General features: G+C 38.2%; 1 protein-coding gene and 1 long non-coding RNA gene across 3 annotated transcripts; both read right to left on the bottom strand.

Moving 5' to 3' along the window:
* Nucleotides 1-31698: 31698 nt before the first annotated feature.
* Nucleotides 31699-120632, bottom strand: RSPO3 (R-spondin 3). Of its 2 annotated transcripts, none has more exons than XM_070559355.1 (5): nucleotides 119099-119768; nucleotides 88472-88663; nucleotides 86752-86898; nucleotides 80941-81138; nucleotides 31699-32057 (listed from the first exon to the last, which is right to left on the bottom strand). In XM_070559355.1, the coding sequence occupies exons 1-5, from the start codon at nucleotides 119193-119195 to the stop codon at nucleotides 31981-31983; spliced, it is 711 nt and encodes a 236-aa protein (XP_070415456.1). In that variant the 5' UTR covers nucleotides 119196-119768; the 3' UTR covers nucleotides 31699-31980. The 2 variants fall into 2 exon arrangements, with proteins under 2 accessions (XP_070415456.1, XP_008542908.1); XM_008544686.2 differs by lacking the exon at nucleotides 31699-32057 and adding an exon at nucleotides 41273-42498 and having other exon boundaries at nucleotides 119099-120632.
* Nucleotides 94051-118501, bottom strand: LOC139073650 (uncharacterized). The gene is made up of 3 exons (XR_011522653.1): nucleotides 118399-118501; nucleotides 115987-116071; nucleotides 94051-94188 (listed from the first exon to the last, which is right to left on the bottom strand). It is a non-coding gene; the product is annotated as an uncharacterized lncRNA (long non-coding RNA).
* Nucleotides 120633-144179: the final 23547 nt, after the last annotated feature.

Below are 144179 nucleotides of genomic sequence, written 5' to 3'. Positions count from 1 at the left end.
TTGTTTATTAAGAGTAGCCTCCAAGGACTAGAGGTGTGTGAGGATTAACTACTTCCCCACAATCTCTCCATCAGGTTATAAAGAAAGCAATTCTCAGACCAAATTCTTCCACACATACAGCCATTTATTGTTTTTATTAGAAATTAGGCAAAACATCTCCTTAGGGATCAAGTCTTGGTGCCATCCCTAAGCAAACAGGATATAGGGCTCCCTAGATTCTTCAATACTGTTCAAGCAAGGGTAGGAACTGTCTCTGAAATTTTTTGTCCAATGTACATATCTCAAATGTCATTAAGTTCACCAATAAAATCTCATCTCACCAACAAAAAACCTTTTCTGCCGTCCATATGTTGACTAGCAAAAGTCCAGGTGGTGATCAGAGATACATTAGCTTGAAGCACTTGTAGTCTTTGGAGTGTGGCCTTTCTGTTGAATGCTAGCTGATCACTGTTTGGATGGGAAATACTGATTAGGGCAAATGACCACACATACCATGTAGCTTAAGCCAAATAGCACATACATGATAGTACACTGTCTATGCCAAGGTTATTTAAAGTGAATTATAGACACCGTAATACCAGCCTTTTTCAGGAAAGCACTTTCTAAGCATAAAAGAAATGGAAGAAATTATAGAGGAAAAGGATATTTGATGCTATGAAAATGGCAAGGTTATGTACATCAAAAATACATTAAATTAAAAGGGGAATGAAACCTGTTGGAAATAGTAATAGTAATTATTTCCTAAGTGAAATACATATTATGTTTATTATATGTATACATATGCGTAAATGTACACATTTACATGTTATATATGTGTGTATGTTTCTGCCTTCCTCTTTGTCTTTTTATATGTTACCTTATTATGCAAGAATGGTTACTTGGATTTTCACTCAATGTGTAGGGTACGTATGCTTGCTCTGGAATAAGCAGTTCCCTTCACTCAAGCATTCTCATCTTGTTTCTGTGAGATGCTGCTGCTGCTGATTCTCTTGAGTGTTACTCTGCTGGCCCCAGACCCTCTACTGGTTACCACTGAGGAAACCCCATCCTGGTTTTGGGCAAAGAAAACTCTCCTGCAGTCCAAATAACTGGGAGTTTTTGGTTTGTTTTGCTTGTTGTTGGAGAGGGCAGTTTTTTGTTTTGTTTTGCATGAAACAAGGTGCCTCCCTTGACATGGGAGGACTCCACAACCACTGTCATGGATACTGGAAGCTCCAGAAAGTAGCTTATCTTTCTTCATTGTTGTTGCTGTTGCATCTCATATAGCAAGCAGAGATTCCCAGCAGTCACCACAGGCAGGAATAGTTCTAGAATAACATCCAGGTGTCAGCATAATGCCTCCAGCCCCAGAGAGTGAAGAAAGACCCTTTCTCTCCCAAACAGAGGCCTACTTCATTTCCTACTCTAGTATTAACCACTTCCCAGAATGATTAATCTTGAGAAAATCCTTTCTCTTATTAAAAAAAAAAATCATGGTCTTGCACCAAGGTTCAACTGGCAATCACGACATCGTTCTACATTGATATCTTTCCCAAAACCTGTGTTGTTTAGTCATGCAGTGGACATCTGTTGTGTATGCCTGCCAAAAATCCATTTCCTCTTCTTTTGAAATGGTGCCCTGAGTGTACATTGAATAAACTACTCCTTCACTATTGGATACAACCGTGGAACTATCAATCGAGATGTCCTCATTCCCCTGGCCAAGGGATGGACATGTGACCCAAGCTATACCAATCAAAAGCTTTCTGCTCCTTGGAATTGAAGCTCATGTGGAATGTGGAGAAAGGTGGAAAAAGCAGTTGGAGCTCATCAATCCCATCTGGCTGCGACTGTCCATTAGTTTCCGTTTTCCCCATGAATACTTTGGCTCGTGACTTTTCCAAGACTCACTCTGACATTGTGAAAAGATGTCCTATATTCTTCAATGCTCCAATATTGTTAAGCTGGATTGGTTTTTGTTTTTTACACCTAAAGAATCCTAACTGATACAAGCTGTTCTCGTGATTGCATTTTTGTGTAAGTGTGCTTTTCCTCCAAATCTCCTGTTCCTCGGTTGCATCTATCTACTAGGATAGACTCCTGAATTGATCTTACCAACACCGTCTGCCCATCTGGTCTACTTTTCTTGTGAGATACTGGATCTACCCACAGGATGAGACTAGGATCAGATCACACCTGGAATGTGGTTATTGAGGTCAAATGGGTGTCATGACTCATTTTAAATTATAGTACTTTCATTTTTGCTTTTTATTACCTTGAATTGAAAGAACTTTATGATTTCCTCATGGAAAGAGAAGAAAATGAATGAAAATAATGACCAATGATGTGGAGATTCTTCTTTCCCCTCTTGTTGCCACCTGGCAGGAATGAATAGGCCAATACAGGTATAATCACTCCTGAGGTTTCTGCGTTCTGGGGCAAAAAATATTTATCTTTGGGAAGACACTCCCCTTTTTTGTTTTAGACATCTTAAAAATATATCTTTAATCATACAGGTCTAAGGCAAAAGCCTACCTGTGAGATGATAGAAAATATATATATTGGTCTCTGCCACTGGTATCTGGCACAGAGCTCCTAAAAGTCCTTGTAATTTCCTAAGTGATAAGAGCATGCAGAGCATCTTTTGTTCTAATGTTTGCTCTTTGACCTGGGTTCCTGATACTGAGCTCTTAAATCCTTTGGAATTCTCTGAGTGATAGCAATGTCTTTACTTTGGTGAGGTGACTCTTGGTGGGCTCCTGGATGGAGGCTAGTCACCAGAGAGACCAGGATATGATTAAAAGCTTGGAACTTTCAACCCCAATCCCTATTCTTCAAGAAAGAGGGGCTGGAAATTAAGTTAATGATAATCATGCTTACAGGATGAAGCCTTCGTAAAGATCCCAAAGATATTAGCTTTAGGGAGCTTCCAGGTTGCTGAACACGTGGAAGTGCTGGGAGAGTAGCGCACCCGGAGAGAGCATGGAAGCTCTGCGCCCCTTCCCACATACCTTGCCCTACACATCTCTTTCATCTGGGTGTTCATCTGTATCCTTTATTGTTTCCTTTTACCATAAACTGGCTCCATACAATATTTGGGACATACTTATACAAAAGAGTTATTCATTATTTATTGAAATTTAAGTTTAACTGGGTATTCTCTATTTTTATTTGCTAAATCTGGCAACCCTAATCTGGGAAGAAATGACATCTTTAAGATACTGAGTCATCCTTTTCACAAACACTCTATAATCTCCATCTGTTTAGCGTTTATATCACTAAATAATTAGGATTATATATCTTCCTTATTTTGTTAGATTTAGTCCTAAGTGACTTAAAATTTCCAGTGTTGTTTTGAATGAGATCTCTTGATCTCTTGAGGAATCCTATTGATTTTGTGCAGTGATCTCATACAAAGTGACCTCAGGCAACTTTGTTGAACTTTATTTATTTATTTATCAAGTGTCTTGAATTTTTGTATCCACAATAATATCACTTAAAAAGAATGAGCTTTATTTCTTTCTTTCTAATCCATGTCCTTTTATTTCTTTTATTTTACTGCCTAGACTTGGACCTCCAATACAATGCTGAATAGAAGCAGTAGTAGCCAGTATCTTTGTCCTGTTCCCAATTTAAAAGGAATATATCTATGATCTTATCAAAAATATTATATTTAGTGAAGGTTTTTAGTAAATAGTTTTGATCAGGTTAAAATTTTTCTATTTCTAGTTTGCTAAGAGTTACTGTTAATAATGATGATGATTATCGTGAATGCATATTTAAACTTATCAAAAATTCTTTCTACCTTTAGAGATCATCATATCACTTTTCTCCTTTAATTTGTTAATGTAGTAAATGTACTAATAGATTTCCTTATATAAAAATATCTTTTACTTCTTGGGATATTCCCAACTTAGTTATGGCACTCTCAGAGACACACACACACAAGCAAGGGTGGATTCGATTTGTTAATATTTTGTTTAGAGAGTTTATATTCCATGTGACATCAGCTTATAATTTTCCTTTCTGATAGTATTTATGTCTGATTTTGAAGTGAAGGCTATATTGGTCTCATAAAATGAGATCACTAGAGGGGAATTTGTTCTTTTTCTAGCCATTAGTTTTCATAATTTTAGGTTGCTCTTTTTCTTGAAACAATTATATAATTCTCAAATTTCAGCCTGCATCACCATATAGATTCATTGGCCTCACACCCAGAATTTCTAATTTAGTAGATGTGAAGTGGAACTTGAGAATGTGCATTTCTAACAAGCTCCTGGGCGATTCGGATGCTTTTGAACTGAGGGCTGGAATTTAAGAACCACTCCTTTAAATATTTGGTAAAACTGATTTATAAAATCTGATGGGCCAAGTTGTTTGTTTCATTTTATTTTCTTCAGTAATGGGTGAATTTTAAACTATTAATTCACTATCTTAGTAACCTAGTTCTGGTCTAGTTTCCTTTGGGGTCTATTTGGTAAGTTATAGTTCTCTAAGAAATTGCTCACTTTTTCCAAGTTTTCATTTATGTGGGCAGAATTATTCTTATAATATTTTAAATCTTTACTGCATTGGGTCCTACTTTTCAGTTTTGATACTGTTTGTGATGTCTCTCCAGTGGTGTGCTAGAGCTGGCTTGTACCAGCTCCCAAAGCCAAGTCTGTGCTTCTCTTCCGAGTTTGCATACAATTACATCAGGTTGGTAGATTAAAACCAGCAATAGTGGGAATATTTACACTATGGAAATCAGAATTTACACAAGTTGAGGCCTACCCCAACTCCAGAGAGAGCTGGTTTAGCAGCACAGCGCGCTCTCTCTCTGTCTTCCCTCGCTTCCTTCTCCCTCTCTCCTTCTTCACCTCTCTTCCTCTCTCTCTCTCCCATCAATCTTGTTATATATTTTTCTATTTTATTAGTTTTTCTCAAAAAAATAATTTTTTAGTTTATTTAATTCTCTGGTTTGTATCTTTCTTTCTTATATTAACTGATATTCGATCTTGGTTTTATTATTATCCTTGTTCTATTTCTAGGATTTACCCTGTGGATTATTTTTTTAAGTTCTTGAGTGGATGATTAGCTCATTAACTCTTTGTTTTTCTTGTTTTGTAATATGTGCGTTCTTAAGTCTATACATTTTGCTCTAAAACTGTTGTAATTGCATCCATAAGTTTGGCTAGATGGGAGTTTAGTTGTAATTCATGATTAATATTTAATAGTAAACACTGTCCATTATGATTTTTTCTTTGACTCGTGACTTTTCTAGAACTGTGCTCTTTTAAATGTCCAGATATTTTTTACTATGATTTTCATTTATTTGTTTATTTTTTTTTAGGCTATACATTATTGATTTTTCATTTTGTAGCAGAGTATAGAATGTGGTTATGTTGTTAATTTTTTGGCATTTGTTGAGAATATTTTGTGGTTCAGAACCTGACCAACTTTCGAAAGTATCTCATTTGAGCTCGAAAAGAATGCGCATTCCCTAATTGTTCTCTAAATTATTAATTTTGTCACTCATATCTTTAAGAACATGTATCTGCTTTAAATAGCTGTTTCTGAGAGCAATGTGCTAAAATTTTCCACTATGGAGATACTTTGTCACTCTTCAGTCTTCCTGTTTGCCTTAGAACCCCACCCTGACTGCTGGATCTGATTGAATACTCTGCGGGCCATGGTATCCGCTTCCCTTTCCCTCTCTATGCTTTCTTTATTTCTGTTTATGGCTCCTGGAGTTTTCTTGTCTTTCTTTCAAGCTAAGAGTTGTATTAAGCCATTTAAAAAGTTCTTCATCCAGGATTCTCTTTGTAGTCAGAGGGAGGCCATCTGTGCTAGTTGGGCTGGCTGTGTTTGGTCATGGTCTTCCGCTTTCTCCTTCTGCCTTGAGTTTCTTTTTACGGAGATAAAAATTCCAACTTTTAGCTTTATTAGTTCCTTTCATTTATATATTTCTTACTTTTCATTTACTGTTTTTTTCCTAATCTCTTGAATTGGACCCCTTATTTTCTTGTCATTATTTTGTACTTAATTTTATAAAAGCACCTGAGACTTTTGATTTCTCTATTAAGAATTTTTTAAGGAAAGATATATGTCTTGAATATCATTTTCTTAATTTCCATTTGTAGCATTGTTCTTTGTCTGTTCTTCTGTATCTTTTTTTTTTTAATTTGTTGAGGTTTTGCTTGTACAAAATTATGATTTCAAAAAAAATTTTCCTATTACAAGGACACTTGAAAAAGCCATATAATTTCTGTAGAATTTAGTCAATACATAGTTATTATATAAATCTTATTAATGAGATTATGCAGTTATACCCTATATGTAAAATTTTTGATCTAATTAACCATTCATGAACTGAGAGTGACATGGCACATTTATTTATTCCTTTTGTGCTTCTGAAAATTTTTTATTTAACTATTTTGTGTTATATTTTTAATGGTATTTAAATAAATGGTATTTATTCAAATGGTAGTTAAACAAATTAGTTTAAAATTTAAAATAGGTGTGATATATAAGAAATGCAATGATATATACAGCTGCATGATTATTAAATAGTCTTGTGGCTTTTACTCTTCATCCCTATATATCACTCTTTTCCTGTTTATAATTTTTTTGCTTGAATTATAATTTGTTATTGCAAGACTCCATAAATAAATAAATAAATACATCCTTTATATTTTCTACATTGCTCATACATATATATAGTGGTCAACAAGATCACTTCTGGGAACAGACCATATATACATCTCAAATCTGTGATATACTCACTGTATGTCTCTTTGTCTATTTCCTCAACTGTAAAATGAAGATAAGTGTAGGGTCTGGCCCCGTGGCCCAGTGGTTGAGTTCGTGCACTTGCTTCAGCGGCCCAGGGTTTCGCTGGTTTGGATTCTGGGCGTGGACCTAGGACGGCTCATCAAGCCGTACTGGGGCAGCGTCCCACATACCACAACTAGTAGGACCCACAACTAAAATATTCATCTATGTAATGGGAGGTTTTGGGGAGAAGAAGGAAAAATAAAAACAATTAAATAAAATGGAGGTAGGTGTAGAATCTACTTTATAGGGTTGTATTGAAATTAAATACTATATTATATGTAAAGTGCTTAACCACTCCATTATATGTAATCTTAAATTATCTATCATCTATCTATATATCTATCATATGTAATACAGCACTTAGTAAATAGTAAACGTTCAATAAATGTGAAATCAAAAAATATTATCCCTAAAACAGCATTTGGATACTGACAAATAAATTTTTAAAAAATAGGAAGCTAAACATATCCTAGTTGAATACCGTTGAGTCTCTGACTCATACAATTAGTGAAAGTGAGTTAGGGTTTTTAAATTTAGGCAGAGTATAATTCTATTAATAAATAACATTTGTTTGGGGGTATAGTTTACAAGATAGTTCAAATTTTGAAAGTTTTGATTTAATTATGTGTTAGAAAGATATCTTTCCGTTTGAAGCAGGAAAGTATTATGGTGAAGATGGTGGTAAAGAATTTGGCATTGATGAGCAAGAGATCTGAAATGGGGTTGAGAAAGGAGTTAGAAAGGTCAGAAAGGAGGAGTTTATTTTAGATTAAAATAGAGATATATGTTGACAAGAGATCTGCAAGACAGAATTGAGAAAAAATAGGAACAATTGCAAAGGAATAACATACTCATCTTGGTGAACATCAACAGTTTCCAAGGTTTCAACGTAAATCTTTGAAAACTAAGTCCTCTACACATCTATAAATTCCCAGAATTTTTAAAGGAGAAGTTAGCCTTTATTTATATTTGAAAAATAAATATTTAAAAAAATTTATGAGCACATACTTGTTTAAAAATACACTTTAAAATTTTAAATTAGAATTTTCTATTCCAGTCAAGGTGAACTAAGAAGGACCAAATCTTATCCGCATCCATTGCCTTAAACAACTGCTGAAAGAGATATATGAGAAATAAAAGTGTTCAGACATTGGACAGCAAACAGCACAGGACTGTGACCCCTAAGAGAAGAGAAATAAACAATATGAGCCCTGAGACTTTACCAGTTTGTTATTTAGAGACAGTTTTCATGCCAGTTATTGGAGCCCAAAGAGAGCTCAGCTGAAGAAAAAGAAAGAGTTCGGGGAAGCTGTGTTGGCTAGAATTTGCTGGTGAGACTACTGGAGAGGAAAAAATTGCAAAAAAAAAAAAACATTCATGAGATTTTTAGAATGAACCCTTGAGTCTTTAGCTGAGAAGTGATCTACACATGAGTTTGAGGAAAACTACCTGAGGATCACAGAAAGAACCACCATGAAGGAGTAGCAGAATAATTCCTAGAAATCACACAGGGTTGAAAGTTGTTCACATTCCTACCCACAAATATGTAAAGACCTGATAATACAGAATTCATCAGGTAAAATTCTCAAGAGTATCACTTTAGTGGGACTACATTAATCCTAGACTGAAGGCTGCTTTAGACACTGTTCTGATGACTTCCTATTCACCCTCTTGGTGAAGGAGGGGTTCCCCACCCTACATAGCATGAGATGGCTGAACACATGGCACCCAAAAATGGACAGAAGAGATTGGTGGAAGTTTATTGACCACGCATACTCACAGCTTGAGAGTGGACACCATATGCCATGCAGGGCCACATGGAAGTTGCACTTGGGAGCAACATAACCCAAAAGGGGCTGTGGGAGGCAGGCTTTGCAGTAACAAGAGGTGTCCCTTGGTCCTTCAAAGATGTTGTGATTTGCTTGTTTGAGTAATTTTGTAGGCTGGCCATGAGGTGAAACATGTCAGGTGGAGGACCAAGTGCAGTATAACTAGTCAAGCTGATAGGGGAACTAACCAGATGGGCAGCCCTTCCCAGTGGGTGGAGGACATATCTGATGAGAGCAGGGCAACTCACAGCTAGGCCTTTGGGGGCCTGTGTGGCTCAAAGATATCAAGGCAGCACTTGAAATTTCAGTTTTTATGCTACAGACACACTATAATAAAGTTTAAAAGAAGACTCAAAGTAATTCCAGGCAACAGGTAAGTAACTACCTGTTATATAAATTATCTGTATCTTACATGTTACAATTAACAAGCCAGAACAAAATTCAACACAACTTAAAAGGAATATAACAAAATAGAGCAACCACTAGAAAATGTCCATTAACAATCACAATTAAAATTAAAGAAATTTTTTTGCAAAACATTAGAAAAATATGATCCATAGCTATTATAAAAATCAATCAATAGAAATTGATCCAGAAATAATAGATGATGAAATTAGCATTGCTATATACACAGTTCTTATAAATATGACACACATGTTCAAGAAGGTAGAGCAAAACATGAAATGATGAGATCTTTTATATAGAAGATATAAAAACGTCCCACATGGAACTTCTAGAGATGAAAAATACAGTATCAGAAGTGAAAAAATGCACTGTATGGAATTAAGAACAGACTAGACACAGTAGAAAAAAAGATTAATGAACTCAAAGACATAGCAATAGAAACTACAATGAAGCACAGAGAGGAAAAAATTGATTCAAAAAACAAAACAAAGAATCAATGTCCAGTAGGACAATATCTAGCAGTCTAATATATATGTAATTGAAATCCCAGAGGAAAGGGATGGGTGGGGGTAGTCTCAGAAAAACATTTGAAGAAATAATGGGTAAACATTTTCTAAATTTGCTGTAAACTACAAATCCACTGACCCAGGAAGCTCAATAAAAATAACTCAGAAGGCCATGCCAAATCACATCATATCAAATTACGAAAAACCAGAGAAAATTTTAAGAGCAGCCAGAGAAAAAGTCACATTAAAATGCAATACATCTAAGCATAACAACAGGAACAATGGAAGCCAGAAAATAGTGAAGCACCATCTTTAAAGCACTCAAAGAAAACATGGTCAATCTAGAATTCTTTAGCTAGTGAAAATATGTTTCAATTATAAAAGCAAAATAAAACGTTTTTGTCAGACTACTAAAAGTTGAGAGAATTCATCACCACTGGACATGAACAAGAAAAATTGTTGAAAAAACTTCTTCAGGCAGATGGAAAATGACATTAGAAGGAAATTTTGATTTAAACTAAGGAATGAAAAGCACCTGGAACAGTAAATAAATGGGAGATGGATATTTTATTTTTACCTCATCTTTTAATCTCCCCCAAATATAATGACTGTTTAAAGCAAAAATAATGTGTTGTGTGGTTTAAAACATTTGTCAATTAAAATATATGACAAAAACAGCACAAAGGACATGAGGGGGAAATGGAAGTATACAGATTTATGGTTCTTAGACTATACATGAGTTAGAAAAGTATTATTTGAAGGTAGACTGTAATGTTGATATATATTGTAAACCCTAAAGCAATCACTAAACAATTTAATAAAAATGAGAAGGTAGTCAGTAGTAAGAATAAAATAGAATAAAAAATGGCACTCAATCCAAAAGAAGGCAGAAAAAATGGTCCAAATTGCAATGGGACAAGTAGAAAACAAATAACAAAATGATAATTTTAAATGCATACATATTGATAATTATATTTAATGTAAATAGCCTAACACACCAATTAAAAAGCAGAGATGGTCAGGTTGAAGTTTCTTTTTTAAAGAAAGGCCTAACTATGCTGTCTGCAAGAAACAGAATTTAAATAGAAAAGAGCAGATAAGTTAAAAATAAAATCATGAGAAAATCTGTTCCGTGCAAAGGCTAATCAAAAGAACAATGGAGGAGAGGCCAGCCGAGTGGCACAGCTGTTAAGTTCACACGTTCCACTTGGACAGCCCGGGGTTCACCAGTTCGGATCCCGGGTGTGGACATGGCACCACTTGGCAAGCCATGCTGTGGCAGACGTCCCGCATATAAAGTAGAAGATGGGTGCGGATGTTAGCTCAGGGCCAGTCTTCCTCAGCAAAAAGAGGAGGATTGGTGGCAGTTAGCTCAGGGCTAATCTTCCTAAAAAAAAAAAAGAACGGTGGAGGACTTTCACTTCTGGCCAAGGTGAAGGAACAGCGATGGGGTTTACCCACACATGTGAAACAAATAAAAAAATGTATAAGTAATATGAAACTAATTTTCAAAACACTATATATATAGAAGGTTACAAGGACAGTGGTTTCTGGCAGATGGGAAACAAATGAGGTGAGTCGTATGATTACCTTGCTATCATGCCTTGAGAGAGTTTTAAGGCCAAGAAAGAGGGAGGACATTGTTTCATTTCCACATTAATTACCAAAGCTCACTCAAGAAGAAATAGATAATCCGAATACCCCATATCTGTAAAAGAGATTGAAACTGTAGTTATAAAATTTCCCACAAAGACAACTCCAGGTTCAGATTGCTTACCCAGTGAGCTCTTACAAATATGTAAGGGAAAAATAATATTAATTCCACACAAACTGTTCCAAAAATTAATGAGTAAGGAATACTTCCCAACCTGTTTTATGAGACTACCATTGAACTGATACCAAAACCAGGCAAAGGCGTACCAAGAAATGAAACAAACCAAATAGGAAAAATTCCTGATGGATATTCCTCATGAGCATCTATACAAAAATTCCAAACAAAATTTTAGCAAATTGAGCCCCAAAATATATCAAATGGGTAATACATGATAGCTAACTGGGCTTTGTCTAAGGAATATAAGGCTAGTTTAACAGAAAATAAATCAATGCATTCACTATATTACAAACTAAAAAAGAAAAAAATCATCTTTGAAAACTTAAGAAACATAGAAAAAGCACTTCACAAAATTCTATATCTATTCCTGATAAAAATGCTCAGCAAAGCAAGAACACAAGAATACTCCCTCAACCTGAAAAAGAAAATCTGTAAAAACTGCAGTTAAATTAATACTTAATGGTAAAAGAACGACCGCTTTCCCTCTAAGGTCGGAACAAGACATAGATGTCTGCTCTTCCTAAATCCATTGTTGTGAGGAAGGGTTTCATCATGGTGAAGTTGGGTTTCTGGAGTGAAATTTCCCCTGTATATAACTGTGTGTGTACGTGCAAGCACCTGCATGTTTATAGCTCAGTGACAGGATGAATAGAAAGATCATAAACTGCATGATTCTTTCCCAGATTCCAAAAGTATACAAACTTTCCATGCTTCTTTTTATTTAATAACTTTTGGGTAACTTGACAATTTGTAACAAATGATGAGTATATTTTGCGTCCCAAATTCCACCTAGTATTAGTTCTACTTAGTTGAAAGCTATTTTGTTTTAAGAGAAAATGATTTTTTAGTGGGGGTTAAAGTGAAAAGAACAGTGTCTGGATTAAAAGTTCTGGTTGTGGGGGCTGGCCCCGTGGCCGAGTGGTTAAGTTCGCGCGCTCCGCTGCAGGCAGCCCAGTGTTTCGTTGGTTCCAATCCTGGGCGCGGACATGGCACTGCTCATCAAAACCACGCTGAGGCGGCGTCCCACATGCCACAACTAGAAGGGCCCACAACGAAGAATATACAACTATGTACTGGTGCGCTTTGGGGAGAAAAAAGGAAAAAAAATAAAATAAAATCTTAAAAGTTCTGGTTGTGATTTTGGTTCTGCCATTGAGGCAAGTACCTTATCCCTTCTTGGCCTCAGTTTCACAACCGAAGAGTAAAAGCCTAGACTCAAAGATCCCCTAGTTCTCTTCTAGCTTGGAACTTTCATAAGTACCTAGAATAGTAGCTTTCAAACTTTAGCATGCATCAAAGTCACCTAGAGAGTTTGTTAAAACACAGATTTCTGATTCCTGCATCCAGAGATTCTGATCTGGGGTGAAGCCAGATAATTTGTATTTCTGATAAATTCCAAAGCTACTACTGCTGGTCCTCAGATTACACGTAGAGTAGCATTGGTCTAAAATCTAGAGATACTAGTTGCAATTCTGTTTCAAGACACTAGATGATGCATTTTTGGATTAACACTAGTCAGGAATGCTCCAGTAAGGCTATTTGTTTTAAATGGCCCATCTTAAAAAATATAAAAAGCTAGTATTTATTGTTTTATATCATCATCTGTTTTTGGTTGGTTAATGAAGTGTGTGATTGGTTGATGTGTGTGCATTAGCAAATTTAATCTCTTTTACTGAACATCTTTTATGTACAAAGTCTTTTGATTTGTATTTTGAACGTAGGTTCAGGGTCTTATGTCTTTCATGAGCTGATAATCATATGGGGGAGACAGGCATAAACACAAACAACTTTTAAATAAAGCATCAAATAGAAATGCTAAAATAGTTCCTGAAAAATACAACATACTCCCCTTAAAGGCAAAAGAGCATGAGGGAGCTATTCGTTCTAATTGGAGGGTACAGAGAAGAGGAAACAAATAATATATGATGACCTGGTAACTAGATTCTGGTAATAAAGAAAATAGAAAATGCCAGACTAGGGAAATCTATAAAATAGATGTGGGGATCTATTTAAAATACTCTTCTATAACAAGACAACTAACCTATTGGGAACTTTCTTTTGAGGTACTATATGCATTTTTCAAGTGTACTAATCTTAAGCACAATGAAAAAATTAAGAAATAATTGTTGTCTAAAGAATATGCTTAAACACAAAAGCAGTCATTCCAGCCATAAAAATGTCACTTTTAAATCTATTACCTTCCGTTAACAATAATATCTTTTAAATTTTCATGTTCATGAAGAATGGATGAGCAAACAGATAATTAGTCAAATCAGACACTGGTCAAACCAAATTTACAATAGAATGGTCAATATTTATAAAAATCAATTTTGGTGGAAACCATAATGTAATATGTATTTTCTGATTTAATGACAATACACAGTTATATGAGTTACACATATAAACTGCATGTGAAATACATGTGTAGTTACGTGAGTTCCACATATAAAATAAATAAAATATTTAGAAGTTGAAGTTCTCGAGGCACAGGGGTTTAACCAGATCCGTGGATTGCACCTATGGGTTTTATTCTTTTATTCCAGTTCCCTACTTGTGTTATGTTATTAGAGTTGATATGATATTCATGATGATTGCTACAATTTGTTGAATGACTAAGTGCTATCCACATCATAAACACTTTTTTCAAGAATCCCAACAAGTCTAGAAAATAAGTAGTACTAACCTCATGTTAAATATGGCTTAAATAGGTCACCTATCTTGCAAATGGTCTGGTAGATTTCTACTTGACTCCAGAGTGAATTCTGTGCCCGCATCACTTATTTTGCTTTAACTATTCTATTTTTATCTGGGAGGAAGAAAATCTTGCTGATATAATTACTTAATGGTCCGTCCTGTTAAAAGGCATGTATCCACTCCCACCTTTGTATATGTCTCTTGATTAGCAAATAGAACAGGAGAGTTATCCTGACAGGAGATATGTGCTATTAATGAATCATATTTACCCAGATATATGTACATATTGAAGATACTTCAGAAACATGAAGGACAATGAAAGATACCAGAACTTATGATCTTATAAACATGGCCGTAGAGTCTGAACAAGAAAGCCAATCAAGACAATATGCACAAAGTAAACATAATCTAGAACACGAAGACAACCTTTTCAGCTAAGTAAAGCAGCATGTTTAGTTAGTTCCAGATAAAGTGTGTGACTATAACCACACAGTCCGTCATTTTATTTGTTTCCTTTTCCATAATTATCAACCCTCAGGTTCACTAGTTGCCTCAGAACATTTTCTGCTCTTAAACTCAACCTTCCCATGACATTTCCTTCTGGAAATTGTCCAAGGCTTGAGCCCTCCTGGTTTCTCAGACATCTGTGCGTTACTAACCTATTTATGCTTGAATGATAGCCACAAATTTTTTGACACACCTTCTGTCAGGAGGTAGAGTCTATTTGCACTCTTCTTGAATCTGGGTTGGCACGAGGCTGTTTTGGCTAACAGAATGCAGTGAAAGAGAGTATGGCAGTTCTAGACCTTGTTTTTATGAGACTAGTAGCTTCTGCTTTGGTTTCCTGAAGCCCCAAGCCACAAAATAAGAAGTCAGACTACACTGCTGGAGAGACCTGATGGAAAGGCCTGAGAATACAGGGAGAGAGACGGAGAGATCTAGTTGAGCCCAGCCTTCTGGATGATTGTGGCAAGGTGTCATGCTGGAGAGTGAAGCCACCTTATATCTAGCCCAGCCCAGCCACCAGGTGACAATCAGTGACACAGCACCCTATGGAGCAAAACAATCACCCAGCTGATTAAGTCTAAATTCCTGACTTACAAAATAAAATGGGTATTGTTTTAGGTTTTGGAGTCATTTTTACAAAGCAGTAGATGAAGGAAACAAATGGATATTCTGAATCTTGGACTTAATTTTCCCTATAGGATGGTTCGTGTCAGTCCTCCTCCACTCTCCATCCCTCAAGATGGATAGCTCCCCTCAAATCACACCAACAAAGACGTTTCTGCAATAGTTAAAGGCCTTTCTTTCTGAATTCCAGTTCCCGGTCTCCTTTAGCTTGCCCATCCCGTTCTTCTTGAGTCCTGTTTATTTGTGTACATCCTTTCCTGCCTTGGTTTGTATATTTGTCTGTCTTTATAAAATATGCATACCTTTTTGGGGGTATGGATCTCTCTCTGTGGTTGTGTGCAATGTGAGTCTCTTTATATCAGGTTCCCATTGCCTCTGTGGGGTGTGTGTGTGTTTCTGTCGACACCTTTCTGCCTGATCCTGTATCTTTATGCACAGGTCAGTTTTAAGATGTTTAAACTTTTTTTTTCTTTTCTGTCTCTGCCTTTTTCTACTTATTTCTCTCACTCTCTCCCAGGACAGGTAGTATAGCACGGTGGATTAGAGTGCAGATGCTGGAACCGAATCGCCTGGGACCAGATCTCAGCTCTGCCACACACCTTGTGATGACCTTGGGCAAATTTCTTAGCATTTCAGTGTTGCAGTTTTCCCATCTGAAATATAAAGATAATAATAGTCTCCAACTCATAGAGTTGTTGAGTGAATAAATACATACCTACACACATGTATGTGTACATCTATACATCTATGTGTGTATTTGATTGATACTTGGCCCACAATAAGCACTCTGTAAGTATTAGGCATGGCTGTAAGTTTTGAGTCTCACTGTGTCTCCTTGTCTCCATTCTCTGTTCTCTATTCTTTCCCTCTTCTCTTTTCCACCTTTTTATGGAGAGTAAAAGAAGTGGAAATTTGATTATTTTTGGAGTAAATAAATAGAATTCAACATTCTCATTAATAATTTTAAAAGATGAGTAGATTGTGATACATTTCTCTCCTTAAAAATTCCACAATTGATGTAAGAATCTTCAAACTTGTTTGAACATTGACTTAGTTTTCTTCTCTCCCCTGAGGTACAAAGACTGGCTATATAAAAAGATTCCTCATATAGGCTTAGTTTAGGGAGGGATTTCAACCCTTTTTTTGGAATGACACATCTGACTGACGGCATTCCTAGGAGGGACAGTTCTGTGCATAGACTTGGAGTCCTATGCAATTTCTGACAGTTTATCTCCAAGTTTATCATTTTTTATTCTATTCAAGACAGTGTATTGTCTTAGACAGGGTGTCTCAGAAGCATACTAAACCCAGACAAAGGATTGGTAAAGGAAGTACTCGCAGGAGACACCAGCAAGGGAGCCAGGTGAGCAGGACAGGGAAGCAAAAGAAGTCAGGGAGAAGCCTTGGCCTGGTGCTGGGGGAATGTCAAGTTCTCTGGAATGTAAAATTCACCTCAGCATTTGTCCTGATGGGAGGGGATGCAAACTGGGCATTCATACTGTGTGGCAGTAAGTAATTCGCCAAGGGCTGGGCGTGTGGGAGGTACCTGCACTCCCAGGCACTTTCAGCTCCTCTGCTCTAAGTCTGTGGCCATCAGCTTCAGATGACCTCGGGCAGTTTTCAAAAGAGTCTCAGGTTCAGGCCAGAAGCTGGATGAGGGATAATAAAGGGGATTCAAGGAGATCTGGGCAGAACCCTGGGAGTGCCCCTGGCCGTAATATATCAAAACGCAAGGAATGAGAATGGCAATATTTTAGCAACAAAATTTGAATAGGTTCGAATTTACTTCTAGAAACAGGTCGCTCAGTAAGTGTTGATGGTTTAACACATAGCAGGTGACATCCTCCGCCTCTGGTTGCTATGCCTCTTCTGTCGTAGCAACACAGTTTATATTTAACCAGCTTAGACACTAGTTCCAATTTTTTTCCTTAGAGTAGTAACTATAGTATATCTGTGTCTTAGGTCAAACTCATTTTCCTTATATTATGTTGTCCCTACAAGCTGGCACAGTAATAATGATGTGAGAAAGAAAGAGGAGTCATTCCAAGGTTAACTCAAAGAACAGGTTCATTAACATTTTCAGGTCAACACCACTCTAAATGAGGGGGCAATAGCTAATTTCTGTGTTGGGCTATTTGACACCACCCAGGCCGCCCTGAAGCACCAGGAGTTCAGAGGGGCCATCTCTTATTGACTTCCTGATTTCAGAGGTGCCAAATGGACTCTTAAACCCTCTCCTAGGCCCTGCAGAGCCTTTCCCTGACTCGTTCCTAAGGGCAGAAAAGGCCAAGCAGTGAGGCAGTAAAGTTTGTATTTGGCAGCCACAGTCTCTCTTTTCTGAGCCTTTCTCTGCCCCCTCTGCAACGCCTGTGAATCTATTGCCTTTGTTGTTATCCTCAACGAAAAGGAAGGAAACTAATACTGAGTTTTAATGATGTTCCTTATAAGCTCTATAGTGCTCTGTGAGAAATTGTTGAACAGATACCTCCTCAACCGCTGTAGTCAGTGTTGACATAGGACATGTCATACACGATGCTCAGGTTTTAGTCAGTATGAAAGTTATTACCCCATCCAGAGATAACTCTTCTCGCCTTTTGTGTAGCATAATGCCAATGCTCTCTAAGAGCTTTCTTTTTTCCTCCCTTCCTTCCTTCTTACCTTTCCTCCTTCCTTCTATCCCTCCATCCGTCCATCCATCCAAGAAAGAAACAGACAGAGAAGGGGAGAAAGAGACAGAGCATTTCAAGGTTAAGAAGTAAAGCAGGCTGAAAGTACTTTATGGAACAAATTGAAGGAGTCAATTCTCTATGGAAATCAACTGGTAGTGAAATGTGAGCATGTAGATATAAAAAAACGAAGACTACTCTGAAAATAGTAATGAGGGCTTTTAAATAAGAAAGACACAAATCCCATCGTAGGTGGCCTGATAAAAACTATCACAGTCATGGAAGAGACTATAAGAGGATTCCAGATTGAAGCAATACAGATGCTATATATTCTCTTCTACACTGGCTAAGAGTGTCTCATAAGCTCCTTAGTAAAAAGGAACTGTCTATTTTAGAACCCTACTATATCAGAACCCCACATATGTATATATGTATTTAGTTGTGGTATAGTATATGAATAAGTGTGCGTATGTATGTATGTGTGAATTGCAAGAAATTTTTATGGAAAGAGATACAGCTAGCCAGAATAGAATATCCCAAAGCTCCTTAATTCTATTCTTAACAGGTGCTCATACCTACAAATCCAAAAAAATACATGCACAGAAAATTAAACCAGACAAAGTCCCATTTTATTGCTCTCTGGGGTTGGCTCGAAACTCCCATGGAGCGCTCCAGTGTGCTGGGCTAGCTTTGACCATACAACAATTCTTTTGACTTGGCTAATTGGGCCTACAAAACCTTCGACCAAAGTCCAGTGGAAGGCTTACATGCTTTCTTTGCTTCTACTCCAGAGTTCAAGTCTAAATTCTGAATGTCTGCACTCTCTGAGTCAAGGAAAGCACACCCTCCATCAATAAACAGTGGAGGAAATCACAGATAACCAAGAAAGTGTTTGGCCCAAGGCATAGGGCAGAGCTAGTTGGATTCCCTTCCTCTGTGTTTTTTGGGTTGGCTGGGAGATGAGCTCAAGGGAGCTCCCTTGGCCTTTCTTATGCAGCTGGATGGAAAAACTAGCCAGGGTTATGCAATATACACCAGATAAAAGCCTAGCTCGGTTACATGAGGCCAGAAATATAAAGTGTCTGAAGATTGTTTTCTTTCTATAAAACTAAACAAAACGAACCTCTTCTCTTAATCAAGAACATCTTTGGTTCCCACAGAGAAATGAAAAGTTCCTTAAACAGATCTTATTCTCAAATGATCCCTGAAGAAATATTAAAATTTTTGCCTCTTATTCTGATGTTGGAATTAATGTTCAGGACTTCCAAAGCTTTAGTGTGTCAACTCCAGGTCTAGCAGACCTCTGCTGAGTTTATTTGCCCAGGAGCTTTCCTCCTTCTTCATGTCGAGTTACCATGCATTTCTGTTTTCATCTACCTGGCTTACTTGGAGGCTGACAGTGATTGGACCATGGATGAGAATAGTGCCCAAACTGGGCAAACCAGAGTTCCTTTTCAGGTATTGAATTTCTTTCTATCTTCTCTCTGGTCAGAACTGTGGGATGTGATTGAGTAGTCGTGAGGCATTCCACATATTCACCACAATGAGAAATCCGAGAAAATAAAGCTGACCTCCCCACCTCCTGAAATAGAGGTGAGAAGTTGAGAGAATGACTTGAGAATATGACCATAAATAGAAGATTTCTTCACTATCTGGCTTATCCCTGAGGCTAGTTCAAACCTGTTCTTCCAAAGTCTTGATTGTTTGGTAATTTTCTAAGTTCTGAGCATTAGGCAAATATCTTTCTAGAAAAACTTCCCTTTTCCCCAAGCTATTTCAGTGTGGGTTCCTGTCATATATATCTGATAAGAGCCCTGACTAATGCAAGACTTTCATTTGTTCTGTTCTTTACATAAAACATTGCTATACCAGTCCTAACGGGAGCTTCAACTTCAAATTCTGTACTGAGAACTCTAGTTGATGAGGCTGACCCATGTAGAGGACCCTTTTTGTCTAGTTTGGGTTAGCCTGACTGGCCTAGAAGAAAACTGGCCAAAAGTGTGACTTTTGCCTACTCCACTCGAATTCATTTCCTGACATATACCACCTGGCAGAGACTGCTAGTTGCCTACTCCAGTTTCCATTCTCTTTTTCTTCCTTGTAATGGAAACCCTAGATTATAGTTGGAAATATGGCTGCCTGGAAAAAAGACTCCATTTTCTCATCTTCCTTGCAGCTACATATGGCCATGAGATTGAGGTGGATGAGATGTAAGCAGAAAGTTTTTGTTTTTTACAGCTTCTCAAAACCTTCCTTAATGGTCAGCTGCATATGCTCTTGGCTGCTTTCTTCTTCAAGACTCCTTCTTTTCAGCTGGCCATAATGCAGTCTAGCTGGCACTTGACTATTTCTCTTGGACTGTGAGGCGAAAGGCTAGAGTTGAGGTTGATAGAACCTGGACCTGTGACATCATGGAGCTCCAAACCACTGGAACACGTATCTTCAGGCCTTATTTTTTTTTTCCACATGAGATAGAAATAAACTTCTATCTTGTTTTAGTCACTATTATTTTGTTATATGCAGCCAAACTAATCCTAAGTGATGAGCAATTCCAGTTGGAGAAAATTCCAGTTGAAATCACATCTACTGGCAAGAAGATCCAGAGACTAATAAAAAGGAACCTGAATAACTAGATTAGAGCAGACACATCTTAATTCCACCTACTAAGACTGTGACTCAGTATGGTGATCTGAGGCTTGAACAGAATTAGACTAGAGCTATTCTTCATTGTGAGTAGAATTTAAGGTAGGCTTATGAAAGAGGCTTCAGTTCTTCTTAAGGCCAACATATTTATGTTTATGTGTGATAAAAAGTATTGAATTCTCATTTCATGAATGGATATAGTCATTCTCAACAAACATTAATCTCTTAATAATACTCGATGTCATATTCTAAAAAGGCCATCTGAAAAATGTTACCACCCTGCTAAAAGCCCTTTAATGACTGAAAGCTCTTACCATAATTAGCAAAGATTGTATCTTTGCTATCCTTATTTGTTTGGGGTTTTTGTTTATTTATTTGTTTTATTCTCTTAGGTCTAACTATAAGCTCTGTGAAAGCTGAGACCATGTCTATCTTATTATGTCACCAGTGTCTAGCACTGTGCCTGGCATATAGCAGATAGTCAACAAATGTTTGTTAAAGGAATGACAGAGATGAATGAAGGAAGCAAAAATTCATGAATTTGAGAAATCTTTGAGGTAACGCTGTTCTAGAATGGTGCCTAGACTCGATTATTATGGTCAAGATTCTGGTGTGTCAAAAAGATTGAACCAAGTAGCAATTTTTATAAAATCTTGTTTTAATATTTTTTTGTGGGAAGTGCGTGTCATAGTGTGTTATATCCAACTGGAGGAATTCTAAGATGAGCTCCAATGACCCATGACCTTGTATAACCCCCACCCCATGAGTGTGGGTGAAACTGAGAATATGATAGGATATCACTCTTATGATTAGGTTACTAACACTTGACTGATCAATCTCAAAACGGAAATTATCCTCAATTAGTTGACCTAATCAGGTGAGGTCTTAAAAGAGATGAGAAGCATTAGTAGATACACTCCAACTGGTCTGGAAGGAAGCAAACATCTATGTTGTGAACTGACTATGGGAGCCATGTGGCAAGAAACTGTGCTTGGCTTCTGGTCACCAGCCAATAGCCAGAAAGAAAATGGGTGCCTCAGTGCTACAACTGCAAGAAGGTGAATTCTTCCAATAATCTAAATAAGCTTGGAAGAGAACCCTGAGCTCCGAATGAGAACAGCATCATGACCAGCACCTTGATTACAGGTTTGTGAGGCCCTGAGCAGAAGATCCAGTTAAGCCGTGAGCAGATTCTTGACCTATGGTGAATTTTAAATCATACATTTGTGTTGTTTTAAGGTGCCTCTAGGTTTGTGGCAATATTGTTATACAGTAATAGAAAACTAATGCAAACAATTTCACATATATTATCTTATTATTATAGCAATACACAGGTGTATGTTTTTATCTCAGTGTTTATAGATAATAAGCCTGATTTCAGAGAGGTTAAACAACTTGCCAATGTTTACCCACCTAGTAAGTGCACAGAAGAATAGGGAGAGTTTTAGGAAGGAGTAGAAATACCTACATTAGGCATGTAAGTGAGGAGTGGACTGAGAACTGAGGCTGCAAACGCCTCCATAAAGTAGTGTGATTGTTTCGATCAAGCTGACAGGGTTGAATGAATATCTTGATTCTAATCAAAGTAGACTAACCTTTTTTAATTGCTTAGAGAACAGCTGTTACAGCTCTGTCAGTGCTTTCTAGCTACTTATTTGTACTTTCTACTCCTATTTTCTTTATTTTATTGGACATGTTTTGTTTTTTTTTTAATTTTTTGTTTTGGTAAAGAAGATTGGTCCTGAGCTAACATCTGTTGCCAATCGTCCTCTTTTTGCTTGAGGAAGATTGTCCCTGAGATAACATCTGTGCCAATCTTCCTCTATTTTGTATGTGAGACACTGCCACAGCACGGCTTGATGAGCAGTGAGTAGGTCTGCACCCGGGATCCAACTCACATACTCCTGGCTGCCGAAGCAGAGCACGAGAACTTAACCGCTATGCCATTGGGCTGACCCGTTATTGGACATGCTTTTATTGAAGTCTCTGTCAATCTTGTATGGCATGAAGTACACTAGAAAGAGAAGAAGGAAAGGAAGGAAAGAAAGCAGGAAAGAAAAAGAGAGGGGAAGGGAGGTGGAGAGAGAGTAGAAGAAAGTAAAGATGAAAGAAAGAAAAAATAAGATAAACAGGACAAAAAGAAAGACAAAAACTACAGAATTATGTCTTGCAACTGAGGAAACCATGACTCAGAGAGGTTAAATGACTTGCCCAAAGTCAGTTTATAGGATATAATGCATAGTCCCCAAATCTTCTGGCTTTAAAATTTATGCAATTTTTCTTCACGCTAACATAAATATTTGATTCTCCCCAACCTAGGACTTTCTATTTTTAAAGCAGTGTGTATATTTTGCTTGGGCGCATCATGAGGCAAGTACCTATTCCACTTACTCGCCATGAAGAGTCACCACTGCCCCTCTGTGACCAATTAGGCTTTGGACGAGAGTCTTTTTGCATTGCTAATAGGAAGAAGCTGATGAAGATAAAACATGGCGGATTTGGATAAGCTTTAATCCACATAAGCTCCAGAAATCACTTTTTTGCTTCAGGATTAAACCAATACCTTAAAAATTTAAGGAGCCAAAGAGAAGCCAAGAAAAAATGCAATTTTTGAAAGGAGGTAAAAATAACAAAGTAGAAGTTAATAGAAGAGGGGAGAAAGAGAAAAAGGAAAGTTATTAAACCAAACTAAAGAAAAATAGATTCTTCACAATGAATCTTAAAATCCATTCGTATTTATATTATATTTTCGAGTCTTAAACAGTTCCTGTTTGTGACATTTATTATGGATGCAGTTTAGATTGTACTATGCTTTAGACCATATGGAATATCAGAATATCTAGAACACACTGATCCATCCCACTTGTCATTAGTTCATTGTACAATTTGAGTTGGAATTGCTTGGTTCAGATCATTTTTTTACTCCAGGGATCAAGATGCTTTTTCAAAGCTTTGATATACAATAGCAATTAATGTTCGTTGAGGAGAGAGGTTAAGCTTGAAGAGAAAGAATAAATGCTAAGACCTTAACCCATAGTCTTCTCCATCGCAGCTAACGGCCGCGCTATCCTTCTAGTTGCCAAACCAAAAAATACAGGAGTCATCCTTAAATCCTTTGTTTCTTTCATACCCCACTTCTACCCTATGAGCAAATCTGGTAGCTCTGTTTTCAGAATAATTCCAAATTATATTTATTTCCAAATAACTCTAAGTTATATATATAATTCTAAATTATAATTCCAAAATAGTTCTGCTACTACCATCCTAAGACACCATCTTTTCTCAGTTGCTTCCTTTGTTCTTTGTCCCCTAAAATCTATTCTTATCCTAAAAGCTAGAATGTTTTGCTTGAAATATTAGTTAGATCATGGCACTTCTCTGCTCCAACTCTCCAGTGGCTCCTCATTTATCCCATAGTAAAATCCCAAACTTACTCAAGTGTCACCTCCTAAAATCTTCTCTGTCTACTATATTTAAAATTGCCAAATGCCACCCTATCCCCCTCTAGAGTGAAGCTTCACAAGCACAGGAACTTTGTGTATGTGTATGTATCCATTTTATTTACTGATGTATCCTGAGTACCTAGAATATTGCCAAGCACAGAGTAAGTATGTGCTCAATATTTGTTAAAGGAATATATGAATGACTTGACTTGAGCCTCCTCTGAGGAATACAGCGTAAACAGTTATCTAATCTTTTATTAACTTTGGCCAATTTAAAATTTTCTACTGATATTTGGGTGTTATTTTATTATCCCAATAAAGAAGTTATCATACCACAAAGATGAGACAGAATATGGCTATGTGAGGAAATGCAATTAAGGAGTTACTGTTGGAATGTAGCAGATACAAAGAAAAACATCTGGAAGAAATTGAGGCTGGAGAAACAGAGACCAGGTGATGAATTCTCTGATATGCTCTACTAAAAAGTTTGGATTTTGAGGCTAGTCTGATGGTGCAGTGGGTAAGTTTGCATGTTCCACTTTGGTGGCCTGGGGTTCATCTGTTCAGATCCTAGGTGTGGACCTACACACCGCTGAAAGGAGTATAGTATGGCCATTGTCCAGGTTCAAAGGATTTGGGGCTCATGAAGGAAAGAAAGGTGCCCATGAAAGGCAGTGACACACCACAAGCTTTATTGGGCAGTGCTTGGACAGGGCTGCATGAAAGGGGGAAGTCCCTCACACTGAGACCATCCAGAGGCTTCTAGGGCAAAAGGGCCCACAAGTACTTACTTACTTAATAAATACTTAACAAATGGTAATTATTACTATTTTTTTTAAGCAATAGAGAATATTGGGCGAAAATTTCGATTAGAAGTACATCTGGCAGCAGTGTGGATGATGAGTATAACTCCAATGACTTTTGGCAGACACAGTGAGGATTGTCTTGTAGTAAACTATGTGGATGGCCAAGCATACGACAGTAATCGTGGCATAATAATAACAAAGTTATGGACTTAAGGAATATTAAGAAAAACATGGACAGGATTTAATCATTGAATAAACGTGAAGGTTGAATGCAGTTTCTGACTTGAGAAAATGGATGGGAAGGGGTAGTTCACTAAGATGGGAAAAACAGGAGACAAGCAAATTTAAAGGTTGGAGGAAGATAGTGAGTTTAAGTTGGGACATAATAAATTTGAAATACTATGGGACATCCAAATCAAGACATCCAAGTTTTGTTTGTTTTTCTTTACTTATCCTTAGGTACATGAATCTGGAGTGGACCACAGCTGGAAATTTAGATGTTGGAGTATTAATGTTAAATGGTAGTTAAAATCCTGTAAATGAATGAGATTTTCTCTATGGGCGATGAAGAAGGAAAAGCAAGAGTAGGTGATGGCATAACAATCAGATAAAGAGAAGAATTTCAAGAAGAAAGATGATAAATAACATCATGAGTAGTAACAAGGTCCTGAAAGACTAGATTTTATGGAAGTAAAGAAGCACAGATAGCGTGGTTGAGACAGTCCTAGGAAACAGGGAAGTGGAGGCACGTATGTACGTTTTGCTCTTTGGAGAAACATGGCTCTAAGAGGAAAAGGAACAGGAAGGTGATCGCTAGAATGAGATAAAGAGACAAGATGGGAGATGCCGAAGGAAAAAGAGAACTAAAAGATAGAGAAGAGAAATACACTTGATGTGCAGGAGATTCCCAAAGAAATGGAAAGATGACTCAAAAACCGGATTGAAGGATTAACAGTGGAAATCCACTTAGCCAAAAAGCCACATAGCTAAAATAGAAAGAGAAGAAGTAAGGCTGGCTCTAACTATATTTACATTTGTTTGCATTGTGGGGAGAGACAGGAAGTGGAGAAGGTTCTTGCCTGGATGGTCTCTATATCTCTCTAAAGTAGAGTTCATTTGCTGAGAGTGATGGAGAAAATCAGAGTGGTGAAGGTTTAAAAATATTACTGTGGGGAATGAGAGAGGAAGTGGACTAGGCATAGTTGGAAGTTTTACCGTGTAGTGTTAATAGCTCAACTGATGTGGGAGACCATGAGTTTGCAGTGGTTTCAATGCATGCGGTTGTGGCATTTGTTTTCGGCACTGCTGGGCAGCCAGATATGAGACTGGGAAAGGCACTCCTCATTGATCCAGGGCTAGAATTTTGCTAATTAGGTGCAGAAGAAGGATAAAGGGTGAGGACACTGCTGGTTATGGCAAGAGAGATTTTTAAGTAATAAATCATGAGGCTTAGGCAAACCAAGGTTGGTAATGATCATTTAATGCCTAGACTTAGCAAGGAGCGATGCTGTGTGTTTTACATAATTTATCTCTAATCCGCACATCAAATATGTGAAGTGGGCTTTACTACTCATTTACAAATGAGGAAAATGAAGCTCAGCTGAATAACTTAATAAAATCAGGAGGAGGATAAGAGATTAAGATAAATTGAAGGACCCAGGATTAGAATTCTTAATGAGACTGAAGAATATTGTTTGTAGACCAACAGTTTGAGAGAGCAGAAAATTTAGGAGAGTGAACAGAGTGTGGTAATCCAGAAATTATAAATCCAGAGCTGGAAGAATTCTGGAAATAGTAAGGCGAAGAGTGTCCACATAGAGATATACAACGAGCTTGGAGTGTTGGGTATACTGTCTGCACGGAAACGGCAGTCATCCAAGATGCAGTAGAAATAGGAATGAAAGGCTGACCTTAGGATTGATCTTCTCCAGGCTTTGATAAGTGTGTAGGGAGTGAGTAGGGAGTCAGAAATGGCAGTTGCATGTAAGTGTAAAGCATGATTATGCTAGATCCCTGAGCTTTGAGGAGAGGTTAAGGTTTAAAAACAGTAACAGAAATTTCATTCTTCTGGCTCCTCTTGTCCGTGCATCTCTCTCTCATCCTTTGTCACTCCCCCAAAGTTCCATCCTTTCCCTATTTAATCTGTGTTGCTTCAAGTCTGAATTATCCACTCTTCATTTTCATCTCTCCCAACCTCATACCTAGAATCCAATGCATTATCAAACTCTTCATAAATTGAGCTATTTCCTTGCTTTAGCTGAAATTTGAATAATTCTCTCAAAGAAACAGTGGACTGGAGAGGAAAGTTAGTGTTTAATTCCCCTCCTGTGAAAAAATCCCACCTCATGTGCTGGTGTCCACTGGCCTCACATTTCCCCATAGAGCTCAGGGGTGAACTTGAGCGGACCATGGCTTGAGGATATGAGTAAAATGTCCCTTTTCAAGATTCCAAACTAGCTGCTGTGGGTATTTTATTAGGGGTCTCTAAAGACATTCTAGCCCAGGTATGTACACACTCAGATTAGCTGGTTTCCAGGACCTGACCTTGAGGTGGAAATAGCGGCAGCCCCAGGCATGGCAAACTGTCCAGGGTACCATTGCTTCATTAGCTCCTTTAGACACCGTAACTGACTCTCAGCTTCTATTAAACCTGTGGAAAACTAAAACCTGTAAGGGTTGATCTCTTCCATGCCAACAGCTATTAATTCCCGTGTTCTGTGTATTTTGTTGTACTTTAATGTAGGCCTATGCTTTCTTTTCTCATAGATTTTATCATTTTGGTACCAGCCTATCATTTCACCCAAAGCATCAGTTATTTCTTTCAGCCTTGTCTTATGTTTTCAAACTTATATAAGCACACTTTCTTTAGCTTCATTTAAGCCATTGAGTTGCAGTAGCAGTAAAGGATAAAGGACAAAGATTTTGGTGCACCATTACAGAACCTGCAGGTTGAAATAGGTAATTTTATCAATATTCTTTACACAGAGTTTCTCAGCTAGATATGGATCCATCTAAGTGTAGCCACTTCTGTAAATCTTATTCGTGAAAATATGTGGAGAAATTCTTTGTTAAATTCAAGATACAGTCTATGAAATTTCTCTAATTTATTACTTTAAAAATTCTAAAAACACGACAGGAAAGTGTGATTTGTAAGGCCGAGCCTGACATCTGACAGCTGTGGTGGCTCCAAGTGGATTGTACGTCTCCTCTGAGGGTAAAGTCTGGTCTTCTTGCTTCTACAGCAATAGCTTAATGTGAGCTTTAGAATTTTGTCTGATATAAATGTATAACTTTAGTGTAGTCTTCCGAATCTACATTTGTTTCTCAGGGCAGGCCCTGTTATTTAGGCCAAAGACAATAAGTTTTGAAAATAATTTAATAATTTAGCAGTTTTGAGGAGGTGTTAAAACTTAATAGATTTTTTTTTCCAAAAGGATGTACGATAGATGTAAGAAAATGGCTCGACTTTCTGATCCTTGTATAGCTGATTTCATGATTTAGAGTCTGACTTGAAAGCAACCATTTCTCTTTTCTACTTTGGGAGGAATTTTGAAGATACATGATTTTTACTGGTTATCTGAGTTTCTATTTGTCAGAAAACTAGAATTCTATATTTATCATTGGATCTATACTATAAGAATTACATTAGGTTTCTGTTTTTAGTCATCAAATGAGTCAATGGACACAATTTATCCCTATTTTTGCTGAGTATGCTAAGCACAAGATGCCTTCTATCAGCAACTGAACACATTAATAAAACATCTAATTTTTAATTGAATAGCTGAAACTGTGCCAATATGTGAAAGACAGAGTTGTAAACTCTAGCAAACTCTAAAAGATTTCACTAAACAGGACTGCACACAGTGGGCTGCTGCTGCGTGTATTCAAAACAAGCAAAGCAAATATGGAGCCAAAAATTTATGTTTTATGTAAAATATACTTCATAGGTCTAAATTTTTCTTAGTAAAAGAAAGTAGACTTGAACAGTTTTTTTTCTTGTCAATGACTTGTATTCATGATTCAAACACTGATTTACAACTTGATTGAGGAGGAGAAAGAGCATCCTTAAATTGATATCAATAATATTATTGTTATACTTTATATTTAATATATGCTTTATATATTTTATTGCTATATTTTATAGTGTTTTAAATTTTTAGAAAGGACTTGTCCATTTTTTATTCTATTTGTAATTCATGTATAAAGTAACACAAAAAAAGTAGAAATTACTATATTATATATAAGTTTTGGGCAAAAAAGTTGTGTAGACAATACTGCCTAAAAGTTGAGAAAATTGACCTAGGTGGAGGGCAGGAATGCAGACTGGTTGTGGATGGCAAAACCAGTCAAGGTGAAATAGCAATGCCAAATGTGTTTTTATAGAAAAGGAGACAGACACATAGAAAGGAAAAGAAAATTATCTTGCTGAGACTTAAGAAATGATATGGGAATTGGAGAAAGAGTTGGAAGATGTATTGTGGAAACAGGTTAGAATGGAAATACTGTTTAAACTGATATTTGTCCACCATGCTTAACACAATATTTTTAGTTGCACTTTTAGTTTTATTACAGGTTTATTACATGTTCACATGATTCTCCTCCTTGTCTGTTAAGCTGGGAAATTCCTTTTTCTCCTTTGCTTTAGCAGGTTAACGTGCTCTGGTCTCGTTTCTTTCTCCATAAAGCAGGCCCAGGTGCATCATACCTTGCCTTTGGGTGGGCCCTGCTTGGATTCCCTTTCTCATCCACGTGACCTGCATGCCACTTCTGCAATTCCCCACCTCCCGTTCTATTCTCAGCACACAGATCTGAATTCTGGCCTGGGAACTTCTTTGAAACAAGTTCTGAAAGATGACCAGATTGGCAAATCCTAAGAACACGGGGTCTTTACATTGGTTGATTTTGTTGTGGTGCTTGATGTAGTCGATAGAATCACACCTCCTTCTAATCCCCGCCCCGTGTCGTTTCTGTGTTATCACTTTCTTTCTTCTTGGTTTACTTACCTCTCAGCTCGCCTTTCTCAGTTTCCTTCATAACTTCCTTTTCCTCTACTCACTCTTTAAATATTGTTGAGTGTATTCAATCTTTTTTCTCCTCTTTTAATGTATTCTCCTCAGGCCCACTCACCCATGCTCTCCCATTTATTTATACGATGATTATTTCTGAATCCATATCTCCACATTTCATACATTTTAATCAAGGGCAGACCTGTATTTGAGACTCCCATGAGTTCATCTCTGTTGAATGTCTCCCACATATCAAAACCAACAGAGAAAACAAGCAACCCCACTCTTGCCTGTGGTCCGTTCTCTGAATAGTGACATTGCTCTCCTCAGATACACCAAGCCACTCGGCTCACCCACTTCCTCCTGCTGCTCACCACGTTTTGTGGCTACTACCTCCAAATGACCTCTGACATCTCTCCCCTCCTCTTCTTCGCCTTTCTCTCTGTGTTCATTATAGCTCTATTTATTTTGGGTGTGAGTAATATAATTTTATAACCCAGACTTAAAACTGCTGCTCATCTGAGTCTTCTTTTCTTCATTCTTTAAAAAATCCCATCCTTTTATTGCCACCAAAGTCACTTTTGTAAGGCAAATAAAATCATGTCACTGCCTTTCTTAAAACCCTTAACAGATTCATCACTGTTTTCAAGATATAAAGTCCAAAGTCTTCCACATGGCACATAAGGCCATTTGTCATCTGTTCCCTGCCCACACACCTCCTGAATCTCTTGCCAGAGAACACGAAAGCTCCTCGGAGTTCCCCAAACAGCATATGCTCTTTTATGCCAGACTCTTCTCGTGGATGGTGAGCCATAACTCCTCTGTTTCACTGGCAAAGAACTACTCACATTTGAGGAATTGGCTCAGGTTAGAGGCCACTCACCCTCTCCTGACTCTGCTCCCAAGATGGAGTTAGAGGTTCCTTCCTCTTGGCCCCCACACATCAAGCACATACTTAGGTTGAACACATTAATAGCATTTGGGTATCTTATGTGTTTCTTCCACTAACACTCAAAGATAAGGATTTTGTCTTGTGGATTTGTATCAGCAGCCTGTTGTCTGGCAAACAGCAGGTACACCGTAAATATTCATGGATTAAACTGAATATTATAGCTAGATTAATTATTGAGATGTTATATGTGTGTGCACACATCTATGTATTTGTACATGCGTGTGTATATATGTACGTGTATATGTATATAGGTATATGTAAATAAAAACTTCTGTTTTAGAGTGCTTTGGAAATTCTGAATATTTTAAATAAAGCACATATAAAATCTGATGATGACAGCAAAAATTCACGGAGCACCCACCATGTGCCTGGCACGCCGTATACTTTGTTTCCCTTAATCCTCACAACAGCTCTATATAGTCTATAATAACATATTCCTTCTACATAAGAGGATACTGAGAACCCAAGAACTTAAATGATCTTTCCAAGATTGCACAGCTCAGCAGTGGTGGAGGGGTTTAAAGGCAAGTCCTTCCATCTCCAACGCCTGTGCTGTTTTTACTAACTCTCACTCCATAAGACAACCCAAGACTTATTTCCCAGCGTTCTCCAATGATTCAGTCTAGCTATTCATCTTGGCTGTTTCTTCTGAAGTGCATTTGCATTGTTTGGTGATGCAGTTGAATGCGGTCTACTCGATGGGAGAGAAATAGAAGCCAGGAGTCACTGAAGAAGGCTGTCACGGGGACCGAGGGAGGGTTTGTGCATAAAGGCTAGCACTGTGCCCCCCAGGTTTGTACTTCCTATCCCTTCCTTTCTGCTGAGTTATACGGAATATTTGTTTTTGGCTGAATATGTTTTATTTTGTCACATTTAAAAGGAGCTTGCAGAATGAAAAGAAAATGTTGTTTTTGAAACTTGCAATATGAATGAATTTTTGTTTTGTTTCCTGAATTTTTGTTTCTTGAAAGAGAGGAAATGGTTAATCATCGAAGCTGATTCTTTTAAATTTATTACAACTTGTAGTCTGGGTAAATTTGACCTACCTCCGACGTTTTCAATATCTGATGAAAGAAAGACTAGAATTTAGAACATCCTTTGTGCAGCTCGACTAGAAATGGCATTTTGGTTAATCAGAAAAAGAAAGAAAGAAAAGATGTAAGGAAATGACTGTTATTTTCAAAAGAGAACCTTTTTTTAAAAGGAAAACTCAGTTCTCCATTTTGCTCATATACTGTAGGCTACATGTGAGAAATACAATAAATATGTGTCATCAGGAGAAGACTGTTAGCGGACGAGATGATCTCTCACGCCGCATCCCAGCAGTTTTCCTCCGCCAGACAGTCCTCCCTGTGGAAAGAGAAATAAGTACACTTTTAAAAAACACATATATGAGATTAAATATCCTTACAATATAATACCTGTAATTAACAGATTTGCTTCATTTTTTTTTAATCAAGATTTATGAACTAGGAACAAAAAATAAGTGAGAGTATATAAGTTTGGAACAATTTATCTGCTTATTATTATTATTTACTATAAATTAGGCATAAATATTTTTTAGGAAGTATTACAATTTACTCACAAATTACATAAGTTTCTAATGCTTTCGTTCCTTTGGCATTGGACGTGCAATGCTTACTATGTCACCTATAAACATTTTATCAGAGCATTGCATTAAAACAAGCAGAGTGACTCCTGGGCAAATAGCTACATAATAATTCTTAAATATACTAAGAGAGACTCAAGCGTTCCACCTAATTATTTTATGCAGAAAGAGAGCCTGACCATTGTTCTCTATAAATATTAATGGAATGAGATCACTACACACAAGTTGGATGCATATAAGAAGCACACGAAACTGAGTCTTTTTGCTTGTGACTGCAGTGATTAGCAACAATGAAATGTAATAATTACTATAATATTCCCTTACAATGGAAGTGGTGCATTTTCCTAGTATATTACATTGGAGATTTTAGTTTCCCATGGCAAAAAGAGGGTAGCTTTCTTGTCTACCAGTACTAAGAATAATTACAACTAAATAGGAACCATTTTCATATCTAAATGAACTGGCTTAGCAACCGAATGCTTATTTTCCTAGTTTTAAATAATAGAAAACAAGAGAATTAAAATATCCCTAAGAAGATTAGCCTAATTTGTGGAAAGATGTTGTGTGCAGACAGTATTACATTCTTTGGGACTTTAAAGTAAAATCAGTACATCTTTGGTTTGTATTTGGTCAATAATGGAAAGCATTTCCTCAATTTAAAAAATAAAAGCCGCACTTTATTAACAGAACTGAGAAAAGTTAGCCTTCTCTCTCCCCCCAGCCCATCCAAAGCTCTGCCTCCAGATGTTATGTCGTGTTTATTTTGCAATGTTTATTATGACAGCCCAAGCCATTTATGTTTTAAAGATACATTGGTCAGTTTATTTATAGGGAGACAGCTTCTTGAAGTGAGGACAATTTACTTTGGGTGTGGGTTGAAGCTACACGGCACCAGAAAGAACGGGTGTGGCTGGTTTTCTCCACTGTGTCTCTAGTATGCCTTTCATTTCCTTTCATTATGAGGACTCTGTTCTTTTCTTTTCTTTTTCCTTTACTCCTGTAAGGTTTTACATGATTGACCCTGTGAGAAAGACTCGAGCTCCTGGCGTGTTACCGTGCACAGGCAATGAGAGAAACCCAAGGCAGGATGGGTGAGTGGGCCTTGGTACATTTGCTTACAAATCTGGCTCCTGTCAACAGCGAAACTGGAGATTTTCCCAAGGCACCAGGATAGAGAGCAGTTTGTTGTGTTTTCATAGAATCACTGGTGCTTCTCAAACCAGGCTCAGTACTGGCCAGTGGGCAGGGGGCGGTGGGGTCGGAGGTGGTGTGTTTGTGCAGTGGCGCTCCATCAAGATTTGGAGGCCCCAGGGACTGCAAGATTCTGTTATCCCTTTCCTTTATGTGTTGCAAAATACAACAATATTAAACGGTAAAACCAGCATCAGAAAGTTCAACCAAGTTCTCATTTTTCCCATTGTGATGACCTCAATGCCACTTTGGTAAAATTAAGTAGTGTTGTTTTCTAAAATTGTTTTTCCTTACCTCTGCTTTGCCGAGTTCCTCAGAAGGTGCTTGGTCTTTCTATTGGGAAATGCAGCGCTGAGTCTGTGGGAGTGCAAACTGGGGACGTTGCAAAATAGAAGCCGGAAATGTGATCTCCCGGGAAGGCTGGGGACGCGCTGGGACATTTTGGATGAGGGCTGCTGTGGTGTGTTTAGGGACATAACGCAGCGCTTTGCAGTAAGAATGAGGCTTCATCTTGCAAATTAGAATATGCTATAGGGGATTCCATTTTTAATTATTTTCCTCCAGTTTAGCATTATTCTTCTCTCCACGCTTTAAGAAGTGATTTGGGAAGGAATTTGTTTTCTGAAGCATTCTCAATTCATTTTTAACTTACTGCTTGAGTTTTGTATCGTGTTTCAAGCGACACAAGAAAAAGCAGGACAATATGCTACCATTTCTTGGAGGATCTAGAATAACCTTCCGCGCGGCTGCTTCTCCTATTGAAATGCTACTCGAAGGTACACTGCATTTTTTTCAAGCTTTTGAAACGCTGCTTGGGTAGCAGATCAAGACCATAGTTTTGCTAGCTGGTTCGAAGTTCAGTCATGATTTTTTTTACGGATAAAGAGGTTTTCCTTCAAACTGATAATTAAATTACTTTATCTGTGCAAAGTTAGGCTCCTGTATTTTCACATTTCCTGGGGGTTTTTTTTGGTATCAAAACTTATAAAGTTGTATAACTATAAAAGCAATAATATGTTTTGTTAGCATTTTTACAGACTGGAAAACGTTAATACTTACTATGGATGCCAGGATTGGTAGAGCAATTATTACATTATAACACGAAGCTTTTAACCTCTACCTAGCAAGTTGATCGAAAATTTTCGGAGAGTATTTACATAGCCTATATATGTGAAAATGCTAAGTCTAGTTGGGTAGGTGTATTGGCCCTTCAAAGCACTGTTGCTAATTAGCTGTACAATAAGGATGGCAGAATCTATAGTCTGATTATTTATTTAAATGATACCTCAGTAATGGATGGTGCTATGGTCTGAATGTGTACTCCCCCAAGTTCATATGCTGAAATCCTAGTGCCCAATGTGATGGTGTTAGGAGGTGGGACCACCGGGAGGTGCTTAGGTCATGAGGGTGAAGCCCTTCTGATTGGGATTAGTGCCCTTATAAAAGAGGCTCCAGAGAGCTCCCTAGCTCATTCCACCGTGTGAGAACACAGCAAGAAGGTGCCATCTTTGAACCAGTAAGTGGGCCCTCACAAGACACCCAATGCCAGTGCCTTGATCTTGGACTTCAAGCCTCCACAAGTGTTGTCTATAAGCTAGCCAGTCTCTGGTATTTTGTTATAGCAGCCCAAATGCACTAAGACAGATAGGAAGTATTTCTACCGACTGGTTTTAGGTTCATTTCCCAAAGTGACTGTATTAAACCTGAAACAAGTGATGCTTTTCTATGGTAATTTCTCTTTAAGTTTCTTAATTTTTGATTATTCTTTGTCAGTTTGGGCTTAGTTTATTTATTATCTAATTGACTGGTTGTTTTGGGGAGTGGAAAGAGTAGAGGCAAGGAAACCGATACTGGCTCTAAATTTCAAATTGCTTAGGCATGTAGGAATGTCTGTGACCAATCTATTCTGATGATTGTGAGAAGGATAATTTTCCTAATAAATTTGGAAAATCTGGAGACCTGGAATAGCACATGCTTATGATCTCTTCCTTTCTATAAATATCATTTTGGATTTGATCGGATCATATGCAAACAAATTAAGCTCTATTCTCTTGACCCTTGCACATGTTGCATATTAAGCTATGCTTTAAATATTCCACAGTCAACAAGCGGAAATATTGGTTTACCACAATAATTCATTCTTCCCCCCTCCCACCCTAAAAACTCCAACATTTGAAAGGACGCTAGGATAGCAATCAAGAAAGCTAGAATTCATCTGCATGAAAATGAGTCACTTTCCTAAACTGACTCTGCTTGTCTATGTGTTTTTGGAATCATAAATTATTCTCACCGCTGGTTTGGATAAAACTAAAATCTATTTTCCTGTAGCATTCAGTGTGTTCCTAAAGTAAGTCATAATAATTTTTTGCTATGGGAAAAAGATCAGTAGGAGCAAACTTAGTGATAAATAGGACCTGCTTCTAAATAGTTAGCACATGAGGAAAATCCCTTGGATGTTAAAAACCAAGCATTTTTACTTTTGTTTTGCTAGTTTCCTTTGGTTTTGTTTTATGAAACTGCCGCTTTAAGAAGCATAAATAATATTCTTTCCTTAGTTTTATATTAAAAGTAGAGGAACTTACTAAATTGTTTCTTCTCCAACTTATTCTTGGTTAATTTTTAGATCATTAGGTAGTTTTTTTCCTTCTCAAATTAGCCAACCAAAAAATATCAACGAGCAAAGTACGGGAACAAAGCAGGCAAAGAGGCCAAAGGCCAGGACACTTGACACCGCCACCGTGGGGAGCCCAGGGTGCCAAGGCTAGGAGCATGGCTTTTTTTTCTTTAAATTTTTTGCATAATATTCTTGGGGAGAGGCAGTACATGGTTGTCACTGAGTAGCTACAAGGATGAAAGTAAAGGCCTCCATTCTTTTGGGAATCACACATTTTCTTTTTTGTCCCAAATTTTGAGACTGTCATGGCCAGATGGTTGACTGAGCTGTGTGGCCTACCTCTTGGGAGGTTGAGACCAACCAAAGGTGTGCATGGTCTGAGAAGAGAGAGCTCACACATCATAGCATCCACTGACTCAAAAATGTCTCTGGCATAGATTCAAGATTTAGTGGTAGCTTATGTTATTGTGTTTGGGCACCACAAAATGCACAAAGTGAAGAGGTGCCTGCTGCCCCACTTTTGAAGTAGCTCCATGCCAGTAGCTACAGAAAAATTATGTCAGAAGGAAAGGCTGCATGCTGCATTTTCAAATATATGGTCACCTCAGGAATTAGTACTTTTATTAACTCCTTCTTGAGAAGGATGTGGATAATTTCCTCTAAGAGTCAAGTCTCTGGTGAGGTCAACAGTGTGAGGAATGGAGAAAAGATGGCACTCTGTTGCTACAGTTAGTGTTGGCTAGCAACAATAGCAGCTTATGTATTTATGATCCTTTACAATTTCAAAGCACTTATAAATGTATTGTATTATTTCCGGTTTTATTATAAAGTAGATGCCTCTGTAAAATTTTTACTGAGCTGATAATTCATTGAAAAAATCTACTTCTTACTTCAAATCTGTTTGAGATGGATATTTGATAGAGATAACTAAAATAGCAACTGATATTAACAGCACAAAAGTTAGTACATCAGTTAAACCTCAATTAACCAGAAAACTTTGATAACTATAGTTATTATTCAGCTTCTTTTAAAAACTTTTCTATGCATTTGCTAATTCTATATTTTTAAAAGTAAAACTTAATCTTCAGTAGATAATTCAATATCTTGGATTGTCTCAACATCATTTCATTGCACACAACTGTGGATATAGAAGCGTAGGGTATTTTTCAGACTGTTGGTATATCAGATCATTTTATGATCATGTAATTCTGTCTTCTGAAATTATCCTGTTGCCAATTTTCCAGCTAATAGAATATTCCTACTGGTTGAGGTTCTCTTATGACTGTATTATAATGAATATGAATAAAAGTGGTTACTATTTTTTTCCTGCCTTCCTTCTTTCTTCCTTCCTTCCCTCCATTCCTTCATCCCTTCCTTCATTTTTTTTTTTTTTTACCTGTTTGTATGAGGACATGTTGCTCTCTGAATTACTTTAGTGAAAGATGGGCAAGGAAGGGTGTGTTACAATTAAAATATTGATATTGAATGTCTGAAGTAGCCGGGCGAAAGTGCGGCATATCCAAAGAAAGTTATTTTGGTAGTTCCCACAGTAAAGAAGATCTACTAATGTTTCTTCCTATGTCATTGCAATTTGGAACAAGGAATCAGGGAAAAGATGACAGTGTTGGTAAATATCCTGCTTACACTGGAAGACAACTGAACTGAAAGTCAGTCCATATCATAAAGGGCTATAGCAATCCAGGACTTTCCCAAGGAGCCATACCTACTGTTCCCCCTTTGTGTCTGAACTTTGGTCTTTTTATGATGCCACGTAATTCTCATTTTTCCTTTTCCTTTCCTTTTTCTGCTTAACACGCTTGCCTTCTCCCATTCACTGCCCCACCAGCCAGCCCACAGGCCCTCTGGAACTCACACACAGACATACAGATGCACAGACAGATACACAGACACACCCAGACACACACACACACTCATACACACAGTCACATTTGAGTTCCGATTCAGAGTCTTATCCTGGGTTGAGGCTTCTTTGATATGACTTCTCAGGCTTCTTCATGAAGGACTAGTTCAGATCACAGGAGAATACTTCTATTATGTGTGTCATGGACATTCTTGGAACAATAACAAGTATGATTTTAAAGGATAAGATGTCAGGGAAGGAGCATAGGCTTTGGAGTCAGCCAGAGCAGGGAGTGATTTCCAGGCTCACTGGTTGCTGGTTGTGTGACTTTAGGTACTTCTGTGTGCTTCAGTTTCCTCATTTGTAAAACAAGGATATCAACAACTCTCTCAGAGGGCTTTTGGGAAAATTAAATAATATACTTAGTCAAAGGGTAAGTGGCTAGCATAAAGGAGGTACAGACAATTTTTTTTTGTTTTCTCTTTTCTAATAAATCTAGAAATATAATAAAATGATAACACACCTACTAGTGAGATGAAGTGTTATTGCTTGAAATGGGAAAAGTCTCAATTGATCCGACCTCCAGCTTTATTTAATCTTATTTTTTCAGTGGAGGATGGATTTATATTGGCTTTCAGACAAACTCTCTTTGTGTTACAAGAAGTAACACCCTGTTTGTAATAAATCAGCCTTAAAAGAGGCCTTTTCCTGTGAATTTGCCCAGGAATAGTTGCAGTTGTATTGAAAAGAGTCTAGTCAGTTCCTCTGCTATTAAAATATATCCATGAGAAAGATGGAGTGTCTTTGTTTATGCCTATTTATAAAAATGCATACTTTAAAGAATAAATAATTTCTTAATTTTAAGAGGATCCAAGACAAAACTGGTAGCATTCACATTTTAGTTACTGTTAGTCATTTCATTTCTGTGATTCTCACATATATACTTATTCCTTGAAATTATCACGTGTACACTCATATGGATATCATCACATTTTATTAATCAAGGAAAACTGATTTGTATGTGTGACTTGTGGAATTAGTCCTGAGTTTTTACTGATATTTATTTCGATAAAGTCTAGTTATTATTTGGGGTGATGAACTTTTTAATTCTCTTAAAAACCTTGAAAGATAGGTGTTGCCACTTTCATTTTGCGGATGAGGAATGGAGGCTCTGAGACACCACACAATTTGCCCAAGTAACACAAGTTATGACCACTTAAGGGACAGAACTGGGGGCTAAGCCAGGCTGTCCAACTTTAGCCATGGTGCACTTCCTACTTTCTTTGCTGTCTCCCTTTGTGGGGATCAGCCTCTATTCCTGGCATTAGCCCTACTTATATATTCCTTTCTTCCTTCTCAATGTTAGTCATTTCAATATTTTACTAATCACCAATGTGAACAACTTTTAATTCAATAACATCAGAGCAGTGTAGTTCAATCTGTATCCTCTAAGAGCCTACGCATTTCCACTTTGGGGAAAGCAAGGTTGGGGGACACAGGATACTGTCACTAATGAGGACTCGTTAGAGGCATCACCCTGAACCAACAGAGGATCCAGTGCTCCCCTGCCTGGGGCTACAATGGCCATCTCCATCCCTCTCCTTCCATGTTGCACAGAAGAAAAGGGGGCCCAGAGCAGTTACATGATTTGCCAATGGTTGATCATGAACAGCCAGGACTGGAACCTAACAGCCTAACAGAGACCTCCCCTCAGTTATAAAGTGGAATTTGGAGATCAGAGCAGGGGTGTGGAACAGACATAGACAGATCTGTGTTGCTGCATGCTCAATTCTCTTTGTGTCAAGAATTTACCGGTCATCTGTTACCATCAACAGTTTACCAGATCATGGCGACAGAATCAAAGCAGAAAGTTAGTGCCTCCTGTGGGTGACTATTGCGGGAACTTTCCCAGAAGTCGATCACGAGTTTTCTCTCAAAGTTAAGTAAGCTGCTGGTTTGAAGATCATAATGATTCCATGTGCCTAAAGATCTATTACAGGTGGATTGAGGATTATAGTTAAATTGATGTTATATTTGTCTTCATTTACACACAATGAATGAATATTCATGTTAGCTTTAATTTCTTTTTCCTTTGCAATAATTCTACTTTTATTTAAGTGCTACATCAAAGGTTTAGGTCATCTGCCATAGTCTGGAGGACCACAGGGTAAAAGCCTTGAGTCAAAACACGTGGGAAGAGTCATTTGCCACAATTGTGTCCTGGTTTATTTAACCATTTTCCAGCACTGCATATGCAGGCATAGACCTTCCCAGTAATTGCTTGTTGAAAGAATGAAGACTGATAAATATAGAAAGACACACAAAATAATTTGGCCACTTATGCTTGACTAGATAAGACTGAGGACAAAGATGGTATTTGAAACCATCCAAAAGTTCTAGAACATGGGAATATATTTCCAACTGACAGTTCCGTAGAGAAAGGTTTGTTTCTCCTTGGTAACATAAGTTGTAGTTGAAGATAGAATTATTTTATACATTGGGAACAGATCTAGTTAGTTGAAATACTTATCTCATGTGGACGAGGAAAGAAAACACCAGAGTAAGAAATAGGAATACATCATTCAAAAATTTTATATCTTAGAAGAGAAAAAGAGAAGTGGAAAATGAATTAAGCCAAGCAGTTCACATGAACAGTACAGTTGGTGGAGAAAGAGTGACCACAGATAGGCAGCCAGAAGCCAAATTCCACTGCAAATTCTTCAAAAAGCAGGGGTCTTTAGAGGGCTAGGAAGCATGGTGGACGGAGCAGCTGTGCATTCTTCCATTACAAGCAGAAGGTTAAGGTGGGTCATAAGATTCTGTGCTGCACACTCAAAGATGCCTCCACCTGCCCTGGGCTGGCTGTGTCCTCCGTGAAACATTGGTAAGGCCTTCAGCTAGGGTGACTTCAGTCCCCCAAAGACATCCACAGACTGACAAAATATGGAGAGGAAAAGGCCAATGTTCCAGATGCAGGAGGAACCCACATACAAGAAAAGACGCTAACTTCTAAGCAATGAAGGGGGAGCAATGAAATCATTCAGGGCGGACCATATGTCTATAACTAGAATTTTGTTGATTAAAATAAGAAAAAAGTTGAATAAATAGTTCCTAATACCCTATAAGTAAATCTCCATCGGCTCAGAAAAAGGTGAATTTGAAAAGCAAACACTGAGAAAATGTAATATGTTCTGAATTACATAGCATACAGAATCCTCTTTCCTAATTCATGAGTCTCTAAGAGTAACAATTTTCCAATGAAACAAACAACAAAACAAAATGAACAAAACTTTAAAAACTATCAACAAATATATTTATTGTGGTGGCTTTCCCCCTACTAGATACACCTTGTTAGAAAGTAGTACCCCTTTTAGTTCCAGGTGGACCATTAAGCAGGTAATAAAATTGTTTTTCCCTCGTTGAGAGAGAAAGAAAACACATGACTTTGCAAACGTGTTACATCCTCTTTGCTCTAGTTTTTGTTTTCTATGAAATCAGAAATTTCTTCTGATAAGTATGATTTTCTTTCTGGAAGTAAGTTACAGGTACATGTGTACAGCTTATATAACCCGAGGGGTAGCAGAGGCTGAACCACACAGTGATGACATAGATTGGAGACCTGTGCCAGGTAATCAGAACCCTTCACAGTTTTGTAACGCACAAAAGTCAGCTCCAATTCTATGGTTTCTTCCACATTTTCCCTTTCTCCAATCCCATACAGTATATTGAACTCTGCTGTGCACTCTCATGCTTCTTGCAGAAGGACAGGATGAGGGCAATCGAACCAATCTTAAAACAGTTGTTTCTGTGCTGATAATTCCTATGACTCCAAATGCCAGGCCCTAACATCTGAGCACTCGCTACACCTCCTGGACAAAACAAGACTATCTTTTTGAAAGCTATTTCTCTCCCCTGATCTCTTATCTGTTTTGAAGGGACACTGCATCTTTGAATTTGCAGAACTATCTTTTGCTTCTTAGAACAATAGCTTGAAAAATATTTCTATAGGGAAAAGATGTTGCTTCTCCAGATGTCATCATTAAGTTGTTACGTCATATAGCCTATTGATAATTATGTACAAAATTTCTTGTCTCTTAACAATGCACGTAAGGTAACTATTTGAAAGCGTCCCTTCTTTGAACTTTTGGTTCTTTGTTGTTAGCTATGCTTGTATGAAGAATATAGCAACTATTCAGAATGTTGTTTAGACTGAGCAGTAACTGACACGTTGTCCATTTGTGGTCCTAGCGGCTAGAGCACCTGTCCTGGGCATCTGGTTGAGATAGCAGCATCACGAGTCTACAGCAATCGCGGGGGACCCTCTAGTGTACAGTGCTGACTGATACCGATTTCTGTGGTTTATCTTGGAGCTTTCTCTTCTTCTGCTGCTGTTTGTCTTTGTTTTCTCGCTGTTCTGGGGTTTCTCTGCTGGGTTCCAGACCTTTGTTATCAGGTATTGCATCCTTACTCTCTTCTTTATTAAGTTTTTTTCTTTTCCTCTCCCTTCCTTTTTTTCCTGAAATGAAAGGATATGCCTTTAAAAAAATACATTTAATTATGTTCTATTTGGTTATTCTAAGTTTTTAAAAACGAGTTAAATTTCTCTTAAGTTGCATACTATATGCATAAATACCAAATATCTCCTACTTCCATCACTCACTCAGCTACTCTTTATTAACTGTATACGATATTTCAAGGAATGTAAACATGAAATGCATACAAAATATAATGAAGCAATTAATATATGGTAGTTTCATTCTGTTCACATTGGAGAAGCGCTGAGAATTGTAGAGGAAGAGAGTAATTTGATCAAAGTGCATGAGCCTGGCACCACAATGGATGAATTTTTAAAACTTATTTCTGAATAGTGAATTATATTATCATGTAAACATTTTACATATACGATCTACAGTGTAAAATAATTTCTGAGAGCATGATTTTAGTAACATCCATTAATACATATATCCCAATGAGAAATTGCTGACTTAGATCAATGTCGTAGTAAATGAAATCTAGGAACCAACTATTCCTTATGTGGGACAAATGCTGATACTGCATATCCCCACATACCAAATCATGTAAAATTTGAAATTAGCCTCTGTCTACAAAAAGTCACTTTGGACAAAGGTATTTTGGAGAAATTATTTGCACGACAGAAGCAAAATATTTTCATGTCCTGAAATAGGCTGCAAATGTTGAATTCAGTGGTTTGGCTTTCCTTTTCTTGAGCTCTGGTTACAGAAACCTAGGGAGCAATATTATTAATATTGCATATGTACACTCAGCCAAAACAATCTCCTTGGGTTAATGACTTTTATGCCACAACTAGCTTTGTCTGAGACTATGTTTACAAAACCTTCCAGTTACTTTATGAAAACTTGCCTTGTGGGCTCAACATAACACACCTCCAAATTCTGGACTTTCATAGGACAGTTAACAAAAATGAGAATTCAGACCACCATAAAACAAATATCAGTGAAATTGTTTTAGATATGTAAAGGTGAACAACAAAACATTAGAATCAGCTATTATGCCTAGGTCGGAACGAGTTGTACACTGATTCACCAGTTCCATTATTCTTTTCCCTTAAAAGAATATTGCTAGATTGATAAGATTTCTACAGAAAGGATCCACGTTGGGTTCTTTTTTCCACACTGCCTTAAATTCCTACACATTTGAAATGGTAACTTGAACTTGGTAACTAAACAAGATAAAATTGAAGAGTAAATTTACCTTCCTGAATATATAGCATAATTTAATTTTCGTAAAGCTGCACAAACTGAAAGAGAGAAATGTTGATTTTCATGGTATGTGCTTGGTTTTCAGAAGGGCATGGCTGCAAAAGTTATATTACATAATATTTCCATTTTGAGAATAATTTCGGAGGTGTTCAAGTTCAATTCTAAAAAAAATCGTCAGTGAAAACCATTCCAAAGTTCCCCAAAAATTACCTACCCCAAACAAAATGTTATTTTTATGGAAATCATCCAAAAGTTCAGCGTTTCATATTGTTCTCTTGATGACGGTCCAACATCTTACTGCTGTGATCCCAACTTTAATGTTTTGGATATATGAGAACTATATTGTTTCTTTCTTGGTCACAGATTGATTTACATGTTTTTTAGTCACATGTGACAACATACTCAACTTACACTGCATTTCTGCTTATTAGCAAACTGATATGATTATTTCTTAAGACAGGCAGAAACATTTTTGGAAGTAGCTCGAAACTCAGTCTTATAGTTTTATTATCCATGGAATAGCTATTTAGTCTGGGCAGTGAGTGAAAGGGGAGGCTCGAGTAAAGTAACGGTAAACTGGCGCATTGTACATTGTTCTTGCCCAACGAAGGGCTATTACACAATGGGAAAATGGGATTATTATTTTTTACAGGCCATGTGTTAGTGGTTGGAAACACTATCCTTTTGCATAACTGATATATTTTCCTCTTGTCCAAGAAATAAAATAGAAATGCAAAAGAGTGGCCATAGTCCATTAAAAATCACGTGCAATTTGGGAAATTTTGTAAGGTTTTCATTAAAGGCAACTTCTTTTTCTATTCTGGTGACTTTTCCTTGATGTGGTCAATAGCTATTTTTATACTTTTTAAAAATAATTTTGTGATAACTAAGCATTCCAGTTATCACAATCTTATATACATATTTGTGTTTTGTTGTTCTCCGATTATATGTGTGCACATGCACGTCTGCCACAATTGGGTTGTAGAACGTTCCAATGATTAAAATAATGTTCATCTTCCCTTAATGTTGCAGCTATGAGGGTGGTGTCTGGATAGAAACCATCAAAGAGAAGTTGCTATTAGTAATCAAGTACAATCCGAGCCCTTGCAGGGAAGCACTACGGTATAATGTCTAAAAACACTGCCTTTAGAGTCAGAAAACACGGTGTTCAAATTCTAGATCTGCCACCAACTAGTTGTGTGACTTTTGACAAGTTGTTGAAATCCCTCAGGATTAACTGTCATATTTAAATGTGGATAATCATTACTACTTGCTAAACTTTGTAAGGATTACACATGATGCTTGTAAAGCACTTACCATGGTGTGTGGCACACATTAATCATGAGAGAAATGAAAGCTAATGTTATTAACTCATTACACCAACACGAATTAAGCCTCTACTCGATGGCAAAAAAGCTAAAACTTGAGGATACAAGTGAGATATGGAGACAGGCACAATAATTAGTTACAAGCTAATGCTAAAATAGAGGCATGCACACAATCCTATTGGGAACACAGCGCTGAAAGCATTGAACTCTCCCAATGGAGATTGAAAAAGACTCCCCAGATGAGGTGATGTTCGTGCTGAGCCTTAAAGAATGAGGGAGAGTTTGCCAGGCTGATGAGGGAAGAAGGACATGTGGGGCAGTGAACAATATGTCGATGGCATGAAGGCATACAAGGACGTGGTGAATCTGGGGGACTGAAAGTAGACTTCCTTGTTTTGATCAGAGTCTATATATAGGATATTACCCAGAGGAGCTGGAATGATATACAGGACTCGATTGCCATGTTGGGAATTTGTCCTGAGGATCAGTGGTACTGAAAACTGGAGAAGGGCAAGTATCAGAATCTGAGAGCAGGGCAGAGTTCAGATGTTTCTGTGACTCGTTTAGAAAATGCCAATAGGATTTTGAAATGTGAAATACCTATTTCAGAAATACTTGTGTAAGTAATAAGAATCCATAGAAGGAGTAATAAGAATCCACAGGCAGTGACTGGTACTTATTTTTGAACCCTAACTTTTAAAAGAGTAGCTAAAATCTCTGTGCAGACCATATAGGTACTTATTATTTAAAATTTCATTACAAGTAGTATCTTATAATTGAATAGGTGATTGACATTTTTGAGTTAATGAAATTATTTCCTATTAATACAAAAATATATAGTCATTCACATAAGCCATCTGCAGACGAGGTTTCCAAACATAGGTGACTTTGAAAAATACAGATTCCTAGGCCTCCACCCCTGGAGATTATGATTCAGTAGTTCTTCTGGTCTAGGAAACTGAGGTTAATAGCAAGTTCACCTTGAGTTTATTCTGAAATGAAGCCACATTTAAGAACCACAGCTGTGGATCAATACAAGACCCAATTTCTTTTAACATACACTCTCAAAATTTATTTCACATCGCATGGTTTCTCATTTGACTTCTTGTGTTTTTTTCCCAATGGATATCAGATTTGTTTTTTGACTTACTGTAGCTACTAATTTTTTTTTTTTTTTGGTAAAGACTGGCACCTGAGCTAACAACCGTTGCCAATCTTCATTTTATTTTATTTTTTTGCTTTTTCTCCCCAAATCCCTCCAGTACATAATTGTATATTTTAGTTGTGGGTCCTTCTAGTTGTGGCGTGTGGGATGCGGCCTCAGCATGGCCTGATGAGTGGTGTCATGTCCGCACCCAGGATCTGAACCTGTGAAACCCTCGGCCGCCGAAGTGGAGTGACTTAAGCGGAGAAACTTAACCGCTTGGCCACGGGGCCGGCCCCTGTAGCTACTAATTTTTAAAGTAAGTTTTCTGATTATTTGAAATAGACACCTAGATACAAAATGAAAATTAGTTGAAGATTTTTAAAACCGTTAGATAGAAATAGGAACTAAAAAGAATAAACATGTAAAAAAGAACAAAGAGAGAAGAAAATGATCCTGAATTATTTTTCCTAAGTTACATATTTAAGTTCCAAGTGAAAATATGGACTATAGAAAGTGCTAAATTACCCTTTTAAATGTAATGGGGCTATGAATAAAAGAATCTTTCTCTCTAGAATCACAAATATCTTATTTATTGAGAAATTCAAATTGTAAATATCAGTTCTTGCTTTTCTGGGTGTTTAGAAATATCTATGCACTGGTCTTTATAAAAGCTGCTTCTTGGTGAATTTCTTGCAAGACACCACAAAGGGGAGCCATTGAGCTTCACGTAACTCCAAGCAGAATTTTTCTCAAAAAGCTAAAAATGGATCCCACATTCTAGACTGAGGACTAAATATCACTGAGTCTATGATTCAAACCAATTAAATAGACATCCCATTAAAAACATAAAATTTATTGCTAGGTCTTTTCTCTTTTTTGGGTATGGGATGAAATTCAAATGGAAACCCAATGGTTTTTTACCTTGAAAAAAGTATGAATGGTATGAAAATGGCATTAATCTAATGATTCTTTAACCTAGAGTTGGACTTGATTTTTAGGTATAGAGGATAAAAATTGCACCTTTGCTTCTTTTTAGTTGAGATATCACTGGGGGAAGTTTGCAAAGGAGGGAAAATTGCTACAGTATATCTTCTTCAGCAACTATGATCTAGTGTATAGACACATATTTAAAGGCCTTTGAATTGTGAGCTACATAAGCTCAGGACAGCTCGACTCCGTGGTGAAGAACACAACTGAAAATCAATAAGGCCAAATTCCTTCTCAGCTATATGACTACCAAGTGGAGTTAATCTGAAATGTATCTAAACCTTTTGTCTCTTTGCTTCTTGTTTGAATAAAACAGAAATAGTTATTTTCTTGCTATTATTTTAAGCTAGGAATTTATAACATAGCTAGTGAAAATATGAAAGAATGAATAGCTTTTTTTTTTCTGCAAATAGGTAGAAACTTAATTTCTCCAAATTGAAATTTAAAGCTACTTGAATTTATCTCCTCTGTAGTTTACTACATGAATCAATTCAATTGCATTTCTATTTAGTTCCAAGATGCTTCTGATTAATTATTCACAGAAAAATAATTTGGCTTATCATTACATACTCTACTAAATGCTGTTCATTTGGGAAATTAAATTGAACCCATTTTTGCAAAGATAGCTCTGATCATGAAAATATATTAAGATTGAAATAGCATTTTGCCACCAATTGAAAAGGGTTAATATAGGAGATGCAATCTATTTGTGTCACACTCTTTTGGGAATTCCAAAACAAGACGGTCCTGATGGTAAGACACTGAGTGTAAATTTTAGGAGCTGAAAGCAGATAAACCCAAGCTTCTTAACATGGCACTCGGAGTCCTTGCCCTCTTTGACCTGGCTCCTGCTTGCTTGGTCATCCACTTTGATGACCTCCCACTTCTCTTCCTAGTCACCCCTCTCCGCTTCACTCACCAAACCCACGACATTTCCTGATCCCATGTATTTGGTACTTTTACCTAGAATGCAGTCTTTACCATCCTTTGCTGTCACTCAGACTGAGTATTTAATTCTCTGCCCACGTCACCCCTTCAGGGAAAACCTTCCTCACTCTTCTAACCTTTGCTTAGGTTGATTATTTATGTTTCTCCTCTCTGTGCCCCTTAACTCCCAATTGGTAATTTGTTGCAATAATCAAGGTGAAGATGACTTGGGTGCTCTGGTTTTAAATATAGTAATAGTAACGGTCACTAAAATTCAGTGAACACTTCTGTGTCCCAGTCATCCTTCTGAGTAGGAACACTGTGTCTGTCATCTCTATTATACCCCTGTTTAACAGTGAGGAAAATGAGGACTCTTAGCACGGCACCCTTCTGCCTCCACGTGGCATCTCCAAAGAGAACGATGTGACATGGCATCCTTGTTTATTTTACACGTAAGCTACTGAGCAGAAGAAAAGGGGCAAGGGAAGTGTCCAGGCATGGAATAACTTATTAAAATAGAAGGGTTTTATAAAAATTAAGGTTTAGAACATACTACTTATTCTCTTGAAATTTGAATTTTCTGAATGGCAAGTTGCTCATCAGAACTGAACAGCAATTTAGAATAGATGTTTTGTGTCCCAGCACCATTCATTTACTTCATTCTCATCTCTTCTTTTTTATTCTCTTCTTTTGTATTGCCATGGTCTATTTATTTTTCAGTATTTCCACCCCTCCCAACAATCATAAAGAGGTAGGATATAATATTTTTATAACTTGGAAATTATTTATGTAGTATATCATTTATATCTAATTTAGAAACTTTATTTTGCCTTTAAACTATCACCATTACATTTTTGAAATCCTAATAAAATTATCAGAGATTTTTGTCTTTTGTGCCACTTAATACCAAAAAGGAGAAAGAAAAACTGTATGGATTTAAATTTTAAAACTCCACTGAGGTTTGAAGGCAGTCCTATTATAAATCACTTCATTTTATAGCAAACCTCATAAATATTAATAATCACAGTTTTTTAGAATCCATGTTTCCATAATCTGCTTTAGCATAATGAAACTTCTTTTTCCAAATCAAATCCTTTCCTTTCTTTATGAACTGATTATTGTCAATAAGCCTTTACAGATTTTTTTCCCCTCTGTTATTTAAATAATCTTATTACTCACTGAAGATTCAGGATCTGAAATTTTGAATTTTGGCTCTACGTCCTGACAGAAGTTTCCGTGGCTCTGTCACCCAAGGTAACTCCATTCCACCTCATTGCTTCTGTTGCCCAGAACCCTAGCCTGGATGCCCTGCATTCAAAAGGAACATTAGCTGGAGTCCAAAAGAAGCTGGTAAAGATATTGGATATTGCATACCAGGATGTTTCCCTGTTGTAAATCATCAGTTTTAAAAGAACAGTTGAGAGTGCAAAGAGGAGAAAGTACCCGAAGATTTTTTACTATTTGCAATATTACAATTTACTCATTATAAAAGTAAAGGGTATCCCGTATTTTATTTTATAATATTTTCAAAACATAGCAGGGCATAACAATTTATATTACATAGCTATTTTAAATTTAGTATTCTTTTATGTGGGCTTATTTCTCTTGGATCCACTACCTTTTGGTTAAAAGTTCATTTGAAATTAGTAATTTCAGTGTTTCTTTCTTCAGTGCAAAATCTCCTGACTTTGAAATTCTATCCACCACGTTAGGTTAGATTATAAAACTCTGGGAAACTAAATCACACACATTAATTTACACGTTGACAATTTCTTGTTTTAAGCTTGTTTGCATAATGTGTTTTGAACTATATCTTGGGTCTTATACAAGTGTTTCTGTTGGATACGCATGTAAACTTACTCTGATTTTCACTTGCTGTCAAAGGGTGCATTGGCAAATTTCATGTCTTAAATCCCCTCAAATTTTCTTCATTACTTTTGCCATGAAATTCATGACTAGTTTGTGAAATGAATATTACTATTTCCTTAAGAAAGAAAATGAGTCTGCATATGATATTTTGATTATTTTATGTACTGTTTATAAACTTATAATAGGGGGATTTATGTGATAGTGCATATCTTCAGAAATTTAGACAGGCGTGGCTGGCTTCATTGTTTCAAAACCCTTTGAAGCCTGCCTAGTCAAATTGCAGTGTCCTCCTGAAATTTTCACCTTAGATCAGTCTTCTCAAAGTATTAATGACCATCTCAAAAACGAATTGATGTGTTTATCTTTTTTGTAACACTCACACTCAACCTCCCTCCTCACTGCCCACTCCCAACTCATGCTGTCTGCTGCTATAAGCTGCCATCTTATATCTCAAGGTAGAGAATATGTTTGAGTCTATGGAATGTTTATGTTAAATATTTCTTTCACATCATCCTTTAAAAAATCTATCTCAGCAATTTAAATAGTTAAAAAACCCAGTGATGTAGCCTCTTTGAATATTCCTATCATATACATATTGCCAGACTTAAAGTATGTAAATAGATCACAGATAGATTTTCCTATAAAATTGTCATTCAGACCACCTATTGCGTGATTCATTTAAGAAACTTGGAGAAATTATTTCTTTAGTACTTCAGTATAATTAATTCCTTTTAAAAAGTTTCCACATTCTTTGTGATAAATTAGTTTGCCTAATTTTGTGTCAATTTAAAATTTAAATGTAACAACTTTATTTAGTATATTACTAATCAGCAATTAAGTGGAAAGTACTGCCTGAAGGGTGGATTGCTTTGAAAATCTGAGTCTCAAAAATATTTTTTTCCTGGGGAATTTTCCTTTCTTCTGCTCTAAATCTTCTGCTCTAAATCGACCATGCTGCCTCAGCCTCAGCGACATGTTAAAGTAACACAGTAAAGAACCCTGACATTCATTGACTCACCCAATTCATTTACCTTAGAAAAACCAGGAACTTCAGTTGTATCAATATTCCATACTGAAAGTTAATTTCTTTTAAGTTTTTTCCCTCCTTAAATTTTCCTCTCAGGAGGGACCACAGTGATAGTGAATTTTCATGCAGATCTTAGAATAATGCTGGTATCTGAATTCTCCCCATTTTTCTTTAGTTAGACGTGTAGGCTTACAGTTCAGTCTTTCGTACTTGAAATACATGTTCTGGAATCTGTTTATGGTAAATATCCACAAAATGTCCCCCCTTAAAAAAAATAAAAGAGAATCACTAAGCCAAGAGCACTGTCTTTATCTTTGATGAAATATAGCTTTCCAATTAACAGAAAAGCCCTTCGTTTCAAAAGACTGAACAGAATGCTACTTGAAAATTCATTCCAGCTGGTTAAACTGAAGAACTGAAAGAATTCCAAAGAAAGAATATTCTCTTGGCATTTGATTTTCATTTGGATAAATTTCCATTTGCTCCAAGAACTTGTCTCAGAATTTTGTTCTTCTGAGACGGAAAAAGAAGTGTTGATAGCCATGTCTGACGGTGCTGCACTTACTCCCGCACCCGAATTGTTGACTCGACCGCACTGACAGGAGGGGATGGCCTCACACTTGCTGACACAACTGCAGTGATTGATTATACAGGAAATATTGATATTATTCTAGTCTCTTTCAGCATTTTACGCTCTAGTTGGCTCTGCCGTCTAATCCTCATTCTACCGCAGCCCACTCTTTCTTCTCTTTGAAGTGTTTTACTGTTCTACGGGGAAAAAATGTAATTCTAGTCTGGAATTACATCACAGGGGGAAAAACAACTACCAAGTCTCTTATTTTAGTGTATACTACTCCATGATATTTTTAGTAAAGATGTCACGCACTAAGATAGCTATAATTTAATATTTCAGCTATTTATTGATTACCTATGTAAAGCTAACTTTTTAATGCACCTTCAGTACATTCTCAAATGTTTTCACTTTGGTTCAGTATTTTCTTTATTCTTGTTGCAGACTCTGTCTCAAACTATTGATTTCTTAACTAGCTTGGAAAACATAGAAAACCTCACTTAGCCTCCACTATATTAAAATTTGTAATAAATAAATTTTATTCATAATGTAAATAAGACCATGAAGGGCATATTTCAGCTAAGGCAGATAAGGCAAACTGTTTTAAGTACTTTTTCTCCCACTCTGTTGGTGCAAATATCTGTTCTTAACTAGAAATACTTTCCACATGCATTTCCATAACCAGCAAGATAACTCCTTATAATTACTTCATCAATAGTGGTTATATATACTCGAATGGAAGACCACTGACCACTGATTTAATTTATTTAAAATTTTTGGCAGTTGTGTTCACTAATCTAGAAATATCGACCCTATAATTAAGCAAGATTAGTAAGATTTTACTGAATTTCATTTTACTGCTTTTTAAATTTATTTATTAAAGATTGGCACTTGAGCTAACAACAGTTGCCAATCCTCTTTTGTTTTTTTTTCTGCTTTTTCTCCCCAAATCCCCCTAGTACATAGTTGTATATTTTAGTTGTGGGTCCTTCTAGTTGTGGTAAGTGGGATGCTGCCTCAATGCGGCCTGATGAGTGGTGCCATGTCCGCGCCCAGGATCCGAACCAGTGAAACCCTGGGCCACCGCAGTGGAGCACGCGAACTTAACTACTCAGCCACGGGGCCAGCCCTTACAGCTTTTTATTGTGCTCCCTTTATTGTTATTTTGATGCGTGTTAGGGTCAGGGAGGAGAGTTGGGAGGGTAGACACATGTGCAACAAATGTGTGTGTATGTTTGTGTGTGTGTATGTGTATATATATATATATATACACACACACATATTTATTTATAGGTCCCTTCCCACCACAGATGGAAAAGTTCTATTTTTTGAGTGGATTTAAAAATATCAATTCAAAGACAGAGAGCCCATTTTCCAATTTAATTCTCAATTAGTTTGAAAGGAGATTCATCCTATTAGAAGAGTCCAGAAACTTGAATCTTTAAAATTAATAGACTTTGCTAGATTATATGACTTTTAACTTTTTCTTAAACATATCTTCCATATGTTAAATTCACATTTGCATCCTCTCTACTTTTTTTCTTCACAAACCTTCAAAATGTTGTGGAAGACAGAACATGGTCCTCTAATAAGTACCTAATTAGCACAGAGGAAATCAAAGAATTACTTTCATTGTTTGGATTCTCAAACTCCTATCGGTGGACTTTCCCTCCCAACATTGACATTGTCATTAGAAGCCCAATTTTTCTCCTCTTTCTCTGCTACTAACTAGTTCATTTTCTTCCATTGTTTTGATTGGTCCTTAAGTGCATCACTATAGATTATCTACTGAATTTTGATCCGTTTGTCTAGGCCATTTGGTAATTTGTCAAGGTGATATTGATCTATGTTTCTATTTTTTGTAATGTTAGAACAGTACAGTAGTAACTTCAAATTTGATGAACTTAATCTTAATTCTCTATAAATACATTAAAAAGAGAAATGCAATTCACAGGACAGGGTATTTGGGGGCGGGGTGGATGGATAATATTAGGGCTTCTAGCCGTGGGTTTCTCATTGATTTGCAAAGTTTTGTGCACAGAGAACCTCACAGGCATAGGAGGCCCACGTACCTGGGACACTGGTAAGCTCTGCTATAATTGTTCCAAAGAATGTTGTAGCTTCGCCTTTCTCTTTGGCAAGAGCCTGTACGCAGTAGCTACTCAATATTTGTTGAAAAAATAAAATGAAAAGATGAATGATGCTCTGTTTTCTTGATTTCATGCCCATCATTCTATCTGAGGGAGAACCAGGGAAGGGCAGGCATAGAGAGAGATGCTTTTGGTGTTACTCTCACATACACGAGCACGCTGTGATTACCCAGCATTTCCAACAACTTGTCCTAATGACTTTCATTTGTTATTATGGAGTCCTCAGTCAGTTAGCCACTTTTGTTCCAATATTGGCTTTAAGTGGCTACAGCCCACTCTAGAAAGCTACATCACAGCCTCTGGGAAATAATTTTGACTTATCATGCCCTAGAAGCTCATCTTTGGACTAAACCAATAATGAATAACTAGAGTATTCTTAAGGCTGTTTTAAGAAGAGAGCTGAGAAAGTCCAGGTTGCAGCAGAGAGGTTACGGAGGACCGTAGTCTCTTCCTCTATTTTGAGAAGCAATTTAAACTAGAGTAGTTTTGGGGATTTGAAGGCTCTGAAGTTTCACTGAGGATGGGAGGGTGGACTGCAGTCCATCGCCCAGTCCAAAGCTGTGAAACAGTGATCTAACAAGACGTTTCTGAGACTGGAGAATAAGAAGCAGTCAGGGAGAGCGACAGAAAGGGGAAGTGGAGGAGGGGAGGAAGGGACTTCAGAAGATTGTGAAAAGTCGAAAGATGGCAAAATAACCTTTTCTTCCTTAAATTATCTCCTATAGCAGGTGTAAATGATGATTTATTTGATGGAGCTGGGAATGTAGTCTTCTTTCAAAATAATGAAATATGACCTTGGCTCATCTTGGCCCAATCTTGGTGCTTTTGAAGTGGCACTGTACAGTCTCAAAAGCTCAATTTCCTCCTGTGTTTTGAATGACTGTGGCTTTTGTTGTCATTCACTGAATTTTGTTTTCAGTGGAATTCCACCAAAATGAAGGGCTGTTGGGTAGGGTGATGAAACTTTCAATTTAAGAGGGTGTAGCAAGGGCAGCAAATGGCATATGTAATGCAATTAATGGGGAGAGAAAGTGCTAGGAAGGACTTAAGGAAATGAGTTGAAAATTAAAGAAAATGTGACATTTCCTGAAGAAATGAACTCTATCTTACTCAATCTCCAGGAAAATGAGTATTTATTGTTTAATTGAGTATTTAAGAATCAAATAAGATAATCCTGGAAATAAAAAGGCTAAATGAGATAGAAAAAAAGTTTTAAAGGGATAAATAGTTTTCAATAACCCACATTTTTGGGTTTTTTTTTTTCCTGAGCCAAGTGAACAACCTTCCTGTGTGCCTGACAGCCATATTAAGGTAGAAAGAGGGATATGTGGTCAATGATTGTACATAAGCCCTTCCCTTTTCTCCAGGGAATTTTTAAGAAAAGGGGTAGTGGTCAAAAGGTGATTAAAAATATTAGGGAGTTGGAGCTGGCCCCGTGGGCAAGTGGTTAAGTTCACACGCTCCACTTCAGTGGCCCAGGGTTTCGCCAGTTCAGATCCTGGGTGTAGACCTAGCGCTGCTCATCAGGCCATGCCGAGGCAGCATGCCACATAGCAGAACCAGAAAGACCTACAACTAGAAAATACAACTATGTACTGGGGGACTTTGAGGAGAAGGAAAAAAAAAAGATTGGCCACAGATGTTAGCTCAGGGCCAATCTTTAAAAGAAAAAAAAATACTGGGGAGTAAAAATATTTAAGGAAGCAGAAGCAAGATTGGCACATTTGTCTCTCTGCTATGCTGGGAGTTGGGGGTATAGGAAGGAGAATGCTTTCTTCTCCAGTGTACCTTGGTCACCCTTAGACAAGCACATTTTTGGGTCCTGCAAAACTCTGTTGGAACTTTTTAGTAGCAGAGGCTCTGAGGAGTTAAGCACAAAATGTCTCCTGGGCAGCCTTCCCTGAGCATAAGTGGGTCTGGGTCTGGGTGTGTGAATCTGCCCTAACCAACAGAAAATGATACCACTGACTTCTAAAAATCCGCAAATATTTCAGAGATCACTGAATGATCTAACTGATGGTTTTCACTACCGCTTATGACACATGGTAAGCAGTTGTATTCTTTATGTATGTTAATATATTCAACATTTTTGATTTATACATGGATTAATATATTAACATATTTTACTGTGCTAGTTGTTAAATGTTTTAAAAATCACTCCTTGTCTATATACATCCTTTGAGATAGATTTCAAAGGCTGCGTTCTCCATGAAATTTTCCCTGATCATTCTCTAGCAGGTGAAGAGGGGATGCAGTAAAGTATGGCTTCTATGACCTTGGACTTTGAAGTTAGAAAGATCTGAGTCTGATTCTCTGCCAAACCACTGAGTCATTGTCTTTCCTTGGGGGATGTTATTTAAACTCTCAAGACCTCATTTTTTTAAACATGTGCTTAAAAAAATATGTGTGGCATTAAATTAAATGTCACAAATGTGAAATAGGTATCAGAAAATGTGCATTTCAGACATGGCTACGTTGCTTATCAGCAATACGACCTTAAATGAAGCACTTTCTGTGCTGTAGTTGACTCATTTATAAACTAGATCAGATAGTTCCTATTATTCTCACAGGTCTGAGGAACAAATGATATATGAGTACTTAGAAAATCGAAAGAATTATGAAATTATCACCCTTAAAATAATGATGATGATGATGGTCTCCATAAAAATATAAAACAGTTGAGTGAATGAATCAAGTCACCTTTGAAAATAGAACAGTTTCAGTCCGATGATGGTAAAACTCAGGGTACTTAATTCTTTTGAGACTTTTAGTGGAAGTCCTTAACCCACTGAGGTCTATCTGCTTTGGTACAATTTTGGAAATTTTACCACTTACATATCTCTCAAGTGTGTTATTTCCTCTTCATTCTCATTTAGTTAAAACCTCTTATCATCTCTAGAATGTATTTTTGCAAAAACAGAGACATTGCTCCTTTTGCTTCCAGATGTCTTCCACGTTGCTGTCATGTTACCTTCTTATAGCGCAGAGGGCTGGGCTGTTGTTCTTCTTGGTCTCTAGTTTTTCGATCTCCCCAGTGCCTGTCCTCCCAAAGCTGGGACTGACTACAGCCTATTCTATAGGGCGTCATCTCTTCCCCTAATTTCCCTCTGCTTCAGCCACGCTACATGTCTCACTGTTGTCTGACCACATCATGCTTTCTTGTTTTTGTGCCTTAGATGCTGCACCTCAATGGAAAGCTTCTTTAGCTGGAAAAATTCTACTTGGCCTGACAGAGTCAATAACACCTTACCTCTTCTGTTACCAGAACTCCATACCCACCCATCTATTTTGCCATTATTTGTTTACAACCAACTGTCTCATGAAACTATGAACTCTCGGTTGAGTCTCACACTTATTTGTATGTCTTCCTTGTCATCTTGCCTTCTAGCATTGAGCACAGTTCTTGGCATATAGTAGTTATTCAACACGTAAACTCAAATAAAAGGATAAATAGATGGAATGTTCAATGCCAGAATCATACAAAGCAAGGCGAGTGCTGGTACCACAAGGTTTAAATAACTAAACAGTTTAATGACAATTCCATTCATAAAAACAAATTTTCTAGAAGGACGTCGTTATTTTATTGCACTTGTTTTTATTTTGTCACAAATATATTGCTTTGTCAGTTTCTTTAATGCTATTCCAAGTAAAGGAAATCTTTGCTTTTGGCGATGATGTAATCTCGTAAACAAAATTGTTCTATATGAAGCATGGTATCATGACATCACCCCAGCTGGGAGCAGTGAGGATGCAAGGCTTACTCACAGTACCATTGCATCCAGCTTCCAATTTCTAGGCTTCAATTTGTCCTCTGATTAATATGCACAACACACGCATGCTGAGTTAGGGATAATTTAGTCATATTTTTCTACAGTATGCTTATGAGAAAGGTTAACTTTTCTTCTTAAAACAATGAAAGTTCCATGGGAAACACACAGAGAGTAAAGAAAGAACTGGGCAGACTTAGCTGATTTGGTCAACAATTTCTCACGAAGGAAATAAACTCTATGATTGCCCACTTCATAAAAATGAGCAATGTCAGTTAAGGTTTGTCCTTGGCGTGGTGACCATTCATCTAGAATCCATTAAGAGAGCATTACGTAAATTGAGGGGCCTTAAAATTTCCTGTTGTTCTAGAACAGCCCTGTGTTAAGCGGAATAATAGCCACCAGAAGATGTGTGCGTCGTCTTCATTGTGGGACCTGTGAATATGTTACTTTACATGGCAAAAGGGAATTAAGGTTGCAGATGCTGTTAAGATTGCTAATCAGCTGACTGTGAAACAGGGAGGTTATCTGGGATTATCCAAGTGGGCCCAACCTAATTACATGAGTCTGTAAAAGTGGAAGAAGAGGCAGAAGAGAGGGTCAGGGAGAGGCTATGTGAAAAGGACTTCACATGCCATTTATGGCTTTGAAGATGGAGGAAGGGGCCATGAACCAAGGATGTGGCTCAATAAGCTGGAAAAGGCAGCTAACTGGATTCTCCCCTAGAGCCTCCAGGAGGAACACAGTCCTCAAGATACCTTGATTTTAGCCTGACAAAACCTGTGTTGAATTTCTGACCTATAGAACTATAAGATAATAAATTTGTGCTGTTTAAGACACTACATTTTTGGTAATTTATGGTAGCAAGAGAAAACTAATACAAGCTAAAACTTTGTAATGTTTTTCTTGTGTTTCAGTTCATAAATATATGCCAAAAACAGTTTTGAAGACCACTATCCCACTCTTCAGTTGCTCTAGAGAAGCTTGGTGATGAACAGCACCTAACTTGTCGACAAAGACTGTTAGAACACAAGTACCTTAATTTCCTTTCTGGAAACTTTATTCTAGGAAATTTGGAGAAATTAAATTTATTGATGATCAGATGCTAAATAATAGATCAAAGGGAGCCAAGAGCCAGAAAGAACCACATCCTAGTTGTTTTTAAAGTTCATACCTCTACTATTTATCCAATTCTTAAGAGAACCAAAAATTTGCCTTCCTAAAAACAATGTGATTAATTACTAGCCAAATTGTGAAACAAGCTATTGTAGTGTGCTTGGGTCCTCCCCATCTTATTTTTACATATATGGTGGACACATTTTCAGTGTCAATTTGTGAACAAGGATTCCTATTAAGCAGAAATTCATCTGGACTATATCATCTGCAAGAGGAGCTTTAAAAGAAATGAAAGAATGTGAAAACAGGGAGATTCTTTAAGAATGAAATTACGCCTTCCTCCACACACCCACACCAGTGTGGTTACAGAACTTTGGGGAATTCATTCCAATGTTTTCTCTACTCTCGGTGTTCATTGCTTCAGTTCTTCCTATCAGAACCTCCTGGGGTCAGAAAGTTTTGCCCTTTTCAGAGATTTTTTTCAGCCGGTGAAGGCTTCTGAGCGAACTAGAAATTAAGATGGGATGCTGCATTATGTCAGAACTGCATGTTTAGTCTGCTTTCCTAGAAATAATCAAGAAAAGTTATATGTGAAAAGACACAGATGCTCCTTTCTCAGCAATATTTTCATACTTTTGAAGTATAATATAAAAAAACCTGGTTGAAATCTAGAACAATGTGTATTTTGTATATCCACATATTTTTTGATTTCATTTATAAAAGTTCCCAAAATATAAACATCCCTTAGAAATATCTAAGATTATATATAGAAAATATAATACCGTTAGTATGTATGTTGTATATATTATTATTATAGTATATACAATATGTAACACAAAGTAGTAAATATTATATCATGTTGATATTGATTCTTAGCCCAGCAAGTTTTCCTTTGAAAATTCATGGGAAACGGATATTCTACCACTTATTCTGACTTATAACTGAGCATATTTATAGCATGGAGAGTATTTTTACTTAGCAGGCTTCCAATCATTTTAGGAAAATCTTTGAAGGGTTACCTAAGACTAAGTTCCTCCAAATTTAATCGTATTGCTTATCTTTTATTTTTATGGTTATGTGAAAAAAAGAGGTCTCAAATTAAAGCTGCTTGAAGACACAAATTCTGTTGTGAGTTTGGTAATTAAGCAGCTCTTGTGCGTATCTTTGAGAATCTCAAGAAATTGTCTGTGACATTTACAATTGTTGTCCAGCCCCAATTCTCCAGAATGTTTTCACTTGTCAACTACAGTATATAATCTACTAATTAAAAATCTACACAGTGAAATTTGGATTCAAGATAACTATAAAGATTTCCTCATAGGATACACAGCCCTAGAAGAGTCCTAAGTAAGTACCTATTAATATTCAACGAATACCAAGTTCATCTCACACTTCATTTCAATTTCAGAAATGAGTCAAAGAAGGACTATATCCCACAGACTATGGGACTAATACTAGTGTAATAAAATTTATTTCACCATTCTATTTTTGGAAAACAACAACAAAACTCCAATAACAAAACAAAACTTTGAGACCACTCTTTGGCTCTCTCTAATTCCTTTCCCTGGATAGCATTTCCCATTGACTTTTAAGGAAAAACAAACACATTTGTAAAAAAAAGTCTGGCCTCTTGTGAGTCCTTTCTCCCTTTGTCTTCCATCCCTTTTACTCAAGTTATAAAAAGAGAGAAAGGCAATGCAAATCTTTTCAGTTTACATTTTTTAAAACTTCTTTTCAGTTCTTGTTTTACTATTTTAGCTTTTCACCCAGCTCTGATTCTTCATTCCTATAGATGGGGACATGCTATGTTCATACCTTATCAATAATTCTAATAGAATATAGAGTTAAGTTCTTGTGACCAGTGCTTACTACTGGCATAAAACATTTGGTGCCAACCTCAAATCAATTCCAAATTGGCCAGCTGGGTTTAAGAAGGAGGCAGAACCTCACAGTTGACAGCTACCAGATGAATGTGACTCTTCTGTACAGCTGAGATATGGAATTGTCATTGGGAGCATTTGGTACAATTTGGTAGCTTGAAAGGCTGGGAATTCACATTTGTGATATTTAAGCAGATTTTAGTCTCACTGGCTTATTCCCAAGAATTGGGTAACATGTTATAGCTTTTGATGATTTGTTGGTTATTTGTTATTCTTTTAAATTCCCAAGGAATGAGCAAAATATCCAGTGGGAACATTGACGTGAGCAGTAGACTTAGCAGTCACTTCCACGGGCCATCAGCCGTGGCACATCACATTAAAAACCCCAGAGGTAGGCCAATCTTGGGTCAGAATTCTCCTCAGTTAGAGGAAGGCCCTACGATTAAAGAAAGAGCAAGTTCAAAAGAAGTCTTGGCTTAAAATGTAAGGTTTGCAAATCTCAGTATGGTTGGGGGAAAACAGGTGATGTTTATTTGAAATAAAGCTTTGCTACCATGGGGAATCACAGGGATTATCAAGAGCATATTAATTCAGCCACAAGGAAGCCATACTTTGCAACAGGTGTCACTTGAGCTAAATGAAGATGAACTTTGACTTTTATTTGAAATTAAATAAATATGTAAACTCTGGAGTAGAATATTTCTTCTTTAAAGTGTGCCTTGAGCCTTTTCATTGTCCAAATTCTGGATTATCATAAATTCATCCTAAATTACTTTCTGGTGACTCCTAAGATAAAGTGCCTTTTTTTCTTCTTAGACATTAAAACACATCGTGCTCTTTTAAAACTTATTCTTTACATCAGTTTGGCCATATCAATAATTGTTATGAAAAAATAGCAGACCTATCCAAGTGGGGTTTTAGGACCCAAAGAAGCTGATAGTAAGGAGTGAGTATTTTAGGTCTATTCACAAAAAAGGAAATAACAAGTTCCCTGACATTGGAGCTCCAACCCCTTTTGTTACAGGCTTGTGCTTCAGCTTCCTTTTCTGCTTAGTCATTGCTTTAACTCCCACTCCGAGATTAATTGCATGACCCTTGGAGATGAACGATCTTCCACTTAATGTTAACCAATGCAATCTGGACAACCTCAGGGTTGGTGAGGCTCCTCTTGGGTGGTTTTCATTTGTTTTAAGAACATTAAAGTATCTCATAAATCTATATTTATTATATTGGTGAGTAATCTACTATAATTAAATATGAAATGCTGAAGACAATGTTAAGGTAACATCGGGTTCACAAACCTCTTTTTATGGTGGTTTCGTCGCTGCAAAAATACTCTGGAATTTGCTTTTGTCTTTATGTCTGCATCTGTTTAACATTACAAAGCATCCAACAACATATCATTTTCAGATGGGCACTCTATAAGTTTTTTAAAATAATAGTGATGATTTTGATGATAAATACACAATGCTTATAAGAAAAGAATTTAAGACAAATTTTAGAAAGAATATGGCTAGGAATCATCTCACTCAATATAATGTGTCCTCACTTACCAGTGTTGGAAAATTTGGTGAGCTGATCTTAAAGAACACAGTTTTTAAGAATATCCAGGTTTGATACTTTATCTATTCTTACTAGTTTTAAGACTGAGACCAATATGGAGGTGCAGAATTCAGGCTGAGTAATTAAAAGAAAATCAACTTAAGGCCATGAATTTGGGAATCTATGATTTAGAACAGACTGAGATGTGTGCTAAAATTGACCTTTGCAGTATCATCAGGAGAAAAGGGATTTGTTAAGCAAATTAATATTGAAACAAACATTGTTTTTAGAGGTATTTAAATTATCAAAGAGTATAAAGTTTTCCGGCACTTTTTACTCGTTTATGAAAAAAAATCAACGTTACCAGGCAGTATACTTTGATAACTGAAGCAGTTACCTAACCAGTTTCCACTTGGCAACAACAAAGTAACCATATGCAATTGAGGAAAGTAACACGATTGCATGTCTTTCAAACATATTCTATAATTCACACTAGCAAAGCTTTTACTTCTTGGATTTTCTGGATTTTCAATATTCAGCAAGATGAATACCCTTCCCCTACCCCAACAAAAACTAAATAATGTGCTTTGGGGTTTTATCTTCAATAAAGGACCTCTATTTTCTAAGTTAGACAAATGAACAAAACAAAACAAATGGGAATAACTGAAGATAAGAGACTCAAAGAGTCAAATAGAGGGATGAAACTACAAATCAATAAATAACTCTGATTCTGGGAAAATGTATATGGTAGGGGATGAATGAATTATAGAATGCAAAAAGAGTGAGGTGAGGAGCCAGCCCGGTTGCCTAATGGTTAGGTTCGCATGCTCTGCTTTGGTGGCCCAGGGTTTGCGGATTCAGATCCTGGGCACAGACCTGCACACCGCTCATCAAGCCATGCTGTGGTGGCATCCCACATACAAAGTGGAGGAAGACAGATGTCAGCTCAGGGACAATCTTCCTCAAGCAAAAAGAAGAAGATTGGCAAGAGATGTTAGATAAGGGCTGATCTTCCTCATCAAAAAAAAAAAAAAGAAAAAAGAAAAAAATGAGTGAGGTGATCATTGAGTGCTCTCAATAAGCTGGAAAAATTACTTCTTTTTGCACTGAAATGTGCTATAAAATCTATTCACTAAAAAGTTTTCAAATTGAATAAATTTTTATGCATCTGTGCCTACAGTCAGGGACATAAATGAAAGAAATCCAAGACTTTCTCACTTAGGATTCCATGGCTAGCTTGAAGATTTAAGATAAAGCTGCCCGAGGGTAGAAAGTTTCTCTGTAAATCTAAACACTATTTCTATCAGACATCCCTGCAAACTGGCCTAGGAAAATTTTGCTGAGTACTTCAAACGGAAATTTATTGTATGGCTGAGAATAAATACAAATAGATCATAAAATAGGCTTCTTTAAAAAAAAAATGTGTTGATGACTATGTTTCCAGTTCGGAGACTCCATGTGTATTATTTTTAATTACTGTGTAGCACACACATAATTAAACTTTGAGGAAAATGGCATAAGACTAGCTCCATTCTAATGGTTCTAGAGAAATAATGGCGGCAGTGAGGTCCACCTGAAAAGCCATGGTCCTCATCTTCTTATAGGACAACAGCAACAAAATAAAATCCAGCATAGAAGCAGTTTAATAACATTATCTGTAACCATGATTTCTTAACATCCCATGTTTCTTTTGGTCTCTTCACACTTCTTGGTCTTTTCCTGATGACAGCATATTCACTATTTCCAAACTAGGCTAAATGAAGTGTTTATAAAGATACACAGTCAATGCCAAAATGGCAACCACCAATTTGTTCTTATTTCCATTAGGCCATCCTTGAATTTGAAAATCTCTAATTATGTTTCAAGTGCTTTAGGAGGCTGAATAGACCACTAGTAGGTTTTACCACATCTTAATTCTGAAAATTTGTATATAATTTAAAGGAAACACATCCATGTGTTTCTGACTAACTTGCCATTAAGCTTATTTTGTGAGCTCAATTTCATGTCAGGAAAATATTTAAAAGCCTCTAAAATTTTAAGACTTTGCCAGGAGCAAGGTATCACACACACACACACGCCATTAAAAATGGGCTGGTCTTTGACAGCCCAAAGTCAAGGCTGTAAATAGATGTCTAATAACACTTCTAGAGGAAATAAATGCTCCCATCTTTTTGCAAACAGGTAGCTTACTGACCTCTGTTTGCCCACTTGGGTGAGCATGCTATACATCTGTAACTTTAGAGTAAAGATCTTATTCTTTTAGCAGTCAGTTTGCCTTGTTTCCAAAGTTAAGTTACTAAATTCTAGGAGGAATTCTGCACCGTTGCCCTAGTCTCAGTCTCACGTGCCTTCAGCAGATGTCTACAGCAATTGAGAGCAGCATGAGATTTTTCCATATAGTCGTGAGTTCCCAAAGAATAAACCAAAAGTCATGCTGCATCTGCTTTCTTCGCACATGCACATCGTGTTCTCTCTTGGAACTCACAGCTTGCTTCAGGCTTGGGAGCCCCCTGGGGTGGGAACTTTGCTCTACGTCTGGCATATCCACTGATTCACACGACACTTCGGAGACCATATATACTTCGTAAATTGAGTCGAAAATCCGAACCTTTGAAATACATTTTTAGTGTATTTCATTTTAAGTCTTCAATGTTATTTTATAGTAGTTGGATGGGGTATTAATTTTCATAACTTTTTAAAAAGCCAAATGAGGATCTTTATTAGGATCCATATTTAACATAACCCTGTGAAAATTGCATAAAGCCTGAAGATCAATGACTTTATTGACTGACAGCATCTTTGTTTGCACAGCATGATTCCACTAACATAACCATTGACTACATTTGAATATGATGTTGGCAATTTGTGAAAACCATTTGGCTTTAAAACATCAATGTGATTTGAATCAAAGGGGAATCATTGGGCAATTTGCTCAGTAACTTCAAGTTTCTTCTTTGAACAACAGAATGGCTTAAAACAGAAAGAAGGACTTAGTAGATTTGGTGGTAGAAATTGAATGTTCTCAATTTTATTTGCAACAACGACAATAATAAGAAATAATGGTGAATGCCAACCACATGTCGGATGGGTATAATTAGAAAAGGTGAAATAGGAATAAATGGTCATCTTGAACATGTGGCAAAAGTGTTCAAAGAGACAGAATGGGAAAAAGGTTGGATTCATAGACAAAAGGTCCAGGTTGTAGTCCAGATGCATGTACCTGCCGGCTAACACTCTTAAAGTAGTTAGAAACTCTTTCCAGCCTCAGTTACTTGAAATTTCACTGGACCTGGAGGCAGGCCTGGGTTTAAGTCCTGTGTCTGTCACCTGCTATGAGTGATTTTAAATCAACTATTCATAGTCAAAGCCTCAATTTCCTCATTTTTAAAATGGAGTTGATAACAACAATGCAGAGATGCCCGGAATACTTAAAGGACTACATGAGATGATGATGCAAAACTGCCAAGATTTAGACAAATCATATTATTAAATCACAGCCTAACTGGAATTAATCTATGGCAATGGATATGGTTATTGGATTTGAGTAAGGACACACAACCCAAGCAAATTATTTTCCTGCCTTTTCTCTTTTTGTAAGATCACTCTGGGTCCATTGTAATTCCCCTAAACTATTTTTACTTTTTTGATAACTAGAAGTGTCATCTTTATTGTAATCATCCTATCAGGTTTCTAGAATAATATAACTAGGTAACTGAACTACCATGTCCTAACTCCTTAGTGTCCAGAGGTGAATAAATTCCCTTCCAGTTGTTACGCTATTTAGTGGGACTCCATGGAATGTTAAGATTTAAACCAACTCAGAATCCGGGTATTATTTTTTTACTTTCTGATTATAAAAGCTGTGTATGTTAAACAATTTGGTTTTAGACTGGTGAGATCAATAGTTAAGGGCATATTAATGGTTCATAAGCCTCTTTTCCAGAGACATGTAGGCTGGTGAAACAGGCATTTTAGTTTAAAGGAGTAGAGTTTCATGGCAATCCAATGCTTGACACAATGAATTAAAAATATTTTTATGTTTCCTATGGAACTTTGGGTGTTTGCAGTTAGAGGATTCTGGATCACATGTTGGTAGTTTTATTCTTTTCATTATTCCAAATACATATATTCCAGTCCTTTGGGTCTTTAACTTATTTTTTTTTCTAAATTTAGCATTGCACACACATTTTTAGTTAAGTAATAAACATCTGTCATCTGCCATTTATTAATATTAATTATAAATGGTCAGTGGCTCATGGGATCCAAGTACAGCAGCTGAGATTTTTTTCTAAATCTGACCTCCTTAGAGTTTATATAAAAAGTGTTCAGAGTAGTTCTAAGCTCCTAGCCAATTTAAGGCTGGTTTGCAACCTGGTGTTATAGATTATGCATTTAGCAATCAAAAAAGGAGAGATAAATGACAGAAATCCTGAAAGAAACATTGTGTCAAGGGATTAAGTGGGACAAACAACAAGAAAGGATGTTGTTCAAAATGATATGATGCCATACATTAAACATTAATACAAGTTAAATGTTACATGTAAAGTGTATGTGCTAGGAATGTTACAAAATTTCATGTCCCTTTTCCAGTTTTGCTGCTTCCGATGACAAATGTGGGAACATTTCCATAAATTGTGTAAGTGAATACAAATTTGAGGACAAAACCAAGAAACAAAGGCTAACACGTTAGTACATCCCAAGAGAGCTAGTGTTCACAGCTACTTATTTCTTGTCAGCTGTAAACATCCTATAGCTACAGCATAACATACACAAAGACATCTGACATAACCCCTGCACAATGCCTGGGGGGCTACACTGACATATTCCTCCCTTACAAGATTCAAGCAATTTTCCTAAGAGAAAATATTGTGCTTTACTGTAGTAAAGAGTGCATAGGAATGTCAAGTTCAGATTTTACCTGAATCCAATTGAAAAACGTGAAAGAGATTTTATAAACCATCCTGTTTAATGGTATCATGTAGAATGCTCTAGCACAAGGCTATCAGTTGCTTAGCTCTTACGTCAATACAAGCACTTCTATTTTTTTTTATTATTTTAAATTGTGGCAAAATGCACATAACATAAAACTTACCATCTAAACCATGTTTAAATGCACAGATGGATGACATCAAGTACATTCACATTGTTGAGCAACCATCACCACCATCCATCTCCAGAAATCTTTTCATCTTGCAAAATTGAAACTCTGTACCCATTAAATAACAATTCTCCATTCCCCCCACGCCCCAGCCCCTGGCAATCACCATTATACTTTCTGTCTCTATGAACTTGTCTACTTCAAGTACCCCATATAAGTAGAATCATACAATATTTATCTTTTTTGTGACTGGCTTATTTCACTTAGCATTATATTCTTAAGGTTTATCCATGTTGTAGCATGTGATAGAATTTCCTTCCTTTTTAAGCTGAATAATATTATATTGTATGTATACACAACACATTTTATTTATCCGTTCATCTATCAATGCCCATTTGGGTTGCTCCCACATTTTGGCTATTGTGAATAATGCTGCTATGAACATGGGTGTCTAAATTTCTCCTTGAGACCTTGCTTTCAATTATTTTGGGATATACTTAGCTGTGGAATTGGTGGATCATATAGTAATTCTATTTTTAATTTTTTGTGGAACCATTCTGCTGTTTTCCATAGCGGCTCTACCATTTTTACATTCCCACCAACAGTGCACAAAGGTTCCAATTTCTCCACATCCTTGCCAACAACAAGCACTTCTATTTTTATCTATTTTATACATTGGACTCTGCATAAGATTTCAATAAAGTAGAGGATTCTGTCACCAAAATTCATTCTAAAGTGACTTTTCTCATCCAATCTTCTCATCTTGCAAGCATCTGTAGATAGCTCAGCAATCTATTAACAGGAGCAAAACAAGACTCTGTAAAATGCCCACTCAAAAGGCTGCTCTTCTCCCTATAAGAAACCTCTTGCTTGCCTCTTCTATACGTTTTTTTTCGTTCCACTCTTTTGGTGCCCCTTCCCAGACCCTGCCTTTCCAATGAGAAATCTCTTAGCCTAATGCTCAAATCTGCTTTCCAGAATACCTGGCTCTAAGCCATCCCAAGCAATGAGAACAAACTCACTGAGAAAGACCTATTTCATTGACAGGAGCCTGTCTCTTTTCCGTTGTAGCAGCTGAGGATCGCTCAAGTAGGAGGCTCCCTTTGCTGTTAAAAATAGGGTTGATAAGTGATTCAAAAAAGGAGAAAGCAGGTAAAGTTGGTATGATGATACATTATAAATATCTGTATAGCTCCAGAAATGGAATTAATAACAACACAGTTGTTAATGGAAAGCAATAACACACTACAGAAAATATTACATGCATTAAGCCACATGATATAGTGGAATATGCAATGAACCAGGATTGTGATAAGGTCATTTGGGCAAAGTCATTTATTCTCTTTAGGTCTTGGTATCATTTATTGCTGAAAAAGGACCGACGAACTGTCCATCTAAGGTCTTTATTGACTCTCTCATTCTGATTTTTCATTTTACAAGACCTATTACAATAGGAATAAGATTAGTCCTAATACACATCTTCTCTTAATTACGTTGGTAGAGGCAAAGTGAATTTATGAGGGATACTGGCAAAATAGCTTACATATATGGACCGTCCTATGTACACACAGATCTATTTACACTAGTGTGCCTAGCGCTATGTCTAGCACACAATTGCTGCTCAACAGATGTTTGTTGAATGAACATTCACACATATAAGATTACAGTATCTAACCAGTTTTTAGAAAATCAGCAACCCAGAAGGAAAAGTTGTGATTACTCAAAAATAGGATAAACCACTATAAACAGTCAAATAAATAATAGTATAAGAAACATATTTACTATACACATGACAAAAGGTTAATATCCCTAATATACAAAGAGTTCCTACAACTGATTCAGAAAGCAAATTAACTCAATAGAAAAGTGGGCAAAACATATAAATGGGTATCTGATAAAAATCTCAATAAGTAATAAATGTGATTAGCCTTACTAGTAGTCAGAAAAATGTTAATAATAAACCAATAGGATATCACTGTTAATGCATCAGATTGGCAAGAATATGATGGACTGATAACATCCAGCCTGGCAAGGATATAAGGAAATAGGCATTTCTGATATTCTGCTGATAAATCTGATATCTGGTAAATGTGAACTCTGTTAAAACGTTTTTGAAAAGTAATCTAGCAGAATACATTAATATTTAAAATGTATACATCCTTTGGTTTATCCATCCAATGTTTGGCACTCCATTTTCTATTAGATCTCACAATTATGGAGTGCTTACCATGTAGACACAAGTCTAAGACTTTTATCCACACTCATGAACTCCTTGCTACAACTCTGTGAGGTAGTTACTGCTCTTATCCCCATTTCACAGATGAGGAAAACAGGGTAGACAGAGGTTAAGTAACTCGCTTAAAGTCATAGAATTAGTTAAAAGCACAACTGGATGTAAAAACAGCTACTGTGCTTCCAGAGCCCGTATTCTAAGTAAGATGCTGTGTCACCTATCTTACCTCCAAAAGAAAGTGGGTGCATCAGCTCCTTATCATTATAGAGATTTTTATTATAGTTGTAAGAGCAAAAAACAGGAAAAAATTTTTACTATCTAGGTATAGCATTGTGGTATATTGGTATGTATACTTTTATGTACAAATAGCACGTATACTATTACTGATATTAAAAAATAATGCTTTTGTGAAAACTAAGCAAAGAAACAAACAGCAAATCCAGAGTTGAACTGAGGTGGTACTGCCTTTCAAATTATTTCAGTACTTTTTACTTCACTAAGCTGACGTTGCAAATATTAAACGTTACATTTTGAAGATGGTGAACATGAAAAGAAACAATGATTCTAGGAGCAGATAATTCTTTGAAAATTGAAGAAACCTGCAGGGATGGGAAGAAAGGATGATAAGGCAGGATATGAAGCGGGACGAGGGCCACTAAGAGCATAAAACACGGTAGGAAGACAACAGGCTGAGGGAGAGAAATTAAATATAAAAACTCCCTTCTACACATTTCAAAACAAAATTCGACAAACTGGATGAGTGTGAATCCACCGCAGGTTTGCCCATGAAATACTTGAGTAAACTGCCTTGTTACAAACAGAGATAAAACAACTGAGATAAAACAAAAAGCCCTTTATGATTTCGGTATTGGTTGGAAACCAGAGAAGCATCATATCAGATGCTTACAGCGTGTATTTATTATTCTGAGGGATATTTCACTATCATATGTCCATATTCCATAAAAAAAATTAGCTATCTAATTAACATTCTACAAATTACATTATGCAAAACTAGGTTATTATTTCTGTCAATTAGGGTAATAACTTTTGTTCACAGCTTACAATTAATTAGATATTAACTGCTGATCCTAAGTATGCATACATTTCTAAGTATGTTTTATTTTTGGAATTAGCAATGAATCATACTTCCCAAGTGTGAATATGTTGATATTTCCTTGCCTAAAATGTGATATTATTCAAACCATCAGTGAAAAGTAACTGTCATTGTGCTTCCAGACATTAGATTTCATGTAATGCAACAGTACCAGGAATATCTCATTTAAAAATGTACATGTCTAGCATTGAGAAATAAAATGTAATTGGACTCCACTCAGAAGCTCTTTCCTTAATCTGTTCCTTTGCAAAAATAGGAAAAGCAGGCTCTTCCAGCAGAAACAACAAATAAACAAAACAACCCTTTACAAGGCATATTTCTCAATTATGGCAGCCTGGGCTCACAGAGGCTAGAGTTATGACCGAGTGGTGTATACACAGTATAAACACAAGAGTTCAGTAATTAGGTTTGAGTTAATTTGAAAGCTTCACTGGCCTGGTGCATAATCAAGCAAAAGGTCATTACCCACACTGGTGCATTTCACACAGAACACTCAGCAGCTAGAAACGGACATATCTTGACTTAAGCTTGCACAATTCAATTCCAGAAACCATTTAAATAAGAAGTAGATTCTTTTTCTATTCATTTCAGAGGCAGTTTACTCACATAGAAATGTTCTAGCAAATCAGAGAACTTAGAAAAAAATTAAATTAAAATATTATTAGTACCATGCTGGACATGTCTCTCTAATCTAAACTAGATGGAGAAAAACTTTGGTTATTCTTTCTCACTTAAATTTTTTTCCATGAATAATATTGGACAAGGATTACCCTATAGAAGAGTATAAGCTTCTAGATTTTGTAAATTTTAAACTTTTTTTTGGAAGGGGCCATTTACATCTGTTGTTTTGTCAGCACCCTTGTTTCTAAGTAGAACTGTCACTCAAAATGGCCCATTTGTCCCTTGGCTTCAAAAGTGGGCATGTGACTTAGGCAGACCAGTCACAATATCTCAATTCCTCCGTCATGGTGACTGGTTCAAGGTTGGATATGTGACCAAGCAGGGTCAATTGAGTCCTTTCATGAGATTGGACAAATGGACGCTGAAAGACGGAAAGCATTATCCTGTTGGATTGACAGCAATGTGGATATAGCTTAGGGCCGCCCAGAGTGAGCTTTCCCCTGGGTGGAGAAGGCTCTCAGCAGCAGGGGAGAAGAAGGCCCAAACCAAAGAGAAACAGAGGCAGGGTGAGCTGAAATGATGAGAAAGAGAGAGGAGAGAAGGAGATGGACCCAGTGATAATATCTGAGCACTCAGAGCAAGCTTTGCCTAAAGCCAATAGTTTTCATTTTGCTTAAGGTAATTTGAAATCTGTCATTTTCATCTAAAACTTCCTGATGAATACACAGGGGTAACACCGAGTTTGGAGAAAAGGGGCCATCAGTGGGGGCTAACCATGATACAGTGTCTTTCTGTTAAAGTAATAATCACGTATATTTGCAAATAAATTTTTTAGAGAAACTGAAAAACAGAAAGAAAAATTATGGAAAAGTATTTCTATCACCGACTTGTTGCCCTGAGGAACTCAAGGGTGGGTTTGGAAGCATTTAAATATTTTTCCAAATTGTTCTTTTCCCTTTTGTTATGTTAAAGAGATGCAATCACCAACCACCCTGAACCAGACCAAGCCTCACCACAAGAGCTACGCCTATGACCTTTGCCTTATTTTTAATGCTGAGATCTCTCCAGGAGGGGCTTAGGTCTTATTACCTCAGTGTGCGTGGAATCACATTTTCCAACTGAGCCTGCCCAAGCCAATACCCACCTCTCCTTTTTGAATATTCATTCCCCATCCAAAATAAAAGGTCCCTGCTTCCCAGGACACCATGCCTCTGGAAGTGATTCCTCATGGTCTCCTATTTGCTGCAAATACACCTTACTTTGTGAGACAACTACTTCTGGTGGAGAGTCTGATTTAACTCGCCAGGAGGGAACCCATTTTGGTTTCAGTCATTTCCAATTTAAGACATGAGAAATTAGGTGCTTTCAATACAGGTAAAAGGGACTGAATTGAAAATTAAATGGAAAGAGAAGTACATGTGGAAGATAGTAGACTCATAGTGGATTAAGAGGTTTGAAGAATTTGCCATTTACACCCATTTTGTATATGTTAATAATAATAGCCCACTGGTGCCACAGACTGTGATAGAAGCTTCGTGCTTAGATTTGTCCATAGGTAAAAAATGCACCTCATTCTATCTGGGGTCTGGTTTGACAGCAATGTACAGGGATTAAACCATGTGAGTAGGGCATTCCCATTCATGATGCTAAAAATGATATGGTTTTAATGTAAACAGTCTGAGAATGTTTCTGTTTCAATGACATCACAGAATTTCATTGTAACCTGGCTGTATGTGCTTGGTTACACCTCTTGGGGGGCCTAAGGTCAAGGTATCCAGTCCTTTCTGTCAGGCTGTAACAATCTACAAAGTCAGTCTGTAACGTTTCTAAGAAGAAGTTGCTGGAGTAGATAAAAAGAGAAGGAGATAATGATCTATGGAAAGAATAATTCTTTTGTGCCTTCAAATGTGGGATGTCTTCTCTGCCAAAGAGGTTTCAGCAACACCAGCAGTTTCAAGGAGTGACTGTATTAGGGAGGTAGGAAGGAGGACAGGAGCATGAAAGGAGGAAGTGTCTTCTTGCTGGAGAAATGTTTACTTTGTAATTAGCAAAGGACAAGAAGGCCCTTTTGGAAACTATACTTGGGGGTCCAGAATTTAAATTTATGCTGATGCTCTCTGAGTCTCTCTCTAGGGAACCCTCCTAATTGGCAGGGATCTCACTTGGCTAGAACAGGCTGCGAATGAAGCCAAGGTCTTGGGGTCATTCCTCCAAAGGGCCCGTTAACTCAGCTCTGTTCCACAGCCACAAGCTGTACCTTTAACCCTACTTAGCCAGCTTACAAACACATATTAGCACATCAACATGGTGGTCACAGAAAAAATACAGATATTCGCCTTGAGACCGAAACAGAGAGTAGGCAGAGATATTTCACTTTTGCCAGCATACACAAATTCTTTGTAAACATGTTAGCAAACTCTAATGAAGACTGCAGCTACTCATGGAGCAACTCGCAAAGATGAGAACTGTCCACACAGGCATATGCTACAAGTGAGCTGATCATCAATGGTCATTACCTTGTGGACTGACATAAGCCATGATGCCAACATCTAAAACACAAGATTCACGATGGCAGGGCCTTTTGTTTCTTGTTCACTACTATATCCTTACTTAGCACCTAGGATTGCTTAGCACACAGCTGGTGCTTTAATAAAAATTTGTTGAGTGTATGAAGGTATCTTGGCCTGACCTTTGATTTATTCTTCCTATTCTGCCCTTTACAAATTGGAAAGTACAATGGAAATAATCTCCTATGCAACATCTCCTGTATCAACCACTGACTGTGTTTTTACAAAGGAAGAGATAGTCAGTACCTTAGATGGTAAGAGAATGTTAAATGAATGAACAAGCATACTCAACCAACTACCAACAAGAGAAAGACCTCTGTGGTAGATTGCAAAAATGGTTACAATTCTCCACTCATCCCTGTATGTGCATGCCACCTTGCAAAGTAACTTTGCAGCTTCTCCCACCAAGAGGTGCAATCTGTTTCTTCAATTCTTGAATCAGAACTGGCCCTGTGATCTGCATAGGTTAACAGAATGTGGTGAAAGTAAAATTGTGCCAGTTTTGAGCCTCGCCTCAAGAGGAACTGCTTGGAACCTTGTAGAACCCCTAAGCACCTTGATGATGATAGAAACATAGCAGAATTTCCTCAGTCCTCAGCCAGCCAGTCTTATGAGGGAGCCCCGGGAGGACTGCACGGTGGATCTCACCCCAAATCGCACACACACCATTTATTGTTGTTGTTTTAAGCCTCTATGTCTTGAGGTTGTTATGCAGCAAAAGCTAACTGAAACCACGTCACTCTCATGCACAGGATCTAAACAATGGCAAGGTCATTGTTTACTTTGGAGCTGAAGAATGCTTTATATACTACAGTTACTACTCTATTCAATAACCTGACCAGTGTGTGTTATGTTACACACACCAATGCGTCAAAAAGCATTAGATATTTATAAACATCACAAAAGAGAAATCCTAGAAAATACAGGCATTAATTTAGATAATTTATTACAAAGATTGTTTTAGAATAGGGATGCTGAGGTACACACCAACAGAGCAGAGAAGCCTAAAAATATTTTTTTCTATCACCATAGCAAGGAAAAGACCTAATGGATAATGGTAACACAAGTATTTCCCACCATGAATTTTGACCACCATGAATAATGTCCCTAAAATCTTAGCAAGCCATGGTAATAATTGTAAAGAGATAAGAACTGCTGGTTGAATTATAAAAAATGGTATTGTACCTAGGGTTGCAGGGAATGAAGTAAAAGGCTTTTTATTTTCTGCAGAGATTTTTCTTTGACATTGAGAAGTTTAAGAACATACAATGGGATTGTAAAATGTGTTAGAGGCAAGAAACCTAATAACTGTCAATTCACTTTTTTCAGCATCTACCCAGGTGCTGACTGCGATCCTTCTGCTCTGTCATTACAGAGGGAAGTAAACTGTACATACAAAGGATCTTGGCGTGGTCTTCAACCCACAAACCTGGGCAGCTGAGAATCCTCATAAAGATCCTGCCACTGTCACGTCAGTGTCAGAGGAAACAACGAGAAAGGTTGGGGCCCATTGCAGAGGCTATAACATTCTTTTAGCTGTGTGGATAATAGATTCGGACACATATTAGGGCCAGCCTGGTGGTGTAGTGGTTAAGTTCACAAGCTGTGCTTTGGCGGCCTGGGGTTCGCGGGTTCAGATCCCGGGTGCAGACATACACACACACCGCTCATCAAGCCATGTTCCACATACAAAATAGAGGAAAATTGGCATATATATTTGCTCAATGTCAATCTTCCAAGCAAAAAAAACCCCAATTCTGACATATCCATTGAATTTTCAAGCTGATTTGATGCTTCAAGGATTAAATTGGAGTTCAGGAAAGAAGCAAAAAGGAGTAACAGTTGAATAATATACTAAGGGAAATAAAAACCCATAAAGTCAGGGAAGAGGCCATGAGTGAACATGATTGACAAGGATCTGAAGATGAACCATGTTTTTATGGAGGTCTTTGGAGATCAATAGTGCCTGCATCCTTCGTACAGTAGTTTACCTGTACTGTTATTGAAAGCCTACCATTTACATGGGGTTATGGTCTATACAAGTTGTAATTTTTTGATCAGTAACAATTGTACTCTAGGTCTGGTTCTAGTATTTACAAAATTTAGATAAAATTTTGAAGTATTAGATTGAACCATATGAAACTACTAATAATTGGCCATTTATGACCTACACAAATGGCAATTTCCTATGGTTCAGCCTAATAGAGAGGAGAACATTAAACAACAAGAGATGACTGTAGCCACATAATTAGTCTTGGTCAAGAGAAAGGTAAATAGTGATTAAACAACTGGTCAGCTTCTCCATTGAGGACATTAGATGAAAAATTGGGCTTAGCCTTTAAGCAGAAGTACATACATTTATACTAAGGAATATCTCTCTGAGAGTGAAAAGTGTTATTACTGCAGTGGACCAGCTTTTTCAGAGGTTTTAGACATGGTTGAATATTTTTGTGTGGTACTGAAATATTTTAAATTGAAAAATTATTAATTTTTATAAAAATGGATTATTACCTTTATATTGATCAGGGAGCAAAAATTTCCCCTCTGTTCCACCATCTTATTCTTGTTATTGAAGCTTTGCACCATGTGCAGGTTTTCATTAATGGCAATTGGTCCTTCCCAGAACAAACAACCTGTTGGCTAGGGATTGACTAGTCCCCAAGAAGGGATAACAAAGAGAGATTGTTGCCTTTATACCAGGTTTTCTCATCCTTGACACTACTGGCAGATAATTTGTGTTCTGTGGAGCTGACCTGTGCATTGTAGGGATATTTAGCAGCATCCCTGGCCTCTACCCACTAGATGGCTGTAGCATTCTCCTCCCCCACATTGTGACAATCAGAAATGTTCCCTGGGGAGCAAAATCATGCTTGATTGAGAACCACAGTCTCTCATGCCATTATTATCTCAGCTCTGTACTACGTTAATTTTCTCTGACCTCTGTCAAAGGGCTAGCCTACTGACTGGGTGTAGAGAAAGAGCAGAAAGCTCCCATCCTCCAGTGCTTAAACAGGATGAGTGTCTGTAGGCCAGCTGGTCTTCCTCCATGAGGTGAAGGTGGGGAGAGGACATCAGCTAACTACTCTAAGCCAGTTGGCATCCTACAATTTTGAGCTAATGAATCCATCTCTTTGGATTTTGAGAACTGTTCTGGAAATCTTGGCTAGATGTCTTGTTTTGAATTTGAGTGAATACTTAATATAAATCCCTCCTGTAAAAAACTTAACTATTCATCACTGGAATAGTTGTTATAAAGATTGTAAGAAGTAAACTAAAAGAGAAGCAAACCTAGGGAAAAAAACAGACATCGTTTTTTATTTGCTTGATTTTTTAACACTGATTTTGCTGTAATTTTAAATATTGTGCTTATGATACATACAATGCATATTTATAATACTGAAAGCATTTAAGGCATGATTGATAGCAATTTATAAGTTAACATGTAACACTTTTCCTTTATGTAAAAACTAGTAGACGTTTATGACTTCTAATTTTGGGAAGGCACATAAGGCGACCTATGATATATTCCAATAATGCAATAATTCCCACACGTGTTTCTTCCTTGGAAATGTCTCTGAACTTTTTATTTATTTATATTTTTATAGATTCCTTTTCTCTCTCTCTGCTAGAGGAGATGCTATTTCTTCTTTACACCAAAAACGTAGAGCCTGCCCCATTTCTTCAATGACTCTGCCCTTCTCTCTCTTTTCTATCCCAAGATCACACACTACATGTAATGAATTAGTATGTTCTTTATGCAATTGGTCAAAGAAAATTTCTTTCATTCCTTGTGAATTGCTTTAAAATTGAATATCTCTAGGAAATTGTCTTCAGTTAATTAAAGAAATGTACAAATGAATGAAAATATGTTTGGCGATCCTCCTTCCTCTGCCTGCCCCCCTTCCCAGCCCCCTCCACAAAAATCACCATTGCGCATCAAATGCAGGCACATGTATATATTTACCTGTCCTGTTTCACTTCCTCTTTTCTAAGATGGTTACACCCAGTATATCAAAAGAGTCAATAAATATAAGTTGAGAATCACGGAAAGTGCATTTTTTCCTTGTTTACTTCTATTTCAATATATTATTTTAATGCATATGTAATACTAGCCTATAAGTTAGTCTTTATAATCTCTTAAAATATATGTCATATATCTTTGACATTTCAGATATATAATTTAATTTAGGTAGGCTCAAGCTAGAAAGTATTGCAATAGTAATAACTTCTTATTAAAGCTAGTGATTGATGAAGAAGTTAAGATTGATTAAAAGGTAGCATGTCAGGTAAAGGGAAATAATCTTAAATGGTGCAAACAAATAGTATATCAGACAAAAACTCAGATTTGGGGCTAGAGAAATTACATTTTTCTTCCCAGATTCATTTACTCTAACTATTCTAAGCAAGAGAAGAATGTTAGTAAAGAAAAACATGTGTATGTAAGATTTTGCAACCAATTTTTCCAACATATATCCATGAAAAAGCATCTCACAAGTAGAATAATCCATTCTGTTACTAAAAACTATTTCCTTCTATTCAGCCTCTTCTTTGTGTACATTTTGGAGAGTCATTTCTGGATCTTATCATTCTTCCCCAGAGACCTTGCCTTTGGCAATTACAACACAGCAGAAAAAATCCTGAACACATGCTCCATACCTTTTCCAAATATGAGTTATCTACCTCTGTCTATTGTTAACTCTTAAGCAGGGATGATAGATGTAAGTGTGAATTCAAGATTTCCAGGCTAAATTTTATTTTTAAAAAGACCTTATCTTTTAGCTTACTCATCTAAACATTCTCAAGCCACGAACCTAAAAGATCTTATCTTATGAATCTACAAGCATTTAGGAGCAAATCAAGTAATAGCTATTCTGGTGGCAGGAGAAATCATGTCTTCATAACTTTATGGTGTTTATCTTTATCACTTTATTGTACATATATATCTCTAAGATATATATATTTCAGAACCTAAATGAGAGGACTCTGGGTAATGTAACTATTTTGATTTGATATTTGATATATAGTGGCCTGTCCAGAGGTCATAAATACTTTTCTATTTGGTTTCTTAATGTTCGGATAGGATATTTGAGAAGTTACCATTAAAAGAAGTTAAGAAAACTGTTAGGTTAGAGAAGTAAGGAATGGACAGAGAAGTCGTTTCCTTCCTATCTTAAATTTCTGGGCTACTTGAAAAAATTTTTTGACAGACATATAGAAAGATGAATGAAGATTAAATAAAATGGAACTGAATGTGGAATTTAATTATAAATGTGATCCACATTTCCTACTTGGTAGTCTATGCATTATGAAATTTGAAAAAGAATAATTCACCTACATTTTTAAGGTTGTATAAAGTTCTCTTTGTAAATATAAATTGACACTGTACCCTTCTCAGAGGGGAGGAAAAAAGGCCAGAAAGAAACTTTTAAGCCAAGCTTTTGTCACAGGTTCCTATTTCAAACTTCTTGTGGCATCCTTTACTTATCCATTGCTAGTTTTAAAAACTGACATTTTCAATGTTAATGTTTAAGTCATGTGATAGCAAAATATATTAAAAGAACACATTCTCTAATAGAGGAAATAAAATGTAATTAGCATCATAATTTAATTTTTCTATTGGATAAGATTTTCTTCACTTATATTTTAAAAGCCAAGTTCACTGAATACTGATTAGTAATGTAGAGTCTTTGTGCAAAGACTAATATGAGCAAAGAGCACCTGTAAGTCATTAAATTTCAAGAAAAGTTAGTAAACATAAGTAAATGTACGGCTATGGGAGCTTACCAACAAGTAGAGTGATGAAATATTTGATTTCCAAATCCAGCTTTTAAATTGTAAGATGTTTTAAATTAATTGGTAACCAATGCCAGAAAGACCTTTTTCACTAGCCAACTTTCATTCCTTAAGCCTAATTTTAATCAAAAGCTCTTACAAATTTACAAAAGCTTAAAGTTCCCTTTAAAATAATCCATGTCTTCGGGAATTTTATCACATTAACTACTTGGTTACTAACGGCAACAACAGGCTGCATACGTTCTGATGATGGCCAGTCATTTGGTGTCGGCAAAGCACAGGTGACTTAAATTCTTTCTTGTGTGAGCACTGTTGGAGTTTGCAAGGCACCCTCCTCTGCGTCCCCACTGACATTTGTTCACACGCCTATAATCTCTCTTACTTTATGATATGGTGATTATCTGTTTAAACATCTCAACCCTCCATTGGACTCTGAGTGCACCTTCAGATAGAGACAGTACTGTATTCTGTTGTGAACCCCAGGGCTTAGCCTTATGCGTGGCCATAAAGTGAAAAGTCAATGAAATAATATTGATTGAATGAATGAATGAAATAAACACAGGAAGTTCAACTACAGGCGCAGCTAAACTTCTTACAAGATGCAATTAATTGAAAGGATCATTTATAGGCTTGCCAGATAACTACCAATAGTTATATAAAGCTAAATAACGTATTTATAGGCAGTGACGCTGAGGACATTAGTGAGAAGGGTGGAAAAATTCTCTTCTAAATGGAAGTTTAATCACCTTAAAACATCACATTAAATGATATACTTCTCCTTCGCAATTGTAAGACTTCCGAACAAGCTCTGACACAGTTATTGAATATCTATCTATGGATTATGTAATCTGATATGTAAAGTTAGCGTAATATGAAAAAAATCTGGGGATTAAATGTCATTAATTCGTGTATTATATTTATGAAATATGGCCTTGGTCATTTACTTTAACTATAAAGTCAGTATTAAAAACATCTACCATTTAAATATTCTAAAAATCCTGTGTAACCTTTAAAACAAGTTTGGTGACAAAAACTTAAACCTAATCGCACTATTTGGGTTCATAGGCAGTGAAGAAAGGAATAAGCTCATGGCTGGTGTTCACCATGGTCTCATACTAAATGGTATTAGACCTTGCGTTTATGAGGCTTCCCAAAAGTTCTCCAGGCACTAGGAAGGCGGATGATAGGAAAGATAATGGCCTAAAAGAAAGGTAGAGGCCCAAATGCATCCAATGCAGCCTCCTTTGCCAAGATTCAATTAGCACACTTCTAGAGTAGTTTAAGCTTCTGATATCAGGCTCCCTTTTTTAAAACTATTACATCAATATTCTGTAATTTACAGCCGACATATTCTTGGTTTGGTACATATTTCAGGGTTCTAGACACAAGTGATAATACTAAATATTTCCTAAGAAATGAAGTGAAATTTGCATCAAATTCTGAGGATTCAAACAAGCACAGTTTGTTAGTATGACTGTACCTCGTTCTCCCTTCTGACACTTCTTTCTTTGCACTGTACACTTTCTTGTCTCACTGGTGGGGGGACACAGGTTACCCTTTGCTGAAGGATGCTGTATGATTTCTCGGACCCGTGTTTCAGTCCCTCTTTTGAAGCCACATGTTTTTCCTTTCTTCGTGCATGGACTCCAAGGACTCCATTCACTGGCCTCACAGTGCACTGAAACAGAACAGCAGCAAGAGCCTCAGCTGGCTCACAAATATTTTCACAATTGTTAAATAAACAAAAAAGTTTGCTTCCATCAATACTTGCCCAAACTCTCAGCAGAAATCCTGCAGAATGAAGTTGGGCAAGATGACTTAAAACAAAGAGAAAGAGAAAGGCAGGAATAGAATGTTTTCCATTTTTTCATTCTCATATTATCAGGTAAACTCATTCTTGCTTTGGGTTTACTTTTCACTCTAGAGTTGATTAAACCAGGCACTAATATAATTACTCACAATTTACCAATGCCTTACAATTTCTAGGGCACTGATACATTTATTGGTTGATCCAGGGTATAATTTGATAAAATAGTCATTATTATGTGCTAGAGAAATGATTCTCAAACTTTAGTGTACAAAAGAATCAGCTGAGGGGCTTTCTAAAACACAGAATGCTGGACCCCATCCCCAGAGCCTCAGCTGTCTGGGGTGAAGCTGGGGAATTTGCATTTCTAACAATACATGTGATGCTGATTTGCAGGTCCTGAGAACACAGTTTGAGAACGTCTGTGCTAGAGAATGGTTAGGCAAAAAAACGAATCCAAGTCCTTGGCCTACAATTCCCTGCCTTTTCTCTTTCACGTGCTCTTGGGTACTTAAACGCTGTCATTTATTAATGGGTTTGGTTCAGGCATAGTATCTATTTTAAGTGAATTCTAGGTCAATTTCAGCTGATAAACTGCTTCTAGAATTAACTTGACCGAATGATTTCTATGATGAATTGATGTACTTTTTCTAAAAATTCTTTTGTAGATTTTTTTCTTGTTCCGTATGCATTAATCTCTTCTCTTCAATCGTGGCTTCCTTGCAGAGACTTTTTTTTCCACCCCAGGGAAAGATTCGCCCTGAGCTAACATCTGTTGCAGATCTTTCTTTTTTGCTCCTCCCCAAAACCTCAGTGCATGTTTGTATATCTGAGCTGTAAGTTTTTCTAGTTCTTTTATGTGGGCTGCTGCCACAGCATGGCACCTGACAGATGAGTGGTATGGTTCCATGACTGGGAAGTGAACCCAGGCCGCCGAAGTGGTGAGAGCACTGAACTTTAACCACGAGGCCATCGGGGCTGGCTCTTTGCAGAGATTTTTGCACTTAGAATGAAAATAAATGTCTGTAAGGTGCTATTCTTATATTTAAGGCATAAAACTTCCTAATTTACAGCAATGGAAACAGCCGACAGCAGTAATTCTTTCAGGTGACGTAAGACTGTCCACCGAAACAAGTTTCGAGTAAGCTTTCTTGCTGCCTTCTGGTTTAAAGAACCCTGATTTTAGAGTAGAAGGCTGTCTTTCGTACAACTTCAAGAAAGGCAACCTAAATGTTTTAGAAATTTAAATCCATTTGCCATCCACATTTTCACACGCTTTTTATCCCTTTCAGGTATCTGCATGCAACACGGAGTTAAATGGAAATGACTGGATAAGTAAACACAGGTTTCTATGAATTTAAATGAACTTCACTGAACCACTTTCAAAATAATCTTCATGCTCACTTACACCACTATAATTTTGGTTAATGGATAGAGCAACCAAGTCACTTAATGGTATAATAATATCTTGCCAGTTAAGGACATATCTCCCATCCCAATATTAATTATTAAAAAGCAGTGGGTCTTTAGCATATACGAATAAAAATACCTCCAAGGAAGCAAATAGAAAAATAAAGATCAAAGTTTGTGAGCTGTCACTTTGTCCAGTATTCATTTAATGCCAGAACTAAGAGGACTAAATTAGAAAAAATTATATGATGTGGAAGTGACCAGAACTTTGGTGCTTTTTTCATAATAGGAAAGGTGATCTAAGCAAATGTATACCTAGACTTCAGAAAAACCGATTTACAAAATCCCAGCAGACGTAGCTGAGTCCTTAGTCAGCTGGTGCATGGTTCGAAAATGAAACTCTAATGACAATCTTTGATCGTTGCACTGAAGAAGAAGGAGGAAAAATATTCAAAACTAGTGAATTCAGGTAGTAAAAAGGTCTAATAAGTAGGATGGTTAAAAAGCCTTGAGAGGAGGAGAATTTTCCCTCAAAAAATACTGTAGAATGAACCTATAATGTTAGTGTCCTAAAAGTATTTCTGGAAAAAATGGACACTTTGGGAAACATGTAAAGACAACAAAAAGGGTGATTTAAATTCTATTCAGGTCATTAAATGAGCAGTGTAGAACTGGGGCACTATTTGGTTAAGAGGTAATTAAAAAAAAACAGAACTACTCAACTTCTGTATTTCTTCTATCTTTTCTATTAAGAACAACCTGAACACTGGAAATCTTTATTCACTAAAGAAGCTAGTATCTCAAAAATGGAATTAGCTCCCCGGCCCTGGAAATGGTCGCGCTGTGGTTGACAGGAACACTGTAAAAGGGATTCTTTCTTTTTTTTTTTTTTTGAGGAAGATTAGCCCTCAGCTAACATCTGCTGCCTATCCTCCTCTTTTTTATTATTTTTTATTGTTTTATTTTTATTTTTTTTTAAAGATTTTATTTTTTTCTTTTTCTCCCCAAAGCCCCCCAGTACATAGTTGTATATTCTTTGTTGTGGGTCCTTCTAGTTGTGGCATGTGGGACACTGCCTCAGCGTGGTTTGATGAGCAGTGCCATGTCCACGCCCAGGATTCGAACCAATGAAACACTGGGCCGCCTGCAGCGGAGCGCGTGAACTTAACCACTCGGCCACAGGGCCAGCCCCCATCCTCCTCTTTTTTGCTAAGGAAGACTGGCCTTGAGCTAACATCCATGCCCATCTTCCTCTACTTTATATGTGAGATGCCTGCCACAGCATGGCTTGACAAGCGGTGTATAGGTCCACACCCGGGATCCAGACCTGCGAACCCCAGGCTGCCAAAGTGGAACGTGCGAGTTTAACGTCTGTGGCACTGAGCCACCAGTGAATTAGGAGAGAAGTTGAACTGGATGTCCCACCAGTAGTGGCTTTACAACACCATTACTTGTTTGCTCTCATTCTTGTTGACTGACTGCATCGTTCCTAGAAAACAGAACTAGGACTCATTCTTTGCTACTTACTCTTTGGAGCTGGATATCTTCCCTCTGTGACTACTTGAACAAGGCCAACTCTCCAAGAGGAGCGATGGGGATGACAGAATGACAGTGCAAAAAGGAAGCAAATATCTGGAGCACAAAGTGGAAGAAATATGTTCTCCTATAAAATTGGGTTCAGTGGACATTTATGCTTAATTTGACCTGCAAACCATGGGGAGTAGATATGCTATGGGACAAGCCTTTTGCCCCAGCTCTATATCAGGGTATTACTTTCTCTGGTTATGACCTTTCCTTTCAACACCTGGGTAAAAAACAAGTCATACAGTGTAGATTTTAGCAAAGGAGAGACACGTTCTTCAGCCTCTTGGGTGAGCACTAGAGAGCTAGAGTCAAGGTACTGTACAGCACTGACAATAACTCACATTGCACCCTTGGGATCATCATTTCAGCTCTCTGGGTCCTAGTTATCATATTTATTAGACAACTAAGCTTTACTGTTCCTTCGTGATAATCAAATAGATCATCCTTTTTCATGAAATTCTGGAGCGAGCCCATGGGCACGGCCCATATAGCGTTTGTAGGTTAGGCGCTGCTTGATGAGAGCTGCCTTATGGAGCCAGCCACAAGAGCCAGCCCTAAACAAAAGTTACTGATTTATGCTATTACTATGTCCTAGGTCATTTATACCCATCTGTTCAATGAGCCCGATGCACTAAATGGCCTTTAGATTGCTAACCCTTACTCTAAAATATATAAATTTCTTAAATTTAGTTACGTTAAGACCTAGTCTTTGTCTAAACAGTAGTATAAATTACCAGTAAATTTTCATAGCTAATCCAGCAGTGCCAGGTATTAAATGCCCTCTGTGATAGGAAAGCGTTAATACATTTAGGATAAATAGACTTTTCAAGGACTGAATGCTGCGCCTTCAACAACTAAGACAGTCTAAACCTGTGCCCTCTTTCCTGGGGAGAGAAATACCACAAACTTTTCTGCAACTCATCCCGAATTTCTGTCCTTGAATATGCCACAGAATTGGTTCCTATTTTTTCCACTGTTTGGAACTTATTACCTCTAATCATCAGCCCTCAGGACCTACAAAGAGGTGGACATGCAGTGCTTTCTCATGTATCTTTTTACCCTATTACTAAGTTGTTTTTCTGTGTCTTTATTGACTAGAGGGGGAAAAAAAAAAGACTGGACCAAAAGGAGCCATGAACTGTTTCAGGATTGTTGTTTTCCAGATGCTTCTGAAATGATCTTTAAAATATCATCTATTTATTTCATCCTCTCCAAAACTTTGCTTAGAAGTAAATTTTCCGTGTGGATCTGAAATGGTTAAATCACCACTTTAGAGTTATTACTCCAGCACTTTAGATTTGAATGGATCTGTCTGTGGGGCCCCCAGGGGAGTCCTGGACACTATCTTGTACTGAATCGGGAGAACATTTGTGTGCATGTGCCAACATTGGTGCAGCATCAAAGCTTCTTGTAGCTCTTGCCCAGGGGACTTTGAGATTTAGTATGCTGTTTTCCCATTTGGTTTAGCATCTGCTCCCCAACTGTTCATCAAACTTGTAGCTGTAGTAGCTGCACCACATTTAAAAGAGGGAAAATATACCCTGACAGTGATCCGTTATTTAGACAAACAACTTGTCTGAGGGACCTCCCCTCCAGGAAATTCAGCCTGCAATTAGTCAGACCCTGGGACTGTGTCCGTCTGTCAGTTTGAGTAAGTCCAAAATCCTCTCCTTGTTTCTGAATACCTGTGCAAGCAGGACATTTCAGCAAAGCAGGGTGAGAGAAAAAGTGTGATTTTTAACTTCTTCGGTTCCAGTTCTCTGAGTCGTTGATCCATCTACTGAGTATTAATGGGCTGCATCCAGAGACTATGTTTTCTCCTTTTGGAAAATAATTTTGGTCAGTGGTTGACATCAGACCTAGTGTTTTGTGAAACTCTTGCCCTAAGGTGGAAATTTAGTTCAAGACCAAATTTAGAGGCCAGCCTGTGGTGTAGTGGTTAAGTATGGTGTGCTCTGTTTTGGGGGCCCAGGATTTGCAGGTTTGGATCCTGGTCGTGGACCTACATCACTCATCAAAACCATACTGTGGTGGCAACCCACAAACAAAAATACAATAGAGGAAGATTGGCACAGGTGCTAGCTCAAGGCCAATCTTCCTCAAGTGAAAAAAAAAATCAAGTTTAAATAAATATGTAATCTATATATTATATATATGTAAGTATATATATAATTATTATAAGTGAAATTTCAGTAAATAATCACACGAAAAATATCTATAATGATCAGAACAGTTGAAACAGCTATTGACAGAATGGAGAATAAGAAATAATGGAGCAGCCACAGGTGTTAAATTGCACTGTGACACATACTGGGTAAAGCTATGGGAACACCACTAAGATGGTGTCTCTGTAAAGAAGGATGGATAGAGCCTGTAAGAGACAGGCCCGCAGGTTCTTGTGCAATGGGACTTTGAGCAGCACGTCCATGGAGACCGACATCACCATCTGAGGCATTTCTCATTCTTTCTAAATCTTAGATTCCTTCTCACCGATACTGACGCACTCCATAGTATGGTTGTTGGCTTCCAACCCTTCTGGGCAGCTGTCAAGGCACTTTCCAAGGTGTAAGTAGAACCCACTTTTACACTTTGTGCAGAAATTTTTGTTGAAACAGGTATCACAGTCAGCTTTGCATTCTGAAAGAAAAAAAAGAAAAGAGAAATACGCTTTCATTATCTTCACTTAACTATGGTCAGTCCAGGTCTGGATGCCTACCCCACAGGCACGGGAGACTTTGGTGTCAAACAGATACTTAGGATTCAAAACTATTTTGCCAGACTGAATTAAGGATTCCTCCACAGTCATTTAGTTGACGTACGTCAGTCACTGATTTCCAAATTATTGTACTGATTACCTTTTGAAAAAGTTTTTGGCAACATGTCTACTGCCAAGAATGTTTATAAGACCAAGTATCTGTTTGACATTAAATGATAGTGAAAATGATTCCATCAGAACTTTAATGAAATATGCTGGGATGTTGCCTTTGTGCTGTTCCTGAAGTCTATTCATTCATTCATCCAACAAATATTTGATTGCCCGCTATGTGCTAAGGATGATTCTAGGTATTGGTTGACAGCAGTGAACAAAAGAGAGATAAAGTCCAGATTTCACAAAGCTTACATTCTAGGAGGGGAGACACAATAAAGAATAACAATAGTTGATCCTTATATGGTGATTACTATGAGTTAGACACTGCTACGAGTATTCTACAATATTAAGCCATTTAAACCTTACAACAACCCAGTGAGGTAGCTCTGATGATGATTCCTATTTTATAGATAAGGAAACTGAGGCTCGGAAACGTTATGTACCTAGCCCAGGACCACAGAGCAGACTGGTTTTTGAAACCAGGCCATATGGTTACAGAGTGATAAGTACTCTGGAAAAAATAACAACAAAAGATAGGGAAAAAGATATGGAAAAGGACTGATAAGGGGAAGAGGTTGATTGTTTTGGGTAAGATGGTCATAGAATACCTCTCTGAGAAGATGACATATGAGCAGAATCTGGAATAAAAGGAGAGAGCCAGCCAAGCAAAGGTGTGGGCAAAGAGCTTTCCAACCTGCCAGAACAGTGAGTGCAGGACGGAACCACAAAGGCCTTGAGGTGGGAAGATCTTGTAAGAAGGCCAGGGAGCTTAGTGCAACGTGCTTGGGCGGCAGTCACAGATGAGTGATATGGCGTATGATAGAGGAGCGGTATTTCCTAATGCACATTTTGAAAGGTTACTCAGTCCGCAGTATAGAGAGTAGACCTTCAGGGTACAGAGGAGAGGTGATAACGAGAGTGTTTGCAACATTTATTTCCAGCTGATAAACAAATGTTTCAATTGCTATACTGAAATCCTTCTTGAAGCCAAAATACCTGAATTGATTCTTTGAGTTATAAACACTTAGATTTTGGGATGGTCAAGGGAACCCCGATGGTATTGATGCTTCCAGTACTTTTCTATAGGTTCAGTGAGTTATAAACGTGTTCTCAGTTTTCACTTTTATAATGAAAAAAAAAAAAAACCATAAAACTTGAGCATTTTTTTAAGTGTGAAAATTTTCCTGTTCTGAGGGCTAAGTCCAAGTATGGTTTAGCCTAATCATCAGGTAAATATTATTATTTACTTGACATTGAATATCACAAATATGCTAGAGGCCATTTCAAATCTGGCAAGTCCCCAAGGATGAGATAAAAACATAATTTTGTATGAGCACTTACTTGTACACTTATTTATATCTGGATATCGAGTTCCATAATAGCCACTTGGACATGAAGAGAGACACACTCCAATCTGCTTCATGCCAATTCTTTCCAGAACAAAAAATAGTCTGGGCTTACATGACAAACATCCATTGTAATCTGAACACGTTGCACAGCCTCCTTGGCAGCCTTGACTGACGTTAGGATGCACTGGGGGGACAAATAGAGAAAGACAAAACAAAGGTTAAATCACAAATAGAGGAGTTCTATGACATTCTCTGGGCAGAATATACATTTTCTTACTTAGCTTTCAATTGGGTGGTAATGGATAAATGAGTTGGGATTTTTTTTCCCTCTTTTTTTCTGCAATCTGGTATTTCCCTGTAATACATACATATATTGTTTTTAATTTCAAAGTTCTTAAAATTTGAGCATTTGAAAAATAAGAATATATTGCCTCAAACTATTTATAGATCATAAATATAGTGAAAATATCTTCATTGAACTAGCATTCTGGCAGATTGGAGGCTGGGTAATTTTGCGCTCATTCATTGAAATCAATACACATTAGTTTTGCTTTTCATTTATTGGTGGCTGAAAGCGTACGTCTCTAATTTTTTCAAGAAGGGATGACAACACAGGCTAGGGCTTGAGTCCTTACTCAAGGACTTACTCAAGGACACTACATTCTAGGATATCTTTTTTCAACTATGGTCTTAGCACAATTTTACTCTTTGATCCGATGCAAACTGATTCTGAAACTATATAGCTATTCAGCATCCCACCCCCCCAATGCTTTCCTGAAATATTTCTTCTCACATAAGTTTAATATTTATCATTTCAAATCGATATGATGGTGAAAATGTGATAATTATCTTACCAGTATTTCCACATGGCTCATATGTGAGTATTTACAATAATTTATGTTCAACAGTTTATCTTTCGGGAGAGAAGTCTTACAGTTTTTGTGCCCTCACATTCCACTTACTCAAGTGAAATATATATTTGGTCAGGACATGACCAGTCCACACTAAGAAGTACCGCTACACATATTCCTGAGAATTCCAAGCTTTCCAAGAGTCACCAATGTGTGGGGTGAGAGTGTTCATCAGCAAGTCTGAACAAATAGAAACAAACATTTGGAAGATTCGCGTTTACTTGAGATCTTCAGAACTCTGAACCTTTTTACAAATATTAACTGGTCGTCGACACCTATGTGTGAGCTGATGGAAAACTGCTGACTAAGGAGCATCCCTCACGTAGCTGGTGCTTGGGATGATTTCTCCTGCTAATGTATTCTCTATTCAAATACAATATTAACAGTTTTGTTGACCTTTCAGGAATCCAGAAGGGAAAAGTCCTGACCCTTATCAGAAGCAAAGTTTGATGCACAGGAGTGCAAAGACATCCCAGTGTATTTCTGACTTCTTTTGTTGATGGTGGGAGGGTTAGGCTCCGATGGATCTTACCATTATTAAGTCTGTCTTAACAGTGATGTTTGGTTATTGCTAAGTTTTCTACCACAAAAACAAACCCCATTGGGCTGAGTTAGAGGGGGTATCCATAAGCCCAGTCAGCCTCACCCCAGCAGTGCACGGGCTAGCTACAGAGAGGTCATACGGTTGACCAGCATCCTCTGTCTAGAGGAAACCATCCCTGAATCAGCCACAGGAACCACAAGCAGCTCATTCTCATTCCAAGACGTTTTGTAAATAAACTGAGGAAATGTGTGGGGGAAGGGAGTCTGCTTTTCCTGTACATGCTCCTCTGTGGGGTGGGGCAGACATATAAAGTGGCACAGGAGGTTTACACATTATAGGACCTGGGGGACTTGTAAGTGAAAACTGCTTTCCAAGTAACGGGGTCATTTTTCATGCCAGTAACTCAGCATCGGAGACTTACAGAAAATGTGTACACATTTAAAAGGGGGGGGGACCCTAAAAAGTAAAGGAGTAAAGAGAGCTCCATGTGTTCAGAATCTAATGGGCCCATTTCAAGAAGCAAGAGGTGTAGGTAAAAACCTGTAAAACCTTTTCAAAACAACTGTCTATGAAAAGAGGACCTCACTTTGCAAGAAAATCACTCCAAGCTCGGGGCAGCAAGTGACTCTGAGTTTAATTGAAGATGGATTGAATTGGTCCACACCAATCTATCTCCATCTCTGAAATGCAGCTGCTCCAAGGAAGCACAATTGTAATTTTATGCACTTTAAAACTTTTGTCAATTATGATATAATTTAAATAGATCAATTATAAAAGTAAATATGATTTACATGTTCAGAGCCTCCAAAACTGATCCACCTTAAAATAAATTTTATTTAAAAAATTGGGTTTTGGATGTTTGGAAACTTCTCCAGGAGAGAGTTCTATATGTGTCTGACGATTGGTAACAGTTTCCACTGAAATTATGAGCTATGCCAGAAGTGCCTTGCTCAACTCCTTTGTTAAAACTTTTGTCTTCTCACACATTGTGCTACAATCATTCTTTTTGCTTGCTTTGTTTCCCCCATATTTTTCCTTTTTAGACAAAAGTTTTTGACAAAGTAGATTTTTGAAAAAGTAAAGAAAATATAATCGTTTTAACTGGCAAAGAAAATTCCTGTTTGTTTTTAATCAGGGAATTTTGAATATGGGCAGGTACAAATGATGGCAAATTTCATTTCTTCACGAAGATTTAAGTAGCACCCTGTGGTTAGTGAGGAACATTGAGACCATCAAGCTCAGATTCTATGATTCCAAATTTTCTTTTCACAGTTGGGTAGCATAGTGATGGCTTTCTTGAATGCTGTGTAAGGATCACTCAGATTATACAGTCAGTATTACACAACTAGATACAAATTTCCCAAACTTCATCTTGAGGCCAGAAGTTTTACTTTTTATATGGAAACCACAGAACACTTTGGTCTGGATTGACTGTAACAACTCTTTCAGCCTTAAAGTCTTACGATTGTAAGACAGAAAATAGAATTGTACGTTGTCATGTTTCTTCTTATTTCCATTCTAATAATAACTTTGCATTATATTTCTGAATGACTCTTTTTCAAACAATGCTTTTGTACTATTATTTTATATGAGCAATGAAGGTTTTGGTGGTAGGAGATTTCATAGAGTATCTAATGTTTGAATTTAAATCTTAGAAAATGAGTTGCAGTTATCAGTATGTAAGAGGCCATTAAGGGGCTACAGGAGGGAACACCACAATTACCCACATCAAGGAAACTGGTATGAGTTTGATGGAACTGATGCATAAGTAGTGGTTAATGGAGGTGTGAAGAATATGAAGAAGATTGGAAGCATGGGTAGGCCTAGATTAAGGAACTTTTGTGGGCTGTGCAAAGGAAATTATTCTGTAGATATGTGGGATTTCAATCTGGTGGGTGATATGATCACATTTGTATTAGAAAGGTAATTTTTCTGGTAGCACGGCAGGCACAGAAACTTGGAGAAGACTAATGTAGTGGCCAAGGTAATAGACTGACGATAGCTTAAAATATAGCAGAGGCAGTGTAAGGTGGAGAAGAAGAGATGCATAGTCCAAGGATATTTAGGAGGTGGACTCAATCAAATATGGTGACCAGCAGAATGTGAATTAAATAAGAGAGAGATTCACAAAGGCATGTTTCAAGTTCCAGTCAGTGAAAAGAGATAAGGATGGCTGGAGAAGTAAAAGCCTGCAGCTGGAGGACTGGGGCAAGGTACACAGAATAAAAACATCTACAAATATAAGCATGGTTTGGGATCATTGATTTTGCGGGTTTTATGAAACATCCAGAAAATGATACTTAATAGATGGAACTTAATATTGTGATGGTTGCTAGCGATGTACATGTGAGGGTCTGGTGGTAACTACTTAATTAGAGAAGACATCTTGAAATGGGGAGGCACTGAAGAATGCTGGAAGAAGGAAAAGTAGTCCAAAATAAAGGACATTTGGTAGGAGAAAAAGATACGTTATCAGCTAATCGTAATAATAATTTGCATTTCTATACTACTTTTGCTTTCAAAGCATGCATCTCATAGATAGCTAAATGAATTGTAGTAATTGCTGTAAGTAAAGGTAAAAGCTATCACCATTACTTTTTTTGAAACCCCAAACTAGGACTCAAAGAGATGATGTAAACTACTGGACAAATAATGAGTTTAGACTGAAGATTAGAACATAGATCTTTGCTCTCTGGTACCAATCTCTTTATATCTAAGTGATAGCAGTGGAGCACTGTGATAGAGCGCTGGAAGGTGAGACGATGGCACTGAAAGACCACGCAGGGTTCCGCTCTGTCCACAGCAGCGCTGGGAGTTGGAATCGACTGGATGGTACTAATAACAACAACAAATTTTAGATGTGTAATGTGGGTAAATATTAGTGGAAAAATGGGCAGCATTCATGGGAACTTTAAATTGTGAACTTCTGGTTACAGACGTGTCAAATACATGGTAAAATTAGCATCTTTCCCTAAAGTTGGGAAAGAAGAAAGTATCTTTTCTCAACTTGTATGTGAAGGTTAAGTATCAAAAGAATATACATTATGCATAACTTAAGCCAGTTTTCAGTGTCTGAACCATTGACACTCTCTTGAGCAACTGACTTCAATTTCTCTAGCTGTTAAAGAAAGCTTCCTACTCTTTCCCTATTTGGTAATCTCATGATGTGTAACTGATGCAACAGTTCTTATGGGCTATTGTCATGAGACTTAATTCAACTTTTTTGAGAAAACATCCAGAATATAGAGTTTTAAATGGTAGTAGAGTATGTAGTAAATACACAATCTTTGGCTCGTTATTTTCAAATTTTATGATATACCAAACAGATTGCAGCATTGGAATCTAGGTTCTGTTTCTGTAACAATTTAAGAGCAAGCTTCAAGGTTTTGCCTTACTTTAATCCCCTTCTAAAGCCCAACTGCAAATGTACTAACGTCTATTGTAAATTGCCATGTGGAAGAAATCCATTATTGCATGCTGCCAATTACCTCTGATGGTCATGGATTTGTGGCTAGAGAATTTCCAGAAGTACAAAATTTAATAGACTTTAGGTTTAGAAAACAGGTTTCACTAAGTTCAAAGAAAGTGCTAAATACATGAAAGAAACATTGATTTTATAGCTCAAGATAATCAAAATTAATAAATTAACAAATTTGATAAAAGTCATTTTTAACCAAAAAACATACAGATTCTGGGGCTGGCCCTGTGTCCGAGTGGTTAAGTTTGTACTCTGCACTTTGGTGGCTCAGGGTTTCACCGGTTCAGATCCTGGGCACTGATCTACTCACCACTCCTCAAGCCATGCTGTGGTGGTGTCCCACATGGAAGATAGAATGACCTACAACTAGGATATACAACTATGTACTGGGGCTTTGGGGAGGAAAAAAAAAAGGAGCAAGATTGGCAACAGATGTTAGCTCAGGGCCAATCTTCCTCACCAGGAAAAAAAAACGAAGGGAAAAACAACCATACAGATTCTCTCTCTAAAGCTTTATTGTTTTCACAACATTCACTGTCTGCTCTTCTCTATGTAGTGGCCTTAAGAAAAAAAGGTAGGGAGAAGAGATTAATGGGATTCTATGATCTAAATTGTTTTTACGTCTGCTCTTTCCTCCATGTCCTCTCCTTTTATGAGGACATTCACACTGACTGGAAGCTTCTTGAAGGCAGGACTCTGGTGGGTCTTCATAATTCTTCATAATTTTCTTGATAATTCCCAGCTTCTACACAGGGCAGCTGCTTATCAAATAGGTTCTAAATAAAGAGTTTTTGATTAGTGAATGGATGAAGGCACTAAATATAAAAGATAAGTTATTTATTTGTGTTTTTAAAAAATAATAGGGGCAAGCCCCATGGCCGAGTGGTTAAGTTTGCATGCTCCGCTTCGGTGGCCCAGGGTTTGGATCCTGGGTGTGGACATGGCACCGCTCAGTAGGCCACGTTGAGGTGGCGTCCCACATGCCACAACTAGAAGGACCCACAACTAAAATATACAACTAGGTACTGGGGGGATTTGGGGAGAAAAAAGCAGGAAAAAAATAGAAGATTGGCAACAGTTGTTAGCTCAGGTGCCAATCTTTAAGAAAAAAAAATAATAAAGATGTCAAAGCAAAACAATATTTAACAGAAAGTATCCATAATAATTGATTTTAAGTGGGCTGTGCCTATGAACATACGGTAAAGAAATCAAGTTTCAAATCACATACACTTTGAGAATGCTTAATTATAAAATAAATCATTCAAAATAAAATAATGAAGGCTTTTCTAGGTGCCATTTACTTGAGTTACACATTCACTTAGAGAAAATGTAGAGTTTTTTCTTGTCTAAGTTAGGACAGAACATTTCTATCATGTCTTGGGATTTGGCTGTTATAGAATAATTTTTAAGTTTAATGTAATGTTATGGTCACAGAAAGAGATGTTTCATGGTTCCTCTGGAATGTTTGGCAATATTTGCTTTAAGAGAAATCTAATGTTAAAAATTTGAATTACTTGGCAGTCTCTTTCAAATTCTATTGAATCAACCCCAGAACATATTGAGAGTCAACGTTTCTTATTCGTTCCTAAATTAAAGCTTCTAACGACTGGGTCTCCACAACCATTTGGGCAGTCTGAGAGTGTCACGTATAGACAGCAAAATATCAAACGCTCTTTGAGTGAATATAATTACTTCTTGATATACGGTACTCCTTTATATTCTCAAATGATGATCTCTGAATGAATAGGGGTCTATCACAGCCCTGCATTATTATTTTTGACTAATAATTTGTTCAAAGAGCCACATGTTTATATATACAAACTTATTATAGATTTTGCTATTTTTGAAATACTGTGTCATCTGATAGTTTTAATCATTAAATGAATTAAAATTCACCTATGTTATTTAAATATACTAATGTACACTTGTGTATGTGTATGTACATGTACCTATATGTAAATATATATACATAATTAGACACACGACACACAGGTTCTATTTGGTCTTTTATCAAAGTCAAAGCACAGACGTTAATTGACTTGAAACCCTTAGGATAAGAGAATCTGCCACATCTTTTGTCCCAGTGAATCAACATTGAACATTCTCAAAGTTTGTGCCCACACCAATAGGTTCGTAAAATTCCTAACAGTCTCAGAGAGGAATGTCTTCACCAGCTGCTGAACACAGTCCAGTTAGAGCTCCACCGTTATTATGTGGGGAAACATACTGTTTTTAATGGAAACTATTTCTTGGAGAACTTGGAAATGCTTTCTCTTTCTCTTACTGAATAATAATTTCCGAAGGGAGTCTAATATTTATATTCTATAAATACTTTAAATAAAACCACAGCAATAAAACAGACCTAACATTAAGTAGCAATTAGCTAGACTTTCCACTAAAATCAAGCCAGCTCAAAATATTAAGAAAATGGCTAGCAAATGATGGCAGATATAGAATTCCTGAAATCTAAGATATGATGAATATTTGGTCGCTAGACGCCAAGTTGGTGGCTGGTGGCGGTTCTTTGTCTATCCACAGGCTGCAGTATCAGGACTAGAAATGAAAGCCAGAAAAAGTGGGCTGCATCGTATGTACATTGTGGAGACTGTAATTAACGTTTTCAACAAAAATTTCTGATAACTCACTATATACCCAACGCAACACGATGCAGAAAATGGAGGCGTGAACAAGATAATCTGGTCCCTGACCTCATGATGTTCATCAGTTAATAAACAAGTAAACAAATAATTAAGTGATTAAAGATTGTGATGAGTGTTGTGAAGGAATAAGCACGTGGGTAAGGCAGAGAATAACTCTGGGGAGCTCCTTGAAATATGGTGGTCAGCAAGGGCCCCTTGAGAAGGCTGCCCTTTAGCTGAGACATGGAGAATGACGAGGCAACCATGAAAACCTGATTCCAAGTGGAGCATCAGCAAGTGCAAAACTTTTACAACTGTGGAAAGAATGAGGCATGAGGAGCAGCACAAAGGGAACCAGTGAGGCTGCAGTGCTGTGAGCGGTAGGGATGAGCTTCGAGCCAGATCCTATGGACCCTTGTGGACCAAAGCAAATAGCCAGGACTACATGTGAAGTGCATCTAGACTCTGTGTTGCTAAGCAAATATCAGAAGGAAAGGAAAGAACACATTTTGCCTGCTATAGTTATTCACTTTAATTTTTGTTAATTTTATGGGTTATGGAACAAGCCGGCATCTTGTATTCCATGAAAACATGTTCTCTTATCAATTGTTATATTAGAGGAGAAGTTCTAACCAGCCACAACTTAGGAATTTACATTCAGGTTCCAGTCTTTGAAGAGACTGTGCCTCGATCTACATGTTCTTTGCTCTTGGGAACATTTTCTTTCTCCTTTGTTCCTCCTATCTCTCTCTAGCAGTAATTTTAGTTTGCTTTGGGGTTTTAAATGTTCAATTTCTTTTACTAGAGTGTTTGTGTTTGGGGGTGGGTGGCGGTGATGGTGGTGAAGAGAAACAGGAAAGTTATGAAATATATGAGATCGTAAGAACAAATAAAGAAAATAAAAAGTAAAACATTTTGCAATCTTACATATAATCTTTTTTGTATTTTTCTGAATTCTCGCCTTTAGTGATGCTCATTGACACAGTCTAAATAATTTAGAGCGACAACATGTTAGTTTCACTTTTAGTAGAACTTCCTTTTAGAATGTCAATATTATGTTCTTTTGTCCATCAAATGAATTAATAATCTATGGGCTAATTCTAAAGTTGATTCTTCAAAAGTCGTGAAAACCATATTGCGACCTACCAGACAGCTGTAGTTGATTCTGCTACTGAAACTACAACCAAAAGTATTTGCAGAACCAAAAATAGTTGTTTTTTTTCCTAACCACTAGTAGAAAATCTATCATAAGGTTAGTGCACTCTGCTACGGGTGTAAAATATAAGGGACTGCATCAGCATCTCCAGCTGTTGCTAAGGGAGGGAAAGCTTCCCCTTCTCCAAGTGGCCATGTTCCCAAGTGGAGGTGAATAGAGGACAAGAGGGCGTGGACAGGGGTAATGGAGACCCAGATTCTGTAGAGATCCAGGACCTGTTGATGAGTTAGTGGGTGGTAATGACAGCTTTTTTCATGAGACAGATCCAACAGTGTTCATCCAACAGTGGGAATCATTATGTGCTCTGGTCTGGCTGAGAGAGCCATCCCCCCCCCCTTTTTTTTTTAGGAGAGAATTAATTAGAAATCAACATAAACAGAAAATGTGATAGTTTAATGGGAATGAATCTGCATGAGTGTGATTCCATAACTGCTAAGTTCACATTCTTGAAGGAAACAAACTTCAGTTTGTGCTAAAAACAAACTCTACTTTGTTATATTCTGGACAAACTTGGATCTTCCTGCCGCACAGCATACTAAAGTAGCATATGTGATGGCTGAGGTCTTAGCATAAGCAAACAGCATGTGAGGGGCTTGTGGTATTTTAGCAGGCTCAAGAAGATGTGCAAATAGTGGGTATACCATTAAATAAGTCCGGCTTTATGTGCACATCTAAGATGCTGTGCAGAGAAAATAAGCGGATTTCTCTCCTAGATTCATAAAGTTGCTGACAGAACAGAAGGTGCTGATATGCACCTTTGTGAGTATGAGGCATTTTTGTACTTGTATGCACGACTCACTGCATTGCCACCTAAGTCAGAAATAAGCCCTGCACCCCTCTCAGAGGAGCACAGGCACTGGGCGGGGGAGAACTGGCTTTGGACTCATACAGAGTTCTGATATTTGCTATCTGGATAACCAAAATTTCTCTCTCCATCCAGCTAGTCATTTAAATGAATTATCCAACATCCAGACACTGTGCTCGTTATTGAGCATCCAAAAATGAGTAAAACCAATAATCTGTGTCAAGGAGTTCACAATCTGCTTATTTATTTAGACGAAAGTTGCTTAACCTCTGTGAGCCTAGGCTTCCTCATCTGTAACGCGGGAATAGCTACGTGATAGATCCTGGGGTTAGTAAATGAGATCATCCGTAAGCACCTGGCACTCTCATGGGCACTCATTACAAATCAGTAGGTCTAAGACATTTTGTTTTACCCAAGAAGTACTAACTACATCCTCATGCTGTTTCCACTCTTATTCCAGGCAGCTGGGAGCTTTAGTCAATAATAACTCTCTCAAAACACTGCAAGCAAGGAAGCTGGAGAGAGGGCAGATGCCGGTGCTTGTCTAACACAGGAGATTTGGGGAAACTCAGGGAGCCAGGGACTCACTAACAGTCACAGGCAGGGCTACTTTTTATGAAATGCAGACATAGCTTTCAATCAATGGGGGCCTCACAAAACATTCTGGGCACGAAGCCCTCTGGGTCTGTAGCAACCCACTGAAGACAAGAACCTGCTTAAACAGACTGAAAGAGGTAAGGCAGGCCATAAAAACAATCCTGGAAGAGTGTAGAGAACCTGCAGTTCTATGCCAGTGGTTCTAAAACTTCACTGTGTGTAAAGTTGACTTGGAGTACATTTTAATAATGCAGTTACATAGGTTACACTTCCAAAGATCTTGCTTCAGGGATGAAGAGGTGGGCCTAGGTAGCTGCATTTATCAGAAGCACCCCAGGTGGATGTGAGACAAATACCACACTTTCAGTATCACATCCTTGCCATCTTCACAAATAAGTCTTTATTCAGTGATTACTGGAAATACTCTTCTAGGGGCTGAGAGACAAAACATGGTCTCTGACTCAAGAAACCTACAATACAGTTAGTAAAAGAATCTTTTTTTTTTTCTGAGGAAAATTGGCCCTGAGCAAACATCTGTGCCAACCTTCCTCTACGTTGTATGGGGATTGCCGCAGCATGGCTGACAAGTGGTATAGGTCCACTCCTGGGATCTGAACCCAGAAACCCGGGCCCCTGAAGCAGAGCATGACGAACTTTAACCACCATAGCATGGTGCCAGCCCCAGTAAAATAGTCTTTTTGTATTCTAAGGGCCACAAATACATAGACTAGAAATTCAGTGCACAAGAAATTAAAAGGCAGGAGCAGTGACTGAAGATTGAGGTATTTGGAGACCATGGGAGCAGTTATAAATAGTTATAGGACTTGAAGGAAAAGAAAAACTTAGACAAATGAAAGGGGGAAAAGAGAAAACGTTATAAACAAGTGTTTATGTAGGAATACATCAAGAATATTTGAAAGAATGGTGACTATAACTAGAATTTAAAAGGACCTCAGATCTCTTCCTTCTCCCAAATTTCAGATGAGCACACCGAGGTCCACACAGTTCATTATCTTCCAGCTGATAGAATCATAAACCTTTGGAACTTTAGAGGGATTTAGTTCAAACAGCTTCCCCAGAACAGTCTATTTAACCATGTCTAACAAAACAAATCGTATGATATTTAGGGGCAGCCAACATAATTATTTTACAGCATCTGCTCATGTTGAACATTTTAAAACTTCTCCCCATATTGAACATAAACCTGTCTTTCCGGAAGCTCTACTACCGTAAAGCACACCCAATACGTCTTCTCCTTTTTCCTTGAGGCAGTTTGTCAAACAATGCTTGCTGCTTTGGATGGAAAGATGGATAAGACCTAGGAGTGCAAAGCATGGTGAGAGACCATATGCAAAGTAAAGCCAGTGTGGTAAACATTACGTACGAGGCCTGGGCAGGAAGGAAACTGCTAACCTCCTGGAAGCACCTTCTTTCTTCGAGCTGGATTTTGAGAAAGAAGGGGAAACCTGGTGGGGGTTTGAACTTAATCTTATATGTAATTGGGAGGAACTGTTTACGGATAAATCAGTGTCATGATCTAATTTGGTTTTAAGAAAATACTCTGGGACGGCAGAGAGACGAGTCACTGGGGAGGAGAGTCCACAAGTTGAGACAGTCAGCAGGATGTTACGTTCTGCACCTGGCATGGCTGTGAGCTGAACTGGAAGAGCATTAGTGGGATGCACAAGAGGATTTTAAAGTTATTTCCAAAGAAGAATGGGCAGGATTGACAGGACTTGACAATCAATTTTAAATGGGCAAATGAAGGAGTAATAAAAGTTGATTTGAGGTTTTCTAACTTGAGAGACCAACCACAAAATAATGTAATTAACTGAGATAAGGGGATTTAAATATTAAACTGGATGGATAGGTGACAGAGGCAGGGAGAAAAGCAGGTAAAATGATTATTTTGAGGTCCTGGGGGCTTGGACTTCTTATTCCTCCTTTGTCTCCCGGACATATAGCCCAGGACGAGGCATATTAACAGGTTCATAATAAATCAGAAACAATAAATATACCCCTTCATTTTATATAAAACAAAACCCCCCAAAAACCCCAAACTGAGGCTTATGGAGTTTTGGTACTTTGACTAGGATCACCTAGCATTAGTGGAGTTCCTCAGTTTTTTTTTTTTTTGGTTTGACTGAAAAGTAAAATTTATGGCGTGAAATGGAGGGGAGAAAAAGTTAAGAATAAACATAAAGAGTATGAATAGCAGGCTAAGGAGTTTACTGTGAAGATAACAAGGAAACATCACAGTTTTGAAAGGTGATGGAATTTTAGGAAAAGTTGTTCATGCATCATAGGAGGTCAGAACACACAGTTGGAGGGACACTTCCAACACAGCAGTTCAACACACCAGAGCATGCACAAATTTAGGTACGGAATCTAAGAGTTTTCCAAAGTCAAAGAGAGCTAAAATGCTGGAGCTAAGCTTAATTTCTTACAACAGCAATATCCCATTACATCATCCAGTGTTTGAGATCATTCTCTGATGTTCAGTCCTGGGTGAGTAGTCATCGTGGAGACAGGACGTGGAAAGTTGGTCAGGAAAAGTGCCCAGAGTAGGAGCAGAGACACCTGACAATTATTGCTCTGATTTTCCATCTTCCCCACTGGATAAAACAAATTTTCCGATGGTCTATTATAAATGATCAATCTATACTTAGACTACTGAGCCCAAACCTTTTGTTACAAAAAGAGATCCAACATGGCTCATTTTCTATCACACCCCAACAGGTATGCCGCTTTGGACCTTCTGTCTCACCAGAAGGCTCACTATTAGCTAATTTCTGCATCCTAATTCATTCCCTATATCTAACAAAAATAATGATTATAGACAGTGAAATAGCAAAATTGGAACTTTTTTTCCTTAATCATTTTCCAAAATAGCATATCACTACAAGTCTCTATTTTTATTTTCCTTTAGCTATGAAAGACTACGAAGGGAGCCATGGGCTTAGAATTTTATTCTTAGATCTGAAAGCATTCATGTTCAGTCTTTAAAATAGTTTATTTGGCACCCTTTTCCCTGGGTATCTTCCCCCGCACCCCATGGGCTCACATCTGATCTTCAAATAGGAAAGGACCTTAAAGATCCACCAGTTCACCTTGTCAGCCAGTAAGAATAATCTCATCTTAACCCAGATTTCCCCTAATTTACATGCCTTTATCATCAAACCCAAAGAAATGATACTGATAGTAGGAACTTCACAGAAGATAAATGGGGATTGCAGCAATGCAGGAAAGGCCATGGACTTGTAAAACAAAACAAATATACCCCTATAAGAAATCTGAGGCTGAGTTCTGCCACTTTGTGTTACTATACAAATAATACACTATACAAATCACTTAACATCTTTGAACTTTATCTGTCACATGAGAATGGTAAAACCTGCTCTGCCCATTTCACAAGGGTATTAAAAAAATCAGATAAGATGATGATGGGAAAGTGTTTATAAGCTGTACAAAATTATATTGATGTTATTGTTAATGATGGGCATAATGATACTTTGCCAACTCAGGGCCAGATTTGAGCCTAACCATTCCCAGGAATAGAATAAGAATACATTTGATGGGAAAACTGACAACTGTATTTGATGAGAGTATGTGTAGTTGGCTTGTTTTTTTAAATTGTGCCGTATCATGAGTCATATTAGACTAGGGCAACAGGTTATAGTAATTTTGTAAGATTTGGATCTCATGGAATAAGGAAATAAGGAGATTGTGAAATAAATCTCCATTGAGTGAACAGAAATTCTCTTTGAAATGACCATTAATTAAACAAATAAGATATCAGATTGCAGAAGATCCACAGAGCACTTCCCTGGAACGTCAGTCCTTGGGTCCATCTGCTGTGCGTCATTTGGTGTTACAGAATGGCCACAAGAGTTGTTTCTACTCTTGGCTCCACTGCAAGGTGACTTCAATCTAGTAACTTACTTCTCTGGTCTCGCATTTTCCTCTTAGGTAACATGAAGGCCTTCTGCATACATTATTCCCCCAAGTCTTCCTGGCTATTACAACATGTCGTACACCTAATCTACACATGCCCTTTCTCCAGTATTTTCTCTCAGTAAACGGCACCATCCAGTTGCTGAGGGCAGGAATCTAGAAGCCCTCCTCGTCCACATCTCCAAGCCCTTTCCTATGGATTCTACCTCCTTAATTAACAGCGCTGGCAGCTTTCTATTTCCCACCCCCACTACTGCTACCATTTAGCAATTAGAGTCAGCTTTTAAGAACAATCCTTATGATCTTATCAGGCCCCTGCTTTAAAAACAGTTTAAAGTCTTCTCAATGCACTTCCCAAGTAACCACTTCTGTCAATTAGCCGGGCTTACTCTGTCTCACCCTCACTTTTTGTCTAAGGAGGCATTAGTAGTTCCATCTCAGCTGCAGAAAAGGACTCTCCCCGATTTAAACCTCCTCTGGCATTCTCCTTTCATGGGTTTAATGGAAAGCAGCGTGTAATGGGGAAAGCTGTGTCTTAGTCAGACGATCTGGGTGTACACTGAGTTGTACCATTTCTGGCCATGTCATTTTGGTTTGTTTCTTAATCGTTTCGAGCCTCAGTGTCTTCATTTACAAATAGTTAACATAGCATGAGATTGTTGTGAGACTTACAGGAGATAACACATATAAAAATACCTGATAGTTACCTTTCTTTACTCAAAACCCTTCACAAGTTACTAATGACCTACAGAAAAGAACTGGATCATGTTGTTTTCAAGACTCTGAATTCTGGCAACTGGCATCTTTAAAGCTGTCAATTGATGTTATGAAAGGTCATCAACAGCCTTATGTAAGAAATCCAAATAACTTGTTGACACGTGTTTGCCAAACTGGTGCTTTAAGTAGATTGGATTGTATGCTCCACGTAGTGGTCAAGGGGTTACCATAAAAGGGGTGAAAAATGCCTTGGAGAGATGGACAAAAATGCACTATTTTTAAACATAAACAATATTTTAATGTTTGTTTGGTGAAAGTAATTCCACTTAATGAACTAGTGTGAAAGTTCACTATAGAAATTAGTCAATGTGCCGAAAATGGAAATTTGCTCAGCGAAACTATGCCATTCCATTACAAGCTTTATCTAACAATGCCAACTACGTTTACAGTGCGCATAGCATACTTCCGATGATTGTCACACACGTCATGCTAAATGATGACTCCTATTCATTGGTCATAAATTTTCAGACAAGAAAATACTGGGAGGCCCAATAAACTCCAGTGTTTTCAGTTGATCTTCCTTCCACCTTCCTGCTTCATCCCCACATGCTGTCTAGTATCCTTGTTTTCCAGAGAAAAGTCTGGGTGTGCATCAGGCTCATTGGTAAACTAATTAATTTCCAATTCTATTTAAACAAGCCTTAAAAAAATGTTATACAGCTTAGAAAGAGTATCTAATAGTTCTAACTTATCTTAAGCCGAATACTGTTTAATTCTGGCTTTGTATTTTCTTTCCTTAACCACTGTGACATGCTATGATGGCAGGTTTCAAGTGTGTGGTGCTCACTTTGTAATCCAGCACATACTAAATGTTCAATAAAAAGCTGTTGAGTGAATGAATGAATTTATGCTGTTTTAATTAGGGCTAAGTTTAATTTCAATTGTTCCCCATATTTTCCCCCAACCAGAACTTTCTTTTCACTTGTCAGCTTTTTAAAAGTATGGTCTAAAAAACTCCATGAAAGTACAAAGAGAAACTTATGCTTTTGAATTCAAGCCCTAACTTCACATTCTTGAAGTTTTGACTATCTAAGGTTAGATCATGCTACATGAAGAAAATGGAAAGCTCTTGATCTTACTGTTGGAGGCGCTTCAAGATGTCTCCTGCTTTTAGACAAATGAAAGATTATGAGTCCCATTCTATAGTGAATGCGACTGAATCATAGACTAAATGATTTGTCTAAATGATACAGCAGAGTATTAATTATAAATCAAATCCACCTGCCCCCTATTGTGGGCTTTCTCTAGCTATAGCCCAAACTTAAAAAAATCTAGACGCTAAAAAGGCAATTAGAAAGATGTTCTTCTCCTGCAATGAAGCTTATAAAGTTTCCAGCTCATCTCGCTTAAGTCACTTTTTATTATTTTCTTTGCTAAATCATGAACAAATGCAGGATTCAAGTGGGATTCAGTTGGAGACTCAGCAGTGAACTATTGTTATCAGATGTTTGAAGCAAAAAAGGAGGAGGAAAATCCCATTGTAGATATTTTATCAGCATTATTTGCATGGCATCCTTTTTCTAAAATGCTTTTCCACAGGAAAAAAAAATCCTAGTGTAAAGTAAAAAAAAAAATCCTACTCCTGTAAAGAAGAAAAAATTGCATATGCTAATGAGAAATCTCAGATGGTGACTTGTCAATAAAGAAACTGAATTCAAATTCACAGCTTCTTATATTTTTGTGTAGACCTTAAATCCTCAAGGGAAGAAAGAAACACTTGTCTAAAGGAGGTAGACCTTTTCTTGTCAAGGATCACAGTAATCATTAATACTGCAGAATTAATTTGAAATTCAGTCAGTGAAACCTCCGATGCTCTAAATTAGTTAGGTGTGTAGGCCCCTAGTATATAACAAACACTTGAAAACGCCATACAAACAGCAAAGCACAGAAGTGGAACAGTGGTGAGCTTCCACCCCTTGAGGCAAGGGTACCACCCTATCTTAACAAGTGATATTTGATATAAGCATTAGAGGCCTGCCATTATCCCTTTTAATAGTTCTTAAATAATAATATGGAAACTAGAGCTTACATCAGATAGGATCTCAGACGTATTACTTCATTTTGGTGGGAATATGGAGAAACAGCTCAGAACTGCATTATATTGGCATGGTGATAAAAAGATCTGTAATTACCCCTCACCTTTTTTAAACCATTAAAACAGCAGGAGCAAATTTTTACTATTTTCAGTTTAAGTGAACTCATTTCCCCCACATTCTGTGCGCATTAAAACATGTCATCTCTATCGTGATAACTTAAAATAATGTTTTGCAGCTCAGATTACATACAATTCAATCTAATTCCTGTCCTGATTCTTTTTCCCCTCGTCTTTTCTCCTGTGTACAGTATTGGAATCTGTGCATCCGATAGCATATGGCCTGCTGTTGCAAACATTAATAAGATCTATCATTTACGAACAGTTACTTACACTTTGTTTAATCTCTAATGGAAAGGATTTCTCTAAATATTTACACCAGAACAGTTGTCAGAATGAATCCTGCAAAATTGCTGGCAAACTCCCAGGAGCTGGGGGCTGGCGTGGAGGGGAGGGGAGATTCCTGGTCCCTGGTCGTATAATTTTAAGCAGTCCTAGAATTTCAGGGAGCTGCTTGCTAGAACATGAAAGGTTTGTATTAACAAAAAGGTACTTCAGTGTGCAGACCAATTCAAGTAAAGTATCTGAACAGCCACTTTCATTTATTGCTCTTGTAAAAATGACTCCCCATTTGCTTCAGGTTTAAAGTAAAGGGATTATTTAGGTTTCAGAGACCCAGTAAATAAATTGTGTATGAGGAAAGAAACTTGTACAAGAAGTGTGAAGAAACACCAAACTTATTCTCTGCAATAGCCCTCGAGGCACTTAATATATAGAAATGACTTACTCGCATGAGTTGCTGAGTGAGAGTCAGCATGCAAGAGTTAGTTAGACAGGAGAGAATTGAAATCTGCCAAGATAAATGCCAAGATAAATGCAGCAGTGTGTTATAAATTAACTAGGCTGTCTGTGTGTTTGCTTTTTCTTTAGAAGATTCTAAAATTAAGACTCTTGAACTCATCTTAGTAGTGGTTTAGAATTTGGGGAGTGGATGAGGAGGTGAGTTTGGGCTAGGAAGGGAGGAGAAAATATCCTGCACTGGAAAATCTTGGCAATTTTCATTTGAAATGTGTTCCTATCTGATGAATGACAGCACTTCTGCTCCACAGCCTATGAATTAAGCCGTTTGGTTAAAAACTGTTACACAAAGCTTTCTGGGATTGTAAGCTCTCCATTTACAGTATGGGTAATATATTAAGTTCAGAGGCCAACAGTTTATAATGAATTCCTGGCGTGTCAGTGATATGTCCACATGGCTGCTGAAGATGGTAGCAGTAGCCTGAAATAGTTTGGAGATCTTCCTGGAGCTCTCCCTTATTCTGTTAGAAATTAAACTTTGAGGTGTGAGCACATAATGCTCACAAGTCTGAAAACACACATGAATCAGGGCTGGGTCCTAGAGGCTCCGTGCTGGGTGGAATGGCACATACTATTGATTGTACTAGGGCCAAGTATGCATTGACATGATCCTGCACGCCTAGTTGGCTTCCAAGGGAATCCCACTGATCTATGTTAAAAGCTTGGATCTACATCAAGCTCTGGACAGAGCTGAAAGGTGGGTGGATGTCCTATAAATGTGCTATAGGAAAGAGAGACTCCCTCTTCTAAATTATATTAGTTTTTGTAGAGGGGGCTAAGAGTTACCATCTTGACAATGGCATGAAATGAGTGGGTAAATTGAGGCCAAAGGGGCTAAGGTACCATCTTTGGACTTTATTTCTTGCTACCAAACAGTAGTGAGGGGCCTTTCAGACTTATATCAATAAATTGGTCATAAATTGGAAAACAAGACTGAATTCTGTAAGAAACAAATATTCAGCTGCTCACTACGTGCTCATTTAGTTTGTGGTCAAGCAGCATTTGCCTATATCTTTTGTATTTCATGGCATAAATTAATGCCATCAAAAGGTAGTGATACAAGTAAACACAGGTCACAGTTTTGCTGCTAAGTTTCCAAAAATTAAGATTCTTCTATTCTTGGATTATCTCATGGTCAAATGAAAGACTGAGGAAAAGTAAATATATAGTTCCATCAAATTGGTCATATCGAGAGCAGGTTATTATAACTCTCAGATGTGCACAGCACACGAGGTCGGGGTTTATTTGCTAAATGTTACCTGGAGAGTGCCAGTTGCCAGAGGAGGCTGGCCAGAAAAAGAATCTGCCTGCCTGCCTGCCTGCCTCTCGGTGGATTTAAAATAAGCAGTATCACACATCCACATGTTTAAACAAAGAGAGCTAGTAGTCTAAGGTCACAGGAGTATTGAAATCTGCCGAAGTCATCTGAATCATAATGTGAAATCACATTAAGGACAGTGATCAATGAGAATTTTGCGTCTTTGTTCCATTAAAGAGCCATCACATGAGGTGACAGTGTACCCTTCCTGGGTATTTGAGGCAATGCCAATAATTTCAAAGACAAACTTTCACTTAGATTATTAAAGTCCAGATATATTTGTGCTACTTGAATATTTTCCTAGAGAAAGATTAAACAATCTTCTAATTTCTAGCATATTGAAAGTTTAACAATCGAGGACCACTTAGTTATTGATAATGTCTACTTAGCTACTTAACAGCACCATATTTCTAAATAGTATTGTTTTCATCCTGAAATCGTAAGTTTGCTCTTGGCCATTTCCTAACTCGAGAGGTTTTAGAACTCTTTTTTTCCTGGGGTAATGTACTACTATTTTCTTCTTTCCAAATGTACTTCAGTAATACTATATCTAAATTGACCTTAGGATATTTACAAGGATCCCTTCCCTTTCCATCCTGATCAGACACTTCTCTTACAAAGACTCAGACTAAATTCCTTGGGTTCTTTTTATCTGCTCAGGAGGGAGGAGCAGACCTTGCAATGATGCCAGCAGGAGCTCTGTGCGTGCATCTGCATTTATGCAGGCAGATGAGGTGGTTTATAAGATGATAGTGACGTGAACTGTGCACATATACCGGCGGCATATTTCCATCTCTTGCAGGCTTAGGGTGAATAACCTATTGAGGAAAAAAAAATGGGTGGAAAAGTATTGTTTTCTGGTGGATTTCCTGCTCTCTGTAACTCATGATCGCTCCCAACCCTTGGGGACAAGTAACAAGGTCTGACCGTGGAGCAATGGCTCAAGCGTGCTGGGATGACCCTCCTCCCAAGGAGCCTGGCTTTCCTCAGTCTAATTACTTTTGGCAATTGTAGTTATTGCGATTTGGCCTAGTGACTCACTGGAACCCTGATTCTCCCAAGGAGCCCCCTTAACAAGCAGAATGAAGTCTGACAGGAAGTCCGCACTTCCACTTCACTTTTACACGGAGCTTCCCTGGCTTATGACAAGGTTTGAAAATCCTTCACGAACTAGAACATAATAATAAACAAGATTTAATGAAGATAGCCACCCAAAGAAGAGCACATTAGGAGAGAAGTAAAAACAGTAAGTTCACGAATAAACAACCTACCGCAAACCTTAACCCATTAAGATAGAGTTAAAACTATGCTATTTATAGTAGTTTTACTGATCACCAGTAGTCACTCTAGTTAGTCAGGAATTGTAGAAACTATAAAAGAAAGAGATGTTTACTTCTTGTTAGGCAGTTTTCTAATCATCACGTTTTTCCTAAAAACAAAGAGGACTCTAGGGCATGTTACCAAGCATCTGGTAAGCCATGAAAACAGTTGTGTATTATTAAGTAGCTTTGAAAAAAATTTGTGGTATAGCTGATATCCCATCTTCTACAGTTATCCTGTTTCCTCCCTCCCTCACCCACGGTATACACTCAGCCCTGACTGCCTCTGTTCTGGCAAGCAGTATCTGTCACAGTCACTATCTTGTCCTACTGTGGACACTTTGCTCTCTTTTTCTTAGACCCTTTGGCAGTAACAACTCTACATCAGATGGTCTTGTTTGCACTAGTCAGCACCACAAGTTTAACAATACTTTATTGATAAACAATATGGGGCTATTGCTTTATATTTTAAACTACTATCTGTTCAAATGACATATAGCTCATCCTTATCACAGTCCACACAAGTCTATTTTGTCTGTCTAACTCTCATGAAATTGGCATTGTTTTCAACAGGTGCTCAGCCATAACAGGCATTCTTCAATCAAGGCTCCAACAGTAGTTCTCAGTCTTGCTACAAGTTAGAATTACCAGGACTACTTTTGAAAATACAGATGTCCAGGCCCCATTCCCAGAGACAGTTTCATTTGGTTTAGGGTGGAGTCTGGCACTGGTTTGCTTTTAAAGATCGCCAGTGATTCTCATTTGAACTCAGGGTTGAAAATCACTCTACCAAGATCCATAAAGCAAAACTTTGGAGTGGAGGTTACTGTTAATGCTCATGGTAAAAGTAGCATAAATAACAAATTTTATGAAGCACCCTAAAGATAACTTTTCTGGATAACAAAAGCCAGCCAGGGAAATATCTATTGCGGTTATAAACTATGCAAAAAAGATTTTGATATTTGACTGCAAAATTATAGACTGTGCTCACATCCTCATGTCTAAATTAATCTTCCCTTGGATATGCACAGTGGAGATGGGAAGATTAATCTTAGAGTATTTCATGCAAACTGTGCTATTCTGTGGCTTCTAATGAAAAAAGAATCAGCCAATTTTATGTTTAAAAACCATCAATAGGGCAGATTTAAGGAAAGAGAGGATAAAGGATAGAGAAGACAAAGAGATGTGGGGGAGAGTACTAAAATCCCGACAGTCGAGGTGGTGTGAAGAGGTCAAGGCGGGACGTGGGCTTTGGAGTCACATCTGGGCTGGAAGCCCAGGTCCACCACCTCATTTTTGAGTGATCTCGGGCAACTTATGTGGGACTGTTGGCACCTTCCTTACAGGGTGGGTGTGAGGACTAAATGAGAGAATCTTTACAAAAGCCTCAAATACAGAGTCTGGCACTCATAGATAATTAAAACATGGCAGTTATTTAAATAATAATCATTATCACAATACTCACTGTAACAAACAAATATAAATGTATATTAAAATAAAATGTATGTGAATAGAACAGTGGCTCTGAGAATTCCGAAGCTGTAGTTTACCAGGAGGCATTTACACCGACTTTGGCGTAACATTTTACCTCTTATTGGCAAAATGTGACTGATACCTCCTCTCCTTATATGACAGCCTTTGTCAAGATGACTGTGTTCATATCTGTGAGATCCCTTTGGATGAGAGGAGAACATAACAATGAGAAACCAGCTGCTCTTTTTCTGACCAACTTATCAAGCATATGTTAAGAAAACAGTGTTCTAAAGTAAGCAGCTCACAAATTCTGTTATTTTATATTGTGTGGTGGTGGTTTGTATTATGTGGTTATAAAATGGGGGCTGCTTTACCACTTACTCTCAGGAATGTGCTTTGTATTGGGGTATAATTATGAATATGCTTACCAGCTAGTTTTCTGAGGACAATTTTTGGGAGTGAATATAGTGCATTGCATTATCGTGTATTCATTTTAGAAAGATGTTTTAAGGTAACTAAATCTAATCCCACGCCCATTGCCAAGAACTCAGAAACGAACAAGGGAGAGAATAGACACACTAGAAAACATAACTTGCTTCTGATACAGAAAGCCCAAATTGAACAGGAGTAGAGAGAGAGGGCACGGGTCCTGGTTGTTACTGAGGCCAGAAAATGACTCAGTGGGGATGTTGTAGATGCAATCCGCGCACCGTGTAGATGGCCTGGGTTCCTTTGCGTTTCATCCGTTCCTGGGATTCTCTTATCATAAGAGAGCGGTTTACAGGGAAATCTGCTTGAAAGTAGAATGCCACTGTTCTGAGTAGATGCTAGGTCCAAATGGAACCACATAAAAGAAACAGGTTTACAGCTTAAGGAAACTTATCTTTCATTGCCATAAAGTTTTTCAAGTGTCCTATGATCTGTGGCAAAGTCATATAGTCCCACAGGTGATGAGACTTCCAAGTAGGAGCTTCAGGTGGAAGATGCAGCAACGTGAACCTTCAGCTCACGGCATCAGTTACTATTCTCTTATATAATATGGAGAGTATTATAAAAATGAAAAACGACAGTTGCGAATGATATATTTGACTCTTTAAAATAGATAAAATACCTTAATGTAATACTCGGATTTTGATACTACCGGTAAATCTCAATGTCAGCACTACAAACACTGTCGATATCAATAAACAAGGCACCACTAGGTTTTACCTCATGCATTCAATTATCCCCTTTATGTGAGTGACTCTAAAATACTTATCTTCAGCCCCTGACACTCTCTGAAACTTTGATTCTAAGTTACTAAATGTCCTGCCGGCCCTCCAAATAAAGATAGCTCAAAAGAAAAATGTTTCCTACCAAATCAGCTTCTCCCACTTTCTTGCCTTTTTGTTTATTTCCATCATTTTTCCAGTCACCCAGACCTGGGTCCTTACATTCCAAAGTTTAATGCCAAATACAGCCCTCCTCCTCTTTTCCCTTCATATCCAATTAGTTGGCAAGACCTATTGATTTAATCAATTATCAGCAGTGTGCACTCTCTTGCTCAATCAGTCACTGTCACAGCACAGGGCCTTATTACCTTAAAGCTGGGCTATTGTAATTACCACTTCCAGCCCAGCACAGGCAGCTTCTGAAAGCCTGTCATGGTAGGAGAGCTCTGAAGCATCTCTCCAACTGGCATTTCAAACCAGATCCCTGTGCCTCTAAGCCCAAGGACATGCTGGACCTGCTGTTGACTGAGTATGCTGATCAATGCTATGACACTGGTTTTCAGGCACTAGAAATTGTGAATGAGGGGAATATCATCATTAATTTATTCTCTACTTTGATAAATTACTTATTAGTTAATCTTTATTTGATGAATTTACTTACAATAAATGAATCCTTATATTTGTTTGCATTCTTAATTGTCATCCACTATACTTTGTTGAATAATATGACTAAGTTTAGAAGGACTCCCTAGTCATGATTTACGTTCACATACCAAAAGATTAAAAATTGAAGAGACTATAGCAATCACTTAGATCTATAGTTTTGAGCAACCACCTCATTTCACTTACGAGGCACTGCAGCCTAGTGGGTAAAGGGACCTTTCTGGGTTATCCAGATTTTAGCAGCAGTGCAGGATGGAGAATCCAGGTCTTTTACTTCTCAGTCTAATTTTCCCAGCGTGCATGAGAGAGTCTCCCTCAATGGCTTCTTAGGTCTCAGTCTCTACCATAAACTTATGATACTTGCTATTCATCAAATTCTTAAAGGTCAGATGGAACCCTAATAAGGTAGTGTTTTGAAGACTGGATTAGATTCTTACATAAAGCATAAAGATAGTTAAAAGCTACCAAATACATATTTAATTGGGCAATAATATTCTTTAGTACCATAGAGTTTTCTCTAAAAAACTTCTAGAAGAGTTTTAGTGACAGCAGATGGTAACTAGGTCCCTTGCCAAGATTGCAACTAAAGCAGAAATGCTCTTATCAGATAAGAAGCACCTGCAACCATATTTTTTTAAATGAAATTTAGAAATTATCAAACTTCACATGCGAAAATAATTCAGGTATTTTGCTTAAAAGTTTCATGTTGTTGAAACACCTTTGGAGCAGAAAATGGGATTTCTTAGCACTCAATGGCACTTAGATGGTAAGTATTCTCAGCACCCCCACAATCCTTGAGAATGGAACATTCCATTCCTTTCAGTATTGCTGGATGAGCACTTTAATGAGAACGCTGGTAATATTCCTAAATGGAAAGATCTGATTAGTGGAATTAAATAGAAAAAGTGAGCAGCATGGTTTACAGATGTATATTTTATACTTTATATATTGCATTAAGGTATAATTGCAAAGAATTTCGAACTTACTGTGTTGTCCAACAGACGGTAAATTTGAAGATAATCCAATCATTTTAAACCTCACAATCAAAAAAGCAATTCACATTTTTCCTTGAAATCAAAAGCAAGGCAAAAAAATCTATATAATTTATGACGCAACACTTTTTCAAATGATCACTCTCAAAAGAATGCAAGCATACAATGCACTGTTAGGAGAAGAAATAGTCTTAACCAAGTAAAACATAATTTCAACACACTGTCTTGCATGATCCTTACCATGCTCTCAAAACTGAATGATGTTTTCCTAATGGCAACCAAAGTTGATTCTTACATTTCATGAAATATAATACCCACTCTGATGGCATTTCAAGAATTCACTACTTGGAAAAGGATTTTTGGGGGGTGGGGTGGGTGAATAGTGAGGAAGTGGAAAGAGAGGTTAGAACAATGTGCAAATGGGACATTTGGATAGAGACAGAGGAAAGATGGTTTGGTAAATGACTACATGTAGAATAGTTTTATTTTTTGATAGTTCATTCTTATGATTGCAGAGGGATCATTTCATCTTAACTCTACATAGGTACTGAGAACCCTCCATAGTATTTTATCAATACTAATAGGATTTAAAAGAACTATTGCATTTTTTAAAACGATTAACCATTTAGCTAGAAAATGCTTTGGATATTTAGTAGCAATCTGCAGATCTGTGTGCAGATTCAAATAGTCTAAAAGGATCAGATGACCAATAAATTTGGTTTGTAGTAATGTGGCAAGGGTTTCCCCACAATAACTTGAAAATGAAATTTAACTACATGTTGTAATTTCCATTCATCGCCTTCTGGGGACTCAATTTGTAGATTATTAAATGCCAGGAAAATATTTAATGGAAAAATGATTTAGCAAAACTTATCTACTTACACGCTGAAGTACTGTTCAGATTTCATGCTTAAAGGAATATTGAAATGGTGACATTAAACCACTGTCACACTCTTATATTCTCAATTACTTTACATACAATAACTTGGGACTAAAGAGAAAATATTTTAAAATTATCATTCTTAATGTTCTTAGTAAAATAATGTTCTTACTTCTATTGAAGTAATAAACAAAGAATTAAAATAGTATAAAAAGGGACATTTTAGAAACAACTCTGATAGAGTAGTGAAAATTAAATTAGAAGTCAAAAAAATAAATGTATTTTCTTGTATTTTGATATTACCACTACTGCCTAAGAGTTTGAATTTGTGGCTTTGCTTCATACAGATATCATGATATGTTGCAGAATATACTTTCTCCAGCAAATTTTACTCATGTCTCCATCTGGAAAACACTGTTTCTCTCAAAAACAAGGTAGACTGGCGACAAAAGTAGACGGGTTTGTAGCCAATATCCAAACCATACTTTCATTCAAAATTAATATTACAAAATGCATAGTAGAATGAAAGATTTTCCTCTCTTAAAGGTAACTTGTCATTTTCCAGGATTAGCAATATACTCACCTAAACTCTCAAAGAATGGCTCAACATGTGAAATAATGTCATGCTCTGAGCAATGACCAGTAGATTTCAATAAACCACTTTTGATTTTATTATGATCAAAATTATTTTCCTTGTATTCTTACTCCTGTATTTCAGACATCTTCATGAAAGACTTTAGTTTTTTTTTTTAAAGATTGGCACCTGAGCTAACAACTATTGCTAATTTTCTTCATCTTTTTTTTTCTTTTTTCTTTTCCCCAAAGCCCCCCAGTACATAGCGGTATATTCCAGTTGTGAGTGCTTCTGGTTGTGCTATGTGGGACGCTGCCTCAGCATGGCGTGGTGAGAGGTGCCACATCCACACCCAGGATCCAAACCAGTGAAACCCTGGGCCAAAGTGGAGCACGTGAACTTAACCACTCGGCCACGGGCCGGCCCCCAGACTTTAAATAGTTTTATAGATTTTGCAATAGGTGCTTTGTAATTATTATGTGTACAATGACTTCTCAAACTTTCATTTTTTTGGAATCGAAACAATTAAAACCCAATTAATAGATGGCATCAAATAAAAAGGATACTCCACTGGCATGCGATGTTTCTAACAATAGTCTTCTGGCATAATATGATCCTGCAATGTCTTTGGAATAATCAAATAATGTTATATTTAGCAAGCTTCACTATTACCATTAGGTATTTAATTCTTTGACATTGGTCACTTATGTATAATACATATAAATATCAGTTCAAAAATTTCCAGTCAACTAGAGCAGCTTATTCTCGAAACATATTGAATAAGTGATGGTCTGGAGACCATCAGGTATAACATTTAACACACCTGGCATCTTCTCTATGACACAGATCAGCATATATTATAAATAGCAGGAGACGAGTTCCACTTACTAGCTGTATGGTGTTATATAGATTACTTAGTCTCTCTTTCTCAGGTTCTTTTTCTGTAAAATGGGTATATTAATACCTGCTTCTCTACTTCAAGTGGCTTTTTAAGGCCCCAAGTGAATAATTCAAGTGAACATCAGTGCAATAGTAAGGTATTGTGGTTCCTATTATTATGTCAAATATGACCTTTAATTTTATTAGCACATAACCTGGAATCCAGAAGCTGATAGTACCAAGTTGCAACGTCTGAGATGAAAATGAGTTAAAAAACTGCGCTCGGGCTTCTTGACTTAGCATCTGGTACTTAAAGCTAAGGCTTACCTCTGAAAACATTGCTGGCTGGGGATTTCTGAATGAGGATTGCCTTTCATTTTTATCTTGAATTCAGTTTAGTTATCTCTAGGAGCTGTATATGAATCCAAATAGGTAAGAAAGTTATTGTGCATTTATTCACCTATAACTCAATAGAAAGTTTTTAAGGCCCAAAACTCCTGTTTAAAATCTTTCTTTTACAAGAGGAAACAAGATCACTAGTTTGCAACAAAGCAGAGACAAATTGTATAAGCGTTGTTGCAAGGAAACAGGAGAACACTGATAGGGCTTTATCTACTATAGCTGAGGATTGGCCACGGTTCCTTACACTTGACAAGATTTAACACTGCAAATAAATATCTTTTTTGACAGAAACATTCAAGAGACCACTTAAACAACTTTGAACAATAGTTCTTACACCTTAATTTTCTCTCTTTCATATTGTTAGCTGTGATTTTAAAAGTTTAGGAAAGCAAAGCTACTTCACTACGTACGGACCAGAGGTATACTCTTAAATATTCACTTTAGTTGTCTCTTGAAGGAAAAATAGGAAAGACCGCCTCTTTCTAATATTCTTTTGACTACTACCTTATTTTTCATTTTAAAAACCATTTCTGAGTCCCTATTGGAGAAAGGGGTTTTTTATACGTTTCTTTCAGAGATTTCCAAAGAAACAAGCACTTGCAAATGCAATTTGACCTTGAATTTAGGGACCTTTAACGAAGATCTCTCCTCACCATTTAACCCTTCCCCATTCTCCAAAAACCGTCCTGCACCTGCCAAGAGAGTCTCGTCTGTCTCCTCGGAGGACGCAAGGGGTCGCCCCTCTCCCAGGATTTCATCAGCAAACCCAGCCGCAAAGGCAGATTCAAGTGCGAAGCAGCAGGGAGCAGCCACTGCAACAGGAGCTCTCTCCCAGCCCCACTCCCACAGAATAATTGGAATTTCAACCCAATTCCACCGACTCCTTTTCTTATCCTGGCTACACAACCAGAGGGCGCCTTTGACTTGGCCTTGAGACTCGTAAGGCAGGTCGAAAAGCAGTTGGCCTTTTGACTCGGCGATTCCTCTCTAGCCCCAGCCTGGAGGTGTACCATCCCGCTGCTCCCCGCAGCCTCGGGGACAGGGTCCCCGGGCGGCTTCCCGAACCGTTATCCTCGCTGGGGGAGATGGGAACGAACGGATAACCAGCTTTCTTTCCAGTGTCTTCCTTCGGAAACAGAGTCCCCAAAACTGCAATCGAAGACACCACTAACACTGAAGTTCAGGACCCTGTCCCGCCCCAGCTCCTGGCCCGGGGGTCGTCCGTGGGGTGAAGGAGGGAATGGGCTGTGGCCGCCGAGTGGGCACAGGCTGGAAGAGCGATGGAAAGCAGGAGGCTGCGCTTGTGCTTGGCATCCCTTTCCCCACCGACCTGTGGCTCAATTTCCCCGCCAGACCCTGCAAGGAGAGGAGGCGGAGACCACCAGGCGCGAGGGCAAGGCTCGAGCCGGGGGCCGCTCCTTCTGTAAGGCGGCCGCACGACTTGAGTGAAAGTGTGGGTGGAGTTCCGAAGAATACAAACCATTCAGAGGCCAAGAATAATAAATCGGACGCCCTGACATGTTTAGCTTGGGTCCTCCTGCCCCCTGCTACGCGATCCCAGAAGCAGTGAGGCCGGCCGGAGTCCCTGGCGCTCCGGCCCAGCCATGTTTTTTAAAGGTAATTTTCAGGAGAATCAAACCTTGTCTGCCCCAGGCGAGCGGCACAAAGGGAGCTTTCAGGGGACCCTTCCGTCCAGGGGCAGGGCAGAGACGAACAGCGGCGGGGAAGCGATCGCTAAATCTCCATCTCACACAAACCTATGCTGTGTCCTCTACGCGGCAACCTGCCTGCCCCGAGGGGCCTCGCGGCCGGCGCTCCGAGTGGGCTCGGTGCACATGACCGGGCGCTGCCAACCGTCCTCTGCTCCCCCGCCGGGGAGCTCCGAGGGGCCAAGACAACAGCATCGCTCGCTACGACCTGCGAGCTCCGCGGAGGTTTCTCCCTCCCTGTCCCCACCAGCGTCCCCTCCACTGGAGCCAGGGTCGAGCCCGGCTCTGCTCTTTGCGAGGGAACTCCCCAGGCCGGCAGAGACCCCAGCGTGCCGCCGGGCTGCCCTGGAGCAGGAGAGGTGGCCTTCTCGTGTCTGTTCCCTCTTCTCTGGAAGACGCCGCCTTTCAGACAGACCCACCCAGGTTGAGGGTGCTCTGGGGGTGTCCGTTTAATCCCAGCCAGGACACTGTCTCAAGAAACCTTCACAAGCCAGCCTTCCAAGTACCAGGAGTCAGGATAAGGGGCAGCGAGGAGGCGAGCGCGAGTCTTTAGGGGGAACCCCACCCTCAGTATGGGTCTGCCCCAGGGGACACACTTGAAAGGGCCTGAGATGGTAAAAGCGCTCACGCGTGACAGGCAAGATTGTAACTGGAAACCCGGCACCTCCGGCTCCCAGCGGCGGGGCTCGGCAGTCAGACCACGGGAGTGGGACCGCGAGCGGCTCCGCAAGCGCGCAGGCACGCGAACCTTGAGCGCCTCGCGCGCCCCTCTACTCCGGCCGCGCGTGGCTGGGGGAGCACCGCGCAGGCCCCGGCTCGCTGGTCCCCGGCTGGCGGGCCAGCTCTTCCGCACCCGAGCGCAGCCGGGTCTCCCCACGCGAGCCGGCCATGCGAGGTGAGCGGGCGCCGCGACCGCGCCTACCCAGGCGTTGACTCGGTGGTCGGGGCATGCCGCGGGCCAGGCGTCCAGGATGCCTGGGGCGCGAGGCCCCCGTCTGCGTCTCGGAAGGCAAGCGCAGATCCCGAGAGCTGGTCTAACCAAGGACGGAACTTCTCCGCGAACCTTAAGTTACGAGGGGGCGGGAGCCACCTTAGCGTCGGGGCCGCGCGACTCTGGCACCGGCAAGGATGCCGGGGAAGAAAGCGGCGCGGGGGGAAGGCGTGAAGGACACCGTCCACACCGGATCCCACACTGTTACCTCCTGTCGGAGGCGTGGGGTGCAAGGCGGGGGGACCGCTGCCGCTGGGAGCAGACTCAGGACAGGCACAGCGACCCGACAGGTGAACGCGGCGGGAGGAAGCAAACGCGTAAAAACCCCTGCACTTACTTCTTCGCTGGCGCCTTCCCCGCGAGGCGTTTTGGCTGCCGATGTATTCCATAAAGTTCAAAATGATAAAAAACCAAGAAATCAGTCGCAAGTGCATAGTAACCCAGTAATGTTTCCTTTCCTTTTCTCCTTTTGCTTGTGATTAATTATATTGAATGTTTCAGAAATATATGGAGGTGTAAGGCGTGTAGAGAGAGAGCAAGGGAGAGAACCCAAGCAGCGGACAACTTCTCCACTCAGATCCGATAGACAGGCGTGCTGGGATGGCAAACGAAGCGGGTCGGGTGGAGAGGGAAACCAACTATTGTACTTTCAAATTGTCCAAGCCCTGAACCGCGGCAGCTCCGCAGGGGTGGCTGTCAACGCCGCGAGCGAGGGTTCCGGGAGCAGCGCGCGGCCTCGCCGGGGCGGCCGCAGGTAGCATGGTGCGCGGCGGCGGCGGCCGCGGGCGGGATCCGGGCTGGCGGCGGCGGCGACGGCCCCTGGGGCTCAGAGGTGGCGGCGGCTGCGGCGGCAACGGCGGGGGCCCGGGGAGCGCAGGGGAGCGGGCGCCGTGGGCGCCGCGGCCATGGCCAAGGGGCGGCGGAGAGACCCCGAGCTGCTTCTGCCGTTCGCGAGCAGGAGCCGCTCCAGTGTTGGGTTGGGCTCTCAGGAGCACCCCAGCGGGGAGGAGGGAGGGAGGGAGAGAGGGAGGGAAGGACCAGCGAGGGAGGGGAGAGGGGGTATGGCTGCGGGGGGCGGGGGGAGCTCGGGGGCGGGGAAGGAAACTGCTGGAGCAACAACCCTGAGCGACCTCAATAACTTTCAATTTCAAGAGGGAAAGAGGGAGCTGGAAAAGTACAGGCGTTACGATTTGGCAGAGGGACGGGAAGAGGCGCCTAAGGGGTCCCGGGTCTGCAGCGGAGCATCTCTGGACACTGCAAAGAAGGCGGGAGAACATGAGCCGGGGACAGTGGGGGAGGCACTGCGCGCCGAGAGGAGCCCCTCAAAAGGGCAGCTCTCCCGGGGAGAGGTGGGCGCGCTCCGGCTGGGAGTGTTAGGACCGAAGGTCCAGCGGGGCACGAGACCCCCGCCCCCACTCCCGAGTCCCGCTGATTGCCTCCACCTCAGGCTGGGCGCACGCGGCTGGCGGTGGCCTTGCGCCCCTGCGCCCCTGTGCTACCACCCCCGGCGCCGGCGCGCTACGGCTGGATCTTGGGCAGCTCGCCCGTCGCCCCCTTGGCAGATCGCTGGAGGGTTTCTGGCTGCGGACTCCTGTTCAGTTTCCTGAGCCCCTCCTGTGTGGCTTTTCTCCTTTTCTTTCAATAAAAGTAACTGCACTTGGGCGCTGGGCGGGTGGTCTGGAGGAAGCTCAGTGGGCGCTGAGGGTCAGCTCGGCCGCAGGTTACCTGCCTGGAGAGGGGAGGCTCCGGAGGTGTGTGCGCTCGGGACTGTCCCATTGGAAATTCAATTGTGCTGCGGCTGACTTCCAAACTGAGCCTTTGCTGCGGCTCTGGAAGATTCCTCCTTCGCTCAGGCAGTTCCCTCCGTAGTCAGCTTGCTTCCGCTGGGCGGTTTCTGTCTCACCCTCTGTCTCCCTATCTTCCTGAGAGAATCTGTTGTACAATTTGGTTTCTTATCTAGGGGACTGGGAATGATATTTGGAAAGATTTTTCCCAGTCTTGGGGGAGGCAGGGAGGGCCCAGTACTTCCTTCTGTTCCCAGAGCAAGTGGGGGCCCCCTGGCAGCGGAAAATAAGATTCAGTGGTCAACCAGGGGGTGGGACCACAGAGGGCAGGCAGTTCTGAGCGATGCGCACCCTACTATTAGTTAATGGTAAGCTTCCCACCTCTTTTCTCCGTTAGTACAAGTCGATGGGCTTCCAGGAGTTGTTGAAGAAGTATTTAGTTGAAAGGCACAAGCCCCTCCAAATGATTTTCATATAAACTTGTCCTATGTGTTGTATGTGACAGAATATCTGAAGGAGTACATTCTGTAGCACTCCAGTTTTACACAGCCCCAAACTGCCAAGGTCATTTTGAAACAGTCCCTGATTCATAGACACCTTGTTAATTCTTATGCTCAAATAATTTGGGTTTAGAAAATAGCGAAAGCCTTTCTGGGAAAAGACATAAGATTTGTATTTCTCTCTCTTTCTTCCATTTGTAACCCGTGTTGCTGGATTGCCTTCAATTTATGTGTTGATAAATGAGAGGAGAAAAAAAGGTTATTGCCCCTATCCATCCCATTTTACACATTTGCAGTGCTTTAAATTGTTGTATGACTCTGAAGTCTTCAATGATGTAGTTGTTATACATCCCCAAAGTGAGGACTTGGGGGATGAAATGGCCTGGATGTGAAAGGAAGAGAACATGCAGTATGCATTCTTGTCAAAGTGCTAAAAATTAAAATCTGAGAGACTGGTCTTTCCATGCTAATCTCTTAATTGAATGTCATTTATTACCTTGCATACTTGTATTGGAATTTTGAAGGTAGGAAAAGTTTTCTTTAGATTTGACATTATGGGGAAGACAATAACCCCATCAAGATTATGATTTTGGGCTTGTTTTCAAGAATTCCCATTTGCAACATGCCTCTTTCTATGGTGAAACTGTCTTTTCGGTACATCACACACACACACACACACACACACACACACACACGCTCCCCTCCTTTATCTGCTGCGTAATGTTCAGTTGCAAATGACTGAATTTATCACTTTGAACCAGAAAAGTTACAGATAACAGGACAATTCCAATAATGATTATCCAAAAAAGAAGCTACTCTATTTTCTGTGCCTGTCCCTGTCAGTTGCTTTCCCTCTTACTTAATACCTCAGATTTTGAATATCTGCACCATAAAGCATGGGGGATTTAAAGGCTGTGGGAGGCTCCCTTTGAAAAGGACTCCAGAGAGGGCCTGTCTAATCCGGGATACTTGAGCTGGATGGGGTGAGATTGCAAGAGGGATGTACAAAACCAATTTGGTGAACAACTTCAGGGAAATGAACATGAAGAAAGACATTTACTTTTCACTGTGTGTTGTGCAGACGTATGTTAGTTTGGATGAGAACAGGAATGGCAGTGTAAATAAATAAACACGGTGAGAAGCTAGAGTCCTTGAGCCATCCCAAGAAAGAAGTACTAGATGCAGTGGGCAGGAAAAGCTTGTCAAGGAATAAGTGCTCTTCTGAGGAAACATAAGGAAAACATTAAATAAACGGCGAGTGTATTCTTTCTCTCTTGACGCTGTGCTTCAGAATAACGTTTTCCTGATCCATGTTACCGTACTATTAAATGTGTGTTTACTTGCTTGGCTGAGGCTTGCATTCCCTCAACTGTCCTAGATGCTTATAGAAAGCATGCCATGGCCTATTTTGTGCAATGTATTACTTTTTTTTTTAATCAAGAAAACAACACTCACAGAAGCCCGTGGCTGGCAATGGATTCCAGGGCCTGGGCCTAAAGCAAGTTAAAAACTATAGGCTCACCATAGAAGTCAACATTTGCTTGTTATTTTTCTCCAGAAAACATGAAAGTCCCAGGGAGTTTGGATAACCAGGAGTTTAAGAGTTGGGCCAGGAGAGTAGAATCATTTTGGACAAAGAGAGGAGATTAAACACATCCAGACTAGTTACTGCAACTTCTCGTCTCTCTTTTACCACCTCCCCCACCAGGCTGTGACAACAGTAATAAGTTATTTTTGTCCATTGCAGCAGTGGCACTTTAAGGAAAGAAAATGATTGTCATATTGTTGAATCTATACTGCAAATATGTGAAAGGGAGTGTGCTCCAGAAAGAGAGAGCAAGCCCAATAGCTTAGAAAGGGGTATAACTAGTAGTGATGAGAGATGTTTGGCAAAGTTGAGGCTGACATCAGTCATTATACCACAGAGCTAACATGCAGATCCTGAAAATGCTCAGCTCTCCAGTTACTCAGATCTGGAGGCATCTGAGTGAGTGAGTCAAACAGGGTACTGCTGGCGGGATCCATGTAACTGACGCAGCTAGAAGTCATCCCTGAAATATAAAGCAGACGGCAGTATTTAAAAACCATTAAAATTAGTAGATGAAAGACAACTACTATTTTTAGAGAGAGAAATAAAGGAGACAGAATTATTATAGCAATTTTAAAAATGATTAAATGGTTATGTAACATTAAGAAAATCAAGGCCCATGATGGATTACTTTCTGTCAACAAGAAAGAATGTTCTTCCTCTCAGATAAAATTATGGGACACATGAAATTATGGTGAGCACTGTTTGGTGTGCGTATTTTTAAAAACTCCTTTCTTTCACAGTTAATAACTGGGGCCATATAAAAGTGAGTATCCAGTAGTATTTAATATGAAGAATTTAACACCTCAGAAAATTTTGTTTGATTATAGATCTTGGATATTAAAAGAGGATGTGTGTTGCTTTGAAGGGACTAGATTAGCAATCTAGGAAATCAAGGTGAGTCTTTGTTCTCTGTTACTGTGTTTCAGGTTTCTTCATCTGAAAAATGAGGAAATTCAACTAAATGATCTCCAAAATCCCTTTTAGCTCTGAAAATAATGGCAATATATGAAAAAGAAAGACAGATTTGTAATTGCAAATGTCAAAGCTATTTCTAGTTGTGTGACATCACAGCTTTCCCTTACAGAATTGTTTTTAATTGAAAGGGTCCAGATTTAGAAATCTGCTTTCAAACTTGTTGACTTTCTGGAAAAATCTAACCCATTACAAGAATCTTAGATGACTCTGGTCTAGGCAAATAGGTCCAGGATGAGTTTAATCTTTCTAGATGTCTCTGAACTTTGGGGACAAGGAACAACACACTTTAAACCTCAGATTCTGGGCAGTTTCCTAGAGAGAGCAAGGAAAAGGACTTCTGCACCTCATGGAGGTACCCCTCAATTTCAGTTTGTTTCCAGGAATCGTAGATGGGGAAGGAACATGGATTTCATTGAGTGAGGACTTTCCTTTTTATTTCATGGTATTTCTATTCGTGTCTTTGGATGAGGAGTTGTATCCACGTCTCTTTTGTCCCAGGAAACTCTTCCTAAGGTCAACAGTGAGGCTTGAGTGGCTGTGGTCACAGCTTTAGGTTAAGAGATAACTCTCAAAGACATTGAAGTATTGCAAAATGTAGAATGCATGGCTAAATGAGGGATAATTTATAATAAAATAAGCAATTTTTTTGCAGTTGCTTTTGCATGTATTATCTCAAAACAGTCTCAAAACACCTTGTTGCATAGATAAGACAACTGAAGCCAGAAAGGTAAAGTTATTAGCTTAAACTTATATAGAAACTATTCTCGTGATTTTATATTACCCCACCATCTATTTTCTCTACCCTCCCTGACCGCTAGGGTGTTGGCTTCTGTGCACTAGTTAGCAGAGCCTTCTTCCTCTGGTTTCTGGTTGAGTTCAGTCAGTGGGGGCACCAACAGGAGATCAGAGCATGGGAAGAAAGTGTGATCCTGCTCTGGCATCATTCTCGAGGTGGCTGTATCCCTCGGAGTGAATACAGCTCTACCAAGCAGCCCCTTTGCCATGACTCTAGCTTTCTACCAGCCTTCAATAACACCTTTACTCTCGGAGCCTCTTTAGGCCTATGGGTGGAACTGGCTTCCCACACTTCCTAGTCCCTGGGGTGCCTCAGCATCTCCTGTTGTTTCCCTCAACGCTGCACTGTTATAAACAGTCCTTTTGTTAAAATATCTCCCCAAAATCCTTGCTGGGTCCCTAAGTGACACATAAGTGTCAGAGCCAGGACTGGAAACCAGGTTGTCTGATTTGAAGCCAGTGCTTTTTCCACCATGTCATCTGGCCTTTCCAGGGAAATGCGCTAATTAAAGCTGAGTTGAGTGAAGAGGGGTGGTCAGCGGAGGCTGGAGGGTTACAAACTAGGAAGGCTTATCAAAAGGGTTGGGCACATAACAGACTGGAGAGCAAGGTCATGGGCTAAACCAGAGTGAATGGCTAGAATCAGAATGGCAAGGAGGAAAGCAAAGTTCATGTTCAAACTTATAACCAGGCATCAGAAACAAAGTGATAAACAGGAAAAGAAGGAGCAGCAGTCATGATACAGCAGCAGCAAAAGATGACATTGATTTTAAAGGCTGTTTTGGCTAAGTCACTTTTTATTTATTTATTTTTTCCTGCTAGGTCTAAAACCAGTCTTGCACAATCCATAGGTGGGTAGGGGTACCTGGTTGGAAAGAGTAGTGAAGGGTGGCAGCTAAGGTAAATCAGTCATCCATTCATACCACAGATGCTTGTTGATGCTGCGTACTAAAGGTGACTCCAGGCTAGGCAACGAGGCAGAGTTTTAGGCATGGTCATTAAGAAAAGAATATTGACGGGATGACGTTATAGGTTGTATTGGTGCTCTGGTTAGAAGCAATGTTATAGTTTATGACAGAAATATAATGGCATATAGAGGCACATAAGGGCATGCTCAACAACGAGGTTTAGGCAACATCTCTTCAAAGCAGCTATATTAAAAAAAACATCCTCAGTCTGGCCCAGTGGTGCAGTGGTTAAGTGTACATGTTCTGCTTTGGCGGCCCAGGGTTCGCTGGTTTGGATCCCGGGTCTGGACATGGCACTGCTTGGCAAACCATGCTGTGGTAGGCGCCCCACATATAAAATAGAGGAAGATGGGCATGGATGTTATCTCAGGGCCAGTCTTCTTCAGCAAAAAGAGAAGGATTGATGGCAGATGCTAGCTCAGGGCTAATCTTCCTAAAAAAGAACAATAACAACAACAAAATACCATCCTCTCTGCGTCTACATACTAACTTATCATTTAAGATTTACAATTTTTAGTATTGACGCATTTGGGTAGCTACTTTTGGTCAACTGGTTGCTCTTATTTCAGCATTCACTGAACATGTGGCAAATACTCTGCTAGGCTCTAGAGATAGAAAACTATGAAGACTAGGGCCCTGCCCTCAAGGAAAACACCCTCAGGGAGGGAGGCAGGCACAGGAACGTTTAAAGCTTTCATGAGATAAATGCTCTGCGATAAGGGCTATGTGGTATGTTGTGGGAAGAGGAAAGAGGAACAATGCTTTGGGTGTGGGGAGAGATAAATTCTGTGTCTAAGATGTACAGCATTTAAAGGACTGATGGTGAGTCTTAATGTGGATAAGGAAGGATTCTCTCCTTTGCTTAGACTGGCCCTGATTCAGAGGTAGAGGGATAAGCTCTTCTTCTATCTTGTTTTGTGGAGGTCAGTGGTCATGGTTGGCTGCCTGCTTGCTAGGGAGGCAGCCATACTCCAGGAGTGGAATCAGGCCTCCTCCTCCTGCGATTCAACGTGGCTCAGTATTGACCCTGTGGGAGTATTGTTAATGGCTGATACATGTGCGGGTGTCTATGTAGGTTAATAATTTGACCAGTTTACTGTAGCTACACTGTGAGTAGATGGCTGTCATGTGAGAAAAATGACATTTCATTTCTCCTATTTTCTACAAGTGTTTGAGTATATTTAGAGTAACCAACAAAGAAATGAGGGTCAGCTTTCCTCTGGCGGGCTGCTCTCAGTCTCTTGCCCCACCCTCATGCTCCACCATTCCGCACGCATTCTGGTATTCCTCTGCAACATGTTCTCCCAAGACAGTGTTTTGTGCACCCAACCTTACCCAAAGTCCCCTGCTGAGTGTCAGCCATTTGGCTGGCTAACTGCCCACATTAGAAGCTCCCTTCTCAGAAACCTAAGTCTAGCTCACATATTAGTGATAAAGGGTTCACTTAGCTCTGCCTTTCTCTCCTTCTTTGCTCTCCCATGTCATCCTTTCTTTCTAGAAATATATTTTGATTTACATTGGCCTGTGGGGCATATCCAAGATGTAGGAAATTTCAAGCCATTATGAGGAATAGAGAAGCTCCTGGTTGGTTGGCTGACATTTTGATGCTAGCTTACTTGCCACTTTTTCCAATTTGGCAGGTGGTATTCTATATTTATAGGTGAGATTGCCTCAGTGAGAAGGATTTTGCAAGAAGATGGAGGGAAACAAAAGACTTTCCTCCCAGGGAGCTTGTATCTGTTACATGTTGCTGTATAACCAACCACCCTTAAACTTAGTGGCTTAAAATGTCAACTATGGCTTCTCACGATTTGAGGGTTGACTGGTTCTCCTGCTGGTCTGCCTTCATGTGCTTCACTCATACGCTACTTTTAGCTGTCAGGTCACTGGGGCTGGGCTCAACTGAGAAGGCAGAGAATGTAAGCCTCTCTCCCCAGGTGGTTTTTCATCCTGATTGTGGCAGATCTCTGAGTTCTAGATGCATGAAAGGGGAAGTCGCAAGGCCCTTTGGAAGTCCTCCAGTGTCATTTCCCCTACATTCTGTTGGTCAAAGTGAGTTACAGGGCCAGCTCAGATTCCAGAGTTTACCCTATAGACTCCATCTTCTGATATGAGGAGCTGCAAAGAATTATTGGCTGTTTTTAATCCATCACAGAGCAAATGAACAGGTTATTGACATCTGCATAAAGTCAAGCTTTCGAAGCCTTTGGCGGGTTAGAAAACAGACACTGAATTGAAACAAGAAAGCTAAAATGAAGTTTACCTATAGTCTATCTGTAAAGAGTGTTCTGGTTCTAGATTAGTTCTTTCTCTGGGTTAAGTTTCAATTTTAGTCTTGAGGCCTCAGAATATCAAATCAGCACAAAGTTCCAGGCCACTTTTGGGACAAACTTTTGGCCTTAAGCACATAAGTAGAGACTATTATGATTTAGAACTGATAGAGAAAAATCGTTGGGGCATTCTGATCTTGGGGGAAGTCACAGGCCTTCTCCTATACAGAGGAAACTTCAGGCTATTATTTTCTTTCCTTTCTCTCTTGTCTCAAGAGCTAAGACAGCATTACTTAAGATTTGTGACTATGACATAGAAGACTCCTCTTTAAAAAAAACCCACTGTGTAAATGCTTTCTTGCTGGGAGGACTTCCTTTTGTTTACTAAAATTGACAGAAGGACTTATCATTTTAGTGCACAGGGACGTGAAGCTGCTATCTTAATTCCGTAGTTGTAAGATTCAATGAAATAGATACAATCATTTTGCTCTACAAAATGGATTTACCCTCAGGGTTTAGCAAAGGAGGCAGATAAACTAATGGATTTCCTCTCTTGGTGTTAATTGATTCTCTGACTTACTTAAGAATGATACATTGATTTTGCGTGACTTAATGGTGAATTTTTATTATTTGCGGTCATAAGAATCAATACTTTTTTTTTTAGTAACATTGTCAATTACATAAAATATGGTGTCTTTCATGTTTTTGTTAAAGATACATAGAATAATAATTAGAAATTCAGAGCCAGCCTGGCTTTTAATAGGTAAGTAATAACTTGAAGATGTCTCCCCCAATAATTATATTCATATGTATAGCTTGCTTTCCTCCTTCTCTATGTGTGTGTATGTGTATATATATTTTTCATCTATTTTCATTGCTGAAATTATTCACATCGTTATGTATACTACTGAAAGCATCACAATTAGAAATTTATCTTAAATGCAAAGATTCCCAAGAAAGTTAAGAATGAGTGAATTATTTTAATTAGATTGTTTTCTTCTTAACAGATCTCTGACATTTGGCAAGGGGAGAAGGTCTGACCTGGGCAGGGCATTATGGATGTGAGTATGTGGGAGACTTGTGTCTCATATGGATGCTGAGTAACTATAGGAGGTGGAACATGAGCTACAGGAAAAAGCAGCAGCAGAAGGGAAAGTGTGAGTTTCAAGGATGAACTTAGTGTTCTACGGAGGGCCTGATGAAGTCTTAATAAAAATTTTGATTAGACACCTGATTGCAACCCCCTTAACAATCTCCTTAACATAGAGTGAGATTGTGTAAAAGATTATACGATGGATTGTTCTAAAAATAACTTAAATTCCTTGACGTAAATCCACCTGAGTTGGCATGAGTTCCTATGAAATAGAAAAGAAGAGAAATTATCCAAAAAGTGCACTTGAAGATTGAAAGTAGATGAGTATATATTCTCAAAAATAAAAAAGTGAGGCAGAATATACTGTACTATTTTTATTCTTTGCCTGTTTTCCCTTTGAAATAAATTGTTGTTGAAATTGTGGCTAGTATCGATACTTGTTAGTGAAGATTGTATGAAAGAATTTTCTCTGATATGACCAACTTCTAAATGCTTCACTGGGGGAAACCCTCAGTGACAGCATAGATATTTTTGATTGGATAGTAGTACTCATACTATATTTTAATTTAAAGACTGCCCCAGATAATAAAAAGAATTTCGGTTAATTTACAGCCCTGAAGTTTAATTTTCTACATTGCTTAATTTGAAGATAACAGTTTTGAAAATGTCAAGCAGATGCATTTTTCATTCCCTGGAAATTAGGCTGCTCTCCAACTACTCTATCCATTGAATTCACACTATTTATTGTTTGGGGTCAGGGCATCTATCACTCAAACCACAGCTCCATTGTTCTGCTTTGAGTCTCAATGTTGCCTTCTTGAATCCCTAGTAATATTAGTCTTGCCGTGGATTTGTTGAGAGACAAGATATTTCAAAACTCTGAAACTTTCCTTTACATTTACAAGCAAAGTTGGAGGTCCAGATATAGAGTTTCACTGAGAGTCATGGTGTTGTGAGGAATCAGTACTTAAAAGATTTCCTTGTCAGAAGGAAGAGGAGGTGGAGAACCCTTCTGGAACTTGAGGAAAGAGAATGGGAGAGTAGGACAAAGAAGTCATAGTCCCGTCTCCTCTTGACAAAACTCCTCCCTATGCTGGTGGGACATACTATAGTAGTTCAAGGGCAGATCTAGTTGGGGGCCAGAGACATCTGGTACAGCACTCAAGTAGGGGTGAAAAGTGACCAAAGGAGGGCTCCCTGTAATGCCAGCGCTGGCATGGCCTTGTGTGGAAGCCATCTCTCTTCACTATGCTTTCTGGACACAGGTAGAGATTTTATATCCCTGCCCCCTCTCCCTTTCAAGTTAGGTATAGAATGTATAAGTTGAAAGAAATGAGAGCAGAAGTGTTGCTAAGTCACTTCAAGGTAAAAGCTTTAAGAGCCAGGGTCAGATTCACCACATTCTCTTTCTAGGGCTGTGATGATCATGCAAGCACATGGAAAAATGAATCCTTCATCAGACTAGGTCCCTGTGGGACGATGGTGAGCAGCCCTCTCCCTCCCTCCCCATTGCTGCTGCTGCTGGGCAGATAGATAACAGGAGCAAGAAACACAGCTTGGTAGTTACTGGGCTACCAAGATTTCCCTTTAGTTAGATTCGGTTTCCTTCAGTCAACATAGGTCCTAGCATATATAAACCAGGATATGTGTGCAGGAAGGGGATATATAAGGGAATAAAAATAGACAATTTCCATCAAAATAGCTAAGAGAGAAGTAATGGATAATTTACAGGGTAAGAGTCACTAGATCCTTGCTGATAATGGGCAAGATTGACTGAAAGATGGAGCAGCTGAATCCTCTGGAATAAGATATATTTGCTGTTGTTGAATTAGTAAGTATTTAAAAGTTAAATACAAGAATGGATTCTTTTATTTTATGTCCATTGCCAAAGAATGATTACCTTTAATACCAAGTTCAAACGCACGTATTTTAGAGAACTTGACGGGTTTGGTAGTTAATCCGATGTTTCTCACTTGGCAGATATTTCACTAGATGCCACAACTCCCTCTCTGTGAAGTGCACATTACTGATGTGATCATGACACTCTGCACCACCAACTCTAGGGTCCTTTACACACCATGCTCTATGGGTTACTGCACATCGATGGGAGAGGAGTACCACAGGGAAACCTGTTTGCACCTGAACTTGAGGTGCGAGAACATTGAAAGCATCCTTGAGAGACAAAAGTGTATACAGTTTTTAGAAGCCTGTTGGGGAGGGAATGTCCAGCCTTCTTTACAAGCTTTTAAAAATACAGAGCAACAAATTTCATTTCCCTCTGATGGTGAATTCTGCCAGCATAAGTTTTCTGTACTGAACCGAAATTTCAAAAGCCAGTTGGAATCTTTACCTAGAAACTGGTTACACTTCTGATGTTTAACAAAAGTTTTAGTTTAATTTGACTTGCAAAATTCATAGAATTCTAGAACTGGAAGGACTCTTAGAGATCATCTAAAATATGTTATTTTATTTTGTATATGAGGAAGCTGAGACCTGAAAGATTAAATGACATGCCCAAGGCCATGCTGGCAAAACTGAGATTAAAACCCGCTCCATCTCATTACTAGGAGACTTTTGACCACAGCAGGATTCTTTTTTAAAATTTCTTTTAATTGAAGTCTAGTTGACAAACAATATTGTTGGTCTCCGTATCAGGATTCTGAATGCTGTTTCATTCAGCATTGTGTTTCATTACTCGTGCTACTTTAGAAATCTGTATCCTTTTGTTTCATACCAATGGAACCTGAGAACAGCTCATTCATTCACTTACATTCATTTAACATTCCTTTAGTATCTTTTTTGGGCATTGTCTTTGATCCTCATTACCATTTTCAAATGAAGAACTCTTCATAAAGTTTAAAATAATTATGAATTTATCCATTTCCTTGGGTTAAACACTTTGATTCTGCGTCTTTTAATAATTCTTCAATGACTTTCATATACTTTTATTTGCAAAGTCTATAGTCAAGTGAATTCTGAATATAATAGAAGGAAGACTAATATTTCACCATTTACTTCTGTAACTGAAGCCTATATTTATTTTTTTTAATAGAGAACTCCAGTATGGATTTGCTATAAAGTGGCCCTGTTGGGTTTTTTTTCAGTCATACTTAAGGAAAAAAATTATAATCTGCTCAAATAAATAAGGCAATGTGTTTATTCCATGTGTTACCCTATACTTGTACTGCTGAAGCCTACTCATTTATTTTCAGATGAAATCAAGTGCTTCCTGACTGCCCATTAGTGAGAGTGCTAAGTGTCTACTATGTGGGCAATAAGCATAAATTTATTAAATGTTGTGAGAGTAACACCAAAGAAATGAAGGTCACAGGTCTTCAGGAGCTCATAATTTAGTCATGAAGAAGATAATAAAGAAATATATCCATAATGAAAACATTATGCTATATGTACTTTCTTAGTCCTAGAAAAAAGTTACTCTTTAAACTACAGAGAAATGAGCAGAACCAGGGCAATTCAATCAAGGTACCAGTCTTTGAAGACCTGAGTCTTAAGCCAGATTTTGAAGCAAATTTGATGGAGATATAGGGAAAGAGCAGTTCAGATGCTGAAATTATTACTATTCAAAGGAAAGACTTAGGCTCGAATTTTTCCTTCTCTTCTTTGAGGCCAATTGAATGACCCGTTCTGTGCATATGCCCCTTGAGAATGTTCAGATCCACCTTCAGCAGCAATTCCTAAGGGCTCATGTTCCAGGCTCTATGCGGGCACTATGGCACATTGTCACATTTGTTAACCTCATAGTTCTTCCATCTAGGCAGTTTGACATGTCCTTCTCAGTCTTCTCTGTCATGCTCTTACTCGCCACTGGAATCTAAAATATATAAATAATGTATGTTGGGGAGAGGAAGAGAGGGAAGGAAGGCGAGTGAGCGAGCACTGGTTCTAGCTCTGGCTTTATTCCCAAAGATGTCAGTTTAATAGGCCTTGCTACTCACATGTGGTCCACAGAGCAGCACCACAGACATCACCTTGTTAGAAATGCAGACTCTCATGCCCCACCCTAGACCTGCTGAATCACAATCTACTGAATCATTTTAACCATTTCCCCAGATGATTTGTATGCACATTAATGTCTGAGAAGCTGCTTCATGGTATAATCATTCCAGGGAGCTTTTAAAAGTACTGATGAATGGGCTGTATTTCAACACCATTAAATCAGGATCCCTGGTGATTGGGGTATCTGTGTGGTTTAAACACTTCCCAGGAGGTTCTAGTGTGCCACCAGGGTTGAACGCACTTCTCTACTCTTTCCCAAATATTCTTTAAGATGAGAATCACCTAGAGCCCTTGTTAACAAAATAGATTCCAGAGTCTAGGTTTAGAATGTACTGAATCAGAAATTAGAATTTCCAGGCGAGACACCTGTTCATTTGTATATTTAACAAGTAACCCAGGTGATGTTTATTAACAAAGAAGCATGGGAAACACTGGCAATCCTATGATGTTCCATTCCTTTCCTCTGGTGACCTTGTGGGAGCTCATTTTTGTCTCAGCGTCCCTATATCCTTTTACCAGGTGACAAGAGGGAGTGGACTCACAAAGCAGAGAGGCAAACATGGAAAAGAGAGAATGTGGGATGAGATATCACTTCCAAAATATCTGATAGGGTGGGAGCAGAGGTGGAGGTGGGACCCATCAACCTGGTCCTTTATCTTTATCAAGAGCCAGCGCAGCACGTAGATCAGTGAATGATTCTCAACAACTCTAAATCTCTTTGTTTGGGAAAGGGCTGGTGCTGAAAGGGAACACGGAGAGAAGATAACCAGAGTTTTTAGAGGAAGAGAGAGCAAATCAGAATGGTTAACTTGACTGAGGGTCTTAGAGTTCCATATGAAGGGAATGAGGAGATATTCTTCAGGATGGTGGGAAGCTATCCTGTGGATTCCCTTTACTCTTATTTCACCCCCAGATTGAGGAATACTGATTTCAAGAATGTTTGGTCTCTTTATTAGTAAATGTCACACAAAGGCAACAACACATTTCTATTACTGGTGTGGATTACGCTTGTTGCATCTGTTCAAAGTATCTGCCACTTGACATAGAACATCAGGTTGGTTTGACAGATTAATTCTTTGTAAAATTACATTAGTTGTCATTCAAGACCTTGTATTGATTTATAGAATTATTCATACTGTTATTTTATATTTTGTAGTAGAAAAATAACATGTATTTATTTATTTATTTTTGCTGAGGAAGATTGGCCCTGAGCTAACATCTGTGCCAATCTTCCTCTATTTTGTATGTGGGTTGCTGCCACAGTGTGGCCGCTGATGAGTGGTGTAGATCCACACCTAGGAACTGAACCTGGGGCCACCAAAGTGGAGCGCAGTGTGCCAAATTTAACCACTAGGCCATGAGACCAGCCCCAATAATATGTATTTTAAAAATCTACATGGAGAAATGTGTGGATCTGCTAGGCACTACAGATAAAAAAAAATTAGAGAATACAGCCCCTGCCTCTGAAGAGCTTAAAATTTATTGTGTGGGTGGGATTGGGTCACAACTTGTGTGCACACAAAATAAACAACGACAGAGCAGAGCATATATTGAGAACCAAATGGGAGATGCAGACAGTAAGTGCTAAAGAAGCTGAGAGTGCTGTTTTGCTTTGGGGTTCTGTGCTTTGGCCTCTCCCTCTGAAAGCTGCCTGTGTGAACTAGGGGACAATTTTCCATCTCATCACCCATTCTCACTTATAACTTTAACAATTGTTTGACTGCTCTGAATATTAGCTAGCTGGATGCAAATGATTTCTGAATGTCCCCTGGTGCTAAACTTAAAGGTACTTCAGAGACACAATGAGTTATCTTATCAAGTTTGAATATCTAAGGAAATTACATGACCCTAAGATAATTAGCCTTCGAAATATGCACCTAACTGGACATTTGGCAGATAACTATTGTCCTGCTTTCTCATTCTAGCAAGGGGTTGTGATTTCCCAACAAAGGCAGAAGAGTTGCAAAACAGCAGGACTTTGCTACAGTTAGTAATTAATGAGGTGCTAAAAGTGCCAGAGCAGAGGCTTCCAGACGCAGTGTGTGACTCAAAGGGATCAGAAGCACCCAGAATTTCAAACAAGAGTGTCACTTAAATAAACAGAAAGTCAAGTGATCCAGTCTGTGGAATGGGAAATGGTCTATTGACATCAGAAGCCCTCTCACAACTGTGTAATACAATATAATAAGGATTACTCACTACATTTTGCAACTTGTGAAAAACTGAAGTGTTTTTTCTCAGTCCTGCAGAAAGTGAGCAATTATTTGCTCTGCGGTGTTCAAGCAAGTCAAAATAAACTCTTAATGCGCCACAGTGTTCAAATAAATGACCCAGTCTGTTATAGGTTCCTGCCAGTGTGACTTTGCCTCTTTAATGTATATTAATCAATCAAGTTAATTATTAATTACTAGTAGACAACCCAAAGTACTTTGCTAATCAACTAATAGCTGGTGACCCAAGGCCTGATGAGAGCTTTCTTTACTGGGAGGAGTATTACTGAGAGAGAATGACATCAGGGGTCATTTTGGACCATGAGAGCTGCCTAAAAATGGAAAGTGTTTTCCAGCAGCGTAGAATTCCTGCATAAATTCAGATGAGTGTTAAGGTATTTTCAAATTAAGATTTATGGTTTCTTTTCTCATATTATTTCCAAGTTTCTTTATGTATAGTATTTAAATTTTAGGGTGTTAGGTAATAAAATAACACAGTAATAGGGTCTTCCAACATAGGATAGCAGAAGCTCATTAAGCAGAGCTCATTAAAAAATATATACCTATATCCATAACTATATCTACATACGTATACATATATATATACTTTATGTAAGTTTCCTGCTAGAATGGAAAATGACAAGATCTAATGTAATTTGATTATCCTAGCATAAGTGTTATTCCTATGAGGGATTTCATAAATCTATTATTGATATATGGTATTTAATGCTTCAGGGACCTTGAGAGAATTTTTGTGTTGAATCAGTCTACCTGAGATCTAGAATGCAAAACATGTGAAAGAAATCTCTTAAATGCATTCAAGTGTTAAGGTTTTCCTTTTTGCAATATGAAATGGACACATGCATATCTTGCCATAAAAGAATATATCATGTTTGCGCATTTACAGATGAATGTATATTCATTATATATGTGAAAAGCTGAACCTCATTGAAGTTGCTTAGTGAACTTTAATTGTAGAAATAAAGGCTTCATGATAGGTTTATCTGATTTGATAGCATTTATTAAATGCTAGCTCATTAATAAACACTACCTGCCTCATACTAAAGTTGTTAGTGTGAATCTGGAATTTTAATACTTTAAATCACAGAGCCAGTATTTAATGATTTGACTTTAGAGATATCTGGTTCTAGTATCAGTAGGTGAATGAGTTAAAAATATAAATCAGTAGTTTGCTCAACAGAAAGATTTCAGCTCTATCTATTAAGAAAGACTATATTGCTTTTGCTATTGTTTTTAAAGAAAACTTGTAGATTTTGTGAGGGAGGAGAAGTATTGTAGCAGGACCTTTCCATGTTTTAGAATGTGTTTTGAAAAAGAATTCACTGGATCAAGTCTTTTCCTCCAACATACTCTAGAGGGAGTCAAATCTAAGAAAGTTATGTTTAATGCATTTCAACTGCTATTGGTTCTTTTTAGAAATTCCTTTTCTTGGTGACAACGTCGTTTTGACCCTCTTAATAAGGACCTAGTCTAGGAGTTGGTTAGAACCTGGAGTTAATGAGGCAAAAGTAGAGACTGACTCCCTGTGTGAACCAATTAGCATCTTACAGAGAAAATACCCTCTCCCTTGGTCACAGACTGTGAACCAATGCATATTTTGTCATGAATGGGGAGAGGGTGAGAGGTAGTATGTGGAGTAAGACAGTATTTATGGACCAGGGAAAATCCTTCCTCCTGGACTGGAATAATAAACTCCACTGTAGGTCTCAACACTGCCGTTAATTATCTGTCTGAACTTGGAAATGCCATTTATCCTCTCTGAAATTCAGTTTTTCAATTCTACCAAAATAGAGGGTTGAGCTAGAAGGTCCTAGATCTAAATTTTATGATATTATTTCAACAGAAGATAGTTTATGGTTTGTATAAAAGCATGTCTTGAAAATGTGAATATGAGCCAGTAGTTCCTAGAAAAATCGTGGAAGTCTAGCATTTTGTTCTCAATCTACTTATACCATCACTAAACATACACAACTGGGCACGTTCTTCCCCTAAACACTTCTTCGACTTTTTTCACGTTTGCTCCTTTTATTGCGCTTTTTCTTTCACTTGGAATTTCTTCAGCTTCCATCTATAATTATAGAAATCCTACACGTTTTTCAAGGCCTGACTCTGCTGGTGTGTGTGCTCCCTGAAAAATGCCTTGTCCCTCCTCAACACGATAGGAATGATTTCTGCTTCCTCTGGACTTTCCTGGCATTTTGCTTTATTTTTTCTTTTCACGTTATCATTTTCTGCTCTGCATCATGGTTCTTTTTTAGACATGTCTTACCTCTTCAACAAATCGAGCTCCGGAAGGGTAGGGATCAAGTGATCCAAACTTTACATTCTCCGTTTTAAGCAGCATGGCTTGCTCATAGGAGATGCTCAACAAAAATTTGCTGATGGAATGAATAAAAGAATGCTGCTGAAAAAAGAACACCTAGTTTTTGAAAAATTAAGTGGACATAGAGTCTGTTTTAGCGAGATCCCTGATTGCTGTTCCTCAGGCTTCACACTTCAATGCTGAGACAGCGCTTATGTTTGTGAGGAACTAGTTTTAGGAAATTTTCTTTTTAGGAACTGAGGGAGGAAAAAATATTTCCTATTTCTTTTTCTTTTATACTTTGCATATCTATTTCTAAGAAATCATGCAGCTTCAGTTTTTATCTCTGGCAACTGTAAGTTGGTATCCACTCAGAGCAGATTTGGAGTGAATGTTTTGAAAGATTTGCATAACATTTTCACACAATCTCCTGTCGATGTAACTCTTGGAGATGAGGAGTAGCTAGCGTTTTTCTCATCAGGAACCAACTTATTTCTGTATCACAACAGGATCAAATCTCCAAATAGACCCGAATGAGAAATTAGAAATTGCCACATTTAGTACGAGATAAGTATCAGGATTTTGCTTCACAGTTTCTTCATTATTACGGTAACTTTGATTTCTGTTATTATGCTTCCTTCCTATCTTCCTACTTTCATTTCTACGTTTTGTTTCTTCCTTACATCCCAAAGCTATAACAGGATTTATCTACTAGGTACCCAATACATATTTTATTTTCTTTGATTCTCACTGCTCTTTTCTCTTTACCAGGGTATGGAATTTTATCCAGGGAAAAGAGTGACATATATAGAATTTGTCTTTTTTTATTTTTATTTTTTTTTACTTACAGTTACCTACCCTCTCAGTGGCCTTTTTCATCCCAAACTTTTCATCCTGTATTTTAGCTTTTCTGTATTTCTTTCTTCAAGTGGCTGCCATTTCACTCCTCATGGGTATCAGTTTACACTGTGGGATCTCCCCCCTGGGCAATTGCAAAGGCATTAATCCCTGTGGATAAAATGTCAAGTGGTGGGGTTGGGACTTTTGGACAGGAGGGCCTTGTGAATCATCATATCCTTCATATTATCATGCCAAGAACATATATGGCTCTATTAGGGGGTGTGGGCAGAGTGTCCTTCCTCCTACCCCATGTTGAATCTCTTCCACTTAGGTGTGGCTTCCTCACCTCTCAGCTCAGCTCAGCTCAGGGCTGAAGGCTGAGATCTATCTGGGTGGCTTAACTTTTCTCTTTTTCCCCCTCTTTGTGTCCCCTCTGGACTGCTGTGATGACTGGGGTGAGAAGACCTTATCCGCATCTAAAGATATATCTGAAAATTGTATCTTAATGGTAGTATATCAGAGTAGGGTCATTGACCAATCACAGAGTCAAAAAGTATCAGAAAGATTGATATTAAGGGCCAGATAAAAATATGGTGTTAGAGAGAGAAATGTCATTTGCAAAGCCTAGCAGTTCATGGCAGCCTGGATTTTAGTTCTGTCCCTTGGATTTATGTTTTGTTCAACTGCTTTTTTTGGAGTTCCATTAAACGGAGCAGTGTGGAGTGTGCAATATCTAACAGAAACCTTGACTACAGAGGCCTTGTAATAACTTGTCTTCTGGGTTAATTTCTAGGTTTTCATTGTAGAATTAAGAAGTCTTCATATAAAGTCAAACTACTGAATGACAGAAAACAAAACATTTTTATCTTTTACAATGAAACTCTGAACAGAATTGCATAATAGAGATAATTAGCAGCATGTATGATTTTAGAGTCATAGTTTCTGTATCTTTGACAATTTCAGGTGTGCCTTTAAATTACAGAGGAATGGTTTGAGTATTAAAGCCAGTGTGACTCTACTGAGGAGCAGCTGACTCTGCCCTTACAACGTGGTTCGTATCATTCTTTTCTGTTGGCTTCAGAGCTGACTTCAATTTCAGGCTGGTTCCTTGTGCTGTTGATAATGATGTAAGTGGTGGTAAAATGTAACATACATATGGCCAATATTAATAAAGTGGACATAAATTTTACAAGGTTATTATAGAATTGATCTACACTTAGTATTTCAGAATTTTAGATTACGCCGTCTCTCTTCCTTCTTGCCTTTCTTTCTTCCTTCTTGGTTTGTTTCCTTTTCTTTTAATGGCTGGAAAGTGTGTATTAACTGATGAATTGATGTGTTTATGTGCACTGAAGCTCCTAAAATGAATAACTGATAATGCTAGTGCTTGAATATCTTGGAATGAAGACACTAATGCCCTAACATTTTCAGAGTCTAGAACTAAACACATCATAGCTATTGTGTTTATCTACAAAGATGTATAAGGCCAGCACCAAGATCATTCCTTGGAAAAAATGTTAGTGCCAGAAGAGTAGACTACACGGTAACTTATGGGCTACTTATAGCTATGAAAATGTTTCTGGTATTTGCTGACTTTATCTGGATGTATGTTTTTTATTCTTCATATTTTATGTGTTTTTGGGTGTAGTTCAAATCAAGGACAGACATAAAAGCACAGAACAAAATTAAATAAATATCTTTTCTTTTAACTGCAAAATTTCCTGAGCATAAATGGTAAGGACTTTGAAGGCATATGTACATTTCTATAGTGCAATAATTATCTCAGACATTTAGATATGACTTTGGAAAACCCACTGAAGATCCTTGAACTAGAGAGGGGAAAAAAGATTAGATTTTATTTATAATAATGCAGAAAAATATGGAAAAGTTTGCAGGGAAAAAAGTTATGTTGTGGCAGAGGCACAGAAATCTGAAACTTATCTTAATCGTAATGAACTCTCACAAAAGTCTTATCTGAATTATTACTAGTGGGTTTCTCTTGTTGCCTTTATGCTTCTGTTCAGTCTTGTGCCAAGATTTTAAAAAATGTGAAAAAACATGGAGAAGTGAAGCTCTCAAAGGAGCTTCTCCATAAGCAAAAGGATTTACATTCTTCTTCCGCTTTTCGTCTTCCCATCCCACCAAAAAAATCTCAATGCCACAGTTTTTTCCATGATTTAGAAAATGATACATTTTATTTTTATTTTTATTTTATTGAGGTCGTAGTAGTTTATAACATTGTGAAATTTTAGTTGTACATTATTTTTTGTCAGTCACTATATATATGTGCCCCTTCACTCCTTGTGCCCACCTTCCAACCTCCCTCCCCTCTGGTAACCGCTAATCTGTTCTCTTTGTCCATGTGTTAGTTTATCTTCCACATATGAGTGAAAACATGCGGTGTTTGTCTTTCTCTGTCTGGCTTATTTTGCATAACATCATACCCTCAAGGCCCATCCGTGTTGTTGTGAATGGGACAATTTTGTCTTTTTTATGGCTGAGTAGTATTCCATTGTATATATACACCACATCTTCTTTATCCATTCATCAGTCGATGGGCACTTGAGTTGCTTCCACTTTTTGGCTGTTGTGAATAATGCTGCATTGAGCATAGGGGTGCATAAGTCTCTTTGAATGGTAGACTTCAAGTTCTTTGGATAAACAACCAGTAGCGCAATAGCTGGGTCATATGGTATTTTGATTTTTAATTTTTTGAGAACTCTCCATACTGTTTTCCTTAGTGGCTGTACCAGTTTGCATGCCCACCAGCAGTGTAGGAGTGTCCCCTTTTCTCCACATCCTCTCCAACATTTGTTATTTTTGGTGTTGGTGATTATAGCCATTCCTACTGTGTAAGGTGACACGTTAGTGTAGTTCTGATTTGCATTTCTCTAACAATTAGTGATACTGAAGACCTCTTCATGTGCCTATTAGCCATCTGTGTATCGTCTTTGGAAAAATGTCAGTTCATGTCCTCTCCCCATTACTTTTTTTATCAGGTTGTTTATTTTTTTGTTTTTGAGTTGTGTGAGTTCTTTACATGTTTTGGAGATTAACCCCTTGTCAGAAATATGATTTGAAAATATTTAGAAAATGATACTTTTTTTTTTATACTAGAAAACAAGGAAACAGAGTCATATTTCTACTGCTATAGATAACCTGGATGCCATTAAAAATAATTTAATGAGACATTTAGATTCAAACTTCCAGATTACTGAGCTCTGGTCATCAGATTCTATGCACAGACTGTCAGAATATTCATCTACATTCATCTATGCATTTTTGGGCTCTCTTTCTATTGACAACTGGAGATGCATTGCATTAGATGAAGGTGATATCTTAGTTTGTGCACTGCAAGGTCTCAGAATTTATGAGGAGTGTTTTGCCAATAAATATTTGGATATTGCTCTGTTTATTTGCTTTAATATTACGTAGCCTTGTCCCCTAATGGGGGAGTTAACCATTTAGCATAATTTAAATGTATTATCTTTTTTTTATGCTTTCTGATTTTTATTCTTCCTTGGAGTCTCCTTTTATTTCTTTTGTGAACTATATTTTGGTTTTCACTTGTCCAGGAATTTGAAAAGTAAGCATACTGTTAATTACCAGTTAAGTAATTAGCTAGTAGAATTAAAACACTTTAAAAAATACTTGTTTATTTCTCTTATTATTGAAGATAAAATATATAAATAACTTTTATTTGTTTAGTTACTAATTTTTAATCTATAATTAATGTATTTACATAATTTAATATATCTGTGATGGGATTAAATGTTGATACACCTTCCCTCATTCACTTGGCCCTATCTGCTTCTTGGGGTCTTGGCTGCTTGCTCAGTGGAGATCTTTGGCAGTCACATTATGGTGTCACCTCATCCCCAAATATCACTTGCAGTCTCAAGTTCCCCAGTTAAGAAATCAGGCTTTATTGCACCTGATGACGGGGGAGCTGCACCAGCATCTAAACAAGGCTCAACTCAACTAAATGCATGCCAATTCTGTCTCTTCCCACTGGTTCTGCATTCGGATGAGCAGTGGTCATTGGGCATGAGATCTGCCTTTCCCAAAGACTATTCAGAGGCAATGAGTAACACAACTCAGAAGTTCACGGGGGTTAACTTGTGAGGAAAAAGTTGACCAATGAGGATTAAGAGATTAGAGAGAACTGATTCTAATCCACTCCCCATCTCACTCCCAACTGTTCCAAGTGGTCTGCCAGGACATGTCCACAGCCATGCTTTCCCATGAAGCTGGGCCAGTTCCATGCTGCCCCACATTGTTTCTGCTTTCCAGGAGTCCCTGCCCCACTTTCTTGTTTCTCCCACTCTTGCTGCCGTGAGATTGCACCTCTCCTCCCAATCAAGCATTGAGATCCAAGATTTACCTTAGCCTCTGTTTTTTAAGGAAACCTGGCTTTTTTGACAGATGTATATTTATTTTAAAATAAATCCCATATGCAATCGTAAAAATGCAGAAATAAAAAAAATTCTTCTTTCTCCATTTTTCCAGATTTCTAACAGACAATTTCATATATTTAGGGCAGACAATAATATATATCTTTTTTGCTTTGTGGAGTTTTTCCATAAATGGAATAATCTTGTATGCATTTACCTGAGATTTGATTTCTTCATAAAACTATGAATCTTGGACGTTAGTTTTATGCCAGTTCATAGTGTTCTATCTCATTCTTTTAAACACAGTGTTCCATATTATGAATGTACCATATTGATTTAACCCATTCCCTTTTTAACTCACACTTACGTGTTTCCAAATTTTTGCTGTTACAGATAATGCTGCAATAAATATTTTGTAAGTTGTTCTATGGGCCCATGTTCAAATATTTCTCTAAGATAAAGAAGTCCTATGAGTGAGATTGCTGGAGATGAATGTTATGCACATTGAAAATTTTACTAGCTACTCCTGAGTCCTACTTCTTCCATCATCCATACACATTTTTATGGTGATGAATTTCACCCATCGTCAAATTCAGTAGCACTGGATGATATAAATATGCTAAGCTCATATGTGAGAAATAGCATTTGGTTTTAATTTGTATTTCCTTAATTAAGAAAGACAAATAGTTTTCTGTGTTTCCAATTTTACTGGCCACTAAAGTTTCTTCTAAAAGTTCCTGTTTTTACTCTTTCCTCATGATATCTTCTGGGCCCACCAGTATGGTGACCTACATGGAAACGATTTTACTCTCTTTAGCTCTTATTGTTACTGAGGTTCTGATCTTTTGCTAAATATTGACTTTTATACAAGATTATTATTAGCAAATAATTATTTTTTTTCTGGTTTCTCATTAGGTTTTATCATCAAATGAGGATTTCAACTTGATTCTATGCTTAAGGATTCAGCAATTACCCTGATTTTTAATATTATAATTGCCCGCTAAGTTCCTAATTTTGTTCATCACGTTGTTGCTCGAAACATTTTTTAAAATTTTGTTATTCTTTTATGAAACAAGTAGTTACATGCTATAAAAATGGAACTTCACGTGAGCAAAAAACCTTTTCATGTACATTAAAATTTTGATATAAAACCTTTTGAATACTTTTATAATATACTAGTAAAGATTTATATTTTTTCAAAAAATGGCTTAAATAATGCCTATTGTTTTGTAATCTGATTTTTCCACTTATCTACATAATGCAAACATTTTTTGAGTATGTCTAATTTTTTTTCATAAATGTTGCAAGGAAGGTATGTTTGTGAACCTTTGAATATCTTCAATTGCCTTCACAGATGAATTATAACTTGGCTGAATATTAAACTATTGGGTCAAAAAGGTTGATCTCAATTCTTTTTTGTCAATTATTATAATATAAAAAAAGCTATGTCAGCTATTTTTCTTTATAGTCATCATATGAATTTTTTGTCTGGTCTATGTTTATTTTTATGGATTTATTCTGACATTTGATGTAACTTTTAAATCCTTTATCAGTTGAATTCTCTTTGTTTATTTGACTATTAGTTTTTTTCTAGATATTCTTTTTGCAGGACATTACAGCAAAGTGACTAACACTAAACTTTGAAGTCAAATGGCCTG

Source organism: Equus przewalskii, chromosome 9, assembly GCF_037783145.1.
Source record: "Equus przewalskii isolate Varuska chromosome 9, EquPr2, whole genome shotgun sequence".
Lineage (NCBI taxonomy): Eukaryota > Metazoa > Chordata > Mammalia > Perissodactyla > Equidae > Equus > Equus przewalskii.
The sequence above is the reverse complement of the archived record's forward strand: the minus strand, read 5'-3'. Positions and strand labels throughout refer to the sequence as shown.

Bases quoted from the DNA above. Each gene is read 5' to 3' on its own strand.
- RSPO3 (XM_008544686.2), bottom strand. From the start codon at position 119,195: ATGCACTTGCGACTGATTTCTTGGTTTTTTATCATTTTGAACTTTATG. The intron at 88,664-119,098 runs GTAAGTGCAGGG...TTGTCCCCCCAG, and splicing joins GGGAAGGCGCCAGCGAAGAA to TGCATCCTAACGTCAGTCAA. The intron at 86,899-88,471 runs GTAAGTGCTCAT...TTTTTCTTTCAG, and splicing joins AGATATAAATAAGTGTACAA to AATGCAAAGCTGACTGTGAT.